General features: G+C 38.4%; 1 protein-coding gene across 1 annotated transcript; it reads left to right on the forward strand.

Annotated features, from left to right (window-relative positions):
* Positions 1–28,049: 28,049 nt before the first annotated feature.
* PUX2 (plant UBX domain-containing protein 2) lies at positions 28,050–80,077 on the forward strand. Its single transcript, XM_089432105.1, has 3 exons — positions 28,050–29,395; positions 30,908–31,186; positions 79,588–80,077. Exons 1-3 carry the CDS (start codon positions 28,463–28,465, stop codon positions 79,861–79,863), a joined length of 1,488 nt encoding a protein of 495 aa, XP_089288231.1. The 5' UTR covers positions 28,050–28,462; the 3' UTR covers positions 79,864–80,077.
* The last annotated feature ends 64,102 nt before the right edge of the window (positions 80,078–144,179 follow it).

Genomic DNA, 144,179 nt, shown 5'->3' on the forward strand with positions numbered 1-144,179 from the left:
ATTACTCCATTGTACACATTGCCTCATGCAACTATCAACCTACATAAGCAATGCTTAATCAACTACACATACACATAACCACATGTAGTCGAGCATAAGCGATCAATTCTTGTAATCAACCTACAAGATTGATGCATGTAATCAAATAACCAAGAATGCAACCCAACATACAAGGATGTAATCAAGCTGCATATACTCATGTAACCAGTCATATACTCTTGACGATGCATTCCATAAAATCAACATCAAGTTCCTCATGACAACCTTACTACAACCATGATCAATCATTATGCAATGCAACAAGCACATGGAATGCAAGTGTAAGAGACACACATACAATTGACATGCATGCATGACCAACACATTCACCCAAGGAGAGAACAACCATTCTCTGATACTAATCTTTAACACCCCCACCCAAGTCTACCCAAAGTAACCATGCCAACCGGGGTAAACATGAGGAGATATGCTATTACAATCAGATTAGATCTCCTATGTCACCTTAAGGAAGTGGAATTGACAGAACATCACATACAGTCATCCAACATCATCAACAAAACCCTTAGGAGACAAGGCAACCACTCAGACAGCCTGTCCCTGGGTCCCACTGCTATTCTGTAGCTCTTACGCCATATTCGCTCTCATGATATGGGCAAGGGAAGGACTAGAAACCCAAAGTCACTCTCACAGGCCTGTCTGCCAACGACTGTGGACCAAAATTGCTAGTTTTGTGCCAATGACCCTGGGATTTAAGCCACTTTTCTAGCTCAGAATCCTAGCCTCTGCCCATAACTTGTTGTAACTTCCAGAATTCATTAAAAACATAATAACAATGCTGATCAATCAAAAATCACCCTTAGGACTAGGCCTGAGCATCCCCAAACGGGACTGACATTCTGTTAAACACTTTGCATCAATGCAACCTACAAGTCTAGGATACAAGATAGAGCATAAACGACTGAAACAACTTATGAAACATAACCATAAGGATCACCTCCTTCTCCATTGAACTACTACTTCATCATTTAGGTCTTACATACATCCATTTAACAGTTACAAGTAAATACATGAAATAACCATGACATGAACCAGTCATTCAACCATGCTTACAACCAGAATAAAACCATATAAATATTAGAGATATGACAACCATTAAATCCACATATAAATCAGTGCAAAAGTAAGGGAACTTAGCTTTTATTAATCATAGGCAAATCCAACTAGGTTGCGACTTCCACGTACCACCCGACCATAGACATGGCTGAACCAAATCTCTCTTTCAGCGAGTCACCCCCGTGCCATATTCCAAGCATGAATGTGGAATCGCATAGAACAATCAAGGGAATCCAGAGGTTAAACCACCTCCACCCTCATCAAACCATGATCACACCAAAACCAATGCTCTGATCACAACCGAATGGAAATTGGAATGCCATGCGGAATCCATCACTATCCTTGAGGAATTTTCCGTCTCCTTGTCTCTCAGGATTTACCATAATCCAAAGTTGGATCACTAGGCCCTAAACCGAGACTGCTCCCTTAGGCTTTACCATGTCCTGCCAAAATTGGTCAAGGGATTCCTAGGCCTTTGGGAATGAACCTTGAGACCACCTCCGCCATGGATTCTGAAATCTATCTGGCAAACCAAATCTCAAAAACCGAAATAAACATCCCAGCATACCATGGCATCCGGAAAAAGGCTAGGCTAGGCTGAAATCCACTGTCATAACCTGGCAAGACCATGCCAATGACAGATCGAGAGCCATACACCAACATGCAAAGCCATGCATGTCCAACCTAGCTAGGAAATCACACATGCAAAAGGTTACCTGCAAGTATTCCTGTTGAAGATGCTTGAGTCTTGCTCTTCTTCCTTGACCATTTATTTCCCTTCCTTGCTTTTCCTTCCTTGATCCAAAGCTAGAGTGCTCCAAGAAAACTCTAAGTGACCAAGAGTGAGAGAGAGAGAATAATGAGAGAGCTCCAAACTTGAACTGACCAAGAGCCTACATTAACAAAGCCTAACATTGAACAACCTGCCAATTGATCGTTAGAAGCCTTTTTATCAATGAGGCCTCTAATTTCTTCATTTTCCATTATTTTCTTTCATTTTCCTCCTCACATGCAACCTATGACCTTTTACCTTCCTTTTCTCCTAATTTCCTTTATTTTCATAAATAAATGTGCCAAAAATGCGTTTTTTTCCTTTTAATGCCTTTGCCTTAGCCTTTGCCAAATTTCCTTAGCCAAAACACACATCCAATGATACCCACTAGGATATCTTTGCCCAACATTCAGCTTGGAATACGTGTCCCTTACCCGTGGTCTTATTTTTCCTTTATTTACTTTTATTACATGAACTTTTCACCAGGGCTGTTACACCAACCAACAAGATGATGAGGAGGAGAGACAAGGATGAGTGAAGGCAACCACTTAGTTAGTGACTGCCAGCACAGGGAGAGTTTGAGCCAAGTGGGAAGACGAGTTGTGTAGGGAAGATCAAGAGAGAGTTGACCCTCCCATTACCACATTCAAATAGAGTAAACAACCACATAGATATATAAGACATTTATGACTCAGTTGATAAACTCAGAGCCTAGGAGCACGATTGGAAGGAACATGTCTTTAGATCATATTCTACAATAGGTAGTAAGGAAGTCTTCTATTTCATAGGGAGAAACTACAACAATGGATAATGTGGTGGTGTTAGAGACAAATCCAAGTGGAGGAGATTCTTCCAAAGTACCTTACTCATTGAGAGGGAGTGTTGAAAATGTAGTGAGTGTTAGAGCCTGGATCTACCTCAGGCTGAAGGAAGGCAGGTCTAGGGTAACATCAAACCACGCTTAACCTGGTAGCTAGCCCTACCAGGTCGGGAGAGGGCTCTCTCCTTGTCAATCTCAATTAGGATATTGGAAATTAGGGCTTGAGATGACTGAATTTAATGTAGATTTTAGGCTAGGTATAGTAGCTCAGAGGATTTGATTGGATTTGTTTTGGGTCGAAACAGCAAGAGAAAGGATGATTTGGACTATGTAATCGATGTCAGTTTCTGTCGGCAAACCTGGGGCAAATTAAGTGCCATGTGCAGCTAAGTGAAGATTGTAAATGTGAGAAGTATAAGGGAGAAAGACCGCTGCCCTACAGGCATCAGATAAAGGATGAATCTGCAACAACAACTTTAGATGAAAGAGAATCACGAGGTTGCTCAACAGAGCATCTAGCCAAAGATGAATTCTGCTAAGACAACCATTACAACTAACAGCAAAATCATCATGAAAGGAGCATCATTACAGATGAATTCCTAACATATCACTTAGATAATGTTGTAACAAGGCAGAAAAAACATAATGTGTAAATGAATTACATGAAAAACCTACTATTAACATCAGCACCGTGATGAATCCCAGATCCAAAGGGCAAAACACTGCTTTATTAAAATGATATTCAAGAAAAAATTTACACAAAGCCAAGACAACCTCTCTGCTGCCAAAATCCAACCCCTACACTGTGAAATTCATAAAATTTATACATTTAGCTCATCCATGTATTAAGGGAATTGAGCTCAACCATCTTCTTCAAAATAGAATCAGTTACATTAAACTTGGACCGAATTTCTGAAAATAGGTGTTGAAGATGAACTCTTATCTCCTAAACCATAGCACCTGTTACAAAATGGAAAGACATTTTGTAGATAAGGTCATTTTGGAGAAAAACCTCTCTCGAATTTTTGAAATTCATTTCCAGTTGCTCAGAATATATGCCACAAAAATCATCTCTAAAACAGAAAATCATTAAAAATTTAAATATGTGAAAATGAGCTGTAAATATCTAGTCACATATCCAAATTCATGACACCTGTGAATAAACTGAAAGAGGTTTTTTTTATATGGCTCATGGTTAACAAAAACCTCCTTGGGTTTTTCAAAATTACTTTCCATCTGTTGTAAAATGGCACCGCACTAAAATGACTAAAATAATAAAATAAATAAATAAATTTGCTTTGTTTTAATGCAGGCTCCAAATATCACTGCATATCTCCCACATAGTAGCACATGTGCATAAAATGAAGGAGGTTTTTGTTATTTGGTATGTGATGGACAAAAACCTCTTTCACTTTTGAAAAATTCCTTACCATTATTTCAGAAACTGATCTTGTAGTAAACTTGTTGTTGTGTGCAGCAACTGACCTCAAAACATGCATAACCAAGAATCACTCATTCATTTCGATCATATATTCTGATCCAGAAACCGGTTACGGGAGTGTGATATACCGTTGGAAATATTTTTCCAAGCTTCTTCTGATGGAAATACTTAAGATATGATTTGCATTGAAGATCATGTGCAAAACATCTCTGAAAACCAGACATAGTAAGAGCCCATTTTGATCCCTGGTGACAGGCTACAAAGGCTGGAACTAACAGTGATTAAAGGCCTTCGAGATTGTGCCTTAGCTAGTGAAGACCTCAATTTGTCTCTCTTCCAGTATGAGTGTGAGCTCATGAGATAGACTGCAGTTAGGATGAGTTTATTTCTAGTTTACTAGAATGATAATCAAAATAGTACGCGTAGAGTTGGAGATTCCATTAAGTGGAGTCTTCATCAATTTGACTACAGAACGAGGTGGAAGTTACAAGCTTAATTAGAGAAAGTTAGTCTATCAGTCTTGATTGGATGAAGAATGAGTTAAGACTCCAAGTGTTGATTGGAGAGAGAAAGAGTATCACTCTCAATTAACTTGCTAATAAGAACTCCAGATCTAAATTGAGTTAGGGCACTTGCATGCTCGAATTGGGTCTATAAAGAGGAGGATGAAGGCACAAGAATTCACAAGTGTGTCCATGAGTTTGTGATATCTTCTTTGATTGTGGAGAGCGCATAATTGAGAGCTTATGTCCTAAGAAATAGGAGATCACAAGTGTGTAAGGATTTAGGAGACTGTGTGTGCAATAGATTTGAGGAAGCTTGTGTCCTAAGAAAAAGGAGACCACAAGTGCACAAGAGAATGGGATGATTTATGCTAGAAAATAGGGCCTAGTTTGTACTAGGAAATCAAAGGATTTGTGTAAGGATTTAGGAGGCTTCTAGTGTGAAAATATCAAGGAGCGGGGATAAGGAATTGTAAGGGCAAGTCTAGGTATTCAACAAGGGAACAATTGTGAGCTAGAGGAACGAGATCAAGCATTGATCAAGGCAGGATGAGATAAATTGTATCAGTTGAGATTAGTGAGAAGAAGTACAACGCTTTCTCAGAGATAAATTGATTGTAATAGATCAAATTGCTCATGAATAATCAATAAAATACAACAACAGAGAAATAAAGTTTCCCCTTTTGGGTTCCTTGGGTAAACAAACCTGTCAATTTTTGTGATGTGTTTTTATCTCTAGTATTTTTATTCCGCTACCTCCAAATTGTTAAGAAACTTTGTATATTGGTGAAAGTAAATTTGGTTTCGATTTTCAGTTGCCTAGTTTTCAATAATTCACTAAGTAGTTGTAGAGTTTCAAGGAAAATTTAACATAAACTAGTAACTTCATCAAAGCCTTTCCACCACTTGGAAGCTTCACCCTCAAAATAAAATGTTGCCCAAGAAGGACTTGACTGTCCTTTAGTATTCTCAACCATTTTTCAAGATTGGTTTCATATTTTTCTTCCTCTTCTATAAATATAGGTATTACAATTAATTCTTACGTGAGGTCAAACCCAAACCCTCAAATTTGAAGCAGACTGATTATGGGGTTTGCATATTCAACCTTCGGATGGCTTGAAATCCCAGAAACTTGTAGGTTATGGGCCCAGGATCATGCTTCTTCCACCTTTATCGCGCAACAATGAACTCAGGGCCAATTGTGGACTTCCTTCGTACCTAAACACCAATAACGATTTTGGACAGGTCACATCTTCTAACCATATTCCCTCACACAAAAGTTCCCTAACACAATTCATCGGTGATGACACTCACAGGTCCCACTTGAGAATGAAGATTGAAGGTTAGGTGCTTCTTGGGTTCTTCCTTCCATTTCTGTTATTGGCTCTAACGTATCTGAGTCTCGACCATGCCAACTGGGCCCCGCTCAAGTTGGAGTTGGGCTAGTCGTCTACTTCTTGGCACTTCCACTATGTTGTGGCCCGATCATGTAGGCATGAATCCCTTTTTGGTTCCACTCATTAAATTTTAACTTCGCGAAATTCCAGCTCATATGGCCGATACATGGTCATAGGCCTCATACTCCTCAGTGCCATAACCAGCTTTATCTATTCCCTCGGTGATGGTTCTTAAGAACTTTCAACACATTCTTTCTCGCCTTCAATCACCCTAATAATACACGACACCCACAACAATACAAAAACCTTACAAAAACAAAGGAGTCGACAAAAATCGGTTTAAACGCACAACCTAGGTATTATATTAAAAAAACAAAGAAATTACATGGTCACTCAGGGATTGGCGACATTCAACCAAATGTCTCATTACATTAGTCATTGCTTCTGACATCTCGCGGGATGGATATATATAAGAAAAGAATCCTAAACACCCTAAAAGAACACAGATCTCATTTCTTCCAGCTCACACCTTCTGGAGGCTTCTAAATATTAAAAGAATTACATGAATAAGAGGAAATCGTGTCCTATGTATTTGGCTTCCACGATGCCCTTTTTGGAAGCATCCTAAAATCGATTTTGTTTTGGGGTGAGTCAATGCTCCTGCATGAAACTCCCGTGCTTGAAAAAATTCATGGTCTCTTGATCATGTGTTTTTATTTTTGCATATCATCCATCTCCATCTCTGATCCAGACTTAAATAGGAACACAACAAATTATAGATATAACCATAGATACAAAGATGCAATAGAAATAACACTTCATTTCATTAATATCAAAATACTGAAATATGCTTACAAACAGAATGGAAATAAACTAGCTCAAGTGATGGTAGCTTATCTCTGAGAAGAGATGTGGTGGCTACATGCCTTTGAACTGTGTTACAATGAGGCTCAAGGGCCTATTTATTATTGAACAACAAGGGAAAACATTAAACGACCAAAACCCTAACCCCATGAGATGTAACGCCAAGAGTTTGTGGGCCCTGTTGGGGTTAGTTGGGCAGCCAACTTCCCGGGGCCGTAACTTGGTCATATTATCTCAGTTTGATGTGTTCGATACCTTGTTGGAAAGGTATCTCCGAGTACTATAGGATTTAATGTAGGCTTGTGCCTATGGACTTTGGCACAAGCTTGCTGTGGACCTCAAAAAAATGTCGGTTAGGGGGTAAAAAATGATTTGAAAGTTCAGGACCCGAAAAACTGCTAAAAATAGTAAATGCCTAAATAAGGAAATAGATTAAATCGACTAGAGGTCTAGGTGGAATAGGCAGGTGGCCACCAATATCCACCTGGATCAGTCCTCCCCCCTTAGGAAGCAATGGTCCCCATTGCGTACAGAGCCTCCATGAGGTGAGGAAATTTTTGTTGAACGTGGTCCCTGGTGAAGGAGTTGGCCTACTTTGACAACTCGATATAGATGGATCCTCTGTTGGCGAGTGTTCTTGATCTGCGTGTCCATGAGTTGATCAATTATGTCTCGTTCCATGTAGTCCGGGTTGATATCTATTGGTGTGAGTTGTTCTACAATATCAGATGTGTCCAACAATGGTGGAAAGTATGGCTGAAGGCAGTCTACATTGAACATTGGGTGCAAACTAAGCAACGGTGGGATGCTGAGATTGAAGGCATTGTCACCTACAACCTTGGTGATGGTGTATGGCCCATATAGGAGTGGGCGAATCTTTCAGTGGGGTCTAGTGAGGCACTCCATCTACAAATGTAGCCAAACTTTGTCGCCCACTCAGAACTTGTGCAGAAGTTGATGTTGATCATGGTATTGCTTGTACTTAGCATTGGCTCTATCCAATATATCATGGACCTACTGGAAGATGTGTTGAATGCACCCAATGAAGTTGTTAGTCCTGTCGGCTTCGGACTGGACGTGACATGAATCTGCCTAAGTAGATGCAAATGGTATGGCCATATCAATGGGACATAATGGATGAAATCCCAACCCTACCTGAGGGGCTATGGCCCATTGATCTATAGAGAGCTTTGTTATAGTTGTGCTGGACATAGGGGAGGCTTTCATCCCATGTGCATGGATGCTTCGAGTTGTACATGCGCATAATGTGTACGATCACTTAGTTGTCGACCTCTATTTGGCCATCAGTTTGGGGGTGGAACGTCGTGGACTTAGCAAGTTTGGTATCCAACATCGATCAGAGACTTGACCAAAATGCACTTTGTAATCTGTTGTCCCGATCTGAAATAATGGACTATGGGATCCCAAAGTGTACCCACACTCGCTCAAAGACGAGCTTAACAATGGCCAATGTTGTGATACTCTTCTTACAGGCCGCCACGATGGCCATCTTAGAGAATCTGTCGACAACCACGAAAACACAATCGTTGTTGTGATTAGTAGAAGGAAGGCTCGACATGTAATCCATGGAGATAGATTCCCAAGGTCAACTAGGAGTAGGTAAAGGAGTATATAGGCCTTCCTTCTTGATGGTTGATTTGGAAATGGCGCAAGCGATGCAGGATCCAATGTAGTTCCCAACATCCTGATGAAGTTTCGACCAACAAAAATACTTCCGTAGTACCACCATTATTTTCTCTACTCTGAAATGTCCAGCAACCCGATTGTAGTGCGCCTCCCAAATCATCTTGGCATGTTCTCTTAAAGGAACACAAATGTGTCACAGGTGGCATAACAATGCATCCTGAAGGTGAACATTTGGAACATGCTTCCCTTCTAGGAGTGTCTGGTATATGCTGTCGAATTTTGGATCACTCTGGTAAAGATGCGGCCACTCTAAAGTCTCGTACCCACAGGAGTCGAGCACAGTGATCAACGCCATGACTGGTGGTCGACTGAGGCAATCTACAACATTATTGTTGCTGCCCTTCTTGTACTTAATGTTCAAATGGAACTATTGGAGTTAGGTGGACCATTTCGGATGGTGATCATTCTACAAATTCTGTTGTGTCTGTATGAACTGTAGGGGTTAGTGTGTGTGGATGACCGTTTCTTTCCCCATAATGTAATGCTTCCATTGACGGCAAGACTGTACAATGGAATGCATTTCTTTGTCATAAGTGGGATACTTTCAGATTGTGTCTGAAAGTGTCTCACTGTGGTAAGCCACTAGATGCCCCTGTTGAGTAAGAACTGCACTAATAGCATATTCAGAGGTGTATGTCTCAATCTCAAATAGTTCCTGCATGTCTGGTAATGTGAGCACTGGTGGAGATCAAAGGCGATGCTTTAACTCGGCAAACACTTTCTATTGGGTTTCATACCAAAAAAAAATTTCTTTTGTTACGCCCGTAGTGACTTGACTTAAAAGCCAAGTGATATGAGAGAACCCCAACACGAACTTGCGTAGAAATTGGCAAGACCCAAAAAGATGCAGAGCTCTGTTAGAGTGGTTGGGGCTGGACAATCCCGAATGACTTGTATCTTGGCTGGGTCCACATGCACACCCTGCTCATCAATGATGTACCCCAAATATTGAACCTAGGTCAAGCCAAAAGAAAATTTCTCCAAATTGGCACACAACTTGTGTTGTTGCAGGGTTTGAAGGACCTGTTGGATATGGTGAAGGTGTTCTTCCCAACTGTGGATGAAGATCAAGATGTTAGCTAAATACACACCACGAATGCATTGGTGAAGGGTCACAAGATGTCGTCTAACAATCCCATGAAGATTGCTGGGGCATTCGTCAATCCGAAAGGCATGACCAACCATTCAAAAAGGCCCTCCTTGGATTTAAAGGTAGTCTTCCACACATGGGAGGGTTCTATAGGCACCTAGTGATAACTGAACTTCAAGTCAATCTTGCTGAAATAATTTTCCCCCTTGAGCTGGTCCAGAAGGTCATCAGTCCATGGGATTGGACACCTATTCCAGATAGTGATCTTGTTCAGCGCCCGATAGCCAATACAGAGTCTCCAGGTCCCATCCTTCTTCTATACCAATACATGTTGGATGTGGAGCCTAATTATCCTCTTTATTCAGAGGTATTGTCGCATTGGACCCCAGTTTGTAATGGGGTGACAACGCCACTACGGTAGAAGTTATGTTTAATTTAGAGTTTTTTCCCTAGAAGGCAACCCCTTGCTATATATGAGGGAATTGTATTGCAACTACAAATATATGTGTATTCTGAGCGAGAAAAAGAGAGGAGATTGTGTGAGAGCAAAGAGGAAATTACAGTGGATCTGTTGTAGGTTGTATCTCTTCATTTTGCTGGATAATATAAAAGGAAGGACTCGCTGTTTCTCTGTGGACATAGCCCAAAGTGGGTGAACCACGTATATTTGTGTCTCTCTTGTTTTATGCATTTTCTATGTTTGTGTTTCTGCAATATTTTATGTGTTCCATTGCTCTGTAATATATAATTTTCTAATAATACGATCGCGCTCGCACAGGGTGATGAGCTTGGCCTGATGTGCTCTTTTTGCAACAGCTCCTGAATCTGCCTCTTAATCTCATCGTTCTCTGGAACAGAGTGTCGATATATAGGTCCATTGGGTAGCGGCATGCCCGGGGTCAGATTGATGGAGTGCTTGACCTAATAGTGCAAAGGCACCCTTATAGGTGAGGCGAAAATGTCCCTGTACTCCTCCACAACCTTGTCCATCTGTTGTTGTTGTGCGGAGGAGCCCTATTTGGAAGCCATGGCCACAACCTTCTTCTTGCTTTGAGGGTGAATCATAAGGAGAAAAAAAATTCCTAGTCTGGGAAATGATCTTACTATATTTCTTTGCAATGGTCAAAGATATGGCAATAAGCGGGGCTACCTCCAGTATATTGTACAACTTATTTCCCAAAGTAATAATCACAGAGTGAGGTCTAGACTCATATTCAACATGTCGCTTCCAAAAGTTTGCTTGTCCTAATAATACATCACAAACTTCAAGAGGAGAAACATCACACAATACCTCATCTGTGAAGGGCTTGATGTTGTAGGGAAGGTGACACTGTTGGCTGACGCGGAGATCTCGTCCTTGGTGAAGCCACCCAATTGTGTACGACTATGGATGTGTTGTCGTCGGTAGGCCCAACCACTTCACGACCTCTGCTTAAATGAGGTTCTTTTGGCTCCTGCTATCGACAATGAACTGCATCGGAGAACCCTTCACCCACATCTCTGAGTGGAAGGGTGTCCCCCCTCCTCTGGATCCTCATGCTCATTCTTTTGGATCTTGGCGGTGGCCACAATGGCACTGGGCTCTATGTTAATGATCTACTTCCCTGTGTCATTCCCCTTGTCGGGTTCTGACTTAGAGTCGGAACATGAGTCTGAATCAGGAGCCTTCGGCTCGAACACCAGTGATCGCTTTGCCTGACACTCACTTGTGTTGTGAGTGGAGATCTTATGGAACTCACACCATTTTCCCGTGTCCTTCTTCGTCTTCGTGGTGTTGTTATTTTCTTGTGGCTTTGGCGGGTTGTCCTAGGTCACCTCGTCTTGGCTTTGTGGTTTGGGGGCGTCTTTTCCTTGCTTCGGATTCGCAAATCCAAAGTCTCACTTCTTCTACTTAAACTTCTAATCAATCTTGACAGCGTATTGGTATGTCATGTCGAGTGAGGAGATGTCCAGGAACTCATCTCGTCCTAGATGTACTTGTGTAGATAGTCGCAGTACTTGAGTACCAAATGCCGCTAAGAATCCTTGATACCCAACTTTGTGTGGAGGGTATGGAAAAAATTTGTGAACTCCGACACATCTTGGTCCCTTCCCTATCGTAGCGTGGTCCACTTTATGTATTTATCTTCATAGCTACCGATAGGGTAATATTGTTCCTTGATGGCGTCTCGAAAAGAATCCCAAGTGGGTGCAACTGAAAATAGTGAGGATTCTCTCTCGTTCTTTTGTTCACAGTAGGTTTCCCACTAGTCTTCGACGTGTGGGGTGGCTTTGAGAAGTACAAAAGTAATCTTTTCCCGATTGGAAAAGTCATGAGCTGAAAAATATCCTTCCAACAGATTCAACCATTTATATACGATGTCTACATCTACCTGGCCCTCAAATATGGGAATATCAAAGTTAACTTGTACCTTAAAAGGGGTGGCGCCTCCAGAGTGGCTGTTGGATGAAGATGTGTCTCTTGTGGGTAGCCGTCAGAGGATCTGAGCAAAGTTATCCATCATCGCATTCCGTTGTCGCTCGAGAGCTCCCTCGAGAAATATTTTGAAAGGATCTCCTGTCCCCTCGCCGTTCTTTTCTTCTGCCATGGGAGGTCGTCGGGATTTGTGAGGATGGTCCTGCAAAGGTTCAACCAGTTCGAGCTCTAACTCCTTATACCCTGACCTCATTGGGGACATGCAAAGAAAAACAAAGAAAGAGTGGACCGCTTTGATACCATTGATCCAGACTTAAACAAAAATGCAACAAATTACATATATAACCATAAATATAGAGATGCAATAGAAATAACACTTCATTTCATTAATATCAAAATACTAAAATATGCTTACAAACATAATGGAAATAATCTAGCTCGGGTGATGGTAGTTTATCTTTGAGAAGAGATGTGGCGGCTACATGCCTTAGAACTGTGTTACAATGAGGCTCAAGGGCCTATTTATTGTTGAACAACAAGGGAAAACCCTAAACAACCAAAAACCTAACCCCAGGAGATGTAACGCCAAGAGTTTGTTGGCCCCGTTGGGGTTAGTTGGGCAACCAACTTCCCGGAGTCGTAACTTGGTTATATTATCTTCGTTTGGCGTGTATGATACCTTGTTGGAAAGGTCTCTCTGAGTACTACACAATTTTCTGTAGCACATAGGCATAGACTTGCTACGGACCTAAAAAAAATGTCATTTAGGGGATCAAAACTGCTCCGGAAGTTCAAAACCCGAAAAACTGCTAAAAATAGTAAATGTTGAAATAAACAAGGAAACAGATGAAACTGATCAATATCCACCTGGATCAATCTCGGTCTTCTTTTGCCTCATGTATCTCTGAGATTTTCCTCATGTTCAACAGTGAGCTGCAACTGAGCCTCCACTGACACCTGACCGACCCTCCTCCTTTGGCTTAAACTTTTGGCATCTCGGTTCACCTCCTTTGGAACCTCTCGAGCTTCCTTTGCTCCTTGGGATGTTGCAAACTTGCTCACCTCCTTCGACAATTCTACCCACAACCACAACTGTGGAATTGTCACGCAACTTCTACCCAACCACAGTTGGAAGTTGCTCTTTTGTAGGAAATATTTCCTTCTTCCTGCTCTTTGAAACCACCTAACACAAACTGATTATGGGGTTTGTGTATTCGACCTTTAGATGGCTCGAAATCCCAGAAGCCTATGGATTATGGGCCCACAATCTTTCTTCTTCCACCATTATCGTGCAACAATTAACTCAGGGCTGATTATGGACTTCCTTCATACCCAAACTCCAACAACAATTTCACACAGGCCACATATTTCGACCATATTGTCTCATACAAAATTTATTTGGAACAATTATTCAACGATAGCACTTACGGGTCCCACCTTAGAACAAAGGTCAGAGGTTGGGTGCTGGTTAGGTTCTTCCTTCCATTTTTGTGACCAAATTTGACCTATCCGAGTCACGACAAAGCTGATTGGGTCCCACCTAAGTTAGGGTCGGGCTGGTCGTCTACTTCTCGACACTTCCACTATGTTGTGGCCTTACCATGCAGGCTCGAATCCCTTTCTAGTTTCGCCTGTTAATTTTAACTTTGTAAACTTCCAAATCATATGATGGATGTGTCGACATAGATCACATACTCATCAACGCCATGATCCCCTTTGTTTATTCCCCCGACGATGGTTCTCAAGAACTTTCAATGCATTCTTGCTCATCTTCAATCACCCTAATAATACATGAGACCCATGACGATACACAAACCTTACAAGATAGGTATTATATTCAAAACAAAATAAATTACATACGTGGCCGCTCAAGGCATGGACCATTCGTCTAGATATCTCATTATATTGGCCGCTGCCTCTGACATCTCGCAGGTTGTCTATATATATTAAAACAAATCCTAAACACCCTAACAAAACATGTACCTCATTCATGCCATCTCACACCTTCTGGAGTCTTCTAAATATTAAAAAAAATGCATGAAATTAGTGGAAATTGTGTCCTCTGTCTCTAGCTACCACATGCCCTTTCTGGAAGCGTCCTGGAACCGATTTCGTTTTGGGGTGGGTCGATGCTCCTGAATCAAAATTACAATTCAATATATTAATGATCTCCAATAGTTATGATATTTTCCAGGTATATTCTCTGTGGTTTTTCTTTCCATAGCTTTTGAATCACCTCAGTTGGACATTCCAATAAATAATTATGATAGTTTAAAGTCAACATACCTTTTAAAACCCCGATTTGGAGATATCTTGCTAGTTGACCTATGTTCTGATGTATCTCTAAAATTTTATACCCTTCTAAACTTGAAATTTCATCTTGCAGTACTTTTATATGTTGACCAAAATTTGATGTGCTAAGTGAAATTTAAAGTAAAATTTCCCAAAATCGCAGATTTTTGGTCCTTTCCAAAGAGCAAACTTGCATTGTTTTCCATGCACCCTATTTTCCAAATATTATTCTGAAATTTTCAGCTGAAATTATATGGGCCATATTCTTTCCAATGAAATTCGTTGCACTTGATTTGGATATTTACAAAAGCATATATGATATTTTACCCATAACACCTCTTTGAGACTAGCCTTAGGACTAGTCAAAAACCCTAATTTTAAGAAGCTATAAATACAAATTTGTAGTTAAACAAAGGCTTCAAAATTTTACCAAGTGTAATTTAGTATGTATTCTCAAATCTCTAAAAATATCATAGCCTAAAAGTTCATGGGAAAAAGTTACAGTGAACATACCCAGATGACTTGTCTAAAACTTATTTTAAGACTGGTCACAAACCTTAACTTTTAGAGGGTATATCTCCAAAAGTATAATGAACCAAACCATGAAATTTTGTACCACCTACATATTGGTATTTATCCTCACTCTCCTAAAGATTTGATTGTCTGAGTCTTCCTAGAAAAAAATGTATAGTGAAGTTTCTAGGTTGACACATTTGAAATTGATTTCATGACTCGTCACAAATCCTAACCTCCAAAGGATATATCTCCAAAAGTATAATGAACTAGACCCTAAATTTTTTACGACTTGTACCCTTATATTTCTCCTCAAATTTTTGTTGCTTGAATCTTTGCATAAAAATTTATAATGAAAATTCCAAGGTAATTTGTTTGAAGCAACAAAATCCTAGAATTATATGCTTTGATAGCAAATGTTATGATCCAATACTCAAAATATCATTAAAAACCATAATTTCACACCATGTACACCAATGTGAGTGTGGAGCACAATTCCAAGTTAGATAAGAAACACAAGTTACACAATAACTCCTTAAATAACATGAGAACCTTCATCAAATACCCAGATACATTCATACATATAAACTACCTCCCCTCAATAATGATTACATTATCTCTATATATAGCTATTCACACATTGCACAAGTGGCCCCTTTATTATTAGTCAAACTATTTACATATACATTCAACCCTATATATATTGCTTGTGTTGTCATTCCAAAAAAATTGTGATATCATCTCCCTCAACTAGTGAAATAACCCTACTTTTCAACCTCCATAATGTTTCTTCATTCTCTAGTAGCTTCTTTTTTGCTTCTTCCAATTGTTTAGATAATTTTCTCAGCTTTAATGAAGATGCATTATTTGTTATTATTACACTTTTTTTTTTTTTGAGGAAATATCTAGGTAGATCCACCCGAAGGGATCACATCCCATTGCCTTATTAACAGAGCCTAACCTTAAAGGCATCCAAGAGAATTGACTATGTGACCTCCCATTAGTGAGATTCTTTAGCGACGGGAAATCGACCAATTGAGCAAACCCTCATAGTTTTTTTTTTCATTGTGCCTTTGTGCATTTCGAGTTTTTTCCTCCATTCCACTAGCAATCTCTAAACTTTTTTCAAATTAGCTACAACTAGGGACATCATTGTTTCTCCCATGTTTGGGTCAAATTTGTCTTAATTCATAGAGTCTAAGCTTCTTAACTCTTATTCTAGCAAAAAATATTTGAATTTGAAGGAACCAATGGGTTTTTTTTTGTTAGCTTGTGATATCTGAATTGAAGTTGGTATATGGTTTGAGACTCCTCCTTCACCAACCGAGGACTTTAACATATATCTTCTAAAACCCTTTCTACCACCCTGAATATGTTAAGAACTTTGACACTCTTCCTCTTCCTATTTTGATTTTTATCCAAAATAAAACCATCTCAATAACTTCCACATCACAAAGCCCAAGTTCTTCAAACATTTGGACAAAATATCTAACGAAGGGGTCTTATTTGGCTCACACTTTGAACTCCACACAAAGAAATCCACCTTCCCCACAATGATCCCTTCCATCAATAGATGTTGATGGACAATGCTTTAGTAACAAGTGGTATTTCTTTAGTCTCATGATACGCAGCCTACGACTTTGGCTTTGGCTGAATCATTTGTAGGATAGCGTAGGGTAATGCGCTTTCACAACCAGTTTGGGTACACAATCACATCTAACGCAACAAATGGTGGCTTCTCGAAATAATCAAAACAAAGCTAATCAAATCGATTTCCAAAAATGGGTACACATGAACAATGCTTTAGACAAAAATCCTCTAATAATTTCTAACCAGTTGCAATTGACGTGGATGATGGGAGCAAAACTGCTTATAAGCTTGGAAATTTTAGTGATCTATAAATTTAGGTAAAACATAACCTTTGTCCCGCGAGGTGAGTAAAAAATGTCACCCTTGGGAACTCGAAAGGACGTGATATAGTTTAATCAATGGAGACTGAACTGAAATTAGAAAAGATGTGATACAGGTTAATCAATCAATCTCCATTGATTACTATAGCCAATAAATAGTCATGTAGGAAAGGGAGGCACATTGATCACTTGTATGGCGAACCATGATTTTATAAAATGTATATTCATTTAACGAATTTTCTGTACAAGTCCAATCATTATGCAGTGATTGGATGTATGTAGGTAATCAAAAAAATAAATCATAGCTAGGTGTGAGGCCGAGATTTCACGACTTATAGGACTTTTTTCCATTTTTAAATTTTGAAATGCTAAAAATGATAGTTAAAAGATAAAAATTGACACTGTATATTTGATGTCTAAGTATTTAAGACACTGCTTTTAGATTCTAATGAGTTATAAATTTTAAGTGATTTAGACATAGCTCAAGTCAACTTGCTTACTTACATCATCGATGATTAGTTGGGAATGGGATTCTCCTAGATACAAAAATGAATACTAGAAATATTGGAGTAGTGGCCTCCGATGAATGCTAAAGCTTTTTCATATAGCCGAATTGGGCAATTGTTGTCATAATCAGTGACTATATTTATGTGAATAAATGTATATAGCATAAGAATACTTATGAGATTAACTGGTATACACATAATAACAATAATTGATTCGATGGTATACATGAAGTTGTTCTTTGGGTATATCATGCTTATATAGTTATATTTAGAAACTATGATATATACCATGACATATATCACTATATATATGATTATTGAATACTTGGTTAACTTAATATTCTTATTCTTATTGATAACTTGGATTTTCTTGTTGTGGTTCCTAGTTGGTCTGGTTGTGCCTACCTTGTTTTGCAATCGAAGGCAACTTGTAATCAATGAATTCGAGCAAGTAATCAATGAATTTGAGGATATCGCGGAGAACAACAATAGGGATGTTGTTGTGAAGGTTGCAACATGGTAATTAGCATGTGCTCATTGTTGTTTGATGGTCCTTAAGTGATCACTATTTCGGGTTTTATATTATTATTAAAAAAATATAATAGTACTGTGAGCTTTAAGGAGCACTTTGCAATTCCACTACAGGAAAGTTTGGCATCAAATGCATGCAATATGCCTTTACATAGGTTTTAATAATATATTGATACTAACGATTTGAGTGTGGAGTAAGCCTGGGTGCAACTATAAAGCTCTTCATTCTTAGTTTCTTTTTATTGAAATCGACCTCTTGTGCTATGTGTAACTGTAATTACGTGTTCAATTTTTTGAACTAGTTTAATACTTCTTTATAAATGACAATAGAATCTCTCGAATCTCAATCGATGCTAAGAAATTCCATGTCAATGAATTCAATTGAATCTTATTCGATGCTAAGAAATTCCATGTCAATGAATTCAATTTCTTTTACATGTGGCTACATGGAAAATACACACATCTTAAAACTCGTTTCATGGTGATTAAGTATAAACTATTAAAGTAAGCTACAAATTTCTTGTGACTTGCTTCCTCTGCACGATTGTTCAGCAACCCCCCCCCCCCCCCCCGCTTCATAAAGGACCTGCTTCCTCCACACAATAAAGCTCTACACAATTGTTCAACCTCTCACCTACGTAAAGGACCTACAACTACGTCAGTTCTAGCATGAGTGGGCATAACAATAGCATAACAGTGTCAGTGTTAGAACACTCATTGACGAAATGACCATTCACAAAATTAGCCTTTTTTTTCGATTTTAAAATTATTTGTCAAGCACTGACAAATACTAAAAATAAAACGCCCTCCACCAAGGGAATTATATCCCATTAGAGCTCGCTCAACTAATCGGAAATCAGAAATAAAATTTGTAGAAAATTAGGAAATTATTTTTTAATTTACTAGAAAATAGAAATATTAAGCATTTTCTCCTAGCTTTGGTTAAAATTGCAATAAACTCGGGAAAATATTGAAATTCAATGTGGGTCAACGCGAGGTGAATGCTATAGTCCCCGGTGAGGCATGGACTAATAAGGTGAAACCAAAGAAGGGTTTTGAGGAACCAACATTTGTAGATTTTACAAATGATCCCATGTCATTCATGGGGGTGTAAGATATAGTGATGACTCATGAATCAACTCCCTATCGTTGTTTCCTTAATTGATTATCCATTTGGAAACGTTGTTTCCTTAATTGATTATCCATTTGGAAAGGGGAAAACGATACACGAGTCATGTGATTTAGATTAGGAAAGAGAATACCCTTTTAAATTAATTAAATGATGCAAAATTATTAGCATTAACATTGTTATAATCTCCAACTATATTGAATTATTCTATTGGTTCAATTAAAATAAGAAAAGAGAGAGGGAAAAGGGTAGCCAACTAGTTTGCATGATCCTTAATCAAAATTTTGAAAATAAGATTGTCGCTTTATATAAATTGTAAAACAATTAAACCAGTGCACATAATTCACAACTAATCATTTATATATTACGGAAACAATTAAATCACTGAACATAGTTCACAACTAATCATTTATATATTACGAAGAGTTAAAAATCAAATGTATAATATTATTTCCTAAAAAATAATGAAAACTTATAAATTGAATTTATAGTATTAAATTTGAACTCCAAATTATAAAAGTCAAAATATTGAAAATAATATCTAACTAAAATAAAACAAAACTTAAAATAATTTTAAAAGCAATTAATTATTTTAATAAAAACAATTTTAAAATAAAAAATTATATTAAAACTAATAATGATTAACACTGCGTCAATAAATTATTAAAATTTACATTGGCAAAAATGAAACCTCGAAAATTCTTACTCTAATTTACATAACACAAAATAAAATAAAATATTTAAAACTTTCTCAAAATACTATGAAATAAACTTCACAATACCATGAAATAAACTAAATATTATCCCGGACACAAAACACTTAAAATGAAATAAGGCTCCATTAAGATACCCAACCAAAAAATAAACTAAGTATTATCCATGAGACAAAACACTTCAATTGAAATAAGGCCCATTAATATACCCAACACAAGTCACTATTGTAATTATATCTCAAAAGAAAATTCAAATTATTATAGTGCATATATCATTGTAAACCAAACACAAACTTAGTTCAATGCAAATAAATATTACTATGAAGATGTACAGCAACATTATTGTGATAGAACAAATGAAATCTACCGAATCACTGCAAATAAAATTCCCTAAATAATTACAAGATCTATAAAACAATAATAGCATGCTAAATATTAATATTATACATATAGGTATTAAAAAAAATGTGAATTTGACATTACAAAATCTACTAAAACAATAATATCATGCTAAATATTATAGATAGAGATATTAAAAAAATGTGAATTTGACATTAGCGAAAATAATGTTAGAGTGGAAAACCATTTTCTTGAAGATTAAAATCAATGAAGCAAAAAAACATTGTAATTTTATTAATGAATATAAGTTGGAGATACATACAGTTGTGGAACTATCAAACACGTTTTAGATCGACACTAATGAGGAACAAGTCAACATTCATCTGTAACATTAGTATACAAGAGCCACAATTCAAGGGAAAATATTTTATATCTCCATTGCAATGGATGAAGAATGATCACAAAGGCTATACTTATAAATATATTTATATTTATGTATTATCATTATTAGTGTACAATTATGATTAATACTCACTCTAAGATGTATAATTACTCCACATCAATGTTGTGTGTATATGTTAAGGGTAAGGGGAAGAGCACGGGAAGAAGCCGTTCTACTAAAAATGTGTAAATACACCACACATGTGAATGTTTGTAAAGATGACACACAATAATTGTTTTTCATGTACACACCACGTGCCACCCTCTCCAAGATATATAAGTACTTTCCACCAACGTTGCGCTTATGCATTCAAGAGAGGCTTAACAACAAAGCTTGGAAAGAATGCATAAATACACCATGCATGCTAATGTTTGTGGAGCTTGGAAAGAATGCATAAATACACCATGAATGCATAAGTAAATTGTTTTTCATGCATGCACTACAATTGCAATTGCACCAAACACCCACTCCACGATGCACAAGTACTCCCCACCAACATTATTTGAGGGGGTAAATGTTCCCATAGTAACACATGGGAAAAATATCTAAATACACTAGACATAAGAATGTTCGCAAATTAAGCACAAATGAATTGTGATGTGACCTAGCCCACGCTTCCACGTAGCCTTGGCTTTCCACCTGTTCGGGCTTTATGACGTGGTGTGTTTGGTTTGTTGTTTTGGCGGTTGTATGCAATATGGATAACAGATATTTTGTTTGGAAACTGGGAATAATTTAATGCGTTAATAAATGCCCACCTACAGTCCTTGGGTCTAGTTCCCTCCGTTTGGTCTTTGCCCAAAATGCTTTTGCTTCCCAGTCATTCACAATGTCTCTATTCTGCTGTGCGGCTCTGCAAGGGTTTGTTTGTCACAACATATGGTTTTCGTTCCGGCGCATATAGCAATCTCTGGTTTTTCTTCTGGGTATGGCTGTAAGTGAACGCTGGCCTTCCAAACTTGTTTGCGCGGTTGTCAGTGGTTTTTCCCTGTGGAACGAGTCTGTCTTGGCTCTGGAGGTGTGCTCGCTCGAATTCCTTTCACACAGTGAGTTCTTTGTCTCGTTTTGTCGTCCTTCTGCTATTTGGTTTCGGAATCTGGTCTCTCGGCCAATGATTATCATTTGTTGTTGTTGATATTGTCCTTTGTCTCTGCTACGGTGTGTAAATCAGTTAACTTCTGGTGCCAATGATCTCAGGTGACAGCATGATGGTCTTCCGCGGCCACAAACCAGGTAACTAGTTCCTTCCTTGATTTGGTTTGACCTTCTTCTGGTACAGTCACTGACCAAGCCTGCTCCTCCTATCTCAGGCTTCTTCGGTTTGTCGGTGGCTCTGTTCCGCAAGCTCCTTGGTCCGGTCGCACCCAGGTACGTTATATTTTCCTTCTGCTTCTATTTGGCTTCGGTTCAGGTCTCACTGTACAGGTATGCTAACTAGAATTCGTTTGGTTCGTGCAGGTCAATGGTTCGACCTGGATACACGGATTTCTCACGGTTCGGTCTCCAAATGTGGCAACCCTCTGCCGGTAGGCTCTGGCTCTTTAAGTCCGTCAATTTGCAGTTAGGGTCTTTGAGTCTCTGTAGGGTTTGTCACTCGCCGTCTTGTAGTTGTGTTCAGTCTGAATCGCTTTCACAAATGAAGCTTAAGTCTGGCTTCAATTTCTGTTTTGGTTGGCTGTCCGTTTGGGTTAAGGGTGTTCCCTGTTATCAAACCCTAGGCTAGGGTTTGTCCGTTCTGTGGACGCTGGCACTTGTTTTTGTTTATGAACGAATGTAATATCTATGTGGTTTGAAACAACAACAATATGAACACAATTTATTGATCTCTGTTTGCTTATGAAAATATAAAGATTCGTCCGAAATTACCTTTGCTATGGTTTGTTTTCTCCGGCACTCTGTTTTCGGTATTATCTTCCCGGTGGTCTCACCGTGCTTTACTGTTCTGGCTGTGGATTCGATTCGTTTGTTCTTCGCTCTGGTTATGGACGTATGTATGAATTCGATATTGTTTGTTGTTCAGTGAGGACAAAAGAAAACACGACCTACAGTGGTCGTCCTCTGTCTGCTAGCATTGTATCAACAGTTCAATGAATGAAATATAATGGCACAGTATGTAGGCAATGACACAGATGGACAGTTAGAAAAATATGTTTTGTCTCTTTTTATTTCTTGATCCTGGAAAAATGCTGAACCTTTTCCCTGTTTTACATTGCTACATTTATACATCTTTTGTTTACAGTTAATTGAAACTGTAATTGCTTTCAGTTAAACAGAAATAATATAGTTGTGTAACTACTAGCTCTCGGTTCAGTTTACTTGACAAGATTTCATTTGGACATTTTTGTCTTTTCCTCTTTAAGTTGACAGAACAATTTCTAACCCGTTGTTTATTAAGGTCAGACAACTAACAACCCTAACCGACCCATAACTTTTGACTAACACAACAATTAAAAGAAAAACAAAACAAAATCCTACCTCATGTCCTGATAAGTTAAACATAAAAGACAATCCAAAAACTAAAAGACAATCCAAATGCTAAATCAACTTTCCAAACTGGCAGAGACTTCACCCAGTCATGGTGCCCTAGCTGGATGCTCCTGCATCAAATTGGCTCTTACATTTATACCAAACACCCATTGCAAAATGCTTAATTACACTGAGAATATTAAATTTACATACTAATGCGTTGGCATTTAAATAACCTCCCAATTATACACACTCCAAAAAAAAGCCTAAATATGTTCTTTCTAATATATTTTCTTAAAAAAATGATGGACTCACAATGTCAAACTTCCATGCTTATGTTGCGTAATGTAACTATGAAAGACCATTAAGGGGCATCAAATTAGGTTTAATTTGCGAATTCAAATTTTAGCAAGTTGAATGAATAAGAAACAATGTACAAAATTGATGATGTAAAGTAAATAGAGTAGCCAATTCCATAATTTAGCAAGCAACACTTGAGGAAGTAGCGAATATGCATGCCTTCTATTATTGTTTTATGCTTTGTAAGGTTTTTAGGTTGTTTGATTTATTATGTAAAACTTACCCTTATTAGAAATAATGAATAACTTTTTCTCTAGACATTAATAAGGTAAACTATAGACTCACATATTGCAATGAATATTGCTGTTATTGAATCTCTTTGAAATGCTTTTGATTGTATTTTTTTGCAACTTTGCTATAGTTTCTTTTATTAATACAAGATTACTATTAAAAAAAATAAAATAATAAAAAATATTTTTTAACAATTTTCTATGAAAAATAATTCTTTGATTGAATATTTGAAATAAAAAATTGTAATCTTTTTTTTATTAATACATGTCTCTTGATTACCACTAAATTATAAAAAATATTTCTTAACGATTTCTTATGAATTTTTTTTTGTTTTTTTAATTGAATGAGAATTTTAGGAGAATTGGTAACTTTGAAAGTTCGACTGCCACTATTACACTAGATACAACTATTTCATAAATACCACAAATGAGCCAGTTACAACATGTCTCCGGAAACTTAAACCCACACAGTTGGGGAAACAAACTGTTCACAGAACCACTCGAGTTAAGATCCTTTGAATCTCTTAATAAATGAGGACATGAGGGTGGACTTTGATCCACTTATGTGTGCAAGGATCACGCAACCATTTAATATTGTTAATCTGGGTGCAACCACACGTTTGACCACTACGAGGTGCCCCCATAGCTCTACGAAATTCTTCGTGGGAATTGAACCTTTTTCAATGGCGAAAAATTCCCCACTTTCCACCATTAAATCCAACCCTTTTGGGATTTATGATTTTTTTTTTAATTAAAAAAAGTACTAAGAAAATATAATATGTAAATTTCAAAAATCTAAACAAGTTAAAAGTTAATGAATTTCTTATAGAATTAAAGTAAAAGTATATGATAATGTTTTAGTGTTTATAAAGCATAATATCAACCCTATTTTGGTGGAAGTAATTGGTAATGAATTACAATGGGGTGAAAGCAAGGGACTTACATTTGTCAATTTTACAAATAACCCCACCTAATTCATTGGGATGTAAGATATATTGATGACTCCTAAATCAATCTTTTATTGTTATTTTTCTTGATTGATTATCCTTTGGCACAGGGAAGATGATTGATTATCCTTTGAGAAAGGGAACATGATGCACGATTCATGTAATTTAGATTATGAAAGAGAACACCCCTTTCAAATTCATCCAAAGATAGAAAATGATTAACATTATCATTGTTATATTCTCTAACTATTTTGAAATAATATTGAGAGAATGAATAACCAACTAGTTTGCATGATTCTTAACCAAAGATTAAGAAGTATAATATCTCTTTACAAATTTGTAAAACAATTAAATCAATCTACAATTAATCATTTAAATATTATGAAAAGTTAAAAATCAAATATATAATATTATTTCTAGTATATTATAAAAAATAAAAAATAAAATATATAGTAACAAACTTAAACTCCAAATTATAAAAAACAAAATATGAAATATAATATATAATTAAAATAAAACAAACTATAAAACAATTTTAAAAATAATTAATTATTTTAATAAAAAATATTTAAAAATAAAAATTTCATAAAAAGATGGAAAACTACTTTAATAAATTATTATTATTTATATTAACAAAAATAAAACTCTCACACAATTTTTACAATGATTTGCATAACGAACAATAAAACATAATATTTAAAATCTCAAAATATCAAATGCTAAACTTCACACTATCATAAAACAAAATGAAGATTATATTGGTTATCGAGGATAAAAACCCTTGAAATGAAATAAGGCTATATTAATATTCCAATACGAATTTATATTATAATTATATTTCGAATAAAAATTTAAGTTATTATAGTGTTCCATATATAATTGTAAATTCAACAAAAACTTAGTTTAATGCTTATTACTATGAAGATGCAAGGCAATGCTATCATGGTAGAACAATGAAATCTACCAAATTACTATTAAAAAAAATTATTAAGTAATTACAAATCTAGCCCAAAAAAAGATAACATACTAAGCATTATCGAATTTATAAAAATATTGAAAAAAATTGTGAATGTGACTTTGGAGATTTTTCAAGATTAAAATGAATGAAACACCAAAAAAAAACATCCTAGTTTTGTTAATGAAGATAAGTTGTTAATAAATTTAGGTGTTTTGACGAATATTTGTGATTGGTGTTTTTTTACATAGGAGTCATTTATGGAGGCAGAAGAATTGCTTGGATGATTAAAAGTGGTCAGGATCCAGGCAAATATTTTCAAAAAATCTTGTAGAGGCAGTGTTTGAATCGTGATTTTGATGGTGAAAATGGATTCAACACTATCAAAAATCTCTAAGGCATCTAAAATCTAAAAGCTTAACAACTGAAACTTGGATTTACAAAAACCCCTACCGGATTTTCTTAAAATATGCCCAAAGTTTCCATGGCTTTCAAGGCAAAAAAGTAGTCTCGTTAGACTACTACTTTCAAGTATATGCATTGCTAAAAATGGTTTACATTTATGCAAAGCACTCACTTCAAAACGCATAATTCCCCAAATGGGAACCATTTTAATAGCATCTAGATTATACACTAAAAAAGAGGGTCTACATTTATTTAAAAAGAATGATTGACTCATAAAGTAAAACTTGCACATATTAATTATATAATTATTTTATTATATGCTTAAGAATATGTGTGTTTTTTTTTAAAAGGTTATAAGTTTAAATTTAGAGAAGATAGAGTATGTATGTCTTCATAAATTTTAATTCAACAATCACATCTCTCTATGAAGGTGGGTCCTTGTCCTGTAAACAACGAGTATTATACATCAATTTGATGTCTGCCTTAGTTGTGACTTTAAAATTGGACTATTATTATTATTATTATTTATAGAATTGATTTAGAACAATGGGTGTTATACATCAATTTGATGTCTGCTTTAGCTGTGACTTTAAAATTGGATTATTATTATTATTTATAGAACTGATTTAGTTTTTTCATGGGACAACCAAATGGATGGCACACTGAGATGTTATTGCCTCCACATGGTTTCAAATCCCACGGGGACATCTATAGCCCTTGTGACAAGGCTTAAGGAGTAGCCCCCCCCACCCTTCCTAATATATCTCATATATAATCTCGGTGAAAAGTTGCTTCAAATATTCACCATAAATTTTAACATAATTCCGATCAAAATCAAGGATTCTATCATCATTTGAGCATGTGATCATGCCTCCCACGGTATTGGAATTGACTAATAACTGGAAACTAATAATGAAATGAATGATTTTAATGACGTCCACAAGGCTGAGCAGCCTAAGAGACCAAGAGAATAACAACCTTAACTCATCTTCATATTCATTTTGATGTCAAATCTTCTGCTATGAGTCTTGACTAGAAGGCTAGCAATTTGATTGATCTTATCTTTGTCAAATAGATGGTGCACGTTGTCAACCTTTAGATTGTTTTCATACTAAATGCGGATATCCTTATATGCTGCACATTCCATGACACAGTGCCATTTCGTCTCCACGACACCCTTATCGCAAAAAATGCAAGTTCTCTCTTCCCAAACTTCCTTGGGGCTCTTCCACCTACGAGTGTCACATCTAAGGTGATGTGACCCTGTGTTCAACCATGCCACTAGCACCCTTGCTTTTCCTTTAATAGTTGCTCCTAAATATGTTTTCTCACCATGGTCACAAGTTGGGTTGAACTCTTTGATGTATTATGCTTTTTTACGACCATTGTGATTGGTCTACATGGCAATCCTAAATTTTTCCATCACAATTTTTTTTTTATTTCTTCTTTGGTGCTAGGGCATTCATGTAGCTTGATATTCCACTTACTCAACCACTTTTTGTTTTGCTTCATCCAAGTTTTCTTCCTACGATCTAATCCCTCTTCCATAACTATCTTGGGCCAATGCTGGTTATCCATGTTTCTAGCCTTATTTAAATAGCTTATTAACTTGATTATCGTTGTTGCCTCCAATAGAAAAGTACCTGCTTCAATGAAAAGGATTTCATACGAGACTGTGGCTTTAACTTTGAGATTGCTAGTAATTAGTTATTTTTGTATTCTTTCTAAGTGCCTCCCACTGCAAGTTGACATGCTACTTCCTTATACCTCACAATCATAAAGAACAACCAACGTAACCAACAAACCAAAAAAGATTTTTTTGATTTCTAATATCAAAATTTAACCTTTTTCAACCTATTTTAAAATAAGTATGAGGCTCTCCATCCTCCCTAAATTCTTTTCGTCCTAATTCTCCCAAGTAAACTTCTAGTAGAACTCGATCCGAAATATTTATATTCTTTCACTATCTCGAGAAAACTACCTTTCAACAGAAAAGCACTAGGTTTGTCTATCGCGATAATAAATGTATTTGACCGGATTCCGACGCACATGGTCGGAGAAAAGTTTACTCGCGTAAAGTTTTAAACGACGTGCCATATGCGTTTGAACATAACGGGGACTGATTGACATTGAATCAGGGGTAGGGTTATTGGTCAACAGCATACAGTTCGGAATCCCCACGTGAGTGGAGATGAAATTCGTGGAGCCATTGACTCATATAGATAAATCAGGGTTGCTTATTGGCTAAGTCTCTGCACAGAAAACATACCCTTTACGCGTCATCAAGCTTCTATGGCCCCCTCACGCTTGTAAGCGTCAGGATTTCGATTCCTCCTGCTGGTCTATGTATATAGGGAGGCCATGCTTCATTGTTCTTTGAAAGTGGGGTACCTTTACATTTCGCATTACCGTTAATCTACAGCGAAATTCTCAAGGGGTGGCAAAAATTCCCCCAGAGGGAAAATTTCGTCCTTTTCTATTACCAAAAAGGACTGGCAAAACTGTTCGTTGCATATATATATCTCCCCACCATAGATCCAGTTTGGCAGGCCAGTTACTTGTAAATCAGATAGCCCATTTCTCAGATTCGGAGTTCTAGAGATGGATGAGGTAAAGGGCAAGGTCAAGGATTTTATGAAGAAAATAAACAACCCCTTTGCCTCTTCTTCTTCTTCTTCTTCTGGAAAATTCAAAGGCCAAGGTCGAGTTCTGGGCTCATCTTCGTCTTCCTCGTCGAACCAGAAGCCAACCTCCACAATACAAAGGCCTCAGCAATCGGTAGCCCCAGCCCCATCATCGGGCAGCAAAGGCATCATCACGAAACAAAACAATACAGGTAATTCGAAAGAACCCATTGAAAAAGACCTCTCAGAGTCCTTATCCCTTAATCAATCTGAACCTAAAATTAGAGACGGAGTTGACCCATTTAATTCTAAGGCAGATGGATTTGACCCATTTGATACTCTCGTTTCATCTACAAGAGGACCCAAATCAGGGACATCCTTGGATATGTTTCAATGCCCTGTTTGCAGTAAGTGGTTTAATTCAGAGAATGAGGTTTCCGCCCATGTTGAGAATTGCTTGGAAAACAACCCAACTGATGAGGCTGAAAAAAATCCGTCAGAGGGCAAATCAGAAGCAAGGGATGAACTAGTAAATCAGGTGGGCATCTTTGTGTCTGGAAATCCCTCTAATGCGACTTTTGAGATCCTTCTGAAGCTGCTTAGGAATATTATCAATGATCCCCGTAACGAAAAGTTTCGCAGAATTAGGATGAGTAACCCTAAAATTCAAGAAACTGTTGGCATGGCTGTTGGTGGTGTAGAACTATTGGAAGCTATTGGTTTTAAGTTCCAAGCAGAAGGAGAACATGTATGGGGTGTTATGGAAATGCCGTCCACAGAGGGATTGAGTGTCATTACTCATGCAATTGCTCTTTTGGAACCTCACGTTCTCAGTCCCATATCATCGTCATCGGTTTCATCAGATCGTCAAAAAAGTGCTTCTGCGGAACCAAAGAAAATTGACAGACAGGTTAGATCTTTACCTTGGTTGAATCTTTTGTTTTTTGGTTGTGAAATTGCTTCGTTTAAACTTCAGAATCATTAGAATTGACTCGTCATTGTCAGGCATCTGAAGTGGGTGGCCTTCCTGTGTGAGACAGCCATTGAAGGCCAATCTATTATTCACACTCTTTCAGAAGTTGCCATTACCCATTATTCACACTCTTTCAGAAGTTGCCATTACAGGGCCCTCTTCCTTCAAATTTTCTTTCAAAATTACCCAGAACTTGCTCTCGGCCCTCATGGTTTGTTCCCTTGGTAGGTGGCCTGACATGCCACTGCCTTAACCATTGAACCGCAACTCAATTAGCAATCATTTCCGTATAGTATTGAACTCTTTTTTAGCACTAACACCGGCAAAAACATGGAATCTCAACTCATTTTTGGCTTCATTTATAGTGCATCTATCTTCACTGGTAGTTGTCCCTATGTTAAAGATGGATACGTTGAATACTTTATTGGTGTAACCTTTAAGAATTGCCTTTTACTATTTACAAACACCACCTTTATTTTGACAGTCCAGACACTGATTTTGTTTGGATTAAATGCTATTTACAGTCAATTTAGTATATAATGTTTTGTCTAATATTGTGATCTTCTTACTTCCGGATCAAAACTCAGGATTCTGAGAATAAAATGAGAGCAGTTGTTTGTATGGGGCTTTAATGAATTGCAAGCAGCCTGCAGGGAAAGTGTTGTATTGCAATTTGCAAGTTTTCTATCATCTCATCAACGAAATGTTCTCATTAATTGTGTCGGAAGATGCTAATAGTTTATGTTCTAAATTATCCATCCAACCTTTTATTTCATTTATCTTAGTTCTTTAAGAAGCTACAGGTGGCATATGTCTATAATATCACAAAAGTTATGCAGAAATTGGCTACTGGTTTATAATTGTCTGTACCCTATTGCATATCCTTTGTTTTCCTGTAGACGTTTGTCAAACAGTTCCAGCAATGTAGGTGTGGAACAGACAAATCTTATGACAACAAATAGGATTTTGACATCTCAAGGAAATAATTATTGATGAAATCTTTTAATAACAACCAGCATTCTTCAATTTCAAACAAAACTCTATCTATATTTTCCACTAACAACTCAATTTTTTTGCTTATCTCAAAATATTGTTTCCAAATTAAAATTCTTCTTTCATTTAACCAGAACTTCTTCCACTCGTACTGGACTATATCTTTCTCCTGCTAATAAGATTAACAATGAAAAGAAAAATGGATGAATAATAATAAGAAAATAAACAAGCATAGATCCATTTTCAGCAGCAAGAGGTCCTCTTTTCAGCTCTGATAGACTTACTGTTGGGTTTTTAAATCCATTTTGGTGCTTAGATCTGGGTTAAGATGGATCCATGCTAGTTATCTTAAATTTTCGGGATTGTTTTACATTTTTGAACTGAAACCAATTTATTTTTAATGCCTTTGGAAGGTTTTATTAAATTTGCTTAACTATCTTGAAAGTGGATTTTCAGGTGCGTGTATTTTTTGCTGCTCCAGAAAGCATGGCTGCTAGGATTGAACTTCCAGATTCTTTCTATGACCTTTCAGCTGCAGAAGCGAGAAGAGAAGCTGAATCAAGGAAGAAAAAGATTGAAGATTCCCAACTTTTGATTCCAAAATCTCTCAAAGAAAAGCAGGCAAAATCTGCACGGAAGAGATATAAAGCCACTGTAATTCGAATCCAGTTTCCAGATGGGGTAATCCTACAAGGTGTTTTCCTTCCACAAGAGCAAACAACTGCTCTTTATGAGGTTAGTTTAGAGGCTTTGGGAAAGAGTTGTAAAAATATGAAAGTGATTCTATATTGTTTCTTATTTTAGTGTATTTATTGTGTGTGAATATGTGAGCAATAATAGACAGCTTGAGAAATAAATAAAATAATCTAGTGGTTAGTTTGACCGAGTCTTTCTCTTATGAGTAAACTCGGCTCATTTCTGGGCCCACTTGATTTGATAACAAGTATTACAATTACTGGTCGAATCTCATAACAAAGGTTTGTGTGTAGAACTCATACTATGTAAGTGCTCTTGTTGTATAAAATCCATGAAAATTTTGCTCTGCTTGAATGAACAAATCCAAAACTAACTTGTAACCCAAGACACAGAATTTTCTCCACTTAATTTGCAGCGAAATCAGAACAGAAATAAACACTGTCACACGATAGAAATAACACAGAATTTCCTAGGGAACCAAACTGGGAAAACCCTCTGCTAGCTGTAGAAAATTTATTGACAAAAGTCTGAGCAAACAGAATTTATTACAAGGCAAATTATTTCTCTGGAGAACAAGCTCGTTCTCCCTGCTAGTACTTAGCGCAAAGTTCAAACCCTGCTTGCAAGATCTTCTCCTTAGCTCCTAAATCCTTGTGCTGGCCAGCCGCTATTTCCTTGCGCTTTGCTGGAAATTGCCTCCTATTTCCTAGCGCACAGGTGGCTCCTATTTGCTAGGAATTTCTCCTAATTCCTAGTGCACACCAGCAAGGATTTACTCTGCCAAAACTGCTGAAAGGTCTTTCCTTCATGCTCTTCCTAGCTCTGCTAGCTCCTGCACACAAATTCGTTCTCTCTATTGTCCTGTCTCACCAACTCGTGCTCACAAAACAATGATCAAATCTGTGCCTTCATCCTCCTTATAAGCTTTCTGACCCATCTTGGGAAGTTTAGTTTTGGAACTCTGACATGTAATTGACTAGTTAACTGAGTCTGACTGACTCATGCAACTCGTCCTAGCCACAAATAACTTTTGAGACTGGACACTTGTCCTTTTCCAAAGCTAACTCGCACTAGGAGACAAATAACCGAGCCTCTAACTATTATCATGAGTAAAACTGCTTCATGAACCATCCTATTTCCTAGGAAGTCGTGCATGCTAAATGAAAGACTGTTTGTGGTCTTTCTTGACTAACGCACAAGTCAAGAAGGACCTTTTTCGCTACACTTTTCAACACTCCCTCTTAGCGAGGAAGGTGCTTTTGAAAAAACCTCGTCCTCCTGGATTTGTCTCTAACACTACCATGTTCTCCGCTGCTGCAGTTGCTCCCTCTGAACTAGAAGACTTCCTTGCATTCTTTTGCGGAACCTGATCTGAAGACTTGCTTTTTCCCACCATGTTCTGTGGGTCCATCACTTCAGTGATAACTTATAAGTGCCATGTACCCTGTGTACCTCTGTGGCTGCTTCTTCTGGATGAAGGTGATACTGGAAGATCTGACTCTCTCTTGACCTCCCTTAAACAAATCCTCTTCCCACTTGGATCGAACTCTCCCCATACTGGAGTCATCGACTGAGTGGCTGCCTCCACTTGCCCTGGGCTATGGTCCTCATTATCCTTCTAGTCGGTTCAACTGCCAACTAGCCTAGACTCAAATTGAGATACTTGTTGAGGCTCCATCTTGATAGCTTTGTCCTAGTCTTGCTCAACTATCACTTCTCTACTCTGAGCTCTCCCTGCCTTGTTGCTCAAGGCTGCACTTGTCTCTACCTGCAACTTGTAGAGATTCTTCACCCTCACACCTATCTACTTCTTACATCCAGAAGCGAAGTGTTGGGGGTATGCCTTACTTCTGCTGAAGATGATATCATATCCCTTGTCCTCAAGGGTAGCTACCGAAACAAGATTCCGCCTCAATCATGGAACATAGAGAACATCAATGAGATGAAGAGGATTACCTGACTCCCTCTGAAAACTGATAGTACCAATTCCTCTATCTGCATACATGCCATCATCTCCTAGCTCAATCTAAAACTGCATGCCCTTCTCCTTCAGGGGGTTGAAACTCTTCTTGTTCCTGATCATGTGGAAGGATGCTCTTGAATCAATATACCATATACTGCTATCTATTGAGATTTCCATGCAAGAAATCAATGAGAAATATTTCTTGAACTAGGCAGAAAATGCATCTACCTCTGCTATTGCAGCTACATGATCCTTACTGGACTCCTTCTTCCGCTTAGGACACTTAGTGGCATAGTGTCCAAGCTCATGGAAATGGAAGCACTTGATCTTGCTTAGAAACTTCTTGTTGCCCTTTTGACTAGACTTGGCCACTCCTTGGCCATCCTTGCCCTTGCTGCTTTTGCCTGCCAGGGCAAAGTTCTCCCCGTCCTCTTTCTTTGTCGATCTACCATCTCCGGTCCCTCTCCGGATCTCTTCCTGAACGCAGTCAGTCTAAAGCCTTTCCCAATTGGGAAAATTCTCTCTGCCGCTGACAACATCCTGGAAACCATACCAAGAATTGTGAAGTCCTAGTAAGGCCAAACTCACAATGTCATGGTTAGGTACAATCACGCCCACACCACCCAGTTCATGTTGTACTTGAGTGAACCATGAGAAATATGTGACAATGGGCTCATCCTTGCTCATCTGGATACTTCTCAACTTCTCCTTAAGAGCAAGCTTCCTATTATCACTGGTACTTTCATATAGTTCTAAAATGATTTTGAGCATCTCATAAGTTGTCTTCTTCTCATGGATATGAAGAATTATATGATCTCTAATCCCTTCTCTAATAATCCTCCTTGCTTTAATATCATTCTTAGTATGCTAGGTCAATTGTTGGGTATCTTGTGGTGTTGGTATGGCCTGCTTCACAAATTCTCGCACCCAATTATCCTCCAAAACTATCATGATCCTCCCTATCTATGGAACGAAGTTAGATGCTCCCTATAAACAGTGATCAACTCTCAATCCTTGGTACGCCATCCTGCGCCCCTAGAGAGCTCTGTAACATAGTGAACTAGGGTTGATTCACTAGCCCTCTTGGCTGCCCTTTAGTCCTTCAAAGTTTAGCTCCTTAGGCTCCAATAACTCTGCCTCTCCTATCAGCCTTGTAGTCCTTCACAAGGACTAAACTTAGGGCACAATAGATGCCTTCCAACATCCCTCCAAACTGTACTTAAGATGCCAACAATTTTTTCCCAAACTTGGACCATCAACCTAGCAATGCATCAACGTGGAAGAACAACAATCTTACCTTTGCAAAGGATGACTTCCACTGCATTAATTTTCCTTGGCCTATGCACCCAATCTTGAGGTTTCGACCCTCCTTCAAAACTTGTGTAACCCTACCTTTACAAGCCTTCTTTCATTGCATTGTAACTCGGCCTAGTACATGTTGCTGTTCCAAGGTTATCTACCTCTGTCCAACTCCCATCTAGGGCTTCAACCTTCTTGTAACAAGCACATAAATCTGTGGCCTGAAACACAAAGAATTACACAATAAAAGTGAGTACAAAACTGCCCTCAACCTCAACCACCAACTACCCAAATTCGGCCTGTACCAATCACAGGAAAAGACACAAGAAATTTGACTCCTTCCTTCGATGAGGCTCCTAGAGGTTGTGTGTTGAGATTGCAACAAGATGGAGCTTAGTGAAAAGAGTCGCCTTCACTAAGTGGGCCCGCAGGCTATTTTTGGCGCAAGTCTATTTTTAGACTATGTCTATTTTTAGACATATGGATCATGTCTATGGATTGCAGGTTGCTGTTTATGGATGATTGATCAAGTTGGGAAAAAATAGATGGACTTCTATTTTTGATGAAAGTGTGAGTGATCACAGTGTGAGTGATCAAAGTCTATCTTTAGACTGGCTGTCAAAAATAGAAAAGTCAAATATTATTATCTCACAATAATATTTGGACTATAAACTTAATCTTATTCTCTTGGAGCACTTCAGTTTGAGCTACAGAGGTGGCACATGCAGCTGTCAGAAGGAAATACGCTCTTCTTATGAGTCAGTTGAGTTGTTGCATGCATGACTTCAGTTAGAACTCAATCAATTGAGTTTGGTGGAGTTGATTGTGGAGTTGATGGAGTTGTGTTCAGTTTAGCTTTGTTAAACTGGTTGTATTTAGTCTAACTGGCAAATAGACTAGAGATGAGTTGGGTGAATTAGTTATTAATTAATTCACAAGTTATTAACTCATAATACAACTAATGAATACATCAGTTAACTCAGTTGCATGTCAGTGCATGTTCAGTTCAACAGGGACAGGTGGTAGAGAATCAGATTGCTATCAGTTGTGACTATAGTTGTGCACAAGATCTTGCACAATCAAGGGATTGAGTATGCCAATGAGTTTGCTCACGTATTTGCCCACATTATAGCTTGTGCTCACGTCCAACAAAGAGTGAGTGACTATTTTGCAGGTGAAAAACGAGTTTGGTGAGCCATTCTCATCAGTTCTTGAGCAGGTATTGAGCAGTGGAGGCAGGCAAGCAGTGGAAGAGATTTGGAGATCAGATCTGAGCTGTATTGTGTGTAACAGAGGTGGAGATATTTGTGAGAAGTATTATGCTGTGTAATGTTACATGACTCAATCATTAATATACAGATAGTTGGGGTTTTTAGCGAGATGCTTTCCCCGGGATACATACTGTGTTAATGTGTGAATGCTCTTGATGTTTTATTGTTATTGATGCTGCTATATTGATGATCAACGTAGAGGAGCTTATGTATTGTGTATGTATTCCACAATAGTACATGATCAGGATAATCTCTGTTGAATATGTGTTAAATTATTCAAAATTTCTACATGGTATCAGAGCTGCTTGATTTGTAGAAGAGATTTTTACAGGATATCAAGCGAGGATTGATCATCAGATCTATTATTCGGGAAGTGTTTACATTTTATTTCTTCAGGCAGAGTCTGTAATCGGGCTAGGTAGCCTCTGGATTCATCCTTCTTTTGGAAGGTGAGATATCCGGTGAATGCCCATACAGTCGATCTCTGTACAAGAAATATTTTGTTCTCACGAATTCTAGATCGGAAGCAGTTGAGTTGGTCGCTGGTGGAATTCGAATTTGCAGTAGTGTTGTTGAAAATGTCTTTCAACGGATTGCAAATGTTATTCCAAAGCAAGAGCGACCTGGCGCTCAAGGATAAACTCAGAAACAATAAAGGTGAGAATGGATCTTCATCAAAGGTATCTGATGAAGAGAATTGCGCTTTGGCTGCCAAAGCAAAGAAGGGGAAGAACAAGAAAGCTTCTCATTCCGGTGCGAAAGGCAAGAAGCAGGATATGTCCAAGGTGAAGTGTTTTCACTGTCACCAGCATGGACACTATGCCACTAATTGTCCGCAGAAGAAGAAGAACAAGCAAGCTGCTGGATCTGCAGGGGGAGAGGCCTTAGCTTCTCAGTTTGAGCTTGATTTTTCATTGATCGCATGCTTGGTTTCAAGTGTGATGGGATTAGTGTGGTTCTTGGACAGTGGTGCGTCTTTTCACATGACGGGAGATAGAGATTTGTTCTCTGATCTGGAGGACAAAGATCTTGGAGTGCACATCGAGATGGGCGATGATGGTAGATACAGTGCGACCGGTATCGGTACCATTTCCTTTGAGAGGGAGTCTGGTAAACCCTTTGTATTGAAGGAAGTCATGCATGTTCCAGGATTGAAGAAGAATCTCATCTCAGTGGCGATGTTAGAAGACAAGGGGTATGATGTTGTTTTCAGCGAGGGAAAGGCCTTCCTGCGCAGTAAGACAACTGGTGAGACTCGGAAGATAGGGGTTCGAGTGAGGAACCTTTATCAGTTGCATGTAGATGGATGCGCAGCAATGGCGGGCAAGGCAGAAGGATTGGTGAGCCGGGATGATGGCGAGTTGTGGCACAGGAGATTGGGTCACCTTCACCATGGAGCCTTGAAGATACTGCAGCAGATCACTACAGGGCTTCCTAAAGGCACACTTGCGCAGTCAGATCAGTGCAAGGGGTGTACTTTGGGGAAGTTTGTGGAAGCCACCTTTCACGAGAAGGATAGTCGCGCGACGACGATCCTTGAGAGAATTCACACAGACGTGTGTGGACCTTTCTCAGTTGCTTCGACAGCAAAACACAGGTATTATGTGATTTTTGTTGATGATTTCTCTCATAAGTGCTGGATCTTCTTCATGCAGAAGAAGAGCGAGACATATTCAAAGTTCTGTGAATTCAAAGCACTGGTCGAGAAGGAGTCGGGGAAGAAGGTGAAGGCTCTTAGGAGCGATAATGGTGGTGAATACATCTCGGACGAGTTCAAGGATTTCTACAAGACAGAAGGGATTCGTAGAGAGCTCATAGCTCCCCATAACCCACAGCAGAACGGGGTAGCTGAGCGGAAGAACAGAACGATTGTGGGTGCTGCACGGGCAATGTTGCATGATCAGGGCCTACCCCTTCACTTGTGGGCGGAAGCATGCAATACAACAGTTTATGTGCAGAACCGTTGTCCTCATAGGATACTTGGCATGAGTACACCTGAGGAGACTTATTCTGGTAAGAAGCCTGATCTTTCTCATTTGAGGATTTTTGGTGCTAACGTTTACATGCATGTGACGAAGGATGCCAGGAAGAAGTTGGAGTTGACCGCAGAGGTTGGGATATTTGTGGGGTACACTGATACGCCCCACAACTATCGTGTGTATTTGCCAGACAATGGTAAAACTGTTGTGTGACAGGATATAAAATTTCAGGAGGAGAAAGCCATGAAGTGTTCGCTTGAGAGGGAGCTACACTTGCATGCAGATGAGGAGCTATTAGTTCTTAAGGATGAGCTTCAGGACGTGGATCAGCCACAGGACGAGGTTCATGGAGTGGAAGAGACCACTCATGCAGCGCCAACCATCAGAGGGCGAAAGCGCTTGACAGAAGCTGAGTGACTGGCTCAAGATGCAGAGAAAGTTGTAGGACCACCTACAGCCCAACGCAGGCAGAGACAGTCACCTGATCGGTACACTGGATACATGGCTCTTATGAGCAAGTGTGTTGTGACTGAGCCATCCTCTTTCGAGGAAGCTGTGGAGGATCCCGCATGGGTAGACGCCATGGTGGAAGAGTATGATTCTATTGTCAGAAACAGTGCATGGGAGATTGTTCCTAGACCGGAAGGGAAATCAGTGGTGGGTTCGAGATGGATCTACAAAGTTAAGCAGGCAGCTGACGGGAGTGTGGAGAAGTACAAGGCAAGATTTGTTACCCGAGGCTTTTCACAGATTTTGGGGATCGATTATGAGGAGACCTTTGCACCTGTCGCAAGGTATTCTTCCATACGGACGATTCTTGCTCTCTCAGCGCAGATGGGATGACACATTCATCAGATGGATGTGAAGACTGCGTTCCTCAACGGAGTCATTGAGGAGGAGGTGTATGTTGAGCAACCCGAAGGCTTTGAAGTCTTCAGCAGCGAGTCGCATGTGTGCAGGCTCAAGAGAGCGCTGTATGGGTTGAAGCAAGCACCACGTGCTTGGTACACACGGATAGACAGCTATTTCACAGGACTTGGATTCTCCAAGAGCGAGGCGGATCCGAACCTATACCAGATTGTGGTGGAGGGTAAGTTGCTTATCATTGTACTGTATGTTGATGATTTGATTCTAACGGGTGATGAGCTGTTGATACTGTCATGCAAGAAGGATCTTGCTACAGAGTTTGAGATGAAGGATTTGGGCCTTCTTCACTATTTCCTGGGATTGGAAATATGGCAGCGCAGTGGTGGACTGTTTGTTTCTCAGGGCAAGTATGCTCGGGAGATACTGGAGAAGTTCAACATGCATGGCTGCAAGCCTGTTGATACTCCTCTTCTTGGAGGTTGGAGGAAGGAGGATGCCACTTCGGGAGAAGAAGTGGATGCCACTGTTTATCGACAGTTGGTGGGGTCGCTGATGTATTTGGTCAATACACGACCTGATATATGCTATGCAGTTAACCAGCTTTCACAAGCTATGGTTAAGCCTACCAAGCTCTTCTGGAAGGCGGGCAAGCATGTATTGCGCTACTTGAGAGGCACATCGGGATATGGTTTGTGGTACAGACAGGAGGATGAGGTGAAGCTATGTGGCTTCACGGATGCAGATTGGGCAGGGAGCCCAACAGACAGAAAGAGCACATCAGGAGGGGTCTTCAGTATTGGATCGACAGCAGTTTCTTGGTACAGCAGGAAACAAAGATCCGTGGCACTCAGTTCAGCAGAGGCCGAGTATATGGCAGCAAGTTTGGCTGCATGCGAGGCTATATGGATGAGGAAGATCCTAGTTGGTTTGTTCGGTTCTCATTTGGATCCTACTGTGATTTACTGTGATAACCAGAGTTGCATTAAACTCTCGGCTAATCCTGTATTTCATGATAGATCTAAACATATTGACATCAGGTACCATCATATCAGAGATTGTGTGCAGCGGAGGATCATGTTACTTTCGTACATTCAAACGGAGGATCAGGATGCTGATATTCTGACGAAGGCTCTCACCAGGAGCAAATTCGAGTACCACCGAGGCAGGATAGGGGTTGCTGATAATCCATATCTTGTCGAGAGGGAGTGTTGAGATTGCAACAAGATGATGGAGCTTAGTGAAAAGAGTCGCCTTCACTAAGTGGGCCCGCAGGCTATTTTTGGCGCAAGTCTATTTTTAGACTATGTCTATTTTTAGACTTATGGATCATGTCTATGGATTGCAGGTCGCTGTTTATGGATGATTGATCAAGTTGGGAAAAAATAGATGGACTTCTATTTTTGATGAAAGTGTGAGTGATCACAGTGTGAGTGATCAAAGTCTATTTTTAGACTGGCTGTCAAAAATAGAAAAGTCAAATATTATTATCTCACAATAATATTTGGACTATAAACTTAATCTTATTCTCTTGGAGCACTTCAGTTTGAGCTACAGAGGTGGCACATGCAGCTGTTAGAAGGAAATACGCTTTTCTTATGAGTCAGTTGAGTTGTTGCATGCATGACTTCAGTTAGAACTCAATCAGTTGAGTTTGGTGGAGTTGATTGTGGAGTTGATGGAGTTGTGTTCAGTTTAGCTTTGTTAAACTGGTTGTATTTAGTCTAACTGGCAAATAGACTAGAGATGAGTTGGGTGAATTAGTTATTAATTAATTCACAAGTTATTAACTCATAATACAACTAATGAATACATCAGTTAACTCAGTTGCATGTCAGTGCATGTTCAGTTCAACAGGGACAGGTAGTAGAGAATCAGATTGCTATCAGTTGTGACTATAGTTGTGCACCAGATCTTGCACAATCAAGGGATTGAGTATGCCAATGAGTTTGCTCACGTATTTGCCCACATTATAGCTTGTGCTCACGTCCAACAAAGAGTGAGTGACTATTTTGCAGGTGAAAAACGAGTTTGGTGAGCCATTCTCATCAGTTCTTGAGCAGGTATTGAGCAGTGGAGGCAGACAAGCAGTGGAAGAGATTTGGAGATCAGATCTGAGCTGTATTGTGTGTAACAGAGGTGGAGATACTTGTGAGAAGTATTATGCTGTGTAATGTTACATGACTCAATCATTAATATACAGATAGTTGGGGTTTTTAGCGAGATGCTTTCCCTGGGATACATACTGTGTTAATGTGTGAATGCTCTTGATGTTTTATTGTTATTGATGCTGCTATATTGATGATCAACGTAGAGGAGCTTATGTATTGTGTATGTATTCCGCAATAGTACATGATCAGGATAATCTCTGTTGAATATGTGTTAAATTATTCAAAATTTCTACATTGTGACTGCTTCAAAATTCCTTTCCTATATGCTAGCACTCAATTTGTGCTGGTCTTAGTTTTGTACTCGCTTTGATACCATGAAGAAAATCCATGAAAATTCTGCTCTATTTGAATGACCAAATCTGAAACTAACTTGTAACCCAAGACACAAAATTTTCTCTACTTAATTGTACCAAAATCAGAACAGAAGTAAACAATCACACGATATCAATAACACAAAATTTTCCAGGGAACCAACAGGGAAAACCCTCTACTAGCTGTAGAAATTTTATTGATAGAAGTTTGAGCAAATAGAGTTTATTACAAGGCAAATTGTTTCTCTAGAGAACAAGCTCGTTCTCCCTACTAGTACTTTGCTCAAAACCTGCTTGCAAGATCTTCTCCTTAGTTCCTAAATCCTTGGGCTGGCCAACCACTATTTCCTTGCGCTCTGCCTAGAAATTGTCTCTTATTTCCTAGCGCACAGGTGGCTCCTATTTGCTAGGAATTTTTCCTAATTCCTAGTGCACACTAGCAAGGATTTACCCTGCCAAAATTGTTGAAAGGTCTCTCCTTCATGCTCTTCCTAGCTCTGCTAGCTCCTGCACACAAACTCATGTTCTCTATTGTCTTTTCTCACCAACTTGTACTCACAAAACAATGGTCAAATATGTGCCTTCGTGCTCCTCATAAGCTTTTTGACCCATCTAAATTTGGCAAGTTTATTTTTGGAACTCGGACATGTGATTGACTAGTTAACTGAGTCTAACTTACTCATGCAACTTGTCCTAGCCACAAATATCTTTTGTGTTAAAATTTGACAACTTAGGGATGAATTTCTCCTAGAAGAAATCATATCTTTTAGTTCTGTTTGAACCACCTATAATAAAATTTCATTTCTAACAATTCTAATATGACTTTCAAAAAATAGTAAGTCACATCTTAGTTTGCAAGTGACTTTCCAAAAATAGAAAGTCATGTCTAAATGATCAAAGATGATCTCTACATATGGAATCGATTTTAAAATCAAATCAATCATGATTATACAAGTCAAGAATTAATATTTTTATCCTTATTAGTATTATTATTATGATACTATTATTTATAAAATAGTCTAAAGTCATTGATCTTTAATGGATTAATAAAAACGATTTCTCTCGTGAAATAAGTAAATTAAATTGAGAATATCTTAATTGGCAAATTGAACCTCTCTCTTGAAATAAAATAGTGACTCCACACTTAAGAGAATGTAACTCTCTCTCACTAATTCAATGTATGGCAAAAGTGTAACTTTTCATTAAATGCACTTGTAGCTCCCTCATTCAGTTAGATTTGTAACTCTCACCAAATATTCTCTCATGTCTAAGTGTAACTCTCTCTCTCCTTAATTCGAATTGTAAGTTTGTAACTCTTCAAGACGTGTACACCTCTCTCTATTCTTGGGATGAGTTATACTTTTCCTCAAGTAACTCTTTCCTCATGGAATTTGATTCTCCTATTATTGGCTCAAGGCATGAATTCATTTTGTAACTCCTCCCTTTTTTCATCTATTTAAGCAAGAGCAAGTGAGAGTTGATGTATCATGTTCATTGTGAAGAAGAAGCGCTAGTGTTGAGTGTGTTCAAAAGAAGTGTGAGAGCAAGTGAAGAGTAAGAGCAAGGGAAGAGCTAGAGCAAGTGTGAAGGACAAGATTTGATCAAGAGAAGAAGGAGATCTTCAAGCAAAGAGCAAGAACACTTCAGTTGCAAGTTGATAAGACATTGATGACTTTATTCATTCTCATTCTCTCTCTCTCTCTCTGTACTCTGTTGATGAGTTGAAGAAATCTAATAGAAGAAGAATCATTTGGGTTTTCCCCTTGTGTGTTTTCCCCTGGTCATTGGGTCTAACTCTTAGTGTCTCATATTTGTGCTTGGCTGTCTTCATATGATTCTTAAGTTTATGTTCTATCTACAATTGCTAATCTGAAAAGTTGTGAAGAAGAAATCTGCATTTTAAGTAATTGTAACAAGGTAGAACATTTAATTTTCTGCAAAGTACATTCAATTTTCTGCAAAGTATATTAAAGTTTCTGCAAAGTACACTCTATTTTCTGCAAAGCACATTCAACTTTTTGCTAATTACATTCAATTCCATTCAATTTTATGCAAAGTACATTCAATTTTTTGCAAGTACATTCCTTTTTTTGCATAGAACTTTCAAGTTTTTGCAAAGAATTTTTAAATTTCTGCATAGAACTTTCAGATTTTAACATGGTATCAGAGCTTTGGTGAAGACAAGTCCAAGGAGACCAGAGATCACTTGAAGAGACCCCACTTGTTGCCAAAGTTTTTTTGATCAAGATGACTTCGTCCTACTTCAAAGTAGAGGAAAAATTGAATGATGCTTCAAAATTTGGTCCATGGAAAACAAGGCAAGATATCACTCTTGAAGAACACAAAGTTTTGGAGTATGTTGAAGGCACAATAGCTGATCCACAGAGAATTCAAGTGCTATTGTCAATTCCAAACATAAAAAGGGTGAAATCAAAGCTAGGAAAATTATCTTTGATTCTCTTAGTGATCATCTCATTACTTATGTTTTTAATTTGAAGAAAACTAAAGAAATGTATGGCAAACTAATTGGCATGTTTGCAATTAATAACTTGAACTAGATTATTGCCTTAAAGAATCAGCTAAAGGACATCAAGATGAATATATGAGAGACGGTTTAAGCATACTTTCTGAGAATGACTAAAATTTGGTATGAATTGTCAACAACTGGTGAAGTTGTACTCGACAAAGAAATGGTCTTGATTGCGTTTGTAGGCCTTTCTCCTGTTTGGGAGACTTTTATCACTGCCATTAGCAGTATCAACACTATTCTCACATTTGATGAGCTATTGGGAAAGTGTATCCAAGAGGAGGTCAGAATGATTTCTAGAGGGAGAATTTCACATCATGAAGGAGAACCTACTGCTTTTACAACTTATGACAAGAGAAAGAAAGGTGATAAAAAGAAATATGCTTTCAAATCAAATAAAGGGAATCTAGACATGTCAAAATTTGGATGCTTTAACTGTCAAAAGCATGGTCACTTTGCTCACGACTGTAAATAAAAAAGAAGAGAAACTAGAATAATTTTTTATTTTTATTTTTAGAAAGACTCTTCTGAAAATCAAAGTAAAGGGCTTCTTAAGAAAACAAAAAATCCAAGATATAGAAATATTGCAGCAGAAACTCAATCAAAATATTTTCTTGTTTCTGCTTTTTCCAGTTCTTCTGAAGATTCATTTGATAGCTAGTTAATTGATAGTGGTGCTTTCGAACATTTTACTGGTTACAAAGAAGCACACTCTAATCTAGTTGAGAGGGAGACTAATGTAAATGTTATCTTTGGAGACAATTCTACTAGCCAAGTTAAAGGTTATGGTTCAGTTTCATTTCAGTTAGATGATGGCAAATCTATTTTTCTGCAAGAAGTTTTATATGTACCTAGTTTGAAAAGGAATCTTGTATCCATATCTGCTCTAGAAGATAAATGAATGAAAGTTGCTTTTATTAATGGAAAGGTTCTAACTTGGCCTTTGAACTCAAGTATGAGAGAAGCCTTCGCTCTTAGATCAAGATGTGAAGAGCTGTACAAAGTCAATGGTAAACCCATTCATGCATTTGTCCATGATACTGATCTTCAGTGTGAGCAATGGAACAAAAGATTTGCTCACCTACACTACAAAGCCTTACCGCATGTAAATAAGATGGTTTCTGGAATGGTTGAGATCATAATGGATCATGAAGGAGTTTGCTAAGGATCTGCAAGTGGAAAGCATATAAAGGGACCATTCCCTTCAAGCAGAACAAAAACTAGTTAGGGACTTCAGCTTATACATTCTGATTTATGTGGACCTATGCCTATTACTTCTCTTGGTGGTTGCTTATATTTCATGGTTTTTGTTGACGATTTTTCTGGCAACACATGGATATTCTTTTTGAAAAGAAAGGGGAAGCATTTGATATGTTCAAAGTTTTCAAGGCTCTGATTTAAAATCAAACTAAAAAGCTAATCAAAGCTTTCAGATCTGATGATGGGGGAGAGTTCACCTCCAATGATTTTAATGATCTTTGCAAAAACGTCGGAATAAAGAAAGAAACCATTGTGCCATACAATCCACAACAAAATGATGTGGCTGAGAGGAAGAATATAACCGTTATGGAAGCGGCCAGAGCCATGCTGCATGATAAAAAACAACTAAAATTTTTGTGGGGAGAAGTTGCAAATACTGTTGTTTATGTGCAAAACAGAACTCCTCATCAGCCCTTAAACAATAAGACTCTTGAAGAAGTTTTCATTGGTAAAAGCCCTGAGGTGAGTCATTCGAGAATCTTTCGTTGTCCTGTATAATTCCATGTGCAAAAAGAGAAAAGGAACACGCTGGAAGCTTCAGGTTAGAAATGTACGCTTGTTGGTTATTGTGATAATTCAAAAGCTTATAGAATTTATGTACCTGGTCAAAGAACTATAGAGTTTAGCAGAGATGTAACATTTGATGAAGATGCAACTCTTAGAAAAGCAAGAGACTCTCCTCCTCCTGACATCGCTGAAAGACAAGCTGTTAATGAAAAAGAGATTGCATCTGAGTTTGAACCGGAACTTGAGAATGAGCTTGCTGATAATCCAATGGGTTCCATGGATCCTCTAGATCCTCCATCACATGATCCTCCTAGCAGAAAGAGATGGCTGCGAGATACCTTGCAAGATGTTGAACAACATGTTGCCCCAAGAGGAACACTCAGAGAAAGTAAGAAGTCAAGTCGGTTTCAAGGGTATGTTGCTGCCATGAGGAGCATCATTCAGGCAAAACCATGCACCTTTGAAGAAGCTACGAAAGAACAAGTTTGGAAAGATGCCATGATTGAAGAATACATGTGCATCATCCAGAATGATGTCTAGGAAGTGGTTCCTAGACCTCAAGGTAAATCTGTTGTCACTTCCAAATGGTTGTTTAAGATTAAACATGGTGTAGATGGTAGTATTGAAAAGTATAAGGCTAGATTTGTAGCTAGAGGTTTCTCCCAGAAAGAGGGAATAGATTATGATGAGTGTTTTGCACCTATAGCTCAATATACTACTATTCAATCTATTGTTGCTAGCCAGGGATGGACTTTCACCAAATGGATGTGAAAACTGCTTTCTTGCATGGCTTCCTCAAGGAAGAGGTATTTGTGGAACAACCATAAGGCTTTGAAGGGCATGACAGGGAAATTCATGTATGCAAACTGAAAAAAGCCTTATATGGGCTGAAGCAAGCTCGAAGAGCTTGGTATGCTTGCATTGATAACTATCTGATAAAGCTTGGTTTCACAATAAGCAGTGCAGATCCAAACCTCTACTTCAAGACAATCCAAGGTATACCTTTGATTTTGGTATTGTATGTTGATGATTTATTCTTGACCAGAGGAGAACCTCTTATCCTCCAGTGTAAGAGGGAGTTAGCTTCTGAATTGGAAATGAAAGACCTTGGTTTGGTGCATTACTTTCTGGGTCTAGAGGTTTGGCAAAGACTTGGTGAAATTTATCTTTCTCAAGGAAAATTTGTTGTTAAGCTTCTTGAAAGATTTGCTAAGGTAGAATTTAAGTTCATGCATACTCATATGGAAATGAACTTTAAGAAATTATGTGGCAAAGCTATAGGACCTAGTCTAGCAAATCCCACAGAGTATAGACAACTCATTGGTGCTTTGATGTTTTTTGTGAACATTAGGCCTGATATATGCTTTTTTGCTGTAAACACTTTAAGTCAACATATGACTGATCCCTTTCATGCCCACAAAATTACTGCACTCAGATACTTGCATGGAACTATAAATCTAAGATTGAAATATACTGCTAAAAATGTAAGACTTTATGGATATACTAATGCTGATTCGGCAGGTAACTCTGCTGGTAGAAAAAGCACTTCTGGGTGTTGCTTTAGCTTAGGATTTGCCATGATCTCTTGGACGAGTAGAAAGCAAAAGTTTGTTGCACTGAAGCTGAGTACATTGTTGCTAGCATGGCTAGCTGTGAGGCAGTTTGGTTGAGAGAGCATTTTGGGGGACTATTTGAGCAAGTTCCACACACAACAGTTATATATTGTGACAATAAGAGCGTGACTCGTCTTGCAAAAAATCTTGTGTTTCATGACAAGTCCAAACATATTGAGATCAAGTATCACTATATTCGGGATATGGTGCATGTTATGAATATAATTTAGGGTATATAAGCAGGCCCTCACCCTCATTGTAATCATCTTATATCTCATTAATTCTTTTATACAATATAAAATCACTGCCCTACAATGGATATCTTTGTCTTCGAAGTATTTTGAAGATTATTCTGCTGCGTATACGAACTTTGTTTGTTACATTGGTATCAAAGCCATGTTCTCCGATCCCGACCATTGGCCATTAAAATCTTTGTCAACATAGTTGTTGCCGAAACTGAAGTGTTTCGCTACTCAAGTGGAGTTTCTTCATTTTCGCCATTTAAGCTTTTGGCCATTGAGAAAAAAAATATACAAAAAAAATGTTAAACACATATAATAATAATAATAAAGAAATTCATGACCATAGAGAGAGGAAATGCTAGGGTGATAACAAATAAATGTGAAATTGAAACTTTTATTGTACCAATACTACAGGTTCGTACGACCTTCACATCCCTTCATCACTTCGTTTCATACAACCACTGGTTATGTATGCATAATAGGAATTAAATTCATTTAAAAATCAGACCATTCAACCATCATATCATACATACCGTCTTGCATACAGAGTCGTGCCCAATTAACACTGTCATTTCAAGTTGATGTGGTCTAAAATTTAAAATTTAAATATTAAACCACATTAAATTATATCCCATCATTATAGTAAAAGTAAATACTTTTCTATAAAGTATCTAACATTCGAAAAATTATATCCTTACGAGAGTAAAACATATATATATATATAAGAGAGAGATTATAAGTATTTAAAAAAATAAAAATAAAAGGATAAAGATACTAAAGGGTAATTAAAAAAAAAGAAAAGAAAAAAGAGAGAGAAAAAATGAAGTTTGACAGAGAGTCAAAAAAGAAAGAATATAAGGTGGGTATAAAAACAATGAAAAGACACTTATTTTAAGATGAAGGTATATATATGTGAGAGTCATTGACGAAGTTATCAACATTCACAAAATAGAGTAAATCATTCAAGAAAACAAAAAATATAATGAATTATAATCCTCAAATGAAGGAAGTCAAGATGAGTTCCACACAACAATCTTTATTTTGGACTAAATGTTCATTTTGTCTAAACGAAATTGGATATACATATATTAAAAAAAGGTGCAATTTACGTTGTCCAGCATGTGGAAGATTATTTAGTACCGAATAACATCAAGGTAATACACAAATAAAAAGGTTAGAGAAAGAATTCGCAAAGCTTGAACAAAAAAACAATGCATTGGAAAAAAAATGTAAAGATCTCGAAGACATGTTTTACAAGAAGTCAAAAGAAAAAGACGAAGAAATTTTGCGACTAAGGGACCACAATGAAAAATTATTTTCACAGATCAAAAAGTCGAAGGTTAAGAAACAGAGACTAAAACAAGAAAATGAATGTTCTGAGAAGGAACTAAATGAGAGTCTATTAGAAAAGGAAAAAGAAAATTTGTGTTCAAAAACTCTTAACCAAAGGTCATTAGAACAAATCAAAACTATAAAAGATAAAGAGAAGGATATTAAGGACAAAGTTAATGATTCAAAAATGACGAACGCTTATGTCTAAGGAATCATAACCAAAACCTTACGCAAATAAAGAAGCTTAAAAGTGACAAGAAGTTACTAATGACAAGTTAGAACAACTTCAAGAAGAAGTATTGAAGTCTCCAGTCGTTGCAGTCCAAGTTGAAGATAAAGGAATAAATACTGATCCAGTCAATATCTCAACTCAAGAAGAAGAGAAACCTATAGAAGTTAAAACCAATTCATATATTACAGTTCAAACAATGGAAACTCCAAGTGATGATTCAGTAACCAACTCAACAACAACAGTATCTGAAGTAAATCGAGAAATCACCACAAATAGATTAAGGCAAGATCAAACTGCAAGAGCTCATTATTGATGTAACGAACAAAGTTCGTATATGCGGCGAAATAATCTTCAAAATACTTCGAAGACAAAGACATCCATTGTAGGACAATAATTGTATATTGAATATTGTATAAAAGAATTAATGAAATATGAGATGATTACAATGAGGGTGAGGGCTTACTTATATACCCTAGGCAGGTACCTCTTCACAACGATTATGTCCTTTAGGGACATACCTCTTCATTACTAACTATTTAGTTAATTAATCACTAATTATAATTATTATTGTTTACATTATTTTCTATTATTTTATTATGTACTATCAAATGAGTCGAGTTGCTTCAATATATAGTGAGTTTGAGAGGTCGAATTCCCTTGTTGAGGCCGACTTGGTGGAGGAGGCCTAATTAACCTATTTTACAATAAAATAAATCTTTACTTTGACAAATAAATCACAAGAAGGGTTCTTTACAATATGACATAGGCAAGGACACTTGACATGAACCCTAAAAGCCTTCAATGGAGGCTTTGACCTAAAAACAATTGACCCAAGCATGAAACCCATGCTTTAATAAGTCAATTTATTTAATAATAAAAATTCTTTTCCTTTCTTTTGATAAATACATTTCATTGACTCATGTACAATTATGAAGACCAACACTTGTTACATTCTTCAACATCTTGTAAGAAACAAGATTGAAGGCAAAGGACGACACCTAATCAAATGAAAAGTCTCAAGCCTTTGTTGTAAAATCCAAGAAGAAAGGGAAGTTTGGAAAGTCCAAAGGAAAAAAAGATATGTCCAAGATTCAATGCTGTGGATGCAATGAATATGGACATTTTAAGAGGGATTGTCCAAACAAGAAAAACAACGAAAGGAAGGAAAGGAGTAGAGCCCACATAGTTGAAGATAAAGAAGAACCTGAGAAGAAGTCGAAAGGTGAAGATCCCAAGGATCTATACTATTGAAGAAAGCTCCACCTCTATCAGTTTTATTTGTAGTTTGTCTTTCTTTTATTAGAAAGTAGCATTAGAGTAACATGCACCGTTGCATTCTCTAGAAGAGTCTTGATTTTTGTGAAGCATGACATCATAGAAGGAAGCATATGATAGTAGAAGATTTAGAGTCTACATGATCAAATTGCTTTGGAAGAAATCATTTAGCTAAAAAGAATGAGAAGATTTGGACCATCTTGCACATCACAGTTCATCCAAGTATTTTCTAACATAATGTTAGAGGTAGTCATCTTGCAGAAAGGATCACCAGGATCCTCCAATAAGAACCATCATTTAGGGAAGGTTCTTTAATATTTGGAAGAAGCATTATGACATGACTATATATTCCATTTAGTATGGAAACAATAATCTTGAAGGATGAAGGGATGATGATGGTCAAATTGTGGTTTGAAAGGCAGAATTGAAGTCTTTCTCCTCTTAGGAAGGGAAATTTATCTTTGATAAGGATAGAAGCAAGCTCGTTCAAAGAAAGGATGGCTAGATGGTTGTATGAAAGAAAAGGTATGCATGTCTTTAGTAACTCTAGAAGGTAGAATTCATGTCTACAAGAATCTTGTAGAAAGAGTTGGTCGCAAAAAATGTGCTCAGTAACATGAGCATGAAAGGACTTCCATGTGATTACTCGATGCTTGGAAGGAGTTTGGTATGCTTTGGAATGGCTAAAGATCAAGAATCTTCCATAAGATAGCATGGCTTAGACATGATGATATTGATCAACATCAAATATGGTCTCCTAAAGAAAGAGAGTTGGCAATGACAACTCCAAGGAAGAAGATATTGTAGCTCACTGATTACTTCGATTGAAAGTTGAAAGGATGGAAAAGGGTTTTTGTACAATATGGAGATAGATCATGCGGAAGGATGTTGATCTCAACATGGTATCTTGACAAAAGGCCATCATGATGAGGCAATTATGATATCGATATTTTGGTATTGGTTATCTGGTTAAGTTTTTGCTACTTGAAAAAATGTTGCAGAAATGCATAATGATAGTTGAGGCAAGTGTATATACCATTGTTTGTTTTGAACTCAATTCAAAGAATACATGGGTTGCGTGGATGACTTTGGTAATCCTTGGAGGATTATATGGTCAAGATGTCTACTTCATCTTGGGATTGAAAGGTATCAGTACAATAAGATAACTTGATGCTTATGTTTTGATGACAATGAAGATCACTTTCATGATTAGAGGGAGCTATGATTAGCTCTACTTTGATTGGCTCAATATAATGCCTTTGTTGATGATGACTAGAGGAAAGTGATATGAAATGTTGATGGCTTGAACCCTATCAGAGACTGAAGAAAGAATTTGGTTCCATTACATCCAGAAAGATAAAGCTCAATATGATGAGATGCAAAGGGGAGGAGGAGCCATGCCACTACTACTTGAAGATCTCCATAAAGAACTAGTAGTTGATGTATTAATGAAGACACAATTGAAAGGAAGTAAAGAATCTCCTCTATGTTTGAGAAGGAGTAAGAAGTCTCCTTAAGTATTTAAGGAGCAAGGATACATTCCCTAATCAAGAGGGAATGATGATCTCCTCTTTGGTTGAGAGGGAGTGATATTAGACATCATATTCTCCATGTGTCATGCACTAGACCAGGACTAACAATCATAAGTTCAAGTGAAGACACTAGGAAGGAGAATGGAGGATTGGATAAGCATCTGAGATTGGTACTCCTTAAGGATAGAAAATCCAAGATAGGAAGTAATCCCATGTCTGACACTCTTTGAGGATTGGACAACCAAGACAAGAGTGGTCGGAGAGGACTGCTATTCTTTGAGGATTAGGAATCCAAGATAAGAATAGTCCTAAAAGGACATTCAGATGGGGTATGTGCCTTAAGAGGTAGTGTGGTGCCTCATGTAAAGCCTCCCAACATTATGCTCTAATATAAGTAAAGTTTTTTAGTTAAGGCCTTGCTATGTTGACATTGCTGATTATGATGTTGATGCTTAAAGATGGCTTATCAATCCGACTCTTCTTATGATAATATTTCAGTTTGAGAGAATCCTTGTACCAGTTATGTAATTATAAATACCTCCCTAGTTAAGAGGGAGTGTTGGAGAATGTAACTAGATTTAGTCTTCATAATTGTCATTGTACTCATGTCATTATGTATATCTTATGTTTCAAGCAGAAGAAAAATATTATTTTGAAAGCATGGGGCTTCATTCATGCTCCATTTGATTGGTCAATTAAGTCAAGCAAACATTTTATGCTTCTAGGATTTGTCAAGTCAAAAGAATAGTTGAATGAGTCAAGAGAGTCATTATCATTTGTATAAGACCCATTTGGGCAAGTTGTAACATGTAAAATATATTATTTGTGTTTAGAAAGCCATTTGTAACCTCCAAGACCAAGTCGGACCTGCCAGAGGAAGTCGGCCTAGAAGAGGCATATTTGACTTCATTAACACACATAACATCAAGTTTGATTAGCAAGAAGAAGCAAGAAGAAGAAGAGCGAAGGTCAAGGAAAAGGAAGAATCTCAAGAAGAAACTGAAAATTTGACTTTTGTACACATTTATGCTCACACGTGCAAGAAAGCTAGGGTTTTTGCAGTCTACTGGGGGCTGAAGTTGCAGGTTTGACTTTCAGATCTCAGGTAGAGGGTTGAAACTGTGATTTGGAGCAAATTGGAGGAGGCTTCACCTTTGTTGACTTGGTTGATCTTTGTCTTGTTTGGAAGAGATTTTTGGAGGGCTAACTTGGTGTTTGGAGGAGATCTTGGCTTTGGTATTTTGGTCTTTGATTTTTCATTTGATCTGATTCTATAAGAAGAGAAGAGATTCTTTTTGGGTTTTTTCCTTTGAAATGGTTTTGCCTTGGTTTGGAGCCTATATTCTATGTCCATTGTCTTTTTTGGTTTATGGTCTTATAATTGTTTGATGAAACAAATCTAACAAAGAATAAAAGAAGATAACATAAGTTCACAAGCATTTATCATGGATAAGGAAAATTGTTTTAATAGCTACCTTGATTTTCCAACATATGACATGTGTCTGACATAAGTTTGACTTGTGTACTGTTTGTAGGAGTCTAGGACATGAGTTTGACTAGTGTCAGACACAAGCCCTACTAGTGTCCCAAAATTTGGACACGTGTCTAGTGAAAAAACATCTTAAAATTGATTTATTACGTCATTCTCATGCAATTTAGTCAAGGGTTTGGAGCTCTCAAAGGTTTTGGAGTGCAACTAAGGGCGATTAAGCAGTGTTAGAAGGATATTTAAATTTTGAACGTTACCATTAATTGACTTAGGATGTTTGAGAGTGGTTTTGATCTCATTGGAATTTCATATGGAGAAAGTAGAATTTTAAATCCCACTCAAAATCCAACAGACTTAACAATTTTTAGGATTTTAGATTGGGGATTGCAACATTTCCATTGGTCTTTGTCATGTATGAGGGTATGGAACTAGCATTCAATTAAGAGGATCAAGCTGTCAATTTACCTCGATGTTGGTGGCATTAATTGTTGAAATCCTCTGTCATGACCCTAGTAAAAAAGTACCCATCATTCAAACAAAATATTGACTTGACATGTTAAGCTTTTTCTATCTTATTTTAATGCTTAGAGGGTGATATTGATGATGATGATCCCAATATAGGCAATGATTTTGATGATATGTAGTACTAGTTATTTCTTGTAGCATGATTTTTTTTGGACTGTACAGGCCTTTAGGGCCTCTTTGTTGTATTTTTGGTTTAGAGGTGGATTGCACTCAGTGCATATTTTGGTTATATGCATTAGTTGTATGATTGAATTTATATCGTCATGTTTTATATATTCCATATTTCATGTGTAATTCACTAATTTGTTATATTTTTTAATATATATTATATAACATGTCTTTTGTGTCATATTCTGGGGGTTGTCGTATCACATGTCAGATACTGGTATTTTTGTGTCCTTTTTGTTCCATATCCTCGTGTCATGTGACTTAGCTGCTTGGGATGCCAAAAAGGTCGCATCATTTTTTTGGGGTTAAGACGCATTGCTTGGAGTGTCGGGATTGATGCACATTGGCTTCAGATGGATGCTAAGGATGATTGTTGGTTGGAGAAGCTTTGAACAACCACAAATCTACACAAAATGAAGAGAAAAATGTCATAGAAGGTAGCACGTTGAAGATGAAGATTCTATGTAGTGAAAATGGCAAATTAAATGAGAAGGAAGGGTGTTTGCTGCATTTATAGGCTTTTAACTAGCATTTCATATGGAAAAATTGAAAAACAACAAAGGAAAGTGCTAATCGACAAGTTCAGGCCCTTGTTTGCCAATTGCTAGCTTTGGAGAGCAAATAGGCACATGGGGTGAGTGATTCTCCTCTTGAAGGCTAAATCACTGACTTCAAGGCCTTGTTTGCTCAATCACTTGGTTTGAAAGACAAAGAAATTTCCCAACCCAACGATTTGTCTTTTAGAGAATGAATGTGACTGAAAATAACCTTTTTTGATGCTTTCTCAATCTATTTTCAGTAAATTTTGCCCAATTCAGATTCTAGAGGGTGAATAATTGGGTTTGAGAGGCAAACACACCTCTGAGCTCACCAAATTTAGCTGAAAAGATATTGCCAGTTTTATAGCCTTGTTAGGCCTTTGAACTTAGGGAGTTGGCATTTTGGCTCTTTTGGCAAAGGAAACTTTTATTAAAGCTGCCAAGCCTTTGAACTCAATTAGTTGGCACCTTGGCTCCTGTCATGAAGAAAAACTTAATAAAAACCTTGTTGAACCTTTGATTCACTAGTTCTCTGCTATTCATTGAGGATTTGATCACTTGTAGGGTGAATCAATCTTCATGAGAAGGAGTTGGGTGGTTGCCAGGATTCCTTGGTTCACTGATGATCATTGCATGTCAGTAAGATTTTGAGATTTACATGGTTCTCTGCACATTGGAACAAGGTTAAATCCTCTACCTGAAATGCTTCATACTAATCATGTAAACCTTGTCTCCATGGCTCAAAAATGAAGCAAAAGGAAACTTGTCAAACTATTTTAAATTAACTGAAATGGAGACCAACAAACTCCCTTGGTTTTTTGGCTTCATAAAACCATAACCCACTCTCATGAACTCAGATTTACAAATTAGAGGACTCAAAGATCTTTCAAATGAGTGGTTGGATCACTGTTGCGCGAAACGCCCCCCACAAGGATCCAAACTAGGAACAACGTCCCATACGGATCCGTGGGGGATCTGCCATATGGATTTATGGTTCGGAATTTCGAAACCGCGGATCGGGCAGGCGAAGACGGTTCTTGGAAATTCGGAACCGTGCCAACCCGATCCGCAGTTCCGGATTTCTGAACCGCGGATCCGAAGACAGATCATCCTCGGATCCGCGCCGGATTGGGCATGGATCCCAAGCGGATCCGAAGGGAGATGGACGGTTCCACAGGGTTTCACAGGGTTCTAAATATTTTTTATTTTATTTTTTCTTTGACTTAAGTTGGGTTGGGGCTTTTTGGACACTCCCAAGGTGCTCCCTTGATGCTCCTTAGATGCTTCGTAGACGCTCCCTCATGGTTATGTTAAATTCTTAAAGTAAAAGTGAATACTCCTTTATTTTTCATTTTCATCCTTTTACTTAAATTTTTAACAGTACCATGAAATGACTCAGGATGTTTGGGAGTGGTTCCAGCCTCATCGGACTTCATATGGAGAAAATAGAATTTCATATCCTATTCAAAATTCAGCAGACTTAACAGTTTTTAGGAATTCAGGATCAATGGGATTCTAGCATTTCATTAGATTATATCAGGTATGAGGGTTTGTGATTAGCATGTAATCAAGAGCACCAAGCCCTATATGTACCCTAGTGTTGGTGGTGTTAATTGTTGAACTCCTTTGTCATGCCCTTAGCAAAAAATTACCTTTCAATCAAGTCAAAATCATTGATCAAGCGTGTTAAGCTTTTTCTACCATATTTTAAGGCTTGGATTAGGTTGTTTGATCAAAATTCGGCAATGTTGACTAATATCCCTAGACAATCAAGGTAGAGTCAAAGGCTAGACAAGAGGAGAAGAATTTATATTCTAGATGGTTGATGCTCGAATACTTAATCATTAATGTACAATGGATGCCATATCTATCTTGATTTATGTACGAATATGCATGCTTCCATATCTTCTACAACTAATTTGGTATTTTGGATGTTTTTTTTAATATAAATGCAATATATATATATATAGTAGACACTTCCGAGACGCTTCGCTTCCTAGATTTTTGGGAAATGACGCTTCCGTATCACCGCTTCGTGCAACGTTGGGTTGGACAACACATTTTGTGTTCAAATTGACAAGTTTCGTAATGTGGAAAGTCGAAATTGCCTAGTTGATGGGAAATTTTTTTAATGTGCATTTCTGTACCTATGAGCCTTGAATTGAATTCTGTTAGTTGCATTGAGTTTATACACTTCAAAAACATCTAGGAAACCTCTTTTGGAATTCCCAAACTCATTTCAGTGGATGTCAAAATATGTGCAAAAGAAGTTTGGTGCTCAGTTAGAGCGCTGCTTCACTTGAATCAAAATTGTCTTTGTGGGAATGCCTTTTATGCTATATGGTTTTTAATCTAGGTAATTGATGTTACTGAGATCCTCACACATGAAACTAATTTTAAACAGTGAATGTGGCCTCTGGACATCAAATGCACTTAAGGAAAACACATTAAAAATTGTTGCCTTACCTACCGTGAGATTTCCAGTTGTAGGAACAAGTCTAGTAAACTTAGACGAGGTTGTAGATCATGCTTGTGAACTTGGAATCATTATTTCCCTTTATCTTACTCTTCCATTTGCCCATAGTACCATTCTTGCATTGAGATCTGGGTGCTAAATCAAACAACTGCCTAATGCAATCTTGTTTGTTGCCTCAACATGTTATTATTTTACTAAACGTGTCAAAATGTCAATGAGGTAGGCTTTGAAAACTCACTTGTATCACCCTTTGCACATTATAGTGCAACCTGATGTCACATTCACACACAAACTTTGTTAGAACTAGAATCCATCAACCTAGGCATGCAAACTTGTGGATCATTGAAATGTCTCATTGCATTGTTAAAGGAAACTTGATGTCACCATGACACGCTTGCCTCCTCTTATTTAGTTTCCTTTGCAAAAATATAATATCTTATCATGCACGAATATTAGTTAGTAACTTTTCTTTCACTTTGTTAATTTTCTCTTGAGACTCTACAACTACTTAGTGAATCATTGAAAACAAGGCAACTGAAAACTGAAACCTAATTTACTTTCACTAAGATACAAAGTCTCTTAACAATTTATAAGAAACAGAATAAAACACCAAAGATAAAAACACATCACACAAATTGATATGCTTATTGACTAGGAAACCCAATAGGGAAAACCTGCTATCTTTGTTGTGGTATTTTATTGATTGTTCTTGAGAAACTGGATCTATTACAAAGCAACCTGTCTCTGAGAAAGCATTTTGCTTCTTCTCACAAATCTCAGCTGATACAATTGATCTTGGCCTGCCTTGATAACATCTTGATCTCGGCCCTCTAATGCGCAATTGTTTCTCTGCTAAATACCTTGACTTACCCTACAAATCCCTTAATCCTACTCCTTGATATTTGCTACCTAACATCCTCCTAAATCCTTGTGCAAATCCTCCTATTTCCGAGCGCAATCTTGGCTCCTATTCTGTAGCGCAAATCCTCATATTATCTTATGCACTTGTGGTCTCCTATTTCTTAGGACACAAGCTTTGGGCACAATCTACTAAATCCTTGCACATTTGTGATCTCCAATTTCTTAGGACACAAGCTCTCAAATATTTGCACTCCACAATCAAAGATGACTCACAAACTCATGAACTGTCCTATGATTTCCTGTGCCTTCATCCTCCTCTTTATAGACCCAATTCGAGCATGCAAGGAAGGCCTAGTTCAATTTTAGAAGTCGACTTCTGATAGCGAGTTAACTGAGAGTGATATTCTCAACAATCGACACTTGGAGTCTTAACTCGTTCTTCCTTCAATCAAGACTGAAGACTAACTCGCTCTAACTGAACTTGTAACTGCCACCTCGTTCTATAGTCAAACTGATGAAGACTCCATTGTTGAAAATTGATAGCTCAGGGATGAATTTCTAAAAATAGAAAGTCTCAAGTATGACTTCCCAAAAATAGTAAATCACCTTGCATCAATTGGTAATCAAACATTGTTGATGGAAAATCCCTTTTGATCATTAATCAATCCTAATAGTTCAATTTCGACTTAATCATCAATATTATTATTATTATTATTATTATTGTTATTACTCTTATGATATTATTATATTATTATTAAAAAGAAATTCAAGTCTCTCAATCATGAGACTCAATCATGTCATATGTAACTCCTCTCAATTAATGCATATGTTACTCTCTTTCTCTCTTTAATGCTCTTACACACCTCTTACACTCTCTTACACACTTTAATGACTCGTTATAAAAATATTCCTCTTACACCTCTTTAATGCATAAGTTACACTCCTCTCCTTTATGGCATAAGTTACAATCCTATTTTGGCATATGTAACTCCTCGAGGCATGTGTATTGCTCCTCCTTCATGTCAATAATCCTTTGCCCCTACTATATATATGTGTCTCATATCATCTCACCTCACTTGTGCATTGTGAATTCGAATTTGAGAGAGTTGGAGAGACTTGAAGGAGATTGTGAGAGAGAGAAACTTGGAGAGTAAGAGCAGATCTTGGAGAGCCAAAGTGATTTAGTGTTTGCATTAGCTACTGCTATTAGAGATATTCTTCAGATTTTGGTGAACTTCTTCTTTCTCTCATTGTACTTTGTATCTCTGCTGAACAATTGATTTCTAATAGAAGAAGAATCTGGTTGGATTTTCCCCTTGTGGGTTTCGCTCTGGGCATTGACGTAACTTCTCTGTGTCTCATTGAGTTCTTGGTTGTCGTCCATTGTTCATATGGTTTATGTTCTATCTACAATTACTTAACTTATTTTGCAGCATAAAGGAGTTATGGATTTAAGTGATTATAACAACGTAGAACATAAGAATTTCAACATCCACTTAACTGAAGCTCCAACTCTATGCATGCTAACTTGATGATTATTCCAGTAAACTGGAAATAAACTCATCCTAACAGAAGTCTAACTCATGAGCTGACACTCGTACTGAGAAGGACAAATCGAGATCTTCACTGGCTAAGGCGCAATTCAGAAGACCTTTACTCGCCACATTTTCAACACACTTGCAATGTTCACCCACAAATGCACTTCTTTCACATCCGTCATCTAAAAATTGTTTGTCTCATTGCATCTGCAATGACGAGGATATTTTCCATCACCAATCTCATGACAAGGCTGTGTAAGTACCTTTGCATTATGGACATCAAGCAAATTAGAACCACCTCAATCAAATCAATAAGTTGCAACAATTAACACGTAAGCATTTAATGTAAGGAAAGCGGACAGTGAGAACTCAAGAGACAAATCAAGCTCATGATGCAACTTTATATGAAACCAACAATATTTTATTCAAAGGGGTTATGTATATCATTCAAACATTTCATCCTTAAACTCATAATCATCAATCAAGCATTAAAGGAACAAAATCAAATGAAGGCGAGCCAATTGACGAGACTTATTCGAAAAATTTAAGGGGATCCGTAAGTCTAAAGACTTTGGGCTAGTTGAGGCCTCAACACAACTTTTTAGGTGTATTTCAAAAAGACCATCTTGTTAATAATTTAGGGGTTTGGCTTAGGTTTTATGATTTAGTTTTAATATTTTTTTTAATGTTTTTCAAATTGAATTCCAACAATTTTGAAAAACTTTGGGTCGAAGTTTGACTTTGTTTGAAGTTGTCAAATTTTGATTTTCACGCTGGGCGAGTCAGAGTCACATTGACTTTGGGGTGATTCATTATCATATTTTGACTTTGGTACATTGACCAAGTTTGACATGTGATTACTCATGAGTCCAAGTTTGTCTCGGTCAACCTGAATAGCACTCACCAACATGCCTCTAAATGCCCAGAAACTGCCCTGACTATAAATAGCCAGAAACTGCTGTACCCTTCTTATATTTTAGTACTTGTTTCGTTTTTTCTGAGCTGAGTCAAATTGTCAACTCCTTTTGCAAATTTTTTCCTCAAGCTGGTAACCCCTTGATTGATTGATTAATAACCTGCTCAGTCTACATCTGGATTCTCTATACCCATTTAGCCTAAAATCTTTATTCTTCTCAAAGCAAACAAGGAAGTGCAGGGTACTTTTAATATATTATGATACCCTCTTTGTTGCATTCCAATATATTGCCTTTGGTGAGTTATGAACCTAGACAAAAAAAACTGACTGAATCCTCTTTGTTGCATTCCAATGTATTGCCTTTGGTGAGTTATGAACCTAGACAAAAAAAACTGACTGAATGGCTGATGTCAGTTATGGTAGTTGCTAGATAAAAAACTAAACTACATATAAGCTATCAGTACATAGTTTCGTCGATGGCCTTTGAGCTATTTTCTTCTGATAACTTCAACATGAATCCTTGTGGTTGTTGTATGTCACCATTTAGGAATGTGTCCTTGAATCCATATGATGTACTTACCGTCTAAACTGGGCTTCCAAGAGCCAAGAAAATTTAATCAGTTATCATTTTTGCAGTGGGCGTGAGGGTCTCTTTATAATCAATATCTTCTTGTTGAACATTTTTTCCTTGAAAGTGTAGGTTTCCAGGAAACCTCTGGGCGCTGCCCTTCATTTCAAGGATGGTACCCAGTGTAAAGTAAGTGACATATAGTATTGTGTACCTGAGCTGGCAGGGACATCAATTGAGACCCACAGATATCAAGAATATCTCGGAGGCAGCCAGTTGGGGTGACTTGATCCTGAGACTTCCTGCTTGTAATTCACAGCACTCAACTGCTTGAGTAAGCCTACTAGGGTATCTTCTTATTAAACAATCATTTAGCAACAGGCATTAAAGTACGTAGGACTTTGACATGAACCCTAGAACTAATGCAAATTAACATGACAATGATTTGTTATCTAACAATAGCTGGTCAAACATCCCAAGTCATGTGGGGTGGAGGAGGCTGACCAAAGGCTTAGCCAAGCTCCCAGACCATGTTAGTAATGCACTAAGGTTACCCATAGCCATTTCCTCCAAACCGGCAAGGGTTTTATTTTTCAATTGTGACTTATAATAAGTTTCAACAGATCTTCAATGTCTACTGTTTTTGTAGGACCTTGTTTGGATTTGAAAGTGCTTAATTGACTTGATATTAGTAAAGTTAGATGTTTTAGTTGTCTCATGCTTTTAAATTTTGTGTTTTTTCTTCTTAAATTTTATGGGCAAACTTGCTGAACTTATCCATCTGGCGATGCCATTGTCTTGGTCATTGCAAAAAATGCATGTATCCAATGCATTGAAAATTGAAACCATTCCTATAATGTCCAAAGCCAGAAAACTTTTAAAAGTCGAAGAAAGGTAAACTCGGTCCAAGAAAATATTAGATGTAAAATTTTAAGTCCGAATCACTGGTATTGGTACTAGAGCTTGCCAAAGTTACTATTGATCACAACCAAATCCTGCTTGATATTTTGATGCAACTCGTGTATTGTTTCCAGTATATGAGGAAAAAGAAAAACTCAATTTCCATACGATAATATGGAAATGTCAAAATATCAAAAATATGAAATGAATAACGCAAGAACTTAGGTGCATTCAACTGCCCCTTATGAAAGATGTGTAATGTTTATCCTTATTGCTGATCTGACATATGACATAAGTTGGTCTGATCTAATGTTTAAAAACTGAAAATAAAATAACAACTTAGTATAGATTAGATGTTTATTATCCATGTTTATAAATCAAAATATAAAAATGTAAAAAAGAAAACCTGACAAAAAAATATTAAGTATTGATTAATATATACACACATTGTTGATGTTTGTAGTTTGGGCAGGTACTTTTGCATACGCCTAAGTGTCTAGGCTATTCAGAAGTTGTGCAAGATCTCCTTAGAACACTTGCTCTAGTGTGAGCAAGCTGATATTGTAACTTAATCAAAGTTGGAGTTGGGAAAAACACATAATTATTATGTTGGCTTATTGAGCTAAAGTAAACTTAGGAAAAATAAATTATTTACTTTAGTGATTATGTTTTAATCTCAACCCTTCATCTCCAGTGAGGCGAGATCTTATCTGAGTCATAAATTGTTAGTTAATGTAGCTTGGACATGTGTTTTAGTCTTAGATGGTGTCTATGAGGCTAAGGAACACATTTTCTCCAATACCCAGAAAAAATTCCTTAGGAAAATGCTTTGAATAGAATTAATTAGCTAGTTTAGTAATTTTCCTAAGTCCAACTTAGGGAAATGGCTTAATTAATCAAATTAATTGAGGTAAATCGATTTTCCTCTATTGACTTCTAGAAAAGTCATGAGAAGGGGTCAAGATGATTTTAGCCATCGATTGAGATTACATTGTGGCCGTTGATTGTTCAACGAGAGATTATAAGAGGAAATCAATGGGCATTTGGAGAACAAATTGAGACACAAAATTGTAGTGATAGCAAGGGTGCAGAGGCAGAGCAAGGGCATCAGCAAATCGAGATCAACAATGCTTGGTGACAGGATTGCCAGAGGAGATTTATCATGCCAATTTCCTGAGTATTTGGAGATCAATTTTTCTGCAGGGGGAGGTTGATTTTCCAGGAGTGCGAATTGCTCCAGAGAGGACGAATTGCATCCATGTTTATAAATCAAAATATAAAAATGTAAAAAAGAAAACCTGACAAAAAAATATTAAGTATTGATTAATATATACACACATTGTTGATATTTGTAGTTCGGGTTGGTACTTTTGCATACGCTTAAGTGTCTAGGCATTCAAAAGTCGCGCAAGATCTCCTTAGAACACTTGCTCTAGTGTGAGCAAGCTGATATTATAACTTAATCAAAGTTAGACTTGGGAAAAACACACAATTATTATGTTGGCTTATTGAGCTAATGTAAACTTAGGAAAAATAAATTATTTACTTTAGTGATTATGTTTTAATCTCAACCTTTGATCTCAAGTGAGGCGAGATCTTATCTTAGTCATAAATTATTAGTTTATGTAGCTTAGACATGTGTTTTAGTCTTATATGGTGTCTATGAGGCTAAGGAACACATTTTCTCCAATACCTAGGAAAAAAATTTCTAAGGAAAATGCTTTGAATAGAATTAATTAGCTAGTTTAATAATTTTTCTAAGTCTAACTTAGGGAAATGGCTTAATTAATCAAAATTAATTGAGGTAAATCGATTTTCCTCTAATGACTTCTAGAAAAGTCATGAGAAGGGGTCAAGATGATTTTAGCCATCAATTGAGATTACATCGTGGCTGTTGATTGCTCAACAAGAGATTATAAGAGGAAATCAATGGGCATTTGGAGAACATATTGAGACACAAAATTGTAGTGATAGCAAGGGCGCAGAGGCAGTGCAAGGGCATCAGCGAATCGAGATCAACAATGCTTGGTGATAGCACTGCCAGAGGAGATTTATCATGCCAATTTCCTGAGTTATTTGGAGATCAATTTTTCTGCAGAGGGAGGATGATTTTCTAGGAGTGCGAATTGCCTCAGAGAGGAGGAATTGCCAAAGCAAGGAGATAGATTGCGAGGGTGATCGATTTGCACAGGAAAACTGAGATTACCAGTTGAGATGGAATTCTAGTGGTGGTCGAATTCATTTCCTCAACAGTGCGAGTTTGCTAGCGAAGAGCGTGAGCCAAGGTCACACGTGTGACCAGTTCAAGAGCCAGAGGGAGGCCGAATTGATCAAAGGAGACATAATTGCTTCCAGGAGGGTAGATCAACTTGTAGAAGTGACAAGATTAATTTTCGGAAGGTTTTCTAATTTAGGGCAAATGATTGTAATTTCTCCATCACAAATTTTGTTGAAGAATTAATAAAATTACTCATCTGCAGAACTACTTTTCCCCACATTGGGGGTTTTCTAGGGACATTTGTCCAAAAATATTGGTTCTCATTATTTGTTTGTGTGCAATAATTTTCTCGGTTCCTATGGTTCATTTATTTTCTGGAAAGTTGCAGTAATGTTTTATTTAGTATTTGCCACAATTAATTGCAGAAGACAAATAATCAATTGATAAGTGCATAATAACCAACTAATTGCAACAGTGTTAAAAATTTCACATGGTATCAGAGCAGATCTGAGGGTAGAAGGAGGATCTGCGCAAGCATAGGAAGAGAAAGTTCAAGGGTTTCTGAACCCAATTTATATTCTCTATTTTATTTGGGTTTTTCTACATTTGAAGTTTTTTAGATATGGCCACAATAGGTTTTGCGAGATTAGGATTTAGGACAGACTAGATGGAGCCTCCAACTTTGGCGTATGGAAAACCAAGATGTATTTTCTATTGGATGAGTATGGACTGAAGGAGTATGTTATAGCTGTATTGACAAATCCACAACAACTGGCAACCTATAAAAAGGAGAATGCCAAAGCCAAGAGGATTATCCTTGATGGAGTCAAGGACCATATAGTTCCTCATATCGCAAAGAAGGACACGACGAAACAGATGTGGGATGCAATTGTAAATTTTTACCAGAATACTATCGAAAATAGGAAATTGATTCTTAGAGAAAAGCTGAGTACTATTAAGATGCAGAAGGGGTGAAAACGTGGTTTACTATTTTACCAGAGTTCAACTTGCCAGGTATGAATTCGTTATAGTAGGAGATAAGCCAAGTGATGACGAGCTGGTGCGCATAGCCCTGAATGGGTTCTCTAAGCAGTGGGATGTGTTCGTCGAAGTGATCAATGGACGAGATACACTACCAGGTTGGGATTGCCTATGGTGTGATTTCATCCAAGAGGAGCTTAGACTTAGCTTGGTTAATGGCAGTAGCAACAACAATGATAAAATTTTGAAGTTCAAGAAGGAACAAGAAAGCATAGCCTAGCAGGAAAAGGAAAGGTGAAGAAGCAATCTAGTAAGGGATCAAGCTCAAAAGGAGAGAAGAAGAAGAAGGACCTTTCGAAGGTCAAGTGTTATGGATGTCACGAGTTCGGCCACTATGTCAACGATTGTTCAAAGAGAAAGAAAGGAAAGAAGGAAGCAACAACTTGAACTAGTGTAGATGAGCTCTCTAGTTGGATGGCTCAGGAATTTGTATTGATCGCTTGCCTATCTAGCTCAACTTCACAGGGTGTCTGGTATATAGATAATGGAGCGTCATTTCACATGACAGGAGTTAGAGAGTACTTCTCCAGCTATAAGGAGGAGGACATTAGATTTCAGATCCAGATGGGGAATAAGTCCAAGTGCAACCCAGTTGCAAGAGGGATTGTTCTATTTCAGAGGGAGAATGACAAGCCAATTCTTATTCATGATGTGTTGCATGTGTCAGGCTTGGGGATGAATTTGATCTTCATTTCTATTCTTCAAGATAAAGGGTATGGTGTTTTATTTAGAGGGGCGCAGGTGCTATTGAAGCACAAAGATTGGAGGTCACCTGTAGTGATTGGATTTAGGAGCGACCGGTTGTACAGGTTGCAAATGGATACTCCTAAGGCACTGGTTAGCAGTAGCAATCCGAGAGATTTGGGGGAGCTCTGGTATAGGAGGATGGGCCATATACATCATGGAGCATTTAGATTGCTTCATGAGACAGTGACAGGTGTTCTAGAGGTGAGCACAAAGCACGATGACATTTGTAGAGGATGTTTGTTGGGGAAGTTTGCGAAAACAACTTTTTCAAGGAGTGACAATAGATTCCAACTTTTCTAAGGGGGTACTTGACTTAGTGCATTCAGATATATGTGGGCTGATGTCTACAAAATCTCTAAGGGGATACACGTACTTTGCATCGTTTATCGATGATTTCTCCAGGAAAACCTAGATCCACTTCTTGAAGACCAAGGATGAGGCCTTCAGTTGCTTTCAAGAGTTTAAGGCTCTAGTGGAGAATGCAACAGGAAAAAAGATCCGAACTCTTCGGTTAGACAATGAAGGTGAATACACTAGTAAGGAGTTCTAGGACTTCTGTACCAGGGCAGGAATCAAGAGAGAGTGGATGATTCCTTAAAACCCGCAGTAGAATTGCTCTATTTCGGAGGTAGCGAGAGCGATGTTGTATGACCAGGATCTCCCTCGCTACTTATGGGCAAAGGCATGCTCAATGATGATTTATATACAAAAGAAGGTCCCACATAGAGCGCTTGGAAAGATTACACCTGAGGAGGCATTCAGGGGGAAGAAGCTAGATGTCAATCACTTTAGGATATTTGGTAGGCTAGCATATTATCACATTCCAGGAGATACATGTTCGAAGTTGGATTTGACTGCAAAGCGAGATTATTTTGTTGGTTACATCGAAACCTCCAAGGCTTATCAAATATTTATTCTAGGGACCAGGCGAATCATTGTTAGGAGAGATGTCAAGTTCATAGAGGGCAAGGCATATAGGAGGGCCAAAGATTTGCTAGTAGCAGGTGATCAAAGTGAGCAACCAGAAGAAGCTCCTAGAGTTGAGCAGCAGGATTAGGGGTAGTAAAGCACAAGTATTGATCCAGGTGGATATTGGTGGCCACCTGCCAAATCCACTTGGACCCCAACCATTGTTTCTTTCAGCTTTTCAGTTTCCTTAATTGTGGCCCAATTTACTATTTTTAGTAGTTTTTCGGGTCCTGAACTTCCGGAGCCGTTTTGAGGCCCTAAACAAAGTTTTTTTGGGAAAACTAGTTCCATGGACCAATGTTGCTCTTCCCAAAGTTGTAGTTCTCGGATAGATCTTTCTAACGAGATATTATGCGCGTCAAACAGAGATCGTATGCTAAAGTTATGACCCCGGGAAGTTGATGTACCAATTTACCCAAACGGGGCCCACAGTTTGGCGTTTCATCTTCTAGGGTTAGGTTCTAGAATGTTAAGGGTTTTCCATTGTTTCTCAACAATAAATAGGCCTTCGAGCCTCATTGTAACACAGTTCAGAGGCATGTAGCCGCCACATCTCTTCTCAGAGATAAGCTACCATCGCCCTAGATGGTTTATTTCCAATTCTGTTTGTAAGCATATTTCAGTATTTTACATTAATGAAATGAAGTATTATTTCCGCTGCATCTCTATGTTTATGGTTATCGCTGTAATTTGTTGCATTCCTGTTTAAATTCGGATCAAGTACAATCACGAGTATGAGCACTAGCTCAATTGCAGTTGATCCTGAGAGTTCGCAGAGCATGGAGCAACAAATTAGGGAGATGCATCAAGAGGATATAGAGGTGGATATTCCAAGAGGTTCAACAAACACTCAGGGATGCTCAGGAGTTTGTGGGAACTCCTAGGACGGGCAGGAGAGAGCAGAGACAACCAAAGAGAGGTACACTGGCTACATGGTGTTGGTCAGTCAGTTAATAGATAGTGAGCCTTACAGCTATCATGAGGCCGCACAACAACAACTGTGGCAAGATGCGATGGTTGAGGAGTATTCCTCAATCATGCAAAATGATGTGTGGGAGGTTGTACCGAGACCGACAGATAGGGCAGTGGTTGGATCACACTGGATCTATAAGATCAAGCACGGTGTAGATGGCAACATCGAGAAATACAAGGCTAGGTTTGTGGCCAAGGGGTTCTCTCAAAAAAGGGAATAGATTACGTGGAGACTTTTGCTCCTATGGCTAGGTACACTTCTATACGAGCTGTGATCTCATTAGCAACATAGATGGGATGGCAACTCCATCAGATGGATGTCAAGACGACGTACTTGAATGGTGAACTGGAGGAGGAGGTGTGCATTGAACAATAGGAGGTCTTTGTGGCACATAGCACAGAGACCCACTTGTGCAGGTTGAAGAGAGCTTTGTACAGGCTCCCAGGGTGTGGTATAAGCGCATTGATAGATACTTGTAGGTCATGAGTTTCATGAAGAGTGAGGCATATGTGAACCTCTACTACTTGGTGGTTGGGGTGATGTGCTCATTCTTGTCTTGTACGTGAACAACTTGTTTCTGATAGGTTTACTGGGGCTCATAGAGGAGTGCAAGAGGGATCTTATAGTTGAGTTTGAGATGAAGGATTTGGGGCTCATGCATTATTTTCTAGGCATGGAGATATGGCAGACAAATGGTGAGATTTTCCTTGGATAAGGGAAATACTTCATCGAGATTCTGAGGAAGTTCGGGATGGAGGATTGCAGAGGCATGTCTACACCCATGATCACTAATTGGAGGAAGATAGATGCATCCAGGGAGAATGATGTGGACCCCACCTTATACAGGTAGTTGTTAGGCTCTCTCATGTATTTGTTCAACACTAGACCAGATATATCCTATGTAGTAAACTCTCTTAGTTAGTTCATTGTGGAGCTGAAGAGAGTGCGTTGGACAACAATTAAACATGTGTTGAGATATTTGCGTGGCACTATAGAGTATGGGATCAGGGATGCTCGAGGTGATGGTGTCAGGCTAGTTGGCTATACTGATGCAGACTAGGCAGGTAACACAATGGATTAGAAAAGCACTTCAGGACGCTGCTTCAACATGGGATCAAGAAATATTTCTTGGTACAATAGGTAGCAAAAGTCTATGGCACTGAGTGTGAAAATTCTACAACTGGAATCCTATTGCAACAACTAATTGCTAAAAATTTTAACAATTTATCTGCTACGGAAAATATCGAAATAAACACATTGCAACCTTCACAAATAAAACACTGCGGAAAAATAATGTGCTGGAAACTGAGAAATGCTAGCACACACATAAAATATGAGAATTATTTTTGGACAAATGTCCCCGGAAAAACCCAACTTGGGAAAACCTAAGTCACCTGACACGGGGATTCGGGATTCATAGGATTCGGGGATTCGAGTGTCGGATTCGGACACGTTGACCCCCCGGAACAAGACACGTAGGATTCGTTATATATATATATATATATATATATTAGATATTTCTTACACAAATTCTAATTATGATACAAATTCATTGATTTCAAACATAGATCTTCATCTATAGCATGCATAGTACATACAAAATTCAAATACATGTCAGTGGTTACATAAATCATGATTCATAATTCATAAATGAAAGACAACTTACAACTACAAGATAGTAAGATAAAGACACTGACAACTGTAGTTTTCTCATTAAGTCATCAAATCAAAATGTGTTACATAGGTAGTGCTGGTGCAATGCCAATGGCAAATAGAAATAGAAAATATAAAACAACTACAGGTATACAAGCTTCAAGGCAATAGGTAGTCATCAATCCTTAGAGTCATCATCAGAATCAACATCAATGTCCTCATCATCATGGTCACCACTGCTCTCCTCTCCATCCTCCTCCTCCCCTGTATCCATAGTCGCCTCTACATCTGCTGGTGTGGAGGATGACCCCTCTAAAATATCATCGTCATCAAATCTAACAGGCTCTAGCACTGGATCATTGATATCCATGTTGGCCAATGCCAACTCAACACTGTTGTCCAGACCTATATCATCAGGAAAGACATCCCACATCTTTGTCTCTCCCCTCAACCACTCTTCCCTCTGCCTGTAAATAAGACGAAGGTTGGTGTGCACATACACCATTGTCTCTGCCCTGGACTGCTCAAGCCTGCTCTTCTTCACACTATACAAATTCCCATATGTGCTCCAATTCCTCTTGCAACAAGAGGATGAAGTCACCTGAGAGAGGAGCCTCATGGCTAACTGTTGAAGAGGAGGGCTTGTTGCCCCATGATTTGCCCACCAAGAATATGGCTTCTTAGCCCCCATGTCTCTAATCACATCATATCTTGCAAATCGACCAGTGCCAATGGAAAACTCTGCAAAGGCATCCTCCACCTCTTCAAGCAATGCACTATCCTGAAAAACCCGCCTGAATGCTTCTTTCCTCCCCTGTGAGATTTCACCATCCATGTGAGGAGGGAATCTGCGGGAAGGTCCACCATTCAGCCACTCATGGTTGTAGTATTTTGGGTTCAATGAGTGAGCCAAACAATGTAAAGGTGTACAATTCTTGTCCCATCTGCTAACAAGAATATCCTGTATAGTATCACAGAAGGCCTTTGGTGATGTCTCATACTCGGGGCACTCACTCTGTAAAATAATGCTCCTCACAGACTTAATCATGGAATCCCATCCCTCATAAACCTCTCCTAGGATGGGTTTGTCTGTAACTGCAAATCGAAGTAAAGAAATGATAGGGTCCATGACCTGAATAATTAGATCTACCCTCTCCCACCAATCATCATCTAGCACTATGTCCTTCACTCTTTTAGAGGCTACATGATCTGTCTTTCTCCAAAAAGACCAAAACCCAGAAATAACCATGGACCCAAGAGCGGTCTTGACCTCCCTCAACCTCTTAAACATCATGAATGAAGAGGCAAACCGTGTATCAACAATCTTCAACAATGATAGATTGGTGTACTCCTTGTAGATAGTGAGGGCATTTGTATGATTTTGCACAAAGTTACGAATATGTCGTGGATCCTCAATAATGTTACCAATCCAAAGCACATCAGAAGCAATGGATTTCAAGGCTAAGTTCAATGAATGGACAATGCAAAGTGTCCAAAACACTTGTGGATATTTAGCTTCCACAATCATGCCAGCAACCTTGCAAACATGTGCATTATCTGTAATGATTTGCACACAAGAATCAACACCTACATCTTCAATAACTTTAATAAATAACTCACCAATAAATTGTGCATCCTTGTATTTTCCAAGTGTATCCACTGCTTTCAAAAAAACTGGCCCATTCAAGGAAGACACCATGAAGTTGATGATTGGGTGTCGTGCTGGATCTGTCCATCCATCAGAAACAATGCTAGCCCCAAATGTTGGCCATGATGCTACAATAGGCTCAAGCATTTTTTGCACCTCTTTTTTTGCCTTCGTCAACAATGTGGTTCTAAGCTTCGCTGAACTAGGAGGCACATACCATGATGGAGACCCGTGAGTTAGAGCTCGACACATCTCAATAAATAAAGGTGAGCGTGCAACATTAACTGATATGAAGTTTTGATAGAAAAAGAAGGCAATGGTGAGATCAAGCTCTTCCTATTTCTCTTTTTGAAAAATCTTGTCCATTGGACCAAGTGTAATTGCTCTTCTTTTTGCTGCTTGTCCCCCAATAGAACTCTCAAATGGAAATTTGGTGGTGCTTTTTCTCAAAAATGGAAGGGGGTCTTCATTCTTGGCTTTTCTTGATTTTGCAGCCACATTTTCGATACCAACAGTGGACTCCTTTTCCATTTCTTTCCTCTTTTGTAAAGGAACAGCTTTACAAGCTTCAATTCCACAATCCGGTAAAGCCAACAAATGGCCTTTCACACGGAAATATGTGCTTTTGAAAGCAATATGACAAAAGTTGCATCTCCATTCCACATTGCCTCCTCCCTTCCCCTTGGTGCTTGTCCCATCCTCTCTTGTGACATATTTCCACAAGGGATATTTCTCAATGTTGTCTTTAGGTCCTCTTCCCTCAACATTACTTGCAACAGAATCTGATGATATTGGGGGAGGAGGGGCATCTCTAATGGAGACATTATTCCCCTTCCTTTGCCCCCTAACTGCTGCCTTTGATTGAGCCATGAATACTATAAAAAAAAAAGGAACAAAACATGCACAAATTTGTAAAAAAAATCATATACAAATTGTTGTAATAGAATAAAAAATGCAAAAAAATGGCGCTGAAATGCACTTACCTGCTGCTTGAATCTCCTTGCCGAATGCTCTACTCCCTTAGCTCCTTGCTCCAAACCCTTAGCTCCTTGCCCACATCTCAAACTATGCAAAAGTGAATGAGATATAAAGTGAAAACAAAAAAGAACAACGTGTTTTTAAGTCCGTTGAAGGTATATTTAGGGGATTCAAATCGTAGAATCGAGCATCGTGTCCTGTTCTAGGATTCGAATTCCTAGCGAATCGTATCCGATTCATAGGGTTCGGATTCGTAGAGGGGTTTGGACGAATCCGGTTACCTAGGGGAAAACGGTGCAACAATGGCCCAATGGTTAAGAGCATGTGTTTCTTCCTAGGAGGTCACAAGTTCAAAACCATAGGGGGGTAGAGTATGTATGCCTTCGTAGACTTAGCAAGCAAATCGCTGCACGGAGGTGGGTCCCTTGTCCCATAAACAAGGGGGTCTCATACACCAATTTGGTGTCTAGCTTGGCTGTGACTTTAAAATTGGATAATAATAATAATTATTATTATGTAGCAACGAAAATATGAGTACAATCTAGATGCCTGAAATTGGCAATCCATAGCAAGAAAATCTGGGCAAAATTATTGAAGGGAATTTACCCTTTCTCCACAAGCAATCCCGACACAACCTACCTTCAGAAAACTTTACCTCCGACCCTCTGTGTCAGCCTCGCACTGTATTGCGCAGTCTACTTGATGTCAAGCCTCCAACCAGTGTCTGATGAAGTCGTTTTGCCATTAGCTGCTAAGGAAATCGTCTCTTCGATCCTCTGGAACCTCTGCCCGACATCTGGATCTGAGAACGATTTTCTCTCCACCAAATCGAACTGCCCTCTTTGAAGCTACTGCGCTGCCTCATTGGTATAACTTGGCCCTCATGCTGCTGCCTCTTTGGATTTGGGAAACTTCCTTCGGATCACTGTCCCTGCCCCTCACTCATTGCTATGATTTCTGGCTCTCTCTGAGAACTGACTGCTGCTACTCAGGAAATCGATCTGCTAAGAAATCAAACTGCTCAAGTGTATTCTCCATCACCACATCGATCTCTTATAGTCCACTGTTGGAGCACCAACGACCGAAATTAAAATATAATCGATGGCTAGGATCATCTTTGGATTGATCCGTGTGAGTTCTTAGACTATTCTCATCGTATCTCAATTAATACTGATTAATTAACCATATTCCCTAAGTTTCAACTTAGGAAATATTAAAAAACGGTTAATAATCTAATTGAGACACTTCTAGGTGAATTTCTAGAAACGATTTGTGGGTTTTGGAGATTTCATGTATTCTGACTCTCCACAAAATTTCGTGGCTAGAACACATCCGATTCTACAAAATCTAACACTCCCTCTTAGCGAGGAATGTGTTCTAGTGCTGCACACCCTGTCTCTGCATCATCTCCTGTCATGCTGCTAATGTGTGGCTGCTACTGCCCACGAACCACTGCGCAAGTTTGATATATGCTGCATCTATGTTGTTGTTGACGCGGACATACTGCTGCCAACACTACATATGCACTGCAACTCCCTCTCATCTGTTTTGCTGCAACTGCAACATCTGCAATTGAAAAGCATCTAAAATATTCAATCAACTGTGTTTACAATGATGCATTTGTCACCTGAGTTCCCGCTGCTACTAACCTATGCACTGTCTTTGAAGAATCTACACTGTTGCTGACTCCCGTGCCACTTTGCACTGCTGCCAACCCTGCACTGTGCTCCTCAACATCTGACTGCAACTAATCTGCAACTGTCATTCTGGAATTGACTGCATCAAATGCCATTGATCCATCTTGCTATTTAACACTATGGGCCCCTGTAGCAAGGTAATGGTCCATGAGGTGGACTCCTCAAAGACCCTACCCAATATGGCACACTGGAGTCTTATACTCCTCCTGGATTTGGTGCCCCTATATATCCTTTCAAGCCTAGTCCCTGGCTGAGACCCTTCCTTTCTTTGCAACTCACACTCGACAACTCACACTTCTTCCCGCATCTGCCTCCGGCAATTAGAAGTCGATCTGCTGCCCAAATCTGCATTCTGGCTAACTCACATGGCTTCCTCTGGAAATCTCGTACAATGATCCCTGCAGAGCTACAAAATCAGAAAAATCAAAACTGGAAAAAATAAACCTTGAAAATCTCCCTCTTTCCCTCTGCTCGGCTGTTGGAACTGCTATTCTCACTCCCTTATGCAGTGAGAAAATCTGCACTTAGCCACTGCCAATCTCCCTGGAAAAATCGAACTTCTGAGACTTGAAGTTCCTTGAGAGAAAATTTCCCTCTGATGTGTGTGCTTTTCTCTTCCACCCAACGCGAATTTTATTGCCGCAAACTATTGCAAAACCCTCTACGTCCAACCAAGTAATCTACTTAGCATAAATTTGAGTTGCTGCTGCTCCCTCTGCCTGCTAGAATCACTCAATCTGGAAAGTCGATTTTTTTTGCCACTCTGCACTGAAAAATCGAACTTCCCCAAGCAACTTGGCCAGCTTGGGAGTGGATTGTGTTGCCTCTAGATATTTCGACCTGCTGCTCCTACTGAACAATGAAATTCCCTCTTTCGCTTTTGAGCTTCACGGTTGATCACTCACCCTCTGATACCATGTGAAAATTCCACAACTGGAATCCTATTGTAGCAACTAGTATTATGAAATAGATTTGCCAAGAAATTGAACTGCTCAAGTGTATTCTCTATCACTACATCGACCTCCTCTTATAATCCACCGTTGGAGCACCAACGACCAAGATTAAAACATAATTGATCACTAGGATCATCTCCGGATTGATATGTGTGAGTTTTTAGACTATTGTCACCTTATCTCAAATTTTATTGATTAATTAACCATATTCCCTAAGTTTAGATTTAAGAAATATTTAAAAAACAATTAATAATCTAATTGAGACACTTCTAGGCGGAATTTTCAGAAATGATTTCTGGGTTTTGGAGATCTCATGTGTTCTAGCCTCTCCACCAAATTTTGTGGCTAGAACACATTCGATGCTACAAAAACTAACATTGAATTCTACAGAGGCATAATACATAGCAGCGAGCATGGCTACGTGCGAGGCCATATGGTTTCGTAAGCTGCTAGTAGTCTTGTTTGGTTAGGGGGTTGAGATGACCATGATACATTGCGACAATCAGAGTTGCATCAGGTTGTTAGAGAATCCAATGTTTTACGATAGGGCCAAGCATATAGATATTAGATACCGCTTCATCAGGGATTATGTATAGTGCAAGATTGTTCAGTTACAATGTATACCCACAAATGAGTAGGTCGCAGATATATTAACAAAGGCTTTGTGGAAGGCGAGATTCATTTTCTTCAGAGACAAGTTGGGTGTTACGTGGAACACCTTCCTTGCTAAGAGGGAGTGTTAGCTTATGTAGCTCAGACAGGTGTTCTAGTCTCAATTGTGTCTATCAAGCTAAGGAACACATTTTCTCCAGTACCCAAAAAAAGTTTCCAAGGAAAATGCCTCGATTAGAATTAATTAGCCAGTTTATTAATTTTCCTAAGTCTAACTTTTAGGGAAATGGCTTAATTAATCATAATTAATTGAGGTAAATCAAATTTCTTCTAATGACTTCTAGAAAAGTCATGAGAATGGGTCAAGATGGTCTTAGCCATTAATTGAGATTAGATTGCGGCTGTTGATTGCTTAACGAGAGATTATAAGAGGAAATCAATGGGCATTTGGAGAACATATCGAGACAGAAATGCAGTGATATCAAGGGTACAGAGGCAACGTAGGGGCATCAATAGATCGAGTTTAACATTGCTTGGAGATAGGATTTGTGGCTAGAACACATCCGATGCTACAAAAACTAACATTGAATTCTACGGAGGCATAATACACAACAGCGAGCATGGCTACATGTGAGACCATATGGTTTCGTAAGCTGCTAGTAGCCTTGTTTGGTTAGGGGTTTGAGACGACCGTGATACATTGTGACAATCAGAGTTGCATTAGGTTGTTAGAGAATCCAATGTTTCATGATAGGGCCAAGCATATAGATATTAGATACCACGTCATCAGGGATTGTGTGTAGTGAAAGATTGTTCAGTTACGATGTATACCCACAAATGAGCAGGTAGCAGATATATTAACAAAGGCTTTGGGGAAGGCGAGATTCAGTTTCTTCAGAGACAAGTTGGGTGTTATGTAGAATACCTTCCTTGCTAAGAGGGAGTGTTAGCTTATGTAGCTCAGACAGGTGTTCTAGTATCAGTTGTGTCTATGAGGCTAAGGAACACATTTTCTCCAATACCTAGAAAAAGTTTCCAAGGAAAATGCCTCTATTAGAATTAATTAGCCAGTTTATTAATTTTCCTATGTCTAACTTTTAGGGAAATGGCTTAATTAATCAAAATTAATTGAGGCAAATAAATTTTCCTCTAATGACTTCTAGAAAAGTCATGAGAATGGGTCAAGATGGTCTTAGCCATTAATTGAGATTAGATTGCGGCTGATGATTGCTCAATGGGAGATTATAAGAGGAAATCAATGGGCATTTGGAGAACATATCAAAACATAAATGCAGTGATATCAAGGGTGCAGAGGCAACGTAGGGGCATTAATAGATCGAGATTAGCAGTGCTTGGAGATAGGATTTGTGGCTAGAAGACATCCGATGCTACAAAAGCTAACATTGAATTCTACGGAGGCATAATACATAGCAGCGAGCATGGCTACGTGCAAGGCCATATGGTTTCGTAAGCTGCTAGTAGCCTTGTTTGGTTAGGGGGTTGAGACGACTGTGATACATTGCAACAATCAGAGTTGCATCAAGTTGTTAGAGAATCCAATGTTTCACAATAGGGCCAAGCATATAGATATTAGATACTACTTCATCAAGGATTGTGTGTAGTGCAAGATTGTTCAATTACAATGTATATTCACAAATGAGCAGGTAGCAGATATATTAACAAAGGCTTTGGGGAAGGCGAGATTCATTTTCTTCAGAGACAAGTTGGGTGTTATGTAGAACACCTTCCTTGCTAAGAGGGAGTGTTAGCTTATGTAGCTCAGACAGGTGTTCTAGTCTTAGTTGTGTCTATGAGGCTAAGGAACACATTTTCTCCAATACCCAGAAAAAGTTTTCAAGGAAAATGCCTCGATTAGAATTAATTAGCCAGTTTATTAATTTTCCTCTAATGACTTCTAGAAAAGTCATGAGAATGTGTTAAGATGGTCTTAGCCATTAATTGAGATTAGATTGCGGCTGTTGATTGCTCAACGAGAGATTATAAGAGGAAATCAATGGGCATTTGGAGAACATATCAAGACAGAAATGCAGTGATATCAAGGGTGCAAAGGCAACGCAGGGACATCAATAGATCGAGATTAGTAGTGCTTGGAGACAAGAGTTGTGCCTAGAACACATTCGATGTTACAAAAACTAACAGTGAATTCTACGGAGGCATAATACATAGCAGCGAGCATGGCTACGTGCGAGGCCATATGGCTTCGTAAGCTGCTAGTAGCCTTGTTTGGTTAGGGGGTTGAGATGACTGTGATACATTGCGACAATCAGAGTTGCATCAGGTTGTTAGAGAATCCAATGTTTCACGATAGAGCCAAGCATATAGATATTAGATACCACTTCATCAGGGATTGTGTGTAATGCAAGATTGTTCAGTTAAAATGTATAACCACAAACGAGTAGGTAGCAGATATATTAACAAAGGCTTTGGGGAAGGCGAGATTCATTTTCTTCAGAGACAAGTTGGGTGTTATGTAAAACACCTTCCTTGCTAAGAGGGAGTGTTAGCTTATGTAGATCAGGCAGGTGTTCTAGTCTTAGTTGTGTCTAAGAGGCTAAGGAACACATTTTCCCCAATACCCAGAAAAAGTTTCCAAGGAAAATGCCTCTATTAGAATTAATTAGCCAGTTTATTAATTTTCGTAAGTCTTAGGGAAATGGCTTAATTAATCAAAATTAATTGAGGTAAATAAATTTTCCTTTAATGACTTCTAGAAAAGTCATGAGAATGGGTCAAGATGGTCTTAGCCATTAATTGAGATTAGATTGCGGTTGTTGATTGCTCAACGAGAGATTATAAGAGGAAATCAGTGGGCATTTGGAGAACATATCGAGACAAAAATGCAGTGATATCAAGGGTGCAGAGTCAACGCCGGGGCATCAATAGATCGAGATTAGTAGTGCTTGGAGACAAGATTGCTAGAGGAGATTTATCACGACTATTTCCTGAGTTATTTGGAGATCGATTTTTCTGTAAAGGGAGGTCGATTTTTTAGGAGTGCGAATTGCTCCAGAGAGGACGGATTGCCAGAGCAAGGAGATAGATTGCCAAGGTGATTGATTTTCACAGGAAAGTCGAGATTGCCAGTTGAGATTGAACTCCGATGGAGGCCAAGTTCATTTCCTTAGCAGTGCAAGTTTTCTAGAGAAGAGCGTGAGCCAGGGCTGCACGTGTGATCAGTTTAGGAGCTAGAGGGAGGCCAAATTGATAAGAGGAGGCTGAATTGCTTCTAGGAGGGTAGATTGACTTGCAGAGGTTACAGAATAAATTTTCCGGAGGTTTGCTAACGTACGGCAAACGATTGTAATTTTTCCATCACAGATTTTGATGAAGAATTAATAAAATTATTCATGTAGAACTGGTTTCTCCACACTGGGGTTTTTCTAGGGACATTTTGTCCAAAAATTTTGGTGCTCATTATTTCTGCGTGTAATAATTTTCTCAGTTCATGTGGTTCATTTATTTTTTATGAAATTGCAGTAGTGTTTTATGAAATATTTACCGCAATTAATTGCAGAAGACAAATGATCAATTGATAGGTGAATAATAACCAGCTAACTGCAACAATCTTAAGAATTTCACGCAATCACTTTGGAGATTAGAGTTAGGGATTTACCTCAATGTAAAGTTATAAAAACAAGGCTAGAGAGAGGGAGAAGATACCATACAGTAGCACACAAGTAGCACACGATTGAGAGAGGCATCTTAGTTAATGTGTTGGCTCTGAGGAAGGGGCAGCAAAGAGACCTGGATCAGCCAAGGAGGGTTTGATCAGCGATATCAGATCTTGTATTGTATGTAATTTCTCGGTTGGGCCACTTTCCTAGGAAGGGAGCCCAAGAAACTTCCGAATTTTAATGAAGAACTTGGATTGGGCAGAATCTGCGTGTCATTTATGTGGTTGAGATTGGTACATTTAGCTTTTGCTGTAATTATTTTGGTTAATACTCTAGCTGTGTTTTTATTCAGTAGACTTGATTCTGCTCGGAAATAATTATCTGATTGCTACGGTAAGAAAAGTTAATACACACCACAGCACAAATCCATTTCGTATCTTTTAAATACCGAGTGATTTGGATTTCTCAATTTCTTTTTATTCCTCTTACTGTTTAAGTAAGAGATCTGGAGTTGAAATAAGCATACATTGATTAATAATCCATCCCAATGTAACAATATGACTGATTAATTGCACATCATTGAAAAGGTTAATCGACCACTTTTTCCACATGAAATGGACACCCTGGCAGGTATGCGATCTTTTCCTCTTATGTTGGCAGGGGGATATGGTTTGACTTCCCTTTGGCGTCCGTGTATGTCACTTTTGATGTACATGCAAAATTTTAATTTAATACAGTCTGCCTATTTTTTGCCCACCAAAAAGGACCAGTTTGGTGTCCTAAAAACAAATTATGGTGTCATATTCTGGCATCATTTATTGATTTTTCCTTGCTCTTTTCTGCAATTTTTTTGCATTTTTCTTGTCATTTACTTGCTGAATTAGTTGAAAAAGCAAGAATTCTATGGGTTATTTTTCTTATTTTATATCATCTAATCATTAAGTTATGCATGTTTCAGTTCGTGGGATCGGCATTAAAAGAAGGATCCCTGGAGTTTGAGCTGCTGACACCAGCATTGCCGAAAAGACGAGTAATTCCACGTTTTGCAAAGCCAGGTGAGCGAATGCCAACACTGGACGATGAGGATCTGGTTCCGACTGCTCTTATAAAATTTAAACCAATTGAAACAGATTCCATCGTTTTTACTGGTCTCTCCAGTAATCTCCTCGAAATCAGTGAGCCACTTACATCAGAAGCATTTCCAAGCGGAGGGGGATTTGTACCTGGTTTGTAAGGGATCAAAGTTGTTTGTATTCATTGTCTGGAGTGATGTGGCTGTAATTACTTAAATAAGTTACTCATTATGGAATGGAGTAATGTGGCTGTAATTACTTATTTAAGTTACTCCTTATGTCATTCATTCTTTCAAGGGCATCCCTGATTTGTTTATATTCAATATTTACAGCGAGATGCAATAGTAGTGACAATATCATGGTGGGTTCCATGCATTTATCGGTTTGATATTTCGATATAGCAACATTATTGCTGATGTTATTGCATGCATTGTGGGGGGGTAGACTTCAATATTAGAACTTGCTAAGGGTGTAACTTACGATATTTAAAAAAATAAATATATTAAAATAACAAGTAGATTTAATATATTAAAATAATAAGTAGATTTGTGCATTCATTAGGAAAAAGTTCAATTTTATTTGTATGTCTTATTTAATTTTGAATTAAAATTGATAAAAGCAGATTGTGAGAGATAACAAATTATAATTACTCTAGTTTAATGCAGCTGGTTTTAACTGATTTAGATCTGTTAATCAAAAGTTTTACTTGTTAATAAGTTTTACTTGTTAATAATTCTATAGTCAAAATAATAAGATCAATGTTGAACTAAAATTTTGGTGTGAAGTTCTTTATTATAAAACAATCTTTTGATCAAATATCTTCCTAATTTTTTTTTTTTTGGAAGTGTAGCAAGGTTTTGTGTTTTTAATAAAATTTGTAATGTTCTAAATATAAGCAACCGAATTAAAAAAAGATGGACATATGTTTTTTGATGATTTAAAATATACATATATTAATGCTAGAAGAAACCATCTCCAAACAAATATTATGACCAAGGGGAAACATATCGGGTACACTTTGATCAAATATTTCTATAAAAAGCTATTTATAAAAGTGCACCAAGGTTCAATGACTCTAAAACTCGAAATGCCCCAAATAACGAAAAAACAAACAAAATGTACATCATGAACATAGTATATGCTTGTCAATAATTCAACATATGTACATATAGAGAGAAATATATTGGGGACACTTTGATCAAATATCTCTAAAAACTTATTTATGAAAGTGCACTAAGGTTCAATGGCTCTAAAGCTTGTAATGCTCCAAATACCCAAAAAACAAACAAAATGTAGATATTGAATAGCATAATCACTTGGACCCGCATCTCGTGATAGATCTTAGGCTTATAATCCCTATCACCGCTTCTCTATATAGCTGGGGGGATATCCCCTCCACAACGCTCTTATATATGATATTCTAGTAGATCTCCCCGAGAATCATCTAACTGTCTTATTGAAGGGGTAACCTAACCACATCTTCCTTTCTTCCTTATTTTCTAAGCTTAATGGATGAGTATGGTCCTAAGCAAGTGTTTTCAAAAACTAGGTTGGAAGAAACTATATGCAAATATTTATCGTGTCCGAGGAAAACATATTGAATAGATTATAACAAAGATATATAGGAGGAAAAATGCTTCCTATTACATACAAATTGGGAAATCCTCCTTTCCTATTATTAGTCCAACCTCGGCGGGAAATATCATTGTTAGAAGGAAGCAGAACAGAGGTAGCAGGCATTTCCGAGGCAGGAGGGATAAGTCCAGAAATGATCATCATGATCCATCCCTGATTGATATTCCTATTATAGATCTTGTGGTAAGTGGGCCTCTTAGAGCAAGTAAGCTTGGAGAAAAGACCTCATGATTAAAATTCTCTCTATGAATATAAGAGGTCTTGGAGCGGACCCAAAATTCTTGGCTCTTAAGAATTTATTTCAATCATCTTCGTAAAAAATAATCCTTATTCAAGAAACTATGCATGGCAGTCCTGAAACAATAGCCTATTTCAGGCGCATGTTTCCTACATGGCATATTGCTGCGACGGGGGCTATCGGTCTTTCCGGGGGTCTAGCTGTTCTATGGGATCCGTCCTGGATATCGGCAAGGGCTTTCAGATGTTTTGATGGCATCCTGCTTCTTGCAAAATTCAGGGGCATGGCTGGTATTGTACATATTTTGAATGTTTACGCCCCATATAAGGATTGTCTTTCATACTGGAAACGATTCTTGTCCTCTGAGATTATGGAAATTGACTCTTTACTGATAGCAGGTGATTTGAACTGTACTTTGAGTAATGATGAAGTGTGGGGCAGAGGTAGGAAAAATGATCTAGTGGGAGGGATCATTAGGGAGGCTATACTTCAGTACAACTTTGTGGATATTTGTCCTTCCAAGATGGCTCCTACTTGGGATAATGGGAGATCCGAGAATGCATATCTTGCAAAAAGACTTGATCGCTTCCTAATCCATGACAGGCTGATGGATCGTCTTGGGTTACCCTCCTCAAATATTTTACCATGTTTCATTTCTGATCATAGACCTATTTCCCTGCAATGGATTGCTCAGAGCCACAGGAAGGGTTTTCCTTTCAAGTTCAACAGAATATGGTTGGAGGATGCTGAGTTCAATAAAATTGTTCAGGATTCTTGGCTATCGTCCTCTCCACTTGACCCATCCTCTCATGCCCATTCCTTACTGTGCCGCCTGGTATCACTCAGGAAATGTGTTAAAGAATGGAAATTCAAAAAGAAGCGTACTAACAGATTAGCTCTTCAAGATATAAATAGGGAGCTTGACAGGATCGCGGGGAGATTGACTGATAACAAAATTTCTTTGGAACTGCGTGCCTGGATAAGGGAGCTGGAAAGAAGTAGGCATAACCTCCTGGCCATTGAAGAAGCAACCTGGAGACTAAAAAGCAGAGCAATTTGGTTAAAAGAGGGTGACAGGAACACAATTTTTTTTCACAGATATGCAAACAAAAGACGAGAAACAAATACAATATGGGAGATAAAAGATGAGGAGGGCAACCTGGTGCAGACTCAGGATGAAATCACAAAAGAAGCAGTCAAGTTTTTTCAGAATTCATACAAAAGGAACCAGGACATCGGGATTGAGGATATCCTCTGGGGTATCGATCCCTTTCCATCCATGTTCGACGAGGAACAAAATGATCTGTTATTTGCTAATGTCACAGAGGAGGAGCTATTGGCGGTCATGAAATCTTTTAAAAAAGATAAAAGTCCGGGCCCTGACGGCTGGACGATAGACTTTTTCATTCATTTCTTTGATCTGATAAAGCATGACCTTTTGGGTATGGTTGAGGAATCCAGGATTACTGGCAAAATAAACCATATTATCTCCTCTACATTCATTACCTTAATCCCAAAAAAAAGGTTTCTCTCACTTTTTCAGACTTCAGACCCATTTCTCTTTGCAATACCATATACAAAATAATTTCCAAAATCATATCAGGAAGAATTCGAGGCATCCTATCAAGCTCTTTGACCCAGGAACAACATGGCTTCTTAATCGGAAGGAACATCTTGGAAGCCGTTGCTATTACTCAAGAATGCCTGCACTCAATGCACACAAAAAATATTGAAGCGGCCATCCTGAAAATAGACCTTAAGAAGGCTTATGATTGTCTCGATTGGGGATTTCTGAGGTGCTTTCTTATCAAAATTGGGCTCAATAATCAATGTACTAATTGGATAATGGCTTGTGTGGAAAATGTCAACTATGCCATTCTTATCAATGGTATTCCATCTACCTTTTTCTCTGCTGCCAGAGGTCTTCGACAGGGGTGCTCCCTTTCCCCCCTTCTGTTCATTCTTGTTATGGACTCTTTAAGCCTCCATATAAAAAGAGCTGTCAGGGAGGGTAGATGTCGCCCACTAAAAATCAGCAGGGGAAACTATTTTTCTCATAACTTATTTGTGGATGACATTTTGATTTTTGCAATGCTCTGCCGGCATTCCTGGAACTGTCTGCACGGAATTTTGGGAAATTTTCAAAGAGCTACAGGTCTTCTTATAAATGACGCAAATATTCCTTTCATCATGGGGATGTAAATATGGAAATAATAGATTATCTGGTCCAGCTCTACAATATACAAGCGAAACCACTAAAAGAGGGCATGAAATACTTGGGGTATCATCTGAAACCATTGGGTTATACAAGTGCTGACTGGATGTGGATCCACAACAGGTACTTTATGAGAATAGCAGGATGGGAATATAAATGCCTTTCAATGGTTGGGAGGATGATTTTAACTCAATCTGTGTTGGCCCAACTAATGGTATATTGGGCCCATTTATTTTATATACTGGCAAGTGTTATCCACAATCTGAATAGATTAACAACAAATTTTATATGGGGGGAAAATAAGGAAAAAAGGAAATTTCACCTGTCTAAACTATCAAACCTTACCCTTCCAAAGAAGATGGGGGGATGGGGTATCATGGATCTACGAAAGTTTGGTCTAGCTTTGCTGTGTAAATCTTTATGGAGAGGTGTTTTAGGGGACAATATATGGAGTAAGTCCATTAGAATGAAATACATGGGCAATAAAGATATTACTTATTGGTACAGGAAAGGATTGATAGGATCTTCCCGGGGATCTGCCATATGGAGGAGCTTCCATAAGATAGAACAATTCTTTTTCAAAAACCTAGTGTGGAGTTTTCAGACAAGGAACAATTTAATTATTGGTCTTGATCCCATTGTGGGCGGAGAAGAAGATATACCTTTTTCTCCACAATTATTACATTTCCTCCACCAAAAGGGAATTTTTAACTGGGCACAGGTTATAGATGAATGGCAGGGTACTCTACCCATCTGGAAAAATGCCTCTGCGCTGGGCCTAAATGGTTTATTAGCCCTACAATGGAATCAGATTATTTGGATAATGAAAAACAGGGGGATATGTAGATCTGAAGCTAAGGATGGTATTATCTGGAAGGGGAAGGGAGGGAAGATGAATGTTTATGTAAAAGACATATATCTATCTCTTCTAGAGGTCCATATTCCACTTTCCGAAAACATCTTCCCTTTCACGTTTTGGAAATTTGGGTGTCCCTATAAGATTATCATATTCTCATGGCTTGTTTTTCACAATAAAAATCTTACCTAGGACAATCTGCAAAAGAGGAACTTGTATGGCCCTGCTATCTGCTTAACTGAAATCCGAGGAACAATATAATTTACACATTTTCTTAAAATGTGTTCATTCCCAGGAGCTCTGGAAGAATTTGGCCTCTTATTTTGGCTTCAATTATATTACTCATTCCTCAATAAAAGAAGCATTTGTTTGGTGGAGTAAATAGAAAGCGATTTGGAGACCTATCCCTCTATTAGTTTTTTGGTCAATCTGGAAATGGAGGAATACGGTTTTATTTCAAGACAGAAAGGATAGTTTTAAATCTGTTTTTGAACTCATCGTTTCCCAGTACAATGCATTTCCACCCTCCATCCCTCAGCAGAAAAATGATAAGTCAAAGGAAATATTACCTTTCCAGATGAGTTTTCCTAGGGCTCATTTCGATGGGGCTGCTCAAAATGGAATATGTGCTTGTGGAGTCTTCATAAGTATAAAGGAGGATCAACATTTTGCCATCTATTGGAATGGGGGAGAAGGAACAAATAACAAAGCGGAAGCTATGGCTCTATCATGACTACTTCTGTTCTGTAACTTCCTAAATATAGATTCCCTGCAGATCTATGGAGACTCCAAACTCATAATAGACCATGTTAACGGTAAGATTTCCATAAAAAATCACAATCTGACCGGTTGGATGAACAGAATCGCTTCTCTCTGGAAAACTACAAAGGATTTCTCCATTAACCATGTCGACAGATCCCAGAATATACTTGCAGATGATCTTTCAAAGAAAGGGCTCCATACACAGATGGGAAAATGGAATATGAACATAACAATGGGGAACGAAATGCATCAAATCCATGATTTCTCTCTTCCAGGTACATAGTGATAATACTACAGGCCCTGGTATGTTTCATGAACCTATTATTTAGATTTTTCTTCTAAAAGCACATGCTTCTCAGTTATTGCAAGTATCGCCGGTTTTGGGTTTTGTCTCCTATCCCCAGAATCTATCTATGGTATGGTTTCTAGAGAATTGTTTTGTATCCTGCATCTTTGTAGCATAGATTGTTTATCGGGCTACAAGTTTTGGCTCTCTATCCTATTGAATTGTATTTTGGAATCAATGATTTATAATACTCAAGCTTTTTTCGTACTGAAAAATTGGGAAAAGAATTCTACCATAAGATTATGGCAACCTGCAAGGATTGTGTATTGAATTTTGATTGTTGTGTATTGTATATCATTAGAGGGTCTTTAATTAGTCCATATTGGTCGCAAGAGTTAGAACTGAGTAATCTAACACTAGCATTAATAAAATAATGTTCTTATATCAATTGTAAATTTGGTATTACCTAAACACATGTTTTGGGTTGATTTTATAATGTGATTTTATCTTAAGTTTGTTAATCATGTGAAGTTGTTACCTAGTATCTTCTTTAGTGGTATGAAACTAGGTGGTGCTTTGCCATACGAGCCTTGTGACTTTGCGATATGGCATCTAATGAATAGTGTGAACATTGTTTTTAGAAGCTCTATAGTTTATCTATTGCTTGGACACTGTGTGACTTTTGTTGTGAAAGGGATGTTATGAAAGAGTTTCATGACAACGAACTGTCTCAGTATTTTTCATCTATTTTTGCCACTTGGAGTTACTTAGGACTAGGAGGGCACATTAAAGTTGTATAGAAATATGTGGAGTGGGTGAGTTGGCATATGCATGCGTTCTTCTTTGACCTTGACATTGGTTCAAAAACATGCTTAACACAAGTTGACATTCAACCACTTACCTTTAGTTCATGTGAGGTGCTCTAGTTGGGGAAGATTTGCTTGGAGGGAAGAGTCTCTTGAGTTAGGTTTTGACTTTGTCATGTGAACTCCATTCTAAAGGCTTCATTGTAATATGCATTATTCTCTTATTCTGTAAAAGGGAAGGGGGGATGCATTCCTTCACATAGTGATGGTATGTGAGATGTGATTTGAATGAGCTTTACAGTGGGCCAAAGAATTGCAACAATATATGGTAAATCATCCCTCCGTTGCACTTTAATTACCAATCCAAGAATTGTGCGGATTTATGAGGTGTTGCACATGATGTATGCAAGCTAGAAAGGTCAAATATGAATTGCTAATGCTAATGCAAAAATGTGATAAAGCAGATGCTCAACATTGGTAGCTCATTCTAATTTCTGCTCATGCAGAAGATAGATGACAATCTAGTGCTAATGTCTTTTAGATGAAAAATCAAGTAAATGAGAAGGTTTCTTTGAGCTAATAATTTTGTGTTGTTAGAGTATTCAATTCTTACAACCCTAATTATAATAAGCTAGATTCAAAGGATCCACATCAAGGAACTGATCATTGTAAATTAAAGGTATTTAAGAAAAATACATAAATTGAATCCATTGTTAAAAGAAATACAAGAAATGAAAGTAATGCTAGAAAGTAAAGTGAAAAAAATGCTCTTTTCTATATAAGCCTTTCTACTTGCAAACATAAATAAAAGACAATAAATAAATGATCATAGTGTTCCTAGTCCTTTCCTTGAGTGGGAACTACTCAAGGAAGTTTATGGAACCTTGGGAGAAATTCAGACAAAACTTTAACACACGTCTACTTTTATTCAAAAGTATTGGTGACTTTGTCAGAGATATCGGGGAGATAGATGGGATAACTCAAATTGAGAATATTTCGCACTTTGCTCTGCCAAATTTTCATGGATTAGCCACTGAGGACCCATACATGTTTTTCTTTGAATTTTGCATCCTTTGTAGGAGCTATGATTATGTCTCTGACGCCAATAAATTGAATCTCTTTCCTGCCACTCTAAAGAATATTGCTCTGAAGTTTATGGGGCTTGGTGGGAATCGTATCACCACATGGGCTCCAAATGAAAGGAGAGTTTCTCGAAAAGTACCAAGATTATTGTAAAGATAAAGAATGGAAAGAGGAAATCTTCAAGATGGCATAGAAAGAAGACTAGAGTTTGGAAAATAAAGACACTGTCGAGGAAAAATAAGACATCTAGCAGAGGAGACACTCAAGTTGAAATTGAGAATTTGTTGGAGGATTTCAAAATAGATATACTCAGTTCCCTAAGTTCGCAATTAGATGTAATGCAATTGACAAAGAAATGAGAGGAGACATATTTAACTTTAGCTATTTTTTGCCCAAGATGTAGAAAGAAGCACCCATTAAAGGAGTGTCCTCTTGATTAGATTGAAGTTTGTGGGGCTTGTGAAGAAAAGCACTCCACTAGCTAGTGCCCCTCCTTACCTGGCCTAAAAGCGGTCTATTAGGAAGCAAATGGAGAAGCTGATAATTTGTGTCTTATCACAAAAAAGTGACCATGGAAACCTAGATCACAAGCTACGACTTCTAACCAATCTCAATATTTCAAATTATTATGCTAACAACTCTATTTAGTATCTTCTTGATTAATGGCATCCACTTATTCCCTCTAATCCACAATGGATGCCTACGTCACTCCCAAGGAATACATGGCAATGAAGATGGAGGATCCCACCTTTTGGGGGCCCTCAGTGATCATTACCCCAACAACTTATAACACCTCAACCACAATTCCAAAAGCCCAATGCACCCCCTTCTCGACCTCAAACTCCCTGCACAACCAATTCCTAACCCCAATAATAAATGAGCACATCAAGCATATTCTGATTGGTTCCCATTTTATCTTGCATACTATTGGATGGTGTTGTCATTGATATCAACCTTGGGATTTGACTTTGACTCAACACCAGTCATTGATGTCAAATAGTTAATGAACACTTATATTTGTTTGGATTACATCAAGTTGGAAGCTCCAGTGTTGGATGGTTGAAAACCTGTTGTAGCGACAAAAACACCTTCCAAAATCTTGGCTTGCATTTAAATTTCAGAGCTTTTCTTGGTTTTTCCGTTGATGGTTGCAAACACTCAAGCTCATCCCATGAGCTCTTGTAGATTATTTTGACCCCTTTTTCTTGTTTGACCAACGATTGTCTTTTCGCATATTGATTGGTTTGTCATGCTTGCGATCTTGTTTTGGTGATTTTGAAGGTATGTCTTTGTGTGTTTGGGTTGTCTTCGCTATGTGAACATCCGTCGTACTTACACACAAAGTTGTAAGCACCGTCGCACAAGTGTTGTCACGGTTTTCCGAAGGTCTATCTAAGTGTCGTGCTTGTCGCTGTTAGCGCTAAGACAGCCTCATCAAGGGCATGTTTTGTCTTGTTGTCCTGGTGGTGTATGTTGTCTCATCGTCAAAGTATGCTAAGTGTGTGATCATAGTGTCAAGTATGCACAAGTTCACTTTCCTCCCACACTTGGCCATTTTCCTGAAAATCTGTCCGACCAGACATCCCTCTTCCACTAGACCCAACTGAGCTGCACTGCACAGTCTCAACCCTCAGTGATCTTGCTCTGCTGCCTAGAATTGCGTAGTGCTTGAGGTTTTCCTACAAGTCAGTTGCACTATGAAATCCCAGAGGTGAGCAACATGTTTTCCTCCCCAGAACTGTGCAAAAACTGCCTCCATGCCCGATCTAAACTGCGCATTCCGCAAGAACAGTCATCAAGCCTCCTTTCGGCCTGCTGGAACCCCGCATTGCATAGAGACCTGGGCATGCACTGCTCTCAGAAATTGCACAGAAATGCCTAGCTAGTCCTCTGCTACCTTGTCCTGTGTTCCCCTTGGAAACTGTACAGAAATGGCCAGCTGATCCCCTGCTGCGCTGTCATGTCTTCCTCCTGAAAACTGTGCAGAACTGCCCAACTAGCCCTCTATAGCCCTATATTGTCTTCCCTCAAGGAACTGTGAAAAAGTGCCCTTCAAGGTCCCACCTTGCAGCTACCACTGGTGTCCATTGCGCAATTCTTCCTCCCAATGGCCACTGCGCAATTTTCCGCGACAGTGAAGACTGTGCCCTAGAGTTCCTCACCCTAACTTGAGCTACACTTTGTGCTGTTTCAGTGACTTGTCCTCCCTACCTGTCACCTTGAATTGCGCATTGTGCATTTGTTGGGCCCTCTTCCTAGACTGTCATCTGTCCCAGCCCTGAAACACAAAAACAATGCATCATGCTAAACTAGGAGCTTTTGGATTTGATGTTGTCCCGTCATGAGGGAATTGCAGGACTTACTTGCAGCTGGATGAATGAAAAACGCACATCAAGTAGCAAGCGAAAGGAACACATGCATTGAACCATTTTGCAAGACCAAGACCATCAAAGACCTTGCAACACTAAGCCATGTGGAGGAGAAGACAAAGCACACCAAGAGTACATCCATCACTGATAGGGACACCACAGTCAACCAGTACATGTCAATAGTGTTATGTCAAGTTGTATCATGAGTTGTCTTGGTCACATCACTACCATGTGCCATATGTTTTGTAACTGAATGTAATGTAAAGTGGAAGTCTAATGGATCCACACAAGAAGTTGAAGAGTCATGTTAGTTGAAAAGTCATAGGAAGTTGAATGGTCATGAGGGTAGTCCAAGAGTCACAAGGGTGAAGCATCACCCTTGGCTATATATACCCCTCCCATTGTATGAGCAAAGACTTTTCACCTTGGCTCCTCCCACATAGCCTTGAGAGTGGACAATCAGTTCTTTGAGGAGCGAGAAGTGGTTCCAATGTCCCACTACTGGGACTAGTGATGTATGGTGTACATATGTGTCTTGGGACTTTTGATTAATACAAAAGCATGCTAAGGCCAACACGTTTTCATGCATGTTTTGTAGATGTTTGTAAGACTATTCTTTCGACATTTGTAATGCATGTTTGTTTCACCTATAATAAGATAGTTGAACTATTTTGGTTGTTTTAGTACTTACATTGTTGGGAATGTGCTGTATTGGTTATCACCACTGTCTCATCCCTGTGGAATACTATGTGGGATACTAGAAATACTACCTTTGTGTTGTACTTGCTATCATCACTGTCTCATCCCTGTGGACTACTCCGCGGGATACTAGACAAACTACCTTTGTGTACTGGTTATCACTGTTGTCACATCCTTGTGGACTACTATGCAAGATACTTGACAGACCATCTTTGTGTTCGGCTTCCAATGACCGTCACATCCACGTGGACTACTCTATTGGGTGGTGTATGTGTTGTCCCCTTCACTTCATTTTAACTACTGCTGCATCTACTGTGGAATATTCAGCTGGATGTTGGACAGACCTTTTTGGTTCGCGTGTGTCTCCTCCTGGGTGGTACTATTACCTCTCACTTAGAGGCTCACTTTACTCTCTCCCTTTGCAGTAAGAGAACCGAGACACAAGTTACATTACACACTCACCAGGCATACTCACCTTGATTTTTGAAGACACCAACATAACACTATCATGTGTAGAACAACAAGAGCTAAGGCAAATCTCTAAGTAAATGGTAATCGGGCCATCGTACTGGATGGGACTCCTACACCAAACGATGTGAGGTCTAGTTGGGACTTCATATCGGGGAGATCCCTTGAATGTTGGCGGGTTCAACACCACCAACATTTCTGGTGCTAGAAGGAGGGACACCAATAGTTTATGGCTGATTGTCCCACTGACCCAACTCAATTATCATATGGTCAAGGTAGTAACACTCATTCCCTCTACCCTACGCGCAACTCTGAAGTTCGTCATTTCTCACCTCCTAGAACCAAGCATGAAATTCCGTATCAACATATCCGCGCTATCCGTCCCATCACCCGTCAATTCGCTAAAGTTGTTGGATTGATTCCAAGAGTGTACGCTCTTCCATATTCACAGAGGAAGCAAAATACTACTCCCACAAGAGTGGTAGTCTCATCTATGGAAGAAGCAATCTTCACCACTCTTGAAGAGCTGGCAGAAGCTGTGGAAAAAGAAGAGGAACCTCCAATATTTCGAAAGGAAGAAGAAGACAACCTCTTACTCTTGGGCTCAAGTTCCGATGTAGGAGGCGGAGGGGAAGGTAGCGGAGGATGCGGAAGCGAGGACAAACAAATAGATTTAGAGGAAGAACCATTGATTTCTGAATAATAGGAGGAGGACGAAGAAGAGGACAACATGGGAGAGAAAAATTTGGAATGGATGACTCAGGGCCCATTGGAACTTCTGGGTGTCTTGCATAAGATGCCGAGACATGCTAAGAAGCTTTTAACGAAATATGACCCTGATAGAATAGTGAAGGTAGAAGATCACTTAGACACTTTCTACCTACATTAACAGACACTCGAGGTACGCTGTGATGACGTTGCATGTATATTGTTTCCATGTACGTTGGATGGCATGTATGGTACCACATCCTTCCACCAAATACCATTAAGAACTAGGGGGTGTTCAAGAGAATGTTCCTTGATAAGTTTGTTGAAGACAAGACCCCCGCCATGTTGTTGAAGGATTTGGGTAGTCTCAAGATGGAACAAAAAGAAAAAGTTAAAGATTTATACCAGAGGTTTAACCGAATTTTGAACAAATTCTCAACGGACACTAAACCTCATGACTCCATCACCATCGACTACTACATGTTTGCACTATCGACCAACATTGTGCATTTCGTCAAACAAGCTGTGAGACCAACTCTAACAAAAAAATGTGAAGAGGCTATAGCTGTGGAGAAAGACCTACACATCGTTGGAGTCATTGCAGATGGCCAATCCACTAAGGACTCCAAGGACATGGGCAAGAGGTCTCAGGCCGCTATGAGTAAGGCTAAGGAAAAGGAAGCAAGTGACATCGAGAGCCTTACTCGTCTCCTCAAGTCCTTGACTACCAAAGTTGTTGAACTCAAACAACGGATGAGCGAGACAATCATGAGTAGCAAGCCTCCTAGGTACCTGCCGAAGAAGAATGCGGCTTCAGGTAGCAACCAACCAACCAAATCTGCGCAGAGATCCAACCTGGTGTTGAACCTTGAAAATCTCGTGATAGACTTGCACTATAAATTTCACAATGAACACCATTCTGAAAGAACATGCTCGGATTGGAACCGTATGATGAGAAAAATGGCCACACGACTTTCCGAAGACAACATGGTCAATGAACATGCTTAACTCAATGTTGAAGATAAAGAAGATGTTGCATCTGATGAAGCTCCAAGTACTGGGCATGCTGTAAACATGTATTAGTGTTTGCGCACAACCTAGAATACCACCACCGAGAAGGAGCCTCCGAGTGACGGTCCGACCCCAACACAGAACAATCGGTACAACTTGAGAATTCAAGGGGTCCCCAATGTGATTGAGATACCGAGAGACAAATTAAGAAAAGACATACTAAGGACAGTAGATTCACCGGTCAACTCAACACAAAAAACTTAGAGCAAGCATGGGAATACAACTACAGAAAAGAGTATGTCCGTGAGCAGCAAAGGCAAGAGCAGCCTACTGGACACCACGGACACAAGTCTACCTCCAGAAACCTCGGTGAGTCTCCCTGCTTTGGATTACAACATCGTAGAAGAAATGAAGAAGACTTGTGCAAACATATCTATGTATGAGTTAACCAAGATCACGAGTCAACGAGACCTACTTCTGCGTGCACTTGGGAAAACCTCCACCGGTGATTCTACCTCTTCCAGCAAGGGAACAAGTAAGTCTCCTGAAGCACTCGCATCCATGCTCAACGCACTCCGTATGGAGGAGGCGAACTCACTCTGCCGACCATTCCTGTTATCATTCAAAATATTAAATTTCAATGTCCACAACTGTTTGGTTGATTCTAGAGCATCAATCAATGTAATGCCACTCTCCATTGTGAAGAAGATCAATGGCCAATGGAGCAAGACAACTGCATAGACCATCCAACTTGACATAACATATGTGCCGAAAATTGGTGAACTCCGGGATGTGATCATCCGGTTATTGTCCAACGGACGAGCACATCAATGCATCAATATTGTGGTTGTGGACATCTCGGAAGCATACGACGTATTGCTCAGTAGAGTCTGGTCAAGAAAACTGCATGGATACTTTGCCACTGACTGGTCACACTTAAGGATTTTGTACCAAGGCATATTTATTTATTTATTATTTCTAAATAAAAGTATTTGACCAAATTAAATATTTTATTCCCTCCAACAAAATATAATAAAATGTTCCAAAGTGGTTAGGTCTAGAATTTGGTTAATAATATTTTATTATTTTCCATTATTCGAGAATAACCTAATATTTTGTTATAAAATGAAGGGTTTTACATTCATTCTTCACTTTCGATTATTTTCATTGTTGCACTCGCTATTGAAGCTCTGATTATTATCACTGTCGCTTTCCATTTCTTTTCATCCTTGAGTTCCCATTTGAGCTCTACACACACATTTTGCTAGGTTTATACATTATAGAGAGGAGAGACTCTACCAAGCTGAAGCGTTGAGGACAACCAAGAACCCATCCCATTTGAGGGACTGGTAATGTTTTACCTATTCCTTTCACTAGATGTTACATAATAAAATTACAATTTCATATTCTTGTCTTGTCTATTGGTCTTTTTGGAGTTATTATTTGCAATAGTTCTTATTTCTTTCTGTTGTATAATTGATTTTGTTGCATAGATCTGGAAGTTTGCAGGTTTTATTTCTTATATCTGTTGCAGATCTAAAAGGTTCTACATCCATTCCTGTTGTTAGGGATGTTTATCACCCACAATTTAACGTGTGTTTGTTTTGTACACTCTCGATGAGAATACACTATAACAGTTATAGATCCTTTGACATGATCCATAACCTCATTTTCAATGAGATCCAGATATGTCCTCTTCTTCCATGCAAGATAGTTTGAATCCCCAACCAATTTGTTGCTTTCCTTGCAAAAATATATTTTGACACATTCATACATAAATATACTTGTGAAGATGCTTCTTCCACTTGCTGCCTCCTTGAATTTTGATGATGATACACTTAGTAGAGAGATTCTCCTTGATGAAGATAGTTCTCTTTAAGAATGATCCTTGTCTCCACAAATAAGGAGATCACTTTAGATCTTTTGATGGAGATGTCCTTGTTGATGATGATCAATGATGACTTCTTGATGCTTCTTGATGATATTCTATAATGGTAAGGTCCTTGCTTCAATGGGAGGAAATTTCCTTAGAACTTCTGAAGATGATGATAACGTCCTTGATCTTGCTTCTCTAGTAAGAAACTTGATGTATAAGTCCTTCAACTTGTGTAGGGTCTTTGTGGTCTCTTGAGATGACTTGAAGATTCCAAGACATGCTGGTGATGGTGTAGACTTCTTCTTTGATCTAGGGTTTTGATACTTCTTTTGTAGATCTTGACTTCAAGATGATCTTCTTAGATTTGCTTTGATGTCTTTCTTGATATTTGATCCTTGATTGCTTGTGTGTGTCTTGATGAGATGCCCTTCATTGACTTTGTCACCTTAGCTCTGATAACATGTTAAGAAATCTAGGGCATAAAAATTACGAGATTTCTCTTCTAGAGATAACTGCATGTGAATGCTTGTTAATTCTTTAGATTAGGATCTTCTCTTTACTTAGATTATTATTGTGTTCTTCTTCATCAAACAATTACTAGTGCATAAACAATAAAGATACAAGAGACACAGAATGTAGGTGATCAACCAGGGCCAAAATCTCTCCAACTTGAGAGGAAAACCAAATGAATTATTCTTCTTATAGAGACTTCAATTGAAGAATACCAATACCATGACCCTTGGCCTATTTGGCTCTCCAAGATCAAGTCACAAAGCTTCCTTGATGAGTTCCTTCTTCCTTGAGTCAATGATAAGCAAAATTCTCGATTCTTCCTCCTTTTTTGGCTACCTTTCAGAGTTTCGGTTCCTCATAACAGACCAACAACTTTCGACCTTAATTCAGAAATCCTCGCTGAGGTATCTGAGAGAGAAAAACACCTTGATTCTCTTTGCTCTATAGGGATGCCTTCTTTCCTTCAACTTGGCTTGAAAATCACCTTTCTTTTTTGGACACTCAAGAATCTCAAAGGTTCCCCAAAAATTCGTTCCATAGGTTGACTAGAATTTGGCTGCCCAGATGAAAAATCTGACCTCAAAACTGTGATCCTTGCGAAAAGAGGAGAAAAACTATTATAAAGTGGGCATAATTCTGACACCATAATATTCCCTAGAATATTCCTTTACAAAATATTCCCCTGATATTCTCTCAAAATTCGTGCCCCGCTTGGGCGCGGTTCCACTCTTAGTTCTACGATTTGGTCCTCCTCCGCTCGACCTTCATTGGACGAATGGATGAACTTTGAGTTTAAGTAAATGCCACTGGCGAAATTTTCAAAGCCAAGGCCATTGGAAAATGTTGCAATTTGGTGGGGGGAGGTCTCGGGGTTAAGCCCAAGGATCTCCCCATTTAATTATCCATTGGCGCATTATTTTAGTTGGCGGTTTTGTTAAGTTTTGGCATTTATCCATGTGGGACCGCTGGTGGCAGGCCGGTCACTGCTGACACAGGTTTGACTCCCGCTGACCCCGTATTGTTTGCAAAGGTTAACATATATACACGATATATGTTATTTGACTTGGGCTTTGGTTGGCCGGGTTTGACCACCGGCCAATCAACCAGTTTTTTTTTGTTTTGATTTTTTAAATAATCAATTCAAAAACTCGTCGATGGATTTTTAGGGTCATCGGTTTTTTTAAGTAGACGACAATTTTTCACTTTCGATCGCCAGAAACCCTCACAGTTAAGTGTAAATTTATCACCTTGTTAGTGGCCGCCAAATTTAGCTGGACCTTCAAATTTGGTGAGCCTCCAAATTTAGTTGGCGCTTTGATAAATTTAGCAAGTGGGTCTAGTTGACCAAAACTTTGATTGTGAATATCTTAAGCATACTAGCTTGGATTTAAGTGTCGCTTGTGTCATTGGAATCAGGATGAGGAGTTCTTCGATTTGATCCTAGTTTCATAGCAATCCAAGAACTTCTATTTTTGAGCCTTTTCTAAGCCCTCTTGGACTTCTGAGCATTTTTGGAGCCCCCTGGCTTGGTTCTACACCTAAAAATATTTGTGTCCACTCTCTTGATTATTGTGCATTGTTGAATGGTGTTGTTTACTACTTTTTTCTATCTGATTAAATACTACTAAAGATTAACTAATGCTCTGAAAGGATTAATAAATTGCTAATTGCTAAGAAATATTGGTTCACCCTGCTCTCAATATTTCCAACAGTTGGTATCAGAGCAAGTCCCTATAAAATAAGTCTAACCAGTGAAGGGAGATCATGGAGTACACCAAGAATGGAGTTCCTTAGTTTGATGTGCAAAGTTATGCACTATGGAATGGAAAGATGTAGGTATACATTCTTGCATAAGGATATGATATTTAGGAATTAGTTGAACATGTTTATGATGCAAAAGCCTCTCCTCCAACATATGAAAAGGGTAGTAAGCTTGCTGAATATGATTCCAAATCCAAAAATGCTATTATGAGTGGAATCACTCAATCTGTCTATGTTAAGGTATTGGGTTGTAAAACAACCAAGGAACTTTGGGGCAAGCTTCAAAACATATATGAAGGAGACTCAAAGGTCAAAGAAGCAATACTTCAAATCAACAGAGCTCACTTTGAACAACTAAAGATGAAAGGAGACAAGAACATTGTAATTTTCTTTCAATGAATGGATGAGGTAAAAAATTACTTGAAAGTATTGGGAGAACTAACCGATAAAAAGACTATTGTAAGAAAGGTCCTAAGATCTCTTGCAACAAGATTTAATCCTAAAGTTTCTATCTTAGAAGTTAGATCCGACTTGAACATCCTTAGCATGTATGAGCTGCACAATATTCTTACAACTTATGAAATGAGGATTGAAGAGGAAGATGGTCCATCCAATCAAGAAGCAATATTCACAATATCCACGAAGACCGAAAAATGAAAACCAGAATCAAGAACTAGCCCCAGTTGCTGCGAGGAAGAGAAATTTTCAGATGGAGAAATTGAAAACTTTACAAGAAAGATGAAAAGAGAAACAAGTAAGTTCAAGGGTAAACTTCCATTAGTTTGTTTCAATTGTGGTGAGATTAGTGTGCATTTTCATTTTTTGGTGTTATTGTTTGCTTTGCAGACATGTTTCCTCTGCTTAACTTGTGTTCCACTCAGTTCGTAGATGTCATCAAACCATTATGTTGGTTTTGTTGATGGTGCTTGTGGTAGCACACAACTTATCTTTCGCAACTTGGGCACTCTTCGACCATAATGGTGAGTTGATCAATTTACAAAGTATTTTCATGGGATGAATAACTAATAATATTTTTGAGTATAGTGCTGTTATCAAACTGTGATTAGAAGCAGTTTCTCTCGGAATTAAAAATTTGGTTGTTAAGTTAGATACAACTCGTTGTGCTACAATTAAATGGTCATTATTCAGTAACAAATCCACAAATTTTGCACATGTATCTACGTGTTCAATTATTGGAAAGAAACTATGATTACATTACATATCAACACATTCCACGAAATTTGAATACGTTAACAGATGCATTGGCAAATTATGTTTTAGATAGACATTTGTGTCACTTGTAAAAAAATCGAACACGTCATCATGATATATGAACACATAAGTAAACAATAGAAACATGCACATCTCTCTCTTTCTCTCTCTCTCTCTCTCTCTCTCTCTCTATATATATATATATATATCGAGTTTTTCAAAGTTTGTTATGTCAAAATCTCAAAAAATAGTGTCCTGAGACACATGGCTTTAAAAGCTTACAACAGTGCAGATAATATGACTAGAAATAGGCTATTCTCCCACATGATGCTCATGATAGCATGAGACAAATCTAATCACTCGACCTAATAACTGGTGAAGTCTCGGCGATAGTCCCACTGTGTGCCTCTGGTACCGCAGCGACATGTCATCTATAGTAGCGTACTCTGGAATTCCCTGAGTAAGGAATTCCAGGTTTCACTCCATCTTAACTATAGGGTCTGCTCCTTCCTCGTACGAAGCATCTTCCTCTATTTAGCGTGCTACTTGCCAAGCTATCAAAGACATTCCGGGAAGTATTTTCGATCCCACATCTGCAAAATTATCATAAGTAAACTCTCAAATACACTTAAAAAAATCATAAAACTGAAAAATTCCAAAAAATAAGTTTTTACCTGCATTGGTCCATTTTGCACCAGGTGGCATAGGAAGATTTGGGGCTCCTCTAAAGTTTGTGCCCACATATGCATAGTCATCTACCGCGATCAGTTTTTGGCATAACCAACCAAAGAACGCTGGAGGGAAATGCATTTGTTGACCTCCTCCAGCTCGAGGCATAATCTCACTCCATCTGAGTAACCTCAGATCTCTCGGAGCTATCGTCCATCTCTATCCACTGGTAACGAAACATAGGAAAACACTCCAATAAGAAAGTGAATAAGATTGATCCAAACCCAAACTGATTCAAACGACATGTTTTGCAGTTGGTTACCTATCATTTCATGTTAACCAATAATCATTCGCACCAATTAAATACAGTTGGAGTGAGACGGTCCACTGTATATTGGAACTGAGATTTCATTGCCTCATGCAACGCTTGAGCCCCAACTATATGGGACATAGTATGTAGAATAGTCCTCAAGGGTAGGTTGTCGATGGTTGTTATCTTAACCTTTCCACTCACGGTTGTTTTTGCATTCGGGAAATGCCTTCTGATCAATGTACTAGTGCTCTCTCCTCTAGTATGAGCTCCGAAGAGTTGGATCCTCTCTTCTCTCCTGGATAGTCCAGTGATGAAATAGATGTCAGATACCTCTATTTCAAGTTATTTATCTCCAATAATGAAGATTTCACGACCAACATCCCTTAATCCTATGAGATACTCTAGCAACTCATTTTGAGCTCTGAGTCCCCGGGTCTTAAAGAACTTAAGAAATTCGCAGTCGCTCAAAGCTTTAATACATGTTGCGTTTTGAGAAGCTTGGTGGTCTTCTGCCTTGTGGCCTCTCTCTTTCCATTCGATGGCCATATTTGTTGAAATCTCCTGTAAACAATCCATAAATAATATTTAGAAGCATTTCAACGGATTAAAATTTTGAAAAAACCGATTAGGACATAGGATTTCTCGTTTTATTTTTTGCTCTGCACCCAACACAACTGTTCGAATTGTTTTCGTGCTGGAAGTGCGATGGTCTTTTGGGCTATGGGGGGATCAACACGGATCCGATGATCAGACTTGCATTGATCTCCCCCAATAATAAAAACGAAAAACCTCCTCTTAAACAATCAAAATTTCTATAAAACAACATAAAAATGGTATGAAAATCAAGAGAAAGGGAGGAGCTCTTACCTGCAACTGATGGTTCGTGTCCCGGATCTGCCCCACCGCTTGCCTGGAGAATCAGAGAAAATAGGGTAAAATGCACTCTCCAAATTAGTCAAAGTGAAATGGTAAAACGTTTTTACTTTTTGTCTATTTATAATTTCTCAAATACATTTTTACCAATATTTTATTATTTTTCTTTTTATCGGTGATGTGTGGTTGTCTTTGTGCAATTACAAGATCTTTTGGTGGTAATGGTGATCATTCTTGACCGATTCAACGAGTTATGTTTTATCTCTTTTTCCCACTCGTTAAAAATAAACGAAAAAGGAACCCTCTTGGAGTCATATTTAAGCTCTTTTCTGACTCTCGAAAGATGAAAATATCGTTAAGTACTTATCTTTTCAAACTCGTTCAATTAAATGAATTGACGTCATCTCAGTATACATTTACCCATTTTTCAGGCTGGGATTGACTATTTACGAAAAAGGAACACCTTGGTTGACATGGTCAAGAGGTTCTCTCAAATATTGTTTCCTACCTTTTCGAGTTTGAGAGACAAATTACGAAAAGGGACCTGATGGAGTTTTCTTTTTCGTTTCTTTCTCAAACTCTCTAAATATGAAAAAGACTCTGAGTTACTCTTCCGTCGAATTCGTAAAAATTAAATGACGAAGGACTTGTCACCATGATGAGACCGAGTTTCTCCTTCTTGGGGCTCGTAAAAATTACTACGATGGATTCATTCGAAGAATGAACTTATATGACAAGCATATGCTATCCCCTTCAAACTTATGATTAAAAATAACTGGGTTAGTCACTAGAAACAATGGGGAAAAAATGAAAGTGAAACATCTCTTGTATAGGTAGCATGTCACTCTTTAACATGAAACTCATTTGTTTCTCGTGTCGTGTTTGGTATATCCTCACTCAGTCACTTGTCTGGTTTGGGTTATCCATTTTGCGTCTCATTTGACTATTTCACTTCATCATCATGACCCTTGGTCCTATGTTGTCTCAAATGCTGCCACGCTCCGGAGTCGTGTCGCCGATATGTTCAAGAGATGTCCTATCTGAAATTTACTACCTATACATTGTATGACTTTTTGCCACAGGCCTGGATCATACTCTTTTATTCCATTTTATTCCTTGTTTCGTGGCGATGATGAGGGATCATTATGGCCCTCATTCAATGGGTCACTTCCTGTCGACTTCTGCTCATTATCCAGGAAGATGACTTAGAAAACCCCTTTCAATACCTTAGAGCTTGCATGCCTCAATGGAAAGTTCTTCGCATTCGACAATAGGTTTTCATCATTGACCTGCGATCGGATCATTTCATGAGTGTTCGACTTCAACTTCATTTTCACATTCACGGATTGTACTGACGTACCTTGAGAACCATTATCATTATTGGTGGTTTCTCTCGTACATGTTAATGGTTCACATCATTGAATAGTAATCAGGTGGTTTTTTAGCATGTTCGACTTCGACACGTTCATTCGTGTAGAAATTTCTGTTTTCCCACCCCGGTTTTCAGTTTCTCCTTATTTCTCCCATATAGTTAAATGCCCTTTCCCATAACCATACATTTAACAACTGAAAAAATAATTTTTTGCTGAAAACACAAATTCTGGAAATTTTACAGAATGTTGGAAATTTGCAGAAATAAAAATCAGCAGTAACAAATAGCTATTAAAACACATTTAAACACAGAGATTTTTGGTCAATGTGACCCTGGAACAACCCCCTACAACTCTTGGGGAAAACCAATTTGAGATCTCTTCTTTATTTCTGGAAATGCTCTTTTACAGTGAGAAAATTTTCATCAAAAATTTTAGCAGAACAAAATTTTCAGCAATCAAACTTATCTCCTTTTTCAGCCTCACAGTCAAACTGAAAACTGCTGTACGGAAGTACGACCGTACGGATGTACGGACTGTACGTATGTAGGAATGTACGGACTGTATGGATGGCCGTACGGACTATACGGACAGACCTCGATTTCGTGCAGAAAATCGCCTCCTTGAAATTCGTGCCCAAAAATCAGCCTTTCACTGTTTACTCAGCAAAAATCTGCCTTTTACTGCTTGTTCTTTCAGCTGTACGGATTTTCTGAAGCGCTGCCTTGGAATATGTGCCAAGCTGCTGCCTCCTCCTCCTTCCTGTCTAGAAATCTCCCTTGCTCTCTTGCTCTCCTTCTCCCAATCTGCTCATGAAAGAATGAATGATCTTTTCCTCTTTTTCCTCCCTTAATCCAACCCTAAGTAACTTTTAGGTGATCCCTAAACTCAATGGCTGAGATAGATTTAGATCTATGGCTGAGATTAAATGCTTATTTAAATCTCACTTTCTATTTTTTAGTTCACCCCAATTTAATAAAAACCCACTTAGTCATTTATTTCCAAAGTCATTTTTCCTTTCTAATTTTTCATTGACTTTATAAAAGTCACTTTAAAATTAGACTTTAGTAACTTTATCACTTAAAGTCACTTTTAAATTAGATTTGACATTATAAAAATTATAAAGTCACTTTAGGAGAAAAATTAAATTCTTTTGGACACTTTTCCCTAGGCCAAAGATCAAAGCCTAAGGGAACCACCTGTCCTCCGGTACCAAATTTCAACACTCCCTCTTATCGAGGAAGGTGTTCCTCACGACACCCATCTTGTCTCTGAAGTAGACATGCTTGCCCCGTGGTAAGGCTTCGGTAAGAATATCTGCAACCTGCTCATCTGTGGAAATATACTCAAGCTTCACAGCTCCCTTCTGAACATAGTCTCTGATGAAATGATATCTGATCCCGATATGCTTTGACCTGTCATGAAATACTGGATTCTCCGTGAGTTTAATGCAACTCTGATTATCACAGTAAATCACTGAAGGTCTCAACGGCTGACCAAATAAGCCAAACAACATCTTGCGAAGCCAGATAGCCTCACAACTAGCTAGACTGGCTGCCATATCCTCTGCTTCCGCTGAACTCAGTGCTACTAACTGCTGCTTCCGGCTGAACCATGACACTACTGCTGAACCCAACCCAAAACAACACCCTGAAGTGCTCTTCCTATCAGAAGCACAACCTGCCCAATCAGAATCAGTGTATCCTGCCAATCTCACTCCATCCCCCTGCCTGTAGTCCAGACCATAATCCACTATCCCCTGCAAGTACCACAAAATGTGTTTTGCAGCCACCCATTGAACCTTCCTAGGCTCACACATAAACTGACTCATCGTGTTGACTGCAAAACAGATATCTGGTCTAGTGTTGACCAAATACATCAAGGAACCAATCAGCTGCCTGTACAATGTGGGATCCACCAACTCGGAATCCGAAGCATGAATCTTCTTCCAGTTGGTAATCATCGGTGTCGACATGGGTCTACAATCCTCCATGTGGAATTTGCTAAGTATGTCCACAATATACTTCCCCTGCCCCAGGAAGAAATGCCCCTCCTCCTGCCACACCTCCAAACCCAAAAAGTAATGCATCAAGCCGATGTCTTTCATCTCAAAATCTGTCGCAAGATCTCTCTTGCAGTGCTCTATGAGTCTCTCTGCACCTGTAATGACCAAGTCATCCACATACAACACCAGAATGAGAGGCTCCTTACCAATCACAATAAAGTAAAGGTTCAAATCTGCCTCACTCTTTGTGAAACCCATCCCCTGCAAATATGTATCTATCCTGGAGTACCAAGCTCTGGGAGCTTGCTTCAGGCCATAAAGGGCCTTCTTCAGTCTGCACACATGGGACTCCTTCCCATGCACCTCAAAGCCCTGTGGCTGCTCAATGTACACCTCCTCCTGTATGAAGCCATTGAGAAATGCAGTCTTCACATCCATCTGGTGGATCTTCCAACCCATCTCTGCTGCTATCGATATAATGGAGCGGTTCGAAGTATATCGAGCCATGGGAGCGAAGGTCTCTTCATAATCAACTCCCTCTACCTGGGAGAACCCTCTAGCCACAAACCTCGCTTTGAATTTCTCAATGCTGCCATCTGCAGCATGCTTTACCTTGTAAAGCCATCTGGAAGTAACCACGGATTTGCCCTCAAGCCTCGGCACCACCTCCCAAACATCATTCTTCATGATAGAAGAATACTCCTCCTGCATGGCCTCTCTCCAGACCTGCTGGCTAGCTGGCTCCTCATAGTTAGAAGGCTCAGAGTCAAGGATGCTGGTAACCATCGCCATATAGCTACAAAACCTCTCAGGTGGTCTACTCTCTCTGACCGGCCTCTTCGGCTCAGCAACAGATGAGGCATCTCTCAAGGTGTCCTGAAGCCACTTGGGCTTCCTATTCCCTGAGCATGCTTCTCCCATAGGAGAATGAAACTCCTCCTGCTCATCACCATCAGTAGCCTGAACTCCTGACTGACTGTCTGCTGTCCTCCTGTCTGCACCTGAACCTGTAGAAGCTGAGGTACCGTGTGAACTGTCCATTAGTGGACTCCCTAGTGAACTGCTCTGTGAACTGCTCTGCATGCTGCCCGGAGCACCACCCCTCTGGCTCGGTGAGCCACTGCTCACTGATGGACCTGACATCCTCATAGATATACCTCCTGATCCTCCTGATCCTTGCCCACTAGATCCCTGCGACTGACTCAACTGTTGCTGAGGGTCTGGCTGATCCAGATACTCTAACTCCCGTGATCTCCTAAAGGCCCTGTCCTCCTCGAACTTCACATCCCGTCTGACAACAACTCTCCTCTGTGCAGGAATGTAAATCCGAAAGGCCTTTGAGGTCTCACTGTAGCCCACAAAGATACCCTTCTCTGCGGTGGGCTCTAGTTTGGTCCTCTCCTCCTTGGGTATGTAGGAGTATGTAATGCATCCAAAGATATGAAGATGACCAATATCAGGCTTCTTCCTAGAGAAAGCCTCCTCCGGAGTCATGTGCCCCAAGGCACGATGCAGACTCCTGTTCTGCAAGTAAACAGCTGTGTTGCAGGCCTCTGCCCACAAGAACAATGGCAACCCTTGATCATGTAACATGGCTTTGGCATCCCCTATGATGGATCTGTTCTTCCTCTCCTCAACCTCGTTCTGCTGGGGGTTGTAAGGAACAGTGAACTCCCTCCTAATGCCTGCCTCCGCACAATAGTCAACAAACTCTCCAAGGGTGTACTCTCCCCCATTGTCCGACCTCAGGGACTTGATCTTCCGACCCTTCTGAGTCTCCATAAGAGCTCTAAACTCCTGAAACCGCTTGAAGACCTCACTCTTGGTCTTCAAGAAATAAATCCAGGTCCTCCTGGAGTGATCATCAATGAATAAAACATAGTACTCATATCCACTCAAGGAAACATGAGACATCCGACTCCTCACATCGGAATGAATCAAATCAAGTATCCCAGTCGCTCTGCTGTCACTGCTAGGAAAAGGGTATTTGGAAAACTTGCCCATCGCACATCCTCTGCAAGAATCAAAGTGATCAGTACTGAAATCTAGCATACCTGTAGTGATCTGCCGCAAGGTCCTCAAGGCTCCATGATACATATGTCCCATCCTGCGGTGCCAAATCTCACACAGCTCAGAACTGCTAGCTCTGCTGTCGGTACTACTGCTCAATTCCAAAAGGGGCTGGAATGCAAACTTGTACACCTTTGCATGGCGTACACCTATCACTCTAGCTGAATCAGATGGAGTGCCCCTGGGATACATCAACACCTGTCCTCCCCTGAACAGTACCTCATATCCTCTGTCCTCCAAAGCTGAGCTGGATATGAGGTTCTTCCTCATCCCTGACACATAAAGAACATCTGACACCTTCAAGGGAGGTTTGTACTCCCTCTGAAATGTCAGTGTCCCCACCCCGACTGCTCTAACAACTCTGTCATCACCGAGTACTACCTCTATATCAGTGCCACTCTCTGAAAGCTTTGAGAAGTACTCACGGACTCCTGTCATGTGACGTGAAGCCCCACTGTCCACATACCAGATACCTAAAGATGCTTCGCTAATTGAGGGAAAAGCATGCTCCCTCTGAACCTGTGTGGTGGTGATCCTGCACTAGAGGACTCACACATAGTGAACGCAAAATCCCGGTCAAAACGACCTGCAAAGTCCTCAACCTCTGCTGAAGCTGCCATACTCTAGTTCTTCCCCTTCTTCTTCTTCTTCTCCGGACACACAACTGAATAGTGTCCCATCTTTTGACAATTCCAACACTTCACCTTGGAATAGTCATTCTGTGTGTCACCCTGTTTACCTTTACCTTTGCCTTTGCCCCCACCATTGCTTGTGGAAGCCTGCTTCTTCCCTTTGCCTTTCTTGCCTCCTGCCACCAATGCTACATCCTCATCCTGCTCAACTGGCTTGGCTGCCCTAAGCTGACCTTTCCTGATCTCTTTCTGAATGCAATCATCCCAAAACCTCTCCCATGTGGGAAGGGTCTCACGTGCACAAACCCCATCAACAAAGTTCATCCATGAACGGGGGAGGCCATTCAATGCAATCCACACCAACTCAGTGGGTGGAATGGCCTCTCAAATCGCTGCCAACTCATCTCTCACATTAGTAATCTTTGTGAGATATCCAGCTGCACTATCATTACCCATCTTGATGTTCTTCAGCTTCTCCTTCATGACCATTTTTCAGTTCTCATTGGTATCTGGTAGAGATTGGACAATGCTGTCCACATCTCATGGGCATTGCTCTTTCCTCTCACATGAGGAATGCAATGGTCTTTGATTCCGTCTAGAATCACCCTCTTACCATTATTGTTCTTTTTATTATACTCAGCCAACTGAGTAGCATCAGTAGGCACAACAACAAGGTTCTGTGTGGTATGCACCATGATATCCCAGACTTCTGCCTCCTCAAAGATACTCTACATTCTCTCCTTCCAAACGCTATAATTTGTATGCCCATCCAACCTATCCTCCACCCTCAATCCCAATGACATCCTGCTGTCCTAAAACTGAAAAATAGCACTGCTGTAGTAATTCAACAATTCGCTTGCTAAATTTTTTACTTTGATTGGGTTGGGATGGAGCGTAAGACCCTGAGTTTTGTCTGGTATAACTTAGGTTGCGTGGAGTTATGTATTATTCATGATTGTATACATGTTTCCTCTATACGGATGGTTGTGACCATACCGTGGGACCTTATATCTATGATGATGATGATCCTTCTATATCGGGTGGCTGCGTCCATACCATGGATCTTACACTTCCAGACAATCCTTTTCATTCAGATGGCTGTGCCCATACCATGGATCTTTTCACATGGTCCTTTCTATCCAGATGGTTGTGTCCATACCGTGGATTCATGTTTTTATATATATGAAAGAGATACCAGATATGTATATGTATATGAATCCTTGATTTTCAGGTCTTGTGACGGTGTTTGTTATGGTCCTTGCACTAGATCGTAAAGCATCTCAGCCATCACTCCATGTTCTGCCTTCATGCTTTAGGGGGCATATGTTACACATGTCACACCTCCTACACTTCTCCGTGTCATACCCCAAAGTGCCCCAAAATTGACAACAGTGCAGTGTACCCATCCTGATATGTAGTCCAGATCCTCCCTGAAGAACTAATGAAAAGTTGCCTTGAGCCTTTCCTAAGAAAAATGAGCTCAAAACCCTAATTTCTGGGTCAGCGTGACTGTGACACTGCCCTCTCGTGCTGATGGTAGGTTGCACCATATAAACCTCGCGCTGCTAGTGCAGATTTTGCCTGGATACTCGCACTGAACCTTAAAAGGCAAGTTTTCCCAAAGTGGAGGAGAAGATTCGTGATCTAGAGATTTCCAAAATGATGAGATGGATGATGTTCATTGTGGATGTGGTTGAATTCTCCCAGTATTACCCTTTGATCTTATCCCTATGAGATTCCTCCTTGAGATGAGGACCTTTCCCTATCTTTGGTGAGATCCTAACTCCCTCTCCCGCATATAAATTCATCTTCTTCCATTCCCAAATGGTTGGTCTTTGATTATTTTCACCCTTATACTGAGATAGTGCCTACATGCTATTCATTTTGGCTTGGAGAAGGAGTGCTTGGAGAGCTTGAGCTTGGACTTGGACATTCACTCAAGGAGGGCTACCAACATTAAGGCCTGGGTTGTATGCTTCCTCCTTTTGTTTATTAATATATACAACTGTTGGTTCACTTTACACAAATGCTTGTGTCAATGCTTCATTTATATTAATGCTCCTTGATATATTAAGTGGATTACATTTGATTATGTTTGTTTCACTGTTATGCTTTGTCGTGTTCTTGGCCTCTTGTGCAGGTATTCAAACGCTGTGAGCAGCAAGGACTGAGCCTATGGAGCAAGTGATCAAAGGTTTCAACAAAGGAGTACATTATAGCATTAGAGTGAGATAGGTATTCTTCCTATTCTCTTATTTCGATTGTAATCTAGGAAAGTGTCTTGTAGATTGTCTCGTTTGTTGCTAGACCCACTCATTGGGCTAGATGGATCATCTCTGTCCCACCTGGATGAATTACCCTGGTCAAGAATCTAGTTTGCAATACTGAGTGTGCTAGAAGTCTTTGTAGTTCATTATGGAGATCTTCCATGTACCTCTATAGATATAGGTAATTATGAATACCTCCCTAGTTAAGAGGGAGTGTTGATGTAGCTAGTGTTGGTCTTCATAATTGTAGTTGAGTCATGATGTATTATATTTATGAAAAGAAAGAAAAATAAATTTTATTATTAAATAATTTGACTTATTAAAGCATGGGTTTCATGCTTGGGTCAATTGTTTTCAGGTCATAGCCTCCATTGCAGGCTTCTAGGGTTTATGTCAAGTGTCCTTGTCCATGTCATATTGTAAAGAATCCTTCTTGGGATTCATTTGTCAAAGAATAATTTTTTATTGTTGTATTTTAGGTCTTCTATGCCTCAAGGAAGGACAAGTTGGCCTCAAGGAAGGACAAGTCAGACTCAAGGAAGGAAAATTCGGCCTCAAGAAGGGAATTCTACCTCACAAGAAGCCTATATATTGAGCAAATCAACCTCATTTGTCACCCACTCACAACAAGTTCGAGTTGTAGTAGCTAGAACCAGAAAAAGTAAGAAATTCAAGAAGGAAGAAGGAAAGGGATAACAAAGGAGAAGGAGGTCATTATTTTGCTAAGGAAGTGGAAATTCTCTCTCTCTTGTCTCACACGTTCAAAGGAACTGAAGTTGTTGGAGGGCCGGAATTGCAGTCTTGAAGCTAGGCTGAAATTCTGATGCAGTAGGTTGAAAATTTGTCCTTGATGCAGTATTGAAGCTGGGTTGATGCAATATTGTTGCAGTTCATCTTAGAAGGCTGGAAGAAAATTTTAAGGGCTGACTTTGTGGAGGAGGAAGGTCTATTGGTTTAGGGTCTTGGTCTATCTTATTTTGAATTATTGACGGAAGAGTACTTGACTGGGTTTTACCCTATATAGGGGTTTTAGCCCTGGCTGCCCGACTACATTTGGTGTCCCTGATCTTCATGTTTTGTTTTGATAATTTCTTGATGAAACAAAGATAAAAGAAGAACATAAGAAAGTTAATAAGAACATAAGAGTATAACAAGTAATTATCAACACAAGAAATTCAATGCTAGTAGATATTAGGGTTTGATTCCTCTTTCTTGATAATTATTTATGCATCATGTTGGCCTATTTTACTTCTTTATTAGATTATCTTTCATTAAGCAATTACCAAATTATGTGTGTGTGAAGATCATAAGAACAAGAGACATAAAATGTAGGCACACAGCCAGGGAAAAACCCCTATAAGGGGAAAACCCAATCAATAACTCTTCCTTCAGTAATTCAATTCAAGGTGAGACACTTTTAGATTTCTTAGACCTAGACAAAGACCTCCTCCAATCACTAAGTCAACCCTTCCTCCTTGTAAATGTCCTTTACTCATTCTTCCAAGTCACAACTCTTCAAAGTGAAACTTCATATCATAATTTCATCCCCCAACTTTAGAACTTTGACCTTGCAGCAAAGACAAAATTTTGGCTCCAACTTCAGCTCAATATCTTCGCACGTGTGAGAGAAACGTAGCCCAAAAATTCAATTTTCCTCTTCCCAGCTTCTCTTCTTCTTCTCCTGCAAATTCACACTCTTTTCCAACTACTTCTTCTTAGAGATCGAACATGTTGATTATGCTCTTCAAATGAAGTTGAACTGCTCAATATATAGGCTTCTTGTGAGGTTGAATTTCCCTAATCCAGGTTGACTTGTTGAGGGTAGGGTTGACTTGGCGTGGAGGTGACAAATTACCTTTTTGACTTAAAAATATAACTTTTTACATGACACAAAAGCCCAAGAAGGGTATAATAATAATGACAATGACTCTTATGATTCAAGACAAAACCTAGAAGTCCTTAATGGGTACTTTGACATAGAAAACATTGACCCAAGCATGAAACCCTTGCTTTAATAAGTCATTTTTCTTTTATAATAATTTTTTCTTTTGACAAGTACAATTATGAAGACTGAAGCTAGTTACATTCTTCAACACTCCCTCTTAACTAGGGAGGTATTCATAATTACATTTTACACATAAACACAAGTATATGGAAGGTTTCAAAATTACATGAACTACGAAGAGTTCTAGCACACTCAATGCTATCGACTAGATTCCTGACTAGGGTAATCTATCCAGGTGGGACTTAGATGGACTAAAGATTTTAGCCAGTTTAGGTACCATCAAGCTTACTAAATAACCATCAACCCAGGGATCTAGGTGCATATCCATGGTCCAAGCTCTAAGACCAACACCACCCTCCCTCTTCGGGATCTAGACATCAACACATAAGCTGACCATATGTCCTCCCAAGTAGCCACCATTATATGCTTCATCTCTCCCTATCAATTAAATCTGTATTATCGACCAATCCAAGCATGCTTCTAAAATACTCAAACTTCTTATTGTAAGAGACTTCGTCAATACATCAACTACCTGTTCATCTATCGGAATATATTGTAGCTTTATGACCCCATCTTGTACCAAGCTCCCAATGTAGTGGTACTTGTTGTTGATATGACTTGTCATTGCATGGAATAAGGGATCTTTGGACATATTGATGTTGATTTGATTACTGTAACTTATCATAGTAGGATCCAGAGGCTTCCCAAACAAATATGTCAAAATTTTCCTTAACCACACAACTTCCTTTCCTACTTCACATGCAACAATGTATTCTTCTCCAACACTACTTAATGCAACCAGATCTTGTTTTCTACTCATCCACGAAATAATGGCAGATCCCAAGCTGAAACATCCACCTGTAGTGCTTCTTCCATAAGTCTCACTACCACCTTGTTATAGGTTATTTTGTCACATTCAACCAATAGGCCTCATAATGGGATGAATTCACATCCTATTCGCCCTTTACATAATCATTTCACAAATCCCTATGCATGACCCTCTCTTTCCCCACAATTTCTACCCTAAACTACATCATCTGAGCCAGTTTTAGGACCAACACTCCCTGGCCTCTTGTTGGACATCATTCACCTACAGGTTGCTCCATTGTGACCTGCGTTGATCACCTAGAGGTTGCTCTCCTTGCACCTGCGTTGATCACCTAGAGGTTGCTCTCCTTGCACCTGCGTTGGTTCTAAAAAGTCAAGAAAAAGAGAGAGAATCCTGAAGCCTCCATTTCTAGAAGCTTCCATGATTTATTATAACCATTTACCTCAGATAAAATTCCGAATCCTATCCTATCCTACCTTGGAGTTTACATCCCTTATCCTTAGATCTCATCCTCCCATTAAGAGTGGATCTAAAACCTTAAATTGGTAATTGGATAAGAACTCCCAACTTACCCCACTCATCTATATATTTACAGCCTTCCATATGCAAGAGGTTGGATTTTGGAGAGTGATTCTACCCTTATGTTGTTGTTGTGAGAGTGATAATTTCATGCATTTGAGATGATTGGAGGTACACTTTGTGACAAAGGAAGGATAAGTCAACAACTTGGTGGAGCTCTTTTACAAGATTGACACCTATTTATGTTTGTAACTCACTCCATTTATATCAATACAAAGAGTTATTTTTTTTCATATATGTGATGTCGTTATTTCATATTTGAATACCATGTCAATAGTTCAATAAAGTAGATAGATGATGCTACATAGGTTTCGTAGTTTCTTATATTGTGTTATCTAGTTGTGCAGGTTCTAATTTGGTAGTTGGAGCATTCAAGTCAAAGAAGGAGCGAAACATACAACAGATTTCAAGTAGGTTTCTTCCCCTCATCTACTTACTTTAAGGAAAACATTGGGTCCTTTTTCATTATGTTGTTCTAGGTTAGCCACCAAACCTAGGGGAGATATTTATATCTATAGTCATAATCCTACATAATAAATTAGCGACCATATCGGGGAAAGATGTATTCCCTTGGTGGTTTCTTTGTCCAATGAGGTTGATTTACCTATGTCGTAGACCTTCGCTGCTTTAACCAGCGAAGAATAGACCTAGGAAGTGATTGCATTGAGTCTTGTTTGCAATTTTTGTGTCGGAATCCTCTTTCTCAGGACCAATGCACCCTTTGGTCTGCTGACAGAGTGTTTCACCCCACCTGAGCCTTCTTTGTGCCTGCATTGCACCCCACCTGCGTACTCTCTGTGCCTACATTGCAAAGCACAGGTGCCTCTTCTGCACCTGTGTTGATCCCTGCTTTTTTCACAAAATTTTCCTTGTTTTTCAATGTTGATTTAATCAGCCTGCTTCCAGCTGACCTTCCCTAAGTCTTGAGTGTCTTATGGTCTCTCTGAAGCCTCCATTTGGTTTTCATTTGTGTTTGATTGCCTTTGGTAAGAATTGGTTTTGATTTTTCTTTTTTCTTATCATTAGGTCACTTGCAAACTTGTTTTGTTTGATCATTGATCGCTTGGATGAATTGTTGTTCTAGTCCTCATTCTGAAAAGTGCATTTGAATCAGTGATTAGACTTTACATCTTAGTTTTCCTCATTTCCAAAAATTAAGTGTGTTGAAAAGAAAAAAAATTGCATTGGCATTTGGGGTTTTGCATCTATATTGATTTAGGAACAGTTGCATGAAAAGGGAATTGCATTGAGCATCTTGTTTACTGCATTTTCTATGTTGCATATTGTTTGTCTCTTCCCTTCCTTAGCTAGATTTTCATTGAAGAGAAAGATTCCATTTCCTCATGCTAGATTTTCATTTTAGGGAATTCAGGTGAATTCGTGGTGAGCCATAAAACTGAAACTTAATTCAAGATCAACTTAAAATTTACTGAATCAACCTAAGGAGAATTTGTAACATTAACGCAAACACATAGAGGTCTAGGCTAGATATGTGTTTCGACGTCATTAAACATAGGATCTGTCGTTGTTTTCCAATGTTGTATCCTGGGGGTGAAATTTCGTTGCACGTATGTGACTGTATAGGATCGTACTCCACGTACCTTTAGGTATATTGGTGGTGCTCCACGCATGTAAAATATATGGGAACGATCTCATCAAATGGTTACGCATTAGACAACACTACTACGAACTGCACTCCCACGTACCGTCACGTATATTCTGGGAGTCCCCAATAGGTTGCTATCGATCCATAGGTAATCAAGTTTGTTGCCTTATAAACCATGATACATCGAACACAACGTTTGAGGAGATTGGTTGCCATATGTTAAGTCCTTGGTGTAGAAAATCTGTATGTAGGTTAACCTGATAATGCAATATAAATCAAAGCAGAATACTATAACCTACTTCTACTATCAATTTGCGGAAGCTTAAATATCGCGCTGAATAATATAACCAGAAGAAGAAGAATCAATGCACAATACACATGAAAATACTTTGGGGAAAGCCTCAGCTAAAAACCCCATTATCTGTATTATCATACAAGGTGGAAATAGGAATTATACAAAGCCTTAGCTCTCACAACTAGCCATCTCTCAGTACAATCCTCACAGATGCTTAGAGGCAATCTTGGCTTGTCTCTAGCCTTCCTCTCTGCCCTCCAAGCTCCTATTTCCTTGCGTTGTTCCTCTGGGATGATTCATCTTCAACCAAGTGGAACACTCTCTCACACACTGTCAGAACTGAGCAATCATCAAGGAATGATTCCTTGACTGCATGCATGAGTTTTCTTTATAAGAAAACACATGCAACTGATAGTACACTATCCTTGACTTTAATCTCAACTGGGTATTTCTCAGAATAGACATGCATGAGTTTCTGATGAGGAATCTTCAGTTAACTAGAGTACACTAGTTGAGTGCATGCATGCATCAACTGACTGTTAACTCTCTATTAGTTCCTCAAACAGTTTGGAACTAATTTAATTGGACTTAACTCAGTAAACTAAGTTAACTAATTACAATTCAAATATAACTCAATCTTATCTCCTTAATTTAAGGGATAACGTTTGCATGACTTCAAAAAGACTTCTAACTTGAATTTCTCCAACTAATTAATTCAAAATGAATTAATCAATTATTTCAAAATGAATTAATCAATTATTTCCAAGTAGTTGTTAAGACTAAATTTGATTTTAATCCACAATTTAATTCAAGGACAAATTAAATTGGAATATTCTTGTTGCCATATTTCAGCACTCCCGCTCAATAAGAAAGGGATTATTTTCCACCCCGATCCTGTCTCTATGGAACTCGAATTCACACTTTGACAATGCCTTTGTCAAAATGTCAGCATCTTGCTCCTCTGTCGAAATATACTGCAGCAACATGATCCTCTCGACCTGTGAAAAGCCACGGGCAACAAATCTTGCCTTATGCTTCTCCACACTACCATTAGCAGCTTGCTTTACCTTGTAAAGCCAACGGGAACTCACAATTGACTTGTTCTTCGGTCTCGGAACCACGTCCCGAACACTGTTACGAACTATGGAGTCATTCTCCTCCACCATAACATCAACCCAAATTGGTTGCTACACTGCTTCCTCAAAGGAAGATGGCTCGGTCTCAACACATTCCCGAGTAAGGGCCATGTATCCAGTGTACCTCTCAGGTGACCTACTCTGTCTGCGCTGAGAAGATGGTGCTCCCACATTCTCTCTCGCATCCTTCAACAATTTATCAGCTTCTCTTGTGCGCTTATGTCCATCTCTGGAAGACTGTGCTTGAGTGGATGTCTCCACTCTTGGAACCTCTGCATGCGGTTTCTTCGCATCAGTTTGAGGCTCCTCATCCTTAGGAACCAACAATAACTCCACAGCCTATAGTTGGAGCTCCCTTTCAAGGGAAAATTGCATGGCCTTCTGCTCATCAAACTTGATATCTCTACGAACCACTGTCCTCCGACCGGTAGGCAAGTACACCCGATAGTTGTGAGGTGTATTAGTGTACCCCACAAGTACCCCCAATTCTGTTGTTGGCTCAAGCTTCTTCCGTGCATCCTTTGTCACATGGCAATATACCGATGAGCCAAAGATCCTGAAGTGACCCACATCTAGTCTCTTACCAGAGAAAGCTTCCTCTGGTGTCTTCATCCCAAGTATGCGATGCGAGCTTCTATTCTGCAAATAGACCATTGTGTTGCATGCCTGAGCCCACAAATGAAGTGGTAGGCCTTGGTCATGCAACATTTCTCGTGCTGACCCTACAATAGTTCTGTTCTTCCTCTCGGCCACCCCATTTTGCTGTGGGTTATGAGGTGCCGTCAACTCTTGTTTAATTCATTCCGCTACACAGAAGTCCTTAAACTCTTGAGAGACATATTCTCCACCGTTGTCGCTTCTCAAGGCCTTGATCTTCTTCCTTGAATCTTGCTCGACCAAAGATTTGAACTCACAAAACTTTGTGAAGGTTTGTTCCTTCTTCTGCATGAAATAAATCCAACATTTACGAGAATAATCATCAATGAAAATCACATAATACTTTTTCTTCGCTGTGGATGCTGTCGAGAATGGTCCACACACATTAGTATGAACTCGCTCTAAGATAGTCTTTTCTCGACTGTCTCGATCATGAAAGGAATACTTGGTGTACTTTCCCAAGGTACAACCTTTGCATGTGTCAACTTGCTCAAGTTTACCTTTGGGAAGTCCTATAGATATTTGTTGCATTATCTTCAAATCCCCATGATGCAAATGGCCCAACTGCCTGTGCCACAACTCGTCAATGTCTTGGATTTGCACGAATTCTGCTTTCGTACTCAATGTTGCTTAATCATCTACCTCTAGTTTATAGAGATTCTTGACCCAAATCCCTAACCTCTTGGTCTGACCCATGGCTATGTGCTTAGGAACACCTTTCCTTTACTGAAGACAACATTGTAGCCTTTGTCCTCCAACATCGCGACCGATACCAAATTCTTCTTCAATCCAGGCACATACTTCACATCTGTCAAGGTGAGAGGAGCTCCATTCTCCCTCTGAAAGGCAACCGTGCCGACTCCTGAAACACTATACCTTCCATCGTCACCCATCTCTATGCGCATCTTGAGGTCTTTCTCCTCCAAAGCACTGAATAAACGTTTATCACCGGTCATGTGGAATGAGGCTCCACTATCAAGAAAGCAAACACAACCCATCATTGATGACACCATGCATGCGATGAGGGTAAAGTCCATTTCGAACTGAGAGGATAATGCCTCACCTTCCGATCCTTCCGAGGATCCCTTCTTGGACTTCTTCGATGGGAAATTGGTCGCATAATGTCCCATCTCATGACAATTAAAGCATCTCACTTTAGACATGTCACCCTTCTTCCCTCCATGAGAAGAATTCTATTTGGAATGGGACACCTTCCCCTTTCCTTTCCTTGTCTTACTTACTAAGGCCAGATTTTCTTCATCATCATTATTGGATGAAGAACCATCTTGTGTGCTCCTCCTAATCTCCTCCTGCATCAGATCCAACCACAGTCGTTCTCAATCCGGTAGCTTCTCCCTTCTATTCACAGAGTCCTAGTAGCTATTCCAACTCTTTGGAAGGCCAAGGAGAGTGAGGCTCACCATATCATCATCGGCGGTAGTTATTCCCACACTGCCAAGCTCATCTTTGCAAGTGGTGAGCTTGTTCAAATATGTAGAAATAGTATCACCCTTCTCCATCTTGATTCTTCCAAGCTTATCCTTGAGCGCCAATTTCCTATGGTCACTACTGTTCTGGTAGAGGTCCTTCAATGTCTTCCACAATGAAAATGGAGTATCCTTCACATGGAGACTCGAGACAATATGGTCTCGAACTCCCTCAAGGATGATCCCTCTCGCCTTCACCACACACTTCTTCCACTTAGCCAACTCTTGTTCATTAGTTGAAGCTGGCTTTGGTATTTCTTGATCAATGAATTCCTTCAAGCCATTGTCTTCTAATATAGCCTCCATTCTATCTTTCCATGCTATGTAATTCGAGCTACCTTTCAAGGCATACTTGAGTCTCAAGCCATAGAACGCCATTAGCCAACCTTGAAGTATGATATGAATTCAATTTGCACCTGCAACCCCGAACTTCAAACTTCAAATTCTCTTCACAGTATACTGTTCATAGCTTCGTTGCTATGTAGAAAATTTCTACAAATCCACCTCTGATACCATGTTGAAAACCTGTATGTAGGTTAACCCGATAATGCAATATAAATCAAAGCAGAATACTATAACCTACTTCTACTATCAATTTGCGGAAGATTAAAGATCGAGCTGAACAATATAACTAGAAGAAGAAGAATCAATGCACAATACACATGAAAATACTTTGGGGAAAGCCTCAGCTAAAAACCCCAAGTGCTATCTGTATTATCATACAAGGTGGAAATACATAGGAATTATACAAAGCCTTAGCTCTCACAGATAGCCAGCTCTCAGTATAATCCTCACAGATGCTCACAAGAAATCTTGGCTTCTCTCCAGCCTTCCTCTCTACACTCCAAGATCCTATTTCCTTGCGCTATTCCTCTAGGATGATTCACCTTCAACCGAGTGGAACACTCTCTCACACATTGTCAGAACTGCGCAATCCTCAAGGAATGATTCCTTGACTGGATGCATGAGTTTTCCTTATAAGAAAACGCATGCAACTGATAGTACACTTTCCTTGACTTTAATCTCAACTGGGTCTTTCTCAGAATAGACATGCATGAGTTTCTGATGAGGGAATCTTCAGTTAACTGGAGTACACTAGTTGAATGCATGCATGCATCAACTGACTGTTAAGTCTCTATTAGTTCCTCAAACGGTTTGGAACTAATTTAACTAGACTTAACTCAGTAAACTGAGTTAACTAATTACAACTCAAATATAACTCAATCTTATCTCTTTAATTTAAGGGATAACTCTTGCATGACTTCAGAAAGACTTCTAACTTGAATTTCTCCAACTAATTAATTCAAAAAGAATTAACCAATTATTTCCAAGTAGCTGTTAAGCCTAAATTCGATTTTAATCCACAATTTAATTCAAGGAAAAATTAAATTGAAATATTCTTGTTGCCATATTTCAACACTTGGTTCGCCAAGGTGTATATTGTAGTTCACGTTTGCTTGGTAATCCTTTATGCCTAGATTGCCCTCTTTTTGATTTATTTCTTTTTTTGCTATTAAAATTTATCATCCAATGTGGAACACCAAGATCCCCCACTTCATCGTTGACGTAGAATGCAAAATAAGCCTCCTCTCCCACCAGACGATACTCCTGGACATCATTAGAAGCATAAGAACATGTAGACTACCGAATTGGGAACTTTGGGAACCACTTCTGGTCCTCCTCCTGAATCTGATCGACTAGAATCATCTGTCCCTTTGAGTACTGAACCCGAGGTTACATCTACTCTTGTCGGTGAAACTGACACAACTGATACTGAATTACCTGAGACTTTGTTCCCTAAGGTTATATAATCTGACCTTCCTGAGTCAGAAACTTTATTTCTTGAGGTCATTGAACCTGAGGAGCCTCAATCATCTTTACCTATTACTTCAGATATTACATCCTCTCTTCCATTATCTTAGACAGATCCGTTTACTATATATATCAGTCTCGATGATGAACCACTTCCACCTGGACTTGTGAGTGTCAAGGATATCCCACAAGAAGAACCTCATCCTTCTACTCATTTGGAGGTACCTTTCCTTTATCCAACCCATCCACTTCTTCCTCCTCCACCTCCTGAACAAACTCCTTTACCTGGTTCTTTTGACTTACCCACAAATTTCACACGACAATCCACATTGGGATCATTGACCATGACTGAAACCGATATGTGTTAAGTTATGGTATGTTCTATGCTTATAACAGTTTACTTATTTTTCTTATTATATTCCACAGATTAGCAATCACATGTACATAAAGTAAAGTGCAGATAGAACATTAAACGATCGACAGAAAACAAGCCAAGACAAGAGACATAAGATGTGGCAGCTAGCCAGGGACAAACCCCACAATGTGTGGGGAAACCCTTTGATCAAATCTTCTTTTATCTTCAATAATTCAGCAGAGAGAAATAGTACAATAAATCCGATTCATATAAGCAGTAGCAAACCCTAGATCAGCAGCATCAGCATTAACGACTTCATTATCAAACTAGGGCAGACGATATCTCACAAACCGACCATCGGATTGACTTCATTCCACCACCAAAAGTTGTGGCTTCTAGAGGAGTTTTAGATGAACCTATAGTGTAGTTCAGATGAGGAGATCTTCTAGGCCACGTAGGTAAATCTCTACTTCTGCAGTTGCAGCTTCAGTTTCAGCAATTTCCAGCTTCAAACTAGCGCAGTCGATATCTTGCAAACCGTTCGTCGGATTGACTTCATTCCACCACCAAAAGCTGCGGCTTTCAGAGGAGGTTCAAATGAACCTACAATGCAGTTCCAAAGAGGAGATCTTATAGGCCACGCAAGTCAATATTTACTTCTGCAGTTGCAGCTTCAGGTTCAACAGCTTCCAGCTTCACATGTGTGAAAGAGAGACCCATTTCTGAGCAGTAGAGAAGAGACTCATTTCTGCGCAGTAGAGAGAGAGAGATGTGATGAGATGAGTGAGTGAAAATGAGGAAAAGTCCTCTTATATTTATACACAACGTTGGTGTTTGAATAGATGCGACTGTTGGGCTTCTGAGCCTACATGAGTTGTAGGTCGGCTTGATAATAATTCCATAATCAAAATAAATTCATATCTCCATGAATACTTATCGAAATCGGATGATATTTATATCAATCCTACACCTCTCAACGAGAGGAATCTAATAAAAATATTATCAGCCATGAATAAGATGACCCACATGAAGTTTTTCCCTGGTTGCCAATTTTAACAATATGGCTTCCCAACCTATGTCTACCATTATGATTGAGACATCAAATGTCTCTTCCACTCCTATGTTTTCGACACCATCAGAGGCACATATGTATGGTTGCCTGTCTATCCGACTAGGCTATCAATCCTTTTGTGGTACCTTCTCTGGTGCATCTTCCCATTTATGGACATCCCAAATGTCATCCACTTCAGGAATTCCATCTGTCTCTACTCTTATGAGTGTTGATCAACCTTCTCCTTCTCCTCCTCTTACACCGATAGTTGAATAGCAGGCTGGACCTTATGTTAGTGGGAAAGTTCCTCTTCAATAACCTAACTATCCTTATACTGGGTACCCTCCGCAATGGGGACATATGCCTCCATCATCCCCTCCTCCTTTAGAAGGAGGGAAACCTGTTTTTGGTATACCTAAAATTGGTAACCAACCTTATTATAGTCCTCCTTATCCTGAGATGGTTGCTAACATTTGGAAACCTACTTTGCCCGTTCAACCTGGTTTGATGTTGGGATCATTACTTGCTTCCCAACCTGTGCCATCTTCATCTCAAGCTCTTATTCCTTAATATGTACCTCAATAAGATGAATTTCATGCAACTCAACCTGTACAGGCTATGATGGCATCTCAACCCATTCATTCAGTATCTAGTACCTCCCAAATCCCACTTACTCAACGTTTACAAGTTCCTTTACAATCTCAATCACTTGGACAAGGTATTCCTCAAATTACAGTAGGACAGATTGTGTACAGTATGGAACAACATCAATCGAACCCTCTTTACCATGGGACAATGAAAAATCCCATCGAGCAACAATATAGACCTTTTCAGGGTATTCCTCAAGTGCCTTTTCAAGGCCAACAAATTCATGTTTATCCTGGGGCTCGTCAACAAGGTCACTTGTATTATGGCTATCATAATCCTTATTATTCTGATAACCAGGTTCCTTATTATCAAAACCCTCCTTATTTAGGAATGCAAGTGGATGTTTCCCAGGCTATTCCGTCATATCCAGGTCATCCTCTGCTGGAATTTAATCGGCAGTTGTCTTTTGTGGCCACTCTCGAGTTACCAGATTTGACTCGGCTCACCAATGACCCCATCGCCCATTTGCCTTGGTGTCTGATTATTCCTACTAAATTGCCTTCCGACATCCCTAAATTCAATGGGAATCCGGGAGAAGACCCATCGATGCATGTCATGACATATCACCTATGGTGTTCATCAAACTCCCTTAATGATGATTCTATTTGAATTCATCTTTTCGAAAGAACGCTTACAAGTACCACTGCTAAATGGTATATTGAGTTACCTAAAGATTCATTCCATGATTTCAGTACCTTATCCACAACCTTCCTCACACATATCCATTTACCCATAAGATACGAGACTAGAACAAAATTGTTAACCAACTTCAAACAATCAGATTCCACTCACATTTCTGATCACATTCATGAGTGGAGGCATCGTCACCAATTGGTCAAAACTTATGTTCCCGATCAATTTCTTGTGGAATGGCTTACAAAATCTTTGTCGGCACCTATAACAGAAGATGTGGCCAAAGTTGGAGTCATGACTGAAGAACAAGTAATTTCTCGTGCACAATATTTGGTTTATACCTAATCCAACACGCTCTCTGATAAGATACCAAATTCTCTGATACCTTCGAATATTGTCCCTCTTGTTATGCTTGGTAAATAATCGCATGTTGTTGATGACATTATTGGTTCTACTAGCATGTAGATGATGAGTAAACCATATGGTCTTGCTCCATCTGCATCTGCTCAAAATCCTCAATCCCACCCTCTTGTGGCTTCTACTTCCGAGATAAGTGTTGTTTCATCTGATAAATGAAAGTCTCAACAATAACCTGGAAGAAAGAAGAAAGGAAAAGGTAAGAAAAAGAAAGAACCCTCTCCATAGGATAAACAAACAAATGAGTCTTCTGATGAGAGACAAAAGCCTCAATATCCTTGCTTGATTTGCAACAAGGGGTACTTTACACGTGATTGTCCTCACCGCGCTGAAGTGAATTAATTTATTAATTCCTCCACTTCTCCTGCAGTGTTTACTGACTCATTTCCTAATCAAGAGACTCATATGGTTGCTCGGGACCCATCTTCCTCTAACACAGTTTTGATGATTTCCTCTTCAAAGCCGATATATGATGTTTTGGTAGCTACTCGGAACAAGGATTATGGTAACGCTAATCTACCAAACATTTAGGCTACTAATCAACCTGCCAATTCAGCATCATCCTTGTCATATCCCACTCTGTTGTCGCTTCCTACTGAATTCACTATGAAACCTCCAAAAGGCGTTATTCATAAGTCAAATTTCAACCCTCATGCAAGTGCCACTCAGAATTATAACTTAGTTGAAGACTTGGCTCAGTCTCCATCGACTATGTCAACTCTTGATGTGTTGTAGAATTTCCCCGCCCAAAATAGGGCTTTACTTTCAGCTATTGGATGTGTAGATCCATCAAATTCCAACCTTGTTGTTTTCTCTCATGAAAATTGTACGCCTCTCCTTCTAGCTCCGTTAGCTTTTGTAATCCAAGTCGTCGTCTGGTGTAAGAATATTCATCGTTCTATCGTGGATGAAGGAGCCTCGACTTGCATTATGTCCATGTCTTGCTAGAAGGCGTTTGGTTCTCCTCAACTGAGTCAGGACCTACTACATTAAAGGCCTTTGATGTGAGAACATAAAAACCTTGTGGGATTTTGAACTCCTTGAAAGTTAAATTAGGGGGAAAAACTATGTCCATAGAAGTCGAAGTTATTGATAGACCTCTCGATTATAATATTCTATTGGGACACACATGGGTTTATGCTATGGTTGTTGTTGTCTCAACTTACTTTCGTATGATTGCCTCCCCATAAAAGGCGGGATTGTAGACCAACTTAACTTTTTCACCTCCAATTCACACGTTACTAGAAGTGTCCCTCTTGTGGCGGAAACCCTACATTCATGTCAACCTGTCAGAGTTGGATTGTTGAAGGATTCTTCGCTTATGGGACCTTTCACTCTCCCCTCCGCTCCTTCCCAAAAGCTCATCTTCAGTATCCTATATCAACATGATATCGTCTTCTATTATCCTGGCTGATCCATGGATTATACTAGATGAAAATAACATCCAAATTTTTGGCAACTAAATGCCACTAAGCCCCATTGAGCTAGATTACGAAGCCATTTATTCAGCTAGTGTGGTTTCTTCTTTTGATTCGATTAATTGGGTAGACATATCACTGGACTATTGTACATCTTCCAATCCTTTCTTGTGTGTGTTCCTTATTGACGAAAGCATCATAGAAATCACGATGCCAGACAATGTGTCATGGGACGAACATTGTTATCACCAAAATAATGATCATCTAGCCTAATTTACTAGATGGATCGAAGTACACCATGTAAAGCCAATTTTACCATAGTAAAATTGCTTTCACTATGAGAAATTACTTAATAAACCACCTTTGTTAAGTAATTTATAGTTAAACCCATGAAGAATAATTAAATAAATCACTATTTATTTGATTTTCTTCTAGGAATAATTATTTAAACCATTGTTCAATTATTATTCCTCGTCATATTTGACCCAATCATGAAAAATAACGGATAAATCATTAATTATCTTATTTTTCTCTAAGAATAATTAATTAATCACTAATTAATCATTATTCTTTGTCAAATTTGACTAAATCCCTTGGGAATAATTAAATAAATCCTTATTTGTTTATTATTCCTTAACTAATTCCTTGAGATGATAAATAAATCATATATTTATTTATTATTTCTAAATAAAAGTTAAAATAGCTTTTCCCTCCTAACCAAATATAATAAAATATTCCAAGTGATTATTCCAAGAATGGGATCAATAATATTTTATTATTGCTCATTATTCGAAGATAACTCAATATTTTGTTATAAATAGAAGGGTTTTCCATTCATTATTCACTTTTGATTATTTTCATTGTTGCACTCACTGTTGTAACTCTGATTATTTTCATTGTCGCCCACCATATTTTTGTTGGGTTCACATTATAGAAGAGAGAGACTCTACACAAGCTGAAGACATTTGAGGATAGCCAAGAACCCATCGCATAGAGGGGGGCTGGTAACATCTATTTGTTCCCTTCACAGGTGTTATAATAAAAACTATTCTTTGTATATCTGGTTTCCAATGGATGATTGGGTTTATTACTCTTTCTTTTTGCTGTTTAACTATGATTGTGGCATAGATCAGAGTTTTGGCAGGTTTTGTTTCTATTAGTTGCTGCAGATCTACTATGTTTAACATCCATTTATATTGTTGAGATTTTTTGTCATCCACAATCTTAAGTGGTTTCTTTTCGTACATATTTGAGAAGAAAACACTACAACAGACATCACCATTGTTCCTCCTTACCTGATTCCATTGAGGATAGTCTCAATGATATATACTCACCCAATTTTGTTGAAACTTTTACGAATTCCATGTCTATTTATGAGGTTGATTTAGAAAAGAAACTTTCAAATATCGAATAGATGATACCTCTTGACATTTGCATCAAGCCAAGTGTTGTCGAAAATCTACACATTGGAGCATCTTTTTCCCAATCCAAGATCGAGACTTATCGAGCCCTTTTTCATGATTTCTGAGATGTCTTTGCCTGGAACTACGAGGAGATGTCAGGTATCGACCCAAATATAATTGTACATGACATTAAGATGTATCCATATGTTAAAGCACTCTGGCAGTGCCTTCTTCTTGTCCATCCCAAGAAAGCTGCTACTATTAATGTTGAAGTTGAAAAGTTTCTTCGAGTTGGTTTCATAAACCCCGCTCCTTTAACTAATTGGGTGTCAAATGTAGTTCATGTCATGAAGAAATAGGGCACCATTCGAGTGTGTGTTGATTACCAAGATGTGAATCGTGCATGTCCGAAGGACAATTATCCCACCCTATTTATTGACCAGATTTTTGACGACTACGTTAGCTACAAAATTTATTCATTCATGGATGGATTTTTAGGCTATAATCAAATCAACATTCTCTTGATAGACCAACCTAAAACTACTTTTATTTGTCCTTGGGGCACTTTCTCCTATAGGAAACTCCCGTTCGGTTTAAAGAATTTTGTGGCCACATTTCAACGTGCCATGGATTACGCTTTTCATGATATCAAATACATCATTCAACAATATTTGGATGACCTCCCTACTCACTCAAAATATTGGGTTGATCAACCGATGCATCTTTAGGTTATTTTCCTTCATTGTAGACATTATAATATTCTCCTTAACCCACAAAAATGTGTGTTTTGTGTAATTTCTGGTCAACTCTTAGGTTTCATTATATCGAAACAAGGAATTCATACCAATCCATTGAAATTACAAGGAATTGTCGATTTTCCTACACCACCTTCTTTAGTTCAGTTACAAAGACTCCAAGGGAAAGACAATTTTTTATGGAGATTCATCCCTAATTATGTTGAACTGACCAAAGGATTTACTCGCTTGCTGAAAAAAGGGTTCCCTTCCACTGGGATGACGCAACTCAGGAGTGTTTTGATGCCCTAAAAGATGTACTCGTTCGAGCATCTTTTCTATATCCTCGTAGTTATCAACACGAATACTTCCTATATCTTGCTACTGCCATTTCTACAATAGCTATGGTATTGGTCCGAGAAAATGATTTAGGGACTGAACATCCCATTTACTATCTGATTCAGAATCTTAACGATACTGAAATTAGATATTCCCATGTAGACAAGTTGGCTTTGGCGCTCGTTTAAGCCGTCCAAATATTTTGCCATTACATCTTGCTTCACAAAACTATGGTCATTTCAGATTGCGAACCTATGACATACATTTTGTCACGTCAATTGTTGGGGGGCAAGTACTTGAAATGGATTGTCATCTGACAAGAATTCGACCTGGAGTTGATCAAATCCAATTCGAAGAAATCCCTAATTTTCATGGAACTAATGTGTGATCTCCATTCCCCTGATTCAGAATTTACATCTGAAGATTCTATTCTCGACGAGTCGTTGTTTCTGACCTCGTTATCTGACCCTTGGTATGGGGATTTCATGATTTATCTCCAGACCTAGACTTTCCCGTCTAATACCTCTCGCTCGGAGTAGAGACATATTCTTTACCAAGCCCGAAATTACATCATTATCAGCAACAAACTTTATTGTCGTGGTATCGATATGATCTTACGAAGTTTCCTCACACTTGAGGAGGTTGAGAAAGTCTTAAATGAATGCCACTCGGGGGCATGTGGCGAACAATTATCTGGTTATGCTACCGCCTAGAAAATTTTACGTGTTGGTTACTTCTGGCCTACCATCTTTTGAGACTACATCCTCATTGTCTAGAAGTTTCATGCGTGCCAGATATTTGATCGTAAGACCCGTGTCATGCATGCTTAATCTCAAGTGTAGTTTTCATTGTGTAGATATTATCTATAAGTGTGTTGAGTGTGTTTGCAGCGTGTCTTTTCATAGTTTTACACGGTTAATTCCATTTGACATTTGGTTTGTAGATGTTGGTATCTCTTGAAACTTTTATCGGTTATGCTGATGGTGCAAGTCGTAGTACTCGAAACCTATCTTTCGCAGCATGGGATATCTTTTCTCCAAGTGGCGAGTTAGTGAGTCTGCAAGGGATTTGTATTGGTTGCTCTAACAACAACATCATTGAGTATAGTGCAGTGGTTGAGCTACTGTCTAATGCTATTGCACATGGTATCTGTCGTTTAGTTGTCAGACTTGACTCACAACTCGTAGTACTACAACTTGTCAGTATCTATTTAGTTATAAGTCCCACCATATTACGCATGGTTTTAGGACTACGTCTTCCATAAAGACATTTCGATTTCATACAATATGAACACATTTCTAGAAATCTAAATACATTGACAAATGCCCTAGCTAATCATGTTTTATATAGAAATTTGCAACGAATTAATGTAATTAGTTTTCAATTCACATCACATCATATTGAAAATACAATAGAAACCCAAAAACACTGAATATATATATATATATATATATAGACATATAAGTTTGGTTTTACAAAAAATTGTGCTCGAGACACATATGACATACATTGCCCATATGAAAAACTACATGCAATATCTAAGTAGACATAATCAAAGGTGCTCATGATAGAATGACATTGTACGAGCCATCTTGTGTAGTGGTCGACCGATACGACTAGGCACTCTTATGGTGTATCGTTGAGGTCGCAGTGGAAGTTGGTCAACCGTGGTATCATCATTTCCAAGTGTCAACGCTTACATGTGGTGCTCTACCTCTGATAGGACCTCTGTTACATCTGGATCCCTTAGCATATCCCGTCCCACCGCAATGACTCGTGTTGGTTCTACTACCTCCTCCTGATGTCGTTCCTCTACATGATGGGGATATGAAGCACCAATAGGTTGAACTGCTCCCACATCTGCATGCAACATCAATAGTTTAGTCTCAGAAACATAAAAAAATACAGATTTTTTTTGTAAAACTCTCAAAACTTAAAAGGTCAAAATTTATTACCTAAAGCACCCCATTCCTCACCCTCAGGAAACACGATCTCAGGGTCATCACATAAATCTATGCTTGTGTAAGGATAATTGTTGATTATGATAAACTGTCTACGTAGCCATATGAAGAAGGTCAGTGAAAATTTGATCGTCGATGACCCTACATGTCGAGATGTGATCTATCCACCTCCTCATCTGTGGCACCCTTACATCGATAGGCTCGAGTATGATATGTTGAGGCTGAAGTAATGGAACCCGCTATAATTCAAAAGAAACTAAGATCACACCATATCCAAAGTTCTTTAGTTTTCCTTCTTTTTCCTTAGTCAATTGTTCTTTCATATTGACCAAAACTCCTTCGCTCCAGTTGAAGAGCGTTGGCTCCATAAACTTTGATCCATATTGCATATATGATATGATTTCTACATGCAAGGTGGAGCTACCTATCAATCTTGTGATAATGAATAGGATCATTCTCAAAGGTAATCGGGTCACATCTTTTATACTGATATTTCCATCCTTTGTTGGATGGGATCGAGGTCTACAATAGGTGGCGATATAATCTTTCACTGTCTCGCCACCACTTCTCCCACTTAAGAGAGATATGGGAGCACCCCTCATGGATAGTCCCGTCAGAAAGTATATATCCTCTACATTTATCTTGAGTAGATGTTCTCCAAACACGAACGCTTGTGCATGAACATCCCATGAATGAACAAGGTATTTCAACAACTCCACCTGTTTCCTCATACCAGGAAGCTAGAAGAATTTTAGTTTTATTTAACACCTGGATGATAGCAAGATCATTTTCTGCATTTAATTCCTATTCCACATGTTCTCTTTCTCTCCACACGAAAGCCATTTTGTGTTGATGAACCCCTGAAACATCAACAAGAGATTCATCAGGATCCTTTTCATGCAAAAAACTTGTCAAAATTTGAAGGAAAATTTATAAACAAGCTTTAGATTCGTGCCCAACGCACCCAAATAGAGAAAACCATAGCATTTCACCTCTCTCTATAGAGCATGACTGCCTAGGTGCAATGCAATTTTCGACCCTCTAGGCTTGCATTAGTCTTAGGGAGAAATTTTGGAACCCAAGGGTCCTCAAAAACTTAGAAATTTTGCTTGAAATCACAAAATGGAACCACTAAAATAAAGAGAAATGTTTTAGATACCACCTAGAATCTATGGTACTCGAAATCGTCCACTGGATTGGCCGCAATCAACTGTAAAATATCGAGGGAAAAAGTACTCGAAACTTTCACTGTTAGAGGTAAATGTCAAATGGTAAAATGAACAATTATTTTGAGTATATATGGTCATATTGTTCATTATTTTATTCATATATAATGTTTTGACCTTGTAATGATTCATTTTTACTATGAAATGGGTATGTTTAATCCTTTTTTGTTATTCTGAGAAGGTCAACAACTGTTAACAGATTTTGTTGTGCTTTACACAGGTGATTTTGACCGAAGAGTATACTTTTATCTATTTTTGAGCTCTTTAAACCTATGAAAAAGGAATGCCTTGGAGTCCTCTTTTATCTCTTTTCAACCTCCCAAAACATGAAAATATTGCCGATCAATTTCCTCTTAAAACTCACAAAAGTAAATGAAAAGATGTCTACTCAGTATAAGTTTAACCCTTTTCCGGACTAAGATAGACTAACTACGAAAAAGGAAAACCTTAGTCGAACATGGATAAGAGGTTCTCTTGGGAATTGTTTTCAATCTTTTCGGACCTAAGGGACTATCTACAAAAATGAACATTTGGAGTTTTCTTTGTCGCCTCTTTTTCAAACTCTCTAAACATGAAAAAAAAGTCGAGTTTTACCTCTGTTGGAATCGTTAAAACATCAAACAACGATGGACTTGTTGGACATGATAAGGTCGAACTACTCCTTCTCAGGGTTCATTAAATATACTTGGAGGGATTCATTTGAAGGATGAACTTACAAATCAAGCATATGTTATCCTCCTCAATCTTGTTAAAAAATAAAGAGGTACTGACCAATATGGTTGGGAAAGATGGGAAAACATGATACTCCATTTGTTAATGACAGCGAGTTTCTCTTGAACACGACACTCTTCCACTTCATCTCCGTGGCTGTTGGGTTTGGTGATCTTCTTGTCTTTCGATTCATCTTACCTTCACAAAACCTCCATTTTGGTTTTGGGTCATTGCTACCAACTCCATTCAATGTCGCGATTGTGTTCAAGAGAAGACATTCAACTTATATCCATTGCAATATTATTAAGCCTTCATTCCATGTTTGCCTTTCCTGATCCAGTTCCATATCAACATCATTTTTATCATTCTGTCTCAATCATAATAATTGTTTCGTGTCGTTGATCGAGGATACATCAAGGCCGTCCTGTGACTAGTCGCTTGCTATCAATGTCAACACATTATCCAGGAAGTTGACTTAGAAACACCCATTAGTACCTTGGTGCTTGCATACATCAATGACAAGTGTCCTCGCTCTCGATGACAAGTTTACATCAATGGCATTCAATCGAAATATTTTGTGTGGTTCTCAACATCAACTCATTTACTCACACCATACAGTTTGTACTTGAGTACCTTGAGACCCATTAACATCATCAGTGGTTTCTCTTGCATCTGTTAACGACTTACATCATTGGTCGGTCATCAGAGGGTGTCTACCATGTTCGACCTCAACTCATTGATTAACATGGTTAGACTCGTAGGTTGGTTGGTTGTGTGAACGAGATAGAAGACCCCAGATCTAGTTTCCGCCATCTGGGTTGCGATTTCAGGAATTATATAGAGATCACTATGTATGATGGCTATGATCATACTAATAGTCATCCAGTTATGGGTCCACCATTAGTCATCAGTGGACATGTATTTTAATCATTTACATGTTATATTAGCTTATGTGGTGAGTGTTAGGGTCCTATAATAATAGGATTCATAATTTTGAATTGGCTATGGTTAGTCTTGTAATATTGTACATACTTTTGCTTTCTGCAAAATTTTTTCCATATTAAAATTAAAAAATGTAAAGAGGGTATGTCCTAAAAGAATAATCAAAGGACAAAAAGAAAGAAGAAGATCAAAAAAGTAAAAAAATATGAACCCCACAAAAAGAGATAAAAATAGATCATGCAAGTGTGCAAATTCAAATGCCACTACTTTTACTTTACTTTGCAAAATAATATTGTGTGCAGCTTGTCAAAAATGCCACAATCCATGATGGTCAAATAGTTTAATCTTGATTCTTTCATGCTTTAAATTTCATGTTGATATATAGAGAATAAAGATCTATCCAAACTGTTTAATCTTGGCAGATCAGTGGTTACGTAGAGAATAATAATGAGCTCGTCAATTTAATCTGAGCCATTAGAAGTTATAAGGTTAGAATTAGATAGTTTTCTTATCAAAAGAAAAAGATATGATGGGTCAGCAAGCTCAAATGCACCCAATGAATGAAGAAAAAATGCTAAGGTAAATAAAGGGTAGGTAGAAGAAGTTTTGCAAGTGCTCAAGGTTGCTAAGTCAAAAGCACATTCATCATACTTGATCTTATGTTTCATGTGCAGGAGGAATTGTGAAGAGAAAGGATATTCACTAAAGCTTATTTACTAATTTCCCCTCATTTCACTACACCCCCACATACTTACTTTATTAATTTCCCCTCATTATCCCTTCATTACTTGTAAAAACCCTTTCCCTTCATTTTGACCTTTTATCCCTTTGTTTCACACATTTCCCTACACCTTACCCTTGAAAAAATCATTCCCCCTTCCCAAAACCCCTTTCCCTAGTGTGAAACCCATTCCCATTACAAATAATACATTCCCCCCTTATTAATTTCCCCTTTTCCCCTAAAAAACCCACTAAAACCCCTTTATCCTAAGTTACTTCCTAAACTATACCCCCGCATTATATAATTAAACTCCCTAACACCCTTTTAACTCACCAAACCTTGGTGTAGAGTTAAAACCTGTGCAATATAACCCATGGTCCCCACCTTTATTAACCCGCTGCTTATATTTAAATCCCATCATTATCTGTTAATTAATCGCAATTCATTGTAATTAAACCCCGAGCCCCGCCAACCACATCCCGACTCCGTCAGTGCAACTTCACTGCGCGATATCCCTCTGATCTCCCACCTCCAGATCCAACGGCGCATAGCCATATCGCGTGGATTCATCGTCCGACAGTTAACGGCCCGATAGCACGCAAGATTCACGGTTTTGGCTGAGCATTGTTTAGCTATGTGGCGGCACCAGGTTATATCGTGTGCTCGCGAAAAATACTGCCCTCCATCCAAAAGTGACGTGATATGGCTTAAAAACACCTCCCTGCCTAAACTAAAATTGCCCACTATAAATTCAATAAATCTCGCACCAAAATGTAACCGTTATTGGTTAAAAGGCCGAAAAAGCCCTCTTTTGCTCTTTTCGCTCATTTTCACTGCAAACCTTTGTTAACAAATTCCCAAACCATGAACCTCTACACAACCAATTTTACCACCTTTTGCAACCAGAAGACGTTGCAGACACCAAATTGAAGCAACAAATTAACAATTGAAGCCTCTGCTGCCACCACAGAACCCTGTCTGCGCACCAAATCGCCAATTTCCAGGTATTCTTGGAAGAACGAGAACGACCCTGTAAATTTGAACTATGCATAGTAATTATTGAATGGTTGATTAATTAAATTAATTAAGAAACATTCCTAAACTGAAAAAAGACTTGTTGTGCATCCAAACCCTTTTTTATAGATTGTAATTACCCTCCACACTATTCCAGAGATCTTGACCTCACTCCTAAAGCCACAAAAAGACAAATTCAGTTGAATAAACCAAATTATGGCTTCCCAAACCTCTCTGGATGTAAGACCTTTGCAAACCCCTCACCTGGATATTGACCACCTTCCCTTCAAATCAAGGACACTGCTTCCCCTGCCCACCTACTGAATCTTCACTACTAGAGTAAAGACAAGTTTTTGAACCAGAATGATGGAATTCACCTATGGGAGTCCAATTTGCCCAAGTAATTGTTCCCACAGGTACACCTATTCACAAAAATCATCCACTTCTTCCAAGCTTGTTATGTTCCCAGTCAAAGAGCCATAGTCACCCCTGACCAACAAGTTTTATTCACTATTACAACAGAATCAATAAATCAAATCCTCCTAATCTAGCCAGGCCCAAATGAGACCGAACTTTCCATTAAAGGCTTACTTGAACTCTACATCAAGCTAGACCTTCCCAAGAAAGCTCAAATCTTTCATACTTTCATCATTGAAGAGTCTCACAATCCAACAGATAGTCCTCCTTATGCTGCCACCATTTTTTCTGAGAGATGCATACAAATTATAACCATGCTCTCTTGCATACTAGGGTACACCACTGATGAACATCTGGATGAGGTTATTCTTACTTTCCTTTCTATATTTTTCCTAGGCAAGCCTCCTTCTATAGTTTACAATTTTTCTCAGTTCAAAGCAGACAAAATCCATGAACAATTTATCAGATTACCAAATGAGAGAGTGTTCAAATACTCTTCCGTTTTGTTTCACATGTTCCTATATTATCAGTGCGACAAATTTCCAGCCAACATCCAAAAGTTAGACACCAAAGGCAATCCAAGATCTGTCATCTATTCGACACCATTGATGCAAAGATACTCCACTGTTTTTTCCTATAAAGAATTCATTGATTCATTTGTTCATCCTGTTATAAACATGCTAACCAGTAGCTGTCAACCTAGAATCAGTGAGGAGATTAAGAGAGTTTTACGGTTGGCAAAGAATAGTAGAGTGGGATACTGGTATCTATACCAGGACCACAAAGAAATCATAATATATGGATGCCAACTCAGTCCCTACAAGCTGCCCAAATACCTCCCCATGAGGATATTTGCATCAGAGTATTTCAGACAAATTATACTCTGATGAAGTCAATTTCCTGTTTGTTAGGAAGAAGACCCAGTTTAAAATGAAAAACTAATTGGGCCCTTTTATTTGTAACAATAGGGAAGCTCGACCAGAAGCAGACAAAATTTTATAGTAGATGAATTTCAAGAGAAGTTTTATGTGGCAGTATGACCCTTATGGAGTCATAAATAAACTAAGGCTCAAATTCAAATTGAGTCTTTTCATACATGATCCTAGGCCATACATTAAGAGATTTGCCAACCAGTCAGAATGGTTGGAAAACACTTTGATAGATGTGGGGAATACTGTAGTATATGTGGAGAATACTTTGATAGATATGGAAAAGCATATTGATACTAGTTCATTTCTGTAGGTTCCAGCCCTAGAAGAACAGATGACTATTACTCCCAGCCTACAAATTCCAGCCAATGAAGACAGAAATGTGAAAAGAACCAGGGAAGAAGGTTCTAGCTCAACAATGGACACTACAGATGACAACTTCGAGATCAGTTACAGGAAGAGGTCCAAGCTTAATCATGTAACTGAACAAGAAGACACCATTGAGACAGTGGAAGTCACTAACACTGACACAATGGTTGGAAGAAATAAAGTCCCAACAGCTTCAGAAGAAACACACCAACCTTCTACCTCAAACACCCAACTTATTGAAAAAAAATCTTAGCATTGAAGTCTCTTCGTCCAACAAGCCTATGGATAAAGAGAAAGATATTAAAGATAAGTACAAGGAAATTAGGATGAGGAATGAGGCATTAAAGGCTGAAACTTATGCCCAGTACTTCAAACAAACACCTGCAAATCGAAATAGGTTAATGTCAGCCTTTGACATAAAAATAGGTAAAATGCAAATGACATTCATGCAGCCTACAGTCCAGCAGCCCAAATCATTGGCAGACTATAAAGAAATAGATTTTGAATTTTTGGCTAGGGATGTTCATCCTATTGACCAAGTTGAATTCCAAAAACAGGCACGTGAGATGATTTATTCCACCATGACAAGTAAAGAAATGACTGTGCACAAACTCCAAATCTTTCTGGATAACATCACAACACAGTATAAGCTAGAAAAAGCATCCTCACAGGCCAAGGATAATAGAATCAAGTCACTAGAAGACTTGGCGATTGAGCTTTGGTATAATCCCAATTATGCCAAGGCTACAAAGAAACTAATAAGAAAGAAAAATGAGGATATTTCTGCATTGAAGAAGCAACTTAAGCTACCTCATTCAGAACATCCACAGACCAAGGAGGTCTTAGAGAGCCAAACCCAGCAAGAGGGGATGATGGACCTCATTCTCCAACTAAATGATCAATTGAAAGAAATGGAGGAGTTGGACAACTTAATACCACTGAAACAAGACAATATTGAAACATCCACAACCACTGCCATTCCCATAGTGACTACATCAGTGCCATCAACCTTGGCAGCTTCATTGGCTCCCACAGCTCCACTAGCTACAACACTTCCAGCTACAACAAAATCTACATCAACAATAGGTTCAAAAACAACAACAGCTCATCCAAGTGATGAGGCAAGTAAACTGGTCAAAGATATGGAAGACATGTCCATTCAGACCACAAAAATAAACAAACTAAAAGAACAAATGACAAGTTTGGAGGATGAGAAGAAACTGGCACAAATTATGCACAAGAATGAAGTTCAGAAGTCAACCAGGTTGACTGAGAGGATAAAAACTTAGAGAAAGAGTTAACATTGAAGGAGCCACTTGCCCAAGCTAAAGAACAGTTATGGGCCAATATCATTGACTCTGTCAATGATATTTGGCCATCTATACAAGTCATCTTTGAACAAAATGATTTAGTCAAAGAGGCTACTGAAGCAATTCAAAGAGTTAAGGTTGAACTTGGAGACATGCCAGAAGAAGCCACCAAAATAATCCAATTCCTTAACTCTAAAAATAAATATGAATTGTAGGAGCTGGACATAGCTGACAGGACTGGCACCATACTAGAGGTGAAGAAAGTTCTCACCAAGAGGAACCTAATGATGAACCTTGAGGACAAATTCCAAACCATGGAGCTGGCTATAGATAGGTTCATGGTTAAGTTTGATGCTTTGAGGCAGAAAGGTCTGCCAAATCCCTTGGTGATAAATGACAGATTGATGCCACATGAAGACTACAATAGGAAAATCAGAGAAGTGGCAAGAGATCAAGCCAATAATTCTTCTATGAAGGGGATGCCTACAGGAAAGGTTCTGTACCAGACATTTGAGAACCTATTTTACCTCCAGCATGAGGTAAAACACCTTTTGTGAATAGACCCACCTTTGCAAAGTACACAGAAGCAGATGAAATCTACGAGAAAATGGTAAATATCAAATTACCAGATGCAGATATTTGGGAGAAATTAAATGACTTACTGTAAAAATGCAAGGTAAAAGTGAAAACAGAGCAGTAAAATAAAAGCAACAGGTCAACCTAGGTCAAAGAGTATCAGTGAAAAGCCAAAGTAAAAAGAACAGTCAACATGGAAGACCAACAACAAAGGAGAATAAACAACAAAAGATCAAAGAATAAGACAACACAACCTAATAAACAGGGACAGATTGCAGCAGTTGAATATCTGTCTCTATCTTCTTGCATGAAGATATTTCTTTTTCCTAGATTAATTCCCAAGACAATTTGGGATATTTTGTAAACTATTTTTGTATAAATACTTCATAATTCGAAGTATAGAGGGTGGATTGCTAGACATTTCTATAGTTGTATTGATTTGTAACCTGAGGGTTCATTGTACCAATTTTTCAAGTCAACAGACTGGACTGAGTAATAAAGAGATTGCATTACAGGATTCATGTGTTGAGCTACTTTAGTGAAGTATTTTCTTTTGTCAAATTGTTATTTTCTTAAGTGTTTCACAAACTTGCATGTTATCTAAATTGAATGAATTAACTGGAATTATATTACAAAATTTGTTTAAGTACACTCTGTCCTGAACAGTTAATCATTTTACTGTTTTCTTCTCATATCCAGATTAGGGAATCCTTCATTTCTCCCTAGTTTCGATTGACCCCTACCATCTCCTTCATTATCCGGTTTAAGGAACCCTTAATTTCTCATTGGATCCGATTGAAAACCACTTCACCATCCATCCTTAAGACCTGAAGTTACTCAGCTACCTTTCCCTGTAAACAATATCTTTAGAACTTAATCTAGCCTTGTTTACTTGACACTTGACCCCATGCCCAATGGTAAAATACATCCCTCTATCCATCTAAGTCAGTGATTCCACCACCAAAGCAAAATCAAAACCCAAGAACATTCATAACTATCCTAAAATCAATTAACTAAACAAAGTTAAATCATAAAGAGAGAGCCCTCTTTGAGCATTAGGAAGTCTAGATCCTAATCTCCAAAGTAGGTTTGTGGTTACATCTATCATTTCTTTCATAAAAACTCTAGAGAAATTTTGGAGTGATTTCATATTGGCGACCATACTGGGGACCAATCCTCATTTTAATAAAACTTTAAGTAAATTTTAAATCTCATCTTTTTCCCCTTAAGGTCATTTTAGAGTTGTTAAAAAGTTTCATAAAACAATTTAAAAATTAAAATTCTGGCTCCCAAAAGAACACATTATACCAGGGCAAATCCAGATCCAAACCCTGCGACAATAGTTGATGATCCTGACAGAATTTTAAGGAAACCAAAAAAGGTAGAAACTCAAGGAAGTTGTAGTTAGCTAATTAAAACAATTCCTTCCCCAAAGAATTATCAAGTTTAGAGGATATTCAGTTTGATTTATCATTTGATCTTTCTTTGTTTAAAACCAAATCTGAGAATTCAATTCATGATACTGTAATAGACCCCAATTTTATTCAATTTATTGAGTCAAAAAAGGTGCCTATACATCCTGATTTAGATCAAAATGTTTTGGATACTTTTGATAAACTAGAAGCTTTAACCTTAACCTTGATAAGCCATATAGACGAGGCCTATCTTCAAAAATCAGTTGAATTAGCTGTCTTAATTGCCTCTACCCCTGAAATTTCTACAGAGTCTTCAAAAACTATAAATACAACTTCATTTACTACCACCTCACCTATAACATCCACCACAGTTCATTCCTCTAAACCATTCATACCTTAGCTTCCTCTTCAACTAAACATCTCAAGTTCATCTAGTTCATCAACAACCATCTCAAGTCCTTCTTCAAGCACCACTACTTTGCCCCATAGTCAAACCAAAATCTCAGCCATGGCAAACATATATGCACCTTTGGTTTTACCAACCCAACTACATGCCATGCCCCAAGACTATCAAAGTAAAATCTTTTTGTTTGATGCTACTGGTTAGTATACGACCAACAACATGTGTATAAAACGACTGATTACTTTGAATTGCATGAGATTGATGAGTCTGATGTTCAAATGAGGCTATTTTCCCAAACACTAACAGGGGATGTTAAAAAATGGTTCAAAGGTTTACCTACTAATCATATTGCAGATTTAGATACTTTCCATAGATTGTTTATTGATAAATGGGAAAGGAAGAAAAACCCCTTACAAATATTGTCTGAATATGATAACATTTGAAGAGCTCCTAATGAATCTGTTCAAGATTATTGTACTAGGTTCAACAGTATCTATAATGCAATCCCTACAAATATTAAACCTCCACCAGACACAGAACTACTCAAATTTCTTGATGGGTTTGACACTAATATGTCTTACCAATTGAGGGAAAGAAACCCTGAAACATTGGAACAGATGCAAAGTAATGTTGTTAGTGTAGAAGCAAATTTATTAGCTAAGAAAGCTAGGATGAGAAATGAGAAAAGAGTTTCCATTAAGGAGGAACCATCCACTTTAGATGGTAAAATAGATAGTCTAGCTAAAAGTGTAGAAAGGATAATGGATAGATTAGAAAACATGGAAAGAAAAACTCAGTGGGAGAATCAACAAGCACCCCCAATTAGAAACCCCAACTTTAGGAAGAATCCTAATACTGGAAAAACAAGAGATGCTATACCATATCAACAGATTAGACCACCCTTCCAGGAAAACTATGCTGAGGGTTCAAAAAACCATGAAGAAGAGGAGGACACCCAGATAAACCTATTAGGGATTAAAAATGAAGATGTTGTTTTTCTTACTCAGGAAGAATAGGAAATGTACATGTTACAACAATTGAAATTAGAATATGGGGGGTCGTTTGACTACAAAAAAGGTTATGAGTCTGCTATCTATGAAGTTCACAAACAATATAGCCTTAGAAGCAAAAAAAATACTGAAATTCCCACTAAGAAATAAGTCCAAACCCAAACTAAAAAAATAACAAAAGCTCCTGTGACCAAAGTTCTACAAATTCTCTCTAGAGGAAGTCAAGAGACTTCCAGCCCAAAAATTGTAGATATAACTTCAGCTGAAACTCAAACTGAAACTGTTAATCAAACTATCCCAAATAAGAGAATTCAAAACAAAACTGCTGAAACACAAACTGAATTGCCAAATGCTGAAAAAGAAGATAAAGGTACACAGACCACATTTTCTAAGGAAGATCTCATACAATCAGGCAAAACTCAATTGCCATTCAACATTAAGACTGAGATAGCCAAGTTGAAAATATCAGTTCCTTTGACCGAGCTAGTGAAAAATGAATCATACAGAACACAAATCACTGAAACATTAAACATAGGTGAAGGAGAAGATGTTGTAAACCTTAATGATGATCAACCTGAGTTATTATTTGGTCTAGAAGTAAATGGAAAACATCAACAAGGGGGTATCCCTCCATTCTACATTAGCTTAAATGTTCATGATAAAATTTTACATAATGCTATGCTAGACTCAGGGGCATCCCATAACTTAATGCCTAAAGAAATCATGGAGAGATTAAACTTAGATATCACCAGACCATACAAGGACCTGTTTTCCTTTTATTCTAGCCAAGTCAAATGCCTTGGTTTGATTAAAGATTTGTGTGTGACTCTAGTCCAGTGGCCAGCAAAGAGTATTGTTATGGACATAGTAGTTGCTGATATCCCACCCAAGTATGGAATTCTATTATCTCGCTCATGGGGAGAGAAATTGTAGGGATCTCTACAGTTGGACATGTCATATGCCACCATATCTATGTTTGGTTAGCAAAGAAAGCTTTACATTAAAACATTGATGAAATACATGGTAAGTAGTTCAGAAAAACCACAGAATTACCCCATATACTCCATGCATTATGATATGGACTCATTTATCTTGTACAATTCAGACAATGACAAAAATGAAATCACGACTGTAAAAGAAAAATACAATGCACCTGATAGTGAAAACATATTTCATGAGTCTCTATGGAATTTAGATTTTGATGTCTCTGTGAATAGATTAGGAGCAGGTGCAGGAGTTTGGATTCACAACATGGAAAATAATCATTCTGAAGGTCATGCCTTTAGATTAAACTTTAAATGCACAAACAACATGGCAGAGTATGAAGCTTTAATCTTAGGACTACAAATTGTAAGAAAACTTGGAACTAAGAGAGTTTCTATTATGGGAGATTCATAATTTATTATGAAACAAATTACAGGAGAATACTCTGTGAATAATCCCAAACTTAGCCAATACAGAGAGACTGTCCTAGATCTAATTAAGGACCTTCTTGAAACTAATTTTGCTGCTATTCCCAGGAAATAGAACATGCAAGCTCACAGTTTGGCTAATTTTGGTAGCACTTGAAAACTACCTTTTCAACCCAACCACAAGTACACTGCAGAAGTAAGACACATACCTGTTATATATGACAATCTGAAATATTGGCAGATTTTTTCACACGATTCTCAAATCCATGATTTCATGAATGCTGAAGGAGAGTTTCAAAATTGTAACATAGATACTGACTGTAGTAGATAACATCATACATAACGAAATAGATATGAATGCTTTAGATGTAGATAAACCCACTAAATTCACTAAACTAGAAATAGATAACTTAGAAAAAGTAGAAATAGAAGAAATAATCAACAACAATTTTGAGATTTTTGAACCTTAAAAATAACTTTTTGCCTAAGGGATTAGTCCCATTAGAAGATTTATTTGATTCAAATGATGTAGCTAGGAAACCAAAAATGGAGCCTTTAAGAGAAAACATAGAAGAATGTAACTTAGGAATAGAAGAAAAACCCAAGCTTATCAAAATATCCAAAGCATTACCTCCAGATGAAAAGCTAAAATATACAAGTCTGTTCAAAGAGTTTCAAGATGTATTTTCCTGGAGTTATGAAGACCTTAAGTCTTATGATACCAACATTATTGAACATAAAATACCCATCAAAAAAGATCAGAAACCCTTTAAACAAAAGCTTAGGAGAATTAATCCATTTCTTATGCCATCAATTAAAAAAGAATTAAAAAGGATGTATGATGCACAAATCATAACACCAATTAGATATTCAAATCGGGTCTCTAATTTAGTCACTACTAGAAAGAAAATAGGAGAAATCAGACTCTATGTTGATTTCAAAAACTTGAACAAAGTATCACTAAAAGACAACTATCCTCTCCCAAAAATGGATCACATTCTCCAGAGGGTAATAGGGTCATCCAGAATTTCATTGCTTGATGGATTCTCTGGATACAATCAAATCTTAGTTCAACCAAAGGATCAAGCAAATACTGTATTTACCACTCCCTACGATACCTTCATGTATTTGAAAATGCCTTTTGGATTGATGAGTGCTGGAGAAACATTCCAAAGAGCAATGGACATAGCCTTTGCAAAATAAATCCATGACTTTTTAGTGGTTTACCAAGATGACATCACAATGTTTTCCAAATTAAATAATGAACATCTAGATCACCTAAGAAGAGTTTTTATTAAATGTAGAAAATTTGGCATTTCATTGAATCCCAAAAAGGCACTCTTTGGTCTAGAAGAAGGTAAACTCTTGGGTCACATAATATCAAAAGATGGAATTAGAATAGATCCAGCTAGAATATAGGCAATCCTGAACATCGCTCATCCTAGAAACATCAAGGAATTACAATCATTTTTAGGCAAAATAAATTTTCTTAGGAGATCCATTTCTAACTTAGCAGAACTAATCAGAGAACTAAATAACATGTTAAAGAAAGACTCAACACTTACGTGGACAGTAGAGGCTAAATATTCTTTTGAGGCAATCAAAGAAGCCCTTACTAAAACACTAGTCCTCATGAGTCCTGATTTCAAAAAAACTTTTATAATTTTTTCTTTTGCTTTAGAACATACTATTGCAGTAGTCTTGATACAAAAGAATGATCAAGGATATGAGCATCCTATTGCATTTTTCAACAAATCTTTGAGAGATGCTACACTAAAGTAAAACATAATGGAAAAACAAGAATTTTCTTTAGTGAAAGCTATTAAATATTTTAGAGTTACATATTGTATTCACACATCATTACTTATGTTCCAAATCCAATAGTAAAGGACATTTTGACACAAAATGGGCCTAAAGGAAAGAGAGGCAAGTGGATTGCCACTATTTTGGAATATGACATAGAAATAAAGCCTACAAAACTTATCAAAAGCCAAGGTTTAGCTAAACTCATGGCTGAATCGAACTATCAGGTCTTAGATATAAGTTTCATTGGTGCCCTAGGCGATCAAGAAGAGATGGCGACTCCACATATTAGTGAACCTTTCATAGATTCACCTTGGTATGCATATATCATATTTGTTTTACTAAATTTACAAGCTCCTCTTGGTTTATCTAGAACTAAAAGTAGATTTTTGAAAATGAAATCAATGAAATATTATATCATAGACAATGCTTTATTTTGGAAAGATAATGGTGGCATTTTATTGAATTGTTTATTAAAATATGAAGTTGACAAAGTTATGTAAGAGTTTCACGCAGGAGATTGTGGAGAATACTTATATTGGAAATCAACTGCTGATAAGATTTTAAGGGTGGGTTTTTACTGGCCCACCCTTTTTGCAGATGTCAAGAAATATGTGGCCTCCCATCACAAGTGCCAAATATTTGAAGGCAAAAGGAAACTCTTGCCATTACCTCTCAAACCCATCTCCACAGAAATTCCTTTTCAACGATGGGGTTTAGACTTCATTGGGGAAATTCACCCATCCTCCTCAGCCCAACATAAATGGATTTTGACAACCACTGATTATTTTACTAAATGGATAGAATCCATCCCTTCTAGACAAGCCACAAACTCTGTCATCATTTCATTCCTTGAGAACAACATCCTTTCTAGGTTTGGATGCCCACAAAAGCTCATTACTGATAATGCAGTTGCTTTCAAATCCAAGAAAATGGTAGACTTTTGTAATAGATATCACATTACCCTTGACCATTCCACTGCCTATTACCCTCAAGGTAATGGACTTGCAGAATCTTCAAACAAAAGCCTTGTCAATATCATCAAGAAACTGCTAGAAGACAATAAGAATACATGGAACAAAAAGTTGGTTAATGCCTTATGGGCAGATAGACTAACTACCAAAAAATCCATTGGTACATCTCCTTACCAACTAGTATATGGAATGGATTTTGTTTTTCCATCTCCTTTAGGAATACCAGTGATGAAAATGATTCAAGAGTTGCAAGTAGAACCAAATGATATCCAAAGAAGAATAAATCAGACAATACATTTGCAACAAACTAGAGAAGAAGTCTATGTCAAATCACAAGTAATCCGGGATAAAATCAAAAATATTTTTGACAAGAAAGCCAAAACTGATGATTTTTACATAGGTGATAGAGTACTCAAATGGGATTCTAGAAGAGAAAAAAAGGGAAAACATGGTAAATTTGATTTCCTGTGGCAAGGCCTTATATCATTTATGGTTACAGAGGTAACAATGCATTTTTCTTAAAACAACTAGATGGAACAGATCTACCAGGAGGACCAGTGAATGGTAGAATGTTGAAGCATTACTTATCCATAGATTAACAGTAGTTCATTTTACTTTTCTCAATGTATATAACATTGCAAAGTTTAGATTGGATTGGATGGTAATCTTTTGAGGTTGAAGCCCAGAGAGAAGGACCTGAGATTTGAAAGGTTTACCATCATATGTATGGATAAAGCAGATCACAGAGGAGCAGTTACAAGGCAACTACAATCAAAATTTCAAAGGCTACTGATCTTAAAGTTCTTGACAATTCACCAGGAAACGACATCCCCATGTGGAGCCACTGTTAAGGTCCTATAATAATAGGATTCATAATTTTGAATTGGTTATGGTTAGTTTTGTAATATTGTACATACTTTTGCTTTCTGCAAAATGTTTTCCATATTAAATTAAAAAATGTAAAGAGGGTATGTCCTAAAAGAATAATCAAAGGACAAAAAGAAAGAATAAGATAAAAAAAAGTAAAAAAATATGAACCCCAAAAAAAGAAATAAAAATAGATCATGAAAGTGTGAAAATTCAAATGCCACTCCTTTTACTTTACTTTGCAAAATAATATTGTGTGCAGCTTGTCAAAAATGCCACAATCCATGATGGTCAAATAGTTTAATGATTCATTCAC

Source organism: Pinus tabuliformis, chromosome 6 (genome assembly GCF_031772625.1).
Source record: "Pinus tabuliformis cultivar Carrire ecotype Pingquan chromosome 6, CPIR1, whole genome shotgun sequence".
Classification (NCBI taxonomy): Eukaryota; Viridiplantae; Streptophyta; class Pinopsida; order Pinales; family Pinaceae; genus Pinus; species Pinus tabuliformis.

Coding starts and splice junctions, on each gene's coding strand:
- PUX2 (XM_089432105.1), top strand. CDS start 28,463: ATGGATGAGGTAAAGGGCAAGGTCAAGGATTTTATGAAGAAAATAAAC. Junction 29,396..30,907: donor CAAAGAAAATTGACAGACAG/GTTAGATCTTTA, acceptor GTGGATTTTCAG/GTGCGTGTATTTTTTGCTGC. Junction 31,187..79,587: donor AAACAACTGCTCTTTATGAG/GTTAGTTTAGAG, acceptor TGCATGTTTCAG/TTCGTGGGATCGGCATTAAA.